The sequence below is a fragment of the Xyrauchen texanus genome, chromosome 43 (genome assembly GCF_025860055.1).
Source record: "Xyrauchen texanus isolate HMW12.3.18 chromosome 43, RBS_HiC_50CHRs, whole genome shotgun sequence".
In the NCBI taxonomy this organism is placed as follows: domain Eukaryota; kingdom Metazoa; phylum Chordata; class Actinopteri; order Cypriniformes; family Catostomidae; genus Xyrauchen; species Xyrauchen texanus.
The window spans coordinates 6,032,131-6,176,309 of record NC_068318.1 but is presented as its reverse complement, the minus strand read 5'-3'; the positions used below and the strand labels follow the sequence as shown (position 1 = coordinate 6,176,309).

Below are 144,179 nucleotides of genomic sequence, written 5' to 3'. Positions count from 1 at the left end.
CCTCCAACCCACAATTAGGCTGCTTTAGTTGGGTCTGCCGGAACCAGAAACCAGAAACAATGATCATGATCTCTAACTCTGCAATAAATTTAATGGCATCTATGCTTACATCTTTTTATTTGTTTCCCTGTCTCAACCTCGGGACTCCTATCCTGAGGTCACCAGAACCGGCTGGATCCAGCTCCAGTCCTGCTTCATGTTGGAATCCACTGCTACATGTCACTGTGTGATGATGACTAAATGCAGCCGGTGCCAGCCATATATCACTTCAGTCGATTATGATGGACTTCAGAGGATGAACCGATGCCAACTCCAACCTGCATCACCTCGATCTATTGATGGACTGCGATCTTGAAATGGAATGCATAGACTAACTATTGCCAACAAAAGCCTTCATCAGCCAATTAACAAGGACAATTGCATCTATGTGAACTTCTGCAATTAATCAAGATGGACTTCAAAGACTGTGTTCATTAATCTTACAGTTCAAACACAATCGATGTTTAAACACTGACCCTTAACCCTTACTTAGTTTAATAATTTTAAACCATGATTATAACTATACACAAGTAATATTTACATTAAATTCATAATGTTAGCCAGAGGGGAACTGGCCCCCACAGTGAGTCTGGTTTCTCCCAAGGTTATTTTTCTCCATTAATCTACATCTTGTGGAGTTTTGTGTTCCTTGCCACAGTCGCCTACAGCTTGCTCATTGGGGTTAGTAATACAATTATTATTTAATTATTTTTAAACACGATTAAAAAAACCGTGTTTTATGAAAAAACGCTTCCCCGCCAAACACGGAATTTTCCGGGTTTCCGTGTTTTAGGTGTTATACGGTAAGGAAGACCCCTAGCATGTTTTGAAAGAGTACGTAACTCTTTGATCAAAGAAACAGACTGCGATCGTCTCAAACATGAAGAAGTGGAGTATGAGAAGCTCAAAATATCAGACATAAACATGCCTTTTTCTCAGCTTTTTGTCTGAAATGTTGTTTTTTGACAAAACCTACCTCTGTTAAAGTCGCAATAAAAAAAGAACAAATGAAGATAAAATAAAATCGTTTTTTTTTTGCCTAAAAGCAGAGGCTCAGATCTGTATTGTGATATATAGCATCTTCATATATTCATAGAAGAAAATATTCTGTGGGCCATTAAAGTTTAGCGAAAATCGTCAAAAACCCTGGCGGTGGCTGGCAACTTTTTTTTAAAAACGCTGGCGGGGAAAGAGTTAAGAATCGTATTTTATCTAAATTGCACAATGATGATTCATCAACTTCATAGACATTACAGTTTTATCGTCTGTTAATGCTGATCTTCTGTAAAGCTGCTTTGAAACTATACGTGTTGTGAAAGGCGCTATACAAATAAAATTGACTTGACTTAGTTACGGTCCTCAAATCTGATTGGACGAGAGACGTTCCATGAGCACTGATGGTCTAACAGGATCAGCACCCGGACGCTTCACTGTGTCTATCACTCCACTTGTGTTCGTGCCATTCTAAACTAAGGTGTAAGAGCAGTATATATATCTGTTAGGAGTTACTGTCTTTATTTTTTTAATTACATATGTTAGCCAGAAGGTGGTGGCAAAAGATCATTTTTGTGTGTAATGTGAGCCAGTTGGTGACGTAAAGTGAATCTGTTGGTCATTGTTTACATAGAACAACGCTCTGTGATCACTCATATTACCACTACATTACTTAAGCTAGGATATTGTTTTAAACACCTTTAATTTCACAATTAAAGGTGAAATTTCAGGATTAAGGCTCATTGCAGCTGAGAGACACGAAGGACTGTTTTATTACAGAACTCGAGGCGCTTACTGAGTTTCCACATTGGATACACACTGTTTAAAAATGGGTGACATCACTGTTTCTATAGCGACTGATGGCTACCACGAAATAGGGAGAAATACCCCTGCTTGGAAGCTATTTTTACGCTAAGATAGCTGACCTTCATAACGCTGACAGCATATCTGCTTGGGAGTGGCAACAGGTGATCGCATTCTCTGTCTCTCTCTCTCTCTCTCCAACACACACACATACACACACAAAGACACGCACACCCATCAATCCATCCTTGTTTATCCAATAACTTGTTAGAAACAGCACAAGCTTTGATAATATTTCTGAAGTGAACTTTTTTAATTTCTAATGGAGGTTTGGACGCATCATTTGTTTTGAACCAGCAACAGCAGATTCTGATCTGTAGCGTAATAAAGTAGTTCTATGTACAAATGCGTTTTTATGATCTTACTCGGTTTTTAAAAAAATTTTTTTAAATGGAATTGTTCATTGAACTGTTGTATATAAGCAATATCACACTCACAATCATGCTATATGGCCCTACATCAGCACTGCTGTAATTACTTATGGCACTCGGCCTGTGGCCGAATCACAGCAGTGCTGATGTAGGGCCAAATAACACTCTTGCTCATGTGATATTACTTAATTCACCCACAGTGCCCTCATTTAGTTTGTGGTCGAGTGATTCAATGAAAAGATGTATCTTTCTGATTCTCAGCCACCTCTACATCACTTGGAGGGAAGCTGCATATTGTATCTGTCCTTTAATACGGACCTTTTACAGATTCCTTTACAACTAGGAAGAGATTAGAGTTACTTTTCCCTAATGCACAGATGATGAACATTTATAATGTAATTTGAAATGTAATCAGATAGTACATTTCATTCAGTACCAAGTTGCTGGAGACAGATGGACCCTCTTCTACATGAAAATACCCAGCCATGGCCTTTTAGGGGACAAGACAAAAAAAAATTTTTTAATGCCACACCAAACAAGAAAAGGACAAAAAGGACCTATGCTGTGGGCCTCCCATCATTCTCCACCTGTTACAGCAGATCTTCATCTTAGAATGCACATGAATAATCATGTGTTGCCTACTAATAAGCATTACATTCAATCTATGGAAAATCATGACAATTGTGAGAGATCCTACAATTAAAAGAGGGTTATTCATGAATACAATGACACCATCAGAAACTGAGGAAAGACGATATGATGCTAATTTAAAGTAAGTTTTTAGAAATACCTAATTTTACAACTGGGTACAAATAGCTCTAAAACTGATTTTATTTTAATATTATTAAAATATGAAATGTTAATACCTATTATGAAGCTCTGTGCAAACAAAGAATGTAACGGTCAACCTATTAAAAATGTATGTAGACGAGAGAGGTCTAATATTCATGTTGAATTAAGTTTTTACACAGCAAAATCAAAAGTGTTAGATGTTAGAGAGAAAAAATATAGTCATTACAACACTTGTTTACTGTAATTCAACTACAAGATATTTATTCCTCAAAAAGAGTTGGTGCTGATTTCACAAGATTGTTAGTGTTACTCCCAATAGTCCAACTCTGTGTCCAAGGCAGGAGACCAGCAACACTCTTTTCTTCTGACGACATGATCAGATCATCATTTCGAATGTGACTAGGAGCATTGATGTGAAAGTAACTCTAAGCCAATATGTCTATTTAATTGATTATTCTACCCAGTACTATTTATTTGTGCAGGTAGCCAGCGCTAAATATCCTAGTTGGTTAGCTAGCGTTAGCTAACCATACAACACAGTTACGTAGCCTATTGCCTAGCTTACTTATTGAAAAGTACAGTGCATCCAGAAAGTATTCACAGCGCTTCACTTTTCCACATTTTGTTATTTTACAGCCTTATTTCAAAATGGATTAAATTCATTATTTTCCTCAAAATTCTACAAACAATACCCCATAATTACAACGTGAAAGAAGTTTGTTTGATATCGTTACAAATTTATTAAAAATAAAAAAAGGAAACAAAATCACATCTTCAAAATCACTCCCTCAGCGCTGCGCTCCTCATCACCCAATTTCTAATTTATCGCACCTGCACTCAATTCACTCGCTCATCACTGCCTGCATAAATAACTCACCTTCGCTCCACTTCACTCTCAAGTCTCACCAAAGGACTTGCAGTGTTTATTTACCTGTCTGTATTTGCTCTTGATCTTCATCAATATCTGTTTAGAGCTTACTCTGCTGTTACCTCTTCTTCAGTTTGTGAAGCTTCTCTTGTGTGATATCACCTGTACCATTGATCACACTGTGTAACTCCTTTGAATCTCAGTAAACACCCTCACACTTGGTTTCACTATCTACAACTTGTGTGGCTTCAATTCCTGACAGTCATATAGCCTATATACATTTCTGCTAAAGAAAAAGTAGATAACGCAATGGCATTGCTCCGAAATAAAGGATGGTTATTTACTGCAGTAATTATTTTTGTACTATTATAATTATTTGGAAATATTTTTTTATTAAATGTTATATTGTTTTGAAATTGTTTTGGTTTGTGAATGGCGCTTGGTCTGTGCAAGTTTCACTGACGTGATTCCTGCCTCCTCCACGTGACCTTACCAGGCCTTGTCATCATATATTTTCATAAATATATTTGGCTGATGCACTTTGTTTTCTTTATAGTCCATTATGTTGGTCAAGGTGAGATTTGGTGAAAGCCAGAAGTGCAGTATGTTAAAGTGGCAGAGACTGAAGAAGGCTATGCAGACTACAATACATTTCTTCAGAAATGTTGGGATTAATTTTTTTGTTTTACACAGCACTGATTGTTTGAGTAAACTGATCAATATATGTCATAATAATAATGGGAACATACTAAGAACTGTGCAGAATATTTCTTTATTTTTCTTAATCTAATACTCTCATACACACAGACAAGTTAGGTCTTCCACTACAGACCAAGTTGCACTTGACATATTATTCAGGGACAGAACTATATGCAGATGTGTTTGAGGAGTTTTTACAATTTGTCCACAGAACAGTCTACAGGCAAGACTTAGCCTCGCTAGGGAAAATGTGGATCCACCAACAGAAGTTCTGTAATGCTAACAAGGTTTTTTATTAAGTGTAATATTTTTGTGTAACTGTCTTGGTAGTTGTGCTTCATCAAGATCTATCAAACACTTTGGAGTCGCATGTGTCAGACACCTCTCTGCGGTCTGATTCATCAGATACAACAGCGATTCTTGAGAGAAACAGAAAAAAGAACAGTAAAAAGAAATCACATTGATCAGGAATCAGCAAAAGAGGTATCCAGCTACCTCCATTTTTGTAATGAATGAAATGAGTTATTAATCCTCAAACACAAAAAGACTGCAGATGAGCTGTGATTTTGTTGCAGGAAAGGCTAACATGATGACTAGCTTACTGATTCTTCTTTATCTTTTAGATGGTGAGAGATGTTCTCCAGTCTAAACCAGGGGGAGAAAAAAATCTTGCACTAATATGACAAAACAAGACATTGATGGATGATACACAGTGACAGATGGCAAACCTACTGGTGGCTGACATGACTGAAGTTCATGGGTAAGCATTGAGTGTTCCCCTTGGTGCTAATCATGTTAGCACCAAGGGGAAATATTAATATTATATAAGGAGACACAAGTGTCCATTTTGAAAACAGTTGAGCAAAGAAGGACGAGGGTGTATACTTTGAACCTTGTTCAATAGATAAAAGACAATTGAATTATTGTGGTCTCAATGCAATAATACAATATAAAATGGCTTTTATACTTTTAAACCATGAAAAAATATATATTTTCTACTTTTAATGGAGGATCCCACCAATCTATGTGCGAACAAAATATGCTCTTGGTATCATCTCTCTGTTTCCCCACCTCAGAGATCCATACTCTAAAAATGGATATACAAGTTTGTAAATTAATGGCTTATATTACAATTTATAAAGGGAAGTATGTGTTAACTTATTCTGCAATCGCCCTGTAGGCATACCCCTGTGTTTCTCTGTTTTGTTTTTCTTTTTGGATTTTACAGGAACAGTACTATGATGCAGAGAGTGGATCTGGCTTCTTGGCCTGGAGGATAAAGACCACTCAGCAAAACACTGCAGTTCAGTCACAGGGAGGCTTCACCAGCACTACCCATCAAGATGGACCAAAGAGCAAGAGGGATTCTCTTCTGGCTGTCAAGCAACTGTTTGGCGAGGAATGCTGTGAGGCAATATCCCTATTGAAGCATTCAACTGATGGATCAGTTGTCGAAGAGAAGATGAGGGCAACATTTCAATACCGCCAGACACTGGTCAACAGTTTTGGATGTGTTCCATCGACATCCCTGGCTTGGTATGAAAGACATATCTTTTTTTGATTCATTTATTACTCAAGGTACATACTTTCAGTTGCACAATCATGAAAAGATTGGAAGTTCACTTGTGGATGGTCTTATGTCTGGGAGGGATTGCAAGGACTTAAGGTTTTTCTTCTGTAGATTGACAATGACTTCAACATGATGTTTGGAGAGGAGGTTTCTGGCAGATTTTTGGGGAAATGGCCCACTTACTTCAAACCTAGGATCCTGGCAGACTGCAAGAACCTGATTTCTAATGAGCATGTTAAAGACCTCTTGTCTGCACAGCAAAACTCATATGAGTCTGGTAAACATGGCTTATTTTCTCTTTAAAACATTTTGTTTACTTACAAGCTTCTGAGAACTTTACATCTTGTCCATGGCATATTCTGGATTTTTTTAATGCTATTTTCAGGTGTAAATGTTTCTGACAATCTTACACTTTCTTCTACTTTGCCCCTAGGCTGGGACAGTGACCTGTCAAGCATACTACTGTTGGTCCACCTACTTCCCCCTACCTCAAAAGGCCACAAGAAGAATGCTAAAAATTAGCTCTTATCAAGCAGTCAACCATGTTGTGAGATATCTGAGGGTATGCCATGTTTTACTGTGCTTTTTATGCAGTTGGTCTGACACTGTTCTTGTGTTGAGGCACATTTGTTTTTAGTAGTTTAGTCGGCCATTAAAATGTAAGTGGTCACACCACATATTTTCTCATGGTTCCTCTGTTTTGTTGCAGATTGAACCAGGACAGCCCTTCCTCCTGTGTGTTGGTGAATGAAAGAATGACATCCAAAGGTTCTATGTCATCGTTGACCACAAGGCCATCCCTTGCAAGACGCAGACATCACTGGCAGCCTTCAATGAACTCTTCAAGGCACACTTAATCTTCAGTGTTAAATACAATTTATCCCTCAACAGCTTCTACACATTCATCCAAAGCAGTGTTCAACATCAACAGCAAGGCTGTTGTATGCTGATACTTGAGTTGATACACATACTTGAGAGCCAGGATGTTCTTTATTATTTTGCATGTATTCAGGGTTCAAGAAACACCTTATTAATTTGCACAGGGACACTGGACACTCAAGAAGAAAGTAATGAGCCTTCAAGTTCTTAGGCTGTCTGTACAGACACTCCAGTAACCACCCAGGTATCTGATGACAAGCATCATGTGTTAAACATGTGTGGTTCTGTCGTAGTGCAGTTACAAGCATCAGGTGTTGCTGAGAGTACTGTCCAAGCAATGGAATGGTCAATGGAAGAGCTTCTAAATGATATTCATAGACAAGCAAGAGGCGGTTCTCAAGGTACAGATTTGGAAAAGGTGGAAAATTGTTTTGATCAACTAGAAAATCCTAGAAAATACAGGAGCCAAATGACAGAAGTTATTTCAGGAAAAGTGGGAAATAGTTGAACCTGTAGAGTATGTTTTTGGAGTGCAATTTGATGTACGCAGAGATCTAACAACAGGAATTTACAATCAGATCCCTGTAACAGATAAATGTGCATGCACCCCATATTTGGAACCCTGAAGTCTATGTTCTAAAACAGTGAAGTATGCGAAAGTTTCCTGCAGGCCAAACAACACAAAGAAGGTACTTATAAAGATAGGTGATGGGTCATACTTCAAAAGTAATGATTTGTTTTCCCAGCAAAAACATGCTCTACAGGTTCAACTTTATTATGACGATTTTGAGACCGCAAATCCCTTAGGTTCAAAGGGATACACAAACTTGAGTTATTTACTTTATAATGAGAAACCTACCCCCAATATGTCTTTTTGTATTGATGAATATTCATGTTGTGGCACTTTCACTCACAAGATCTGAAGAAATATGGGTTTGATCGAATACTAAAGCCTCTCATTGATGATGTTAAAACAATAGAAATGGAAGGAATAGAGGTGCTTTTCTCTGACTCTGTTATTCGGTCTGTTATTCAAGTAACGGGTGATAATTTAGGTTTACATGGGCTGTTTGGTTATGTTGAGTCCTTCAGTGTAACATATTGTTGTAGATTTTGTTTAACCACTAAGGAAGAGATACAATCTGTCTTCACTGAAGATAACCCTGGCTTGATTTTTCATTCAAAACAAATCCATACAGAACATTGTGCAGCTCTACAAGAAAATCCTGTATTGGCATCGACATTTGGTGTCAAGAAGACATGCTTGCACAATACATTGCATTTTTTCCACACCTCTTATAACTATGCAGTTGGCATGTGCATTATTTGCTTGAAGGTGTAGTGCAGTACAAATTTAAACTTGTCTTTCAATACCTTGTCAATAAGAAGTATCAATCTTTGGAAACATTGTCACAGAGGATCCAAAGTTTCAACTATGGTTACATTGAGTGAAGAAACAGGCCGAGTGATTTGAAAATGGATGAGGGTAGCAAAGACCTCTGTATTGAATGCTATGCAGTCATGGTGTCTTGAGCAAAATGCTCCCCTTTTGATGATTTACATGAAAGAAATAACAGTTATTGGAACCTGCTCCTCCTCTTGATTCAGATATAATATAGTGTTGAATATAGCGTTTTCACCAACTGTTACTAATGGTTTGACATATTATTTGAAGCATTTGATTAATGATCACCACAAGCTGTTCAGATCTTTGTTTCCTGAGAGAAGGTTGATTCCAAAGCATCATATTATGATACATTATCCAAGGTGTATTTGTAAAATAGGTCCACAAGGTTTAAATATAAAAAAATATCTGTTAAGAATTTCAAAATATCACAAAAAACATTGGTAAAACAAAACCAGAGACAGCTTATCACTGGGAGAATTTGAATTTTCAGAGGTTTGAGTTTGGTCCAGTAAGGAAGGAAATAATTGATAGTTTGGAGGGTGGTGAGAATTTAAGTGCAGTGTTTAATGTGAATGCATACTCTCATGTATCAACTACTAATTGGGTTAAGAACTATGGAACTGAGTATCAAATTGGTATGTTTGTTTTTATCAGAACAAATATTTAAATTCCTGTTTTTGGAAAGATAAAACATATAATTATATATGAAGAGCAAGATTTCATTTTGACTAGCAGAGTTGACAATGTATTATGATGACCACTTTAATGCATACTGTGTCAAGGAGAGTTCGGATTCATTTTCTGTTATTTCTATTGATGAGATGATTTATTACAGACCCTATGACAAACAGTTTTCTAATGAGATGGTTGAAAAAAAACATACTTAGTGCCACATTGCCATACTGTGTGACCTGTGCTTTTGAGGACTGGCTGTCCACTGTTAGGACAACATGCTATTGTGAAGCCAATGCCTTGTTATATGTGGTGTGCTTGTTGTTCAAAATACAATTTCACTTGAACTACAAACTTTTTGTATTGGTGCCTTTTTTTATTGTGGAATAATGTTGTACTGTGTGTGGGATTGGGGATTATAATGAAATGACTCTCTACAGTGTTTTTAAAATACAAATCAACAAAATGTTGAGCTAAATATTGATTTAAATGTTACACCTTCAATTGTGTTAATATGGCAGCAACTCTATTTAGTGTTATAGAAATACACTGGTGGTGTTAACTTTTGACACTACACACTAGTGTTGTGTAAACACAACGCCGGCCTGTGTTGACTAGCTTTAAATGTAAACTTTTGAGAGAGGTGCTGCAACTCTGTCATAGTGTAAATTATTTAACTCTTTCAAAAGTGTAGTTTTAATTCTATGTAGTGTGGACCTACTGCATATAGGCACTTTCAAAATTTTGAATTTAACTTTATAGGTGTTGAATTAACACTGTTGATTTTGCTGTGTACAAGTACGGTAAAACCTTGTAGCCTAGTTTTATTAATACAAATAAAAAAAACACATTAATTCAGTATACTTTCCTAAACCGATGCAGTGTGAAGATGAAATAATTCTTGTTAATAGCTTCATGTTCTGCGTCACTGAAATATGGCATGCATTTCTTTTTGCCATTTTCTTTCCATAGTGACTCATGGATTTGGTGCTCTGCTGAGAATGCCTTTCTGAGCTCACCATGAACGCGCCCAAACTCATGAGTTTTAAACCCATGATTGAGTGAACTAACCCAGAACTGGTATTCTGGAAACAATTAACAAGAGTAAGCAATGCTTGTGTCACGAACGCCGGTGAAGGCGCCTCCTCAACCGGCCACCGGAGATCGGTTTCACCAGAGTATTGACTTTGAGACTACATTTCCCATAAACCCACATACCTGCCGTGATTACACTCCAGCTGACTTTCATTATCATCTCCCTACTTAAACAGTGTTTACATGTTCATTCATTGCGAAGTCTTGTTTTGCTCCGGCTGCATTTCTGAGCGTTCACCCATTATATTACTGTTTATCTGTGTTTTTACCCTTGCCTGATTACTCCTTTCACGTCTGTCTGCTGCCTGCCTTTTCTGAGTTTACGCCTGCCTCTCCACTATCGATCATTGCTGCCTGCACTGATTATTTGCCTGCCTGACTACGATTTAGCCTACCTGAGACATTCCTGTTTGCCCGTCATTGACCCACGCCTGTACTTACTGTCTACTCTAATAAACGCTGACGGATCCCAATCAACCGGAGTCTTCATTACAGCTTGTGCTAATAAACTGGGAGTTCACGGTTTATGTGAAGGTAACCTTGCTTTCTGGAATACCCCCCAGACATTTGAAGCTCCAAAAAGAACATACAGTTGGCATAAACATTATCCATATGACTCCAGTGGTTAAATTAATGTTTTTCTAAAGTGATAAGATCGCTTTGGTACAAAAATGATCAATATTGAATTACTGTTTACTATAAAGCATTGCTTCCGGTCAGCAGCGGTAAGCGTGGGTGACATAATTGCGTTGGCATGTTTACGTGAGAAATGTATTGGTTTCTTTACTCACAATGGTGCGTTCTTTTCTTATTCTTGATGTCTTAACCGAGAGATAAACGTGAGATTACATCCGGAACATGCCAACACGACTGTCACACGAGAGACCATGTGAACTCCGCGCTTTCGTGAATGCGTGTACTGCTGCTGACCGGAAGCGATGGTTTATAGTAAAAAGTACTTCAATATGGATCATTTTCACACCAAAAGTGAAGCAGTAAAAATATCTGAAAAATGACCCCGTTTACACCTGGTATTAAGATGCATCTCTGTGATAAAATCACATGTGGTTAGGCAAGAAACATTGTTGTTTAAACCTGGGCTGCGTTTCCCAAAAGAATCGCAAGCTTAAGTTGATCGTAGAGACCATTGGCACCAATGATCTACTTACCTTGGTTACTTAAATGCATCTCCTGTGACCACTTGTGATCAGTTTTGGAGGGGAGGGACTCTTGTTTCATGACGACATACATCAATAACTGTCAGTGTGTTTCTACATGATATTAAAGCACAACAAAGTCAGAAAAGTCAAAGAAATCAATCCAAAAATTGTGAATAAATTCTCCCAGATGTAGCTGAAATTAAATTGAAGCACAAACGCAACATTTCAAGTAGAATTGTGTTATTTTAGTGGACTATCCGTATTAACCTGAGCGACAGATGTTCATGCTTCTCATAAGTGTCCCTGCATGTTGATTTCAGACACACTGAAGAAGATCCTTGAAGTCATAATACCAGGTGGAAACAGGGTCAATGAGCAGACTGCTAAAATATGGCATTTTTCCCCCCTTGTGTTCCAGGGAAGAAATTAATTCATATGGGTTTAGAATGACATGAGAGAGAGTAAATAATCACAGATTTTACATTTTGGGTGAACTATGCCTTTAAGAGATGAGAACAAAGAGTTCTTACTTTGAGTGACACTGATCCGGCCATGTAGAAGTGATCCAGGTCAATGATAGAGGCCAGGATCCCAGCCAGGACGACTTCATAGAAGTCACTTTTCTTCTTCATCCCAATCACAATGGCCCAGGACCAGAGTCCAATGACACTGTGGACCGTGTTATCCAGCACAGCCCTGAGCCACAGATGGTGCTGGATGAAGGGCAGTGTAAGAAAGTGGTCGGCAAGGAAACAGAAAGCTCCCAGGCCTGCGCTGGCTAACAGAGAGGCAGTGCTGAAGGTCTGGAGAAGGGCCTGTGCTTTCTCTGTCTCTACCGCCAGATTCAAGGGCATAGCCATGCCCACAGATGAGGAATCCAGCTTCGAGTAAAAGCCCTTCATCGCTGGCCTCTTCCATGAAGGGGTCAGCAACCTGATCTGCTAGAACAAATGGATACATCCACAAATTTTCACTTTGCCTCAAAAACCTTGATCTGCTCTAGTATCATACATAATACAGTGTGCATGATTGAAAACAGCACACTACCACTACTACGTTTACTGTTTCTGCAATAAAGTATACACTCACCTAAAGGATTATTAGGAACACCATACTAATACTGTGTTTGACCCCCTTTCGCCTTCAGAACTGCCTTAATTCTACGTGGCTAGGTGCTGAAAGCATTCTTTAGAAATGTTGGCCCATATTGATAGGATAGCATCTTGCAGTTGATGGAGATTTGTGGGATGCACATCCAGGGCACGAAGCTCCCATTCCACCACATCCCAAAGATGCTCTATTGGGTTGAGATCTGGTGACTGTGGGGGCCATTTTAGTACAGTGAACTCATTGTCATGTTCAAGAAACCAATTTGAAATGATTCGAGATTTGTGACATGGTGCATTATCCTGCTGGAAGTAGCCATCAGAGGATGGGTACATGGTGGCCATAAAGGGATGGACATGGTCAGAAACAATGCTCAGGTAGGCCGTGGCATTAAAACGATGCCCAATTGGCACTAAGGGGCCTAAAGTGTGCCAAGAAAACATCCCCCACACCATTACACCACCACCAGCCTGCACAGTGGTAACAAGGCATGATGGATCCATGTTCTCATTCTGTTTATGCCAAATTCTGACTCTACCATCTGAATGTCTCAACAGAAATCGAGACTCATCAGACCAGGCAACATTTTTCCAGTCTTCAACTGTCCAATTTTGGTGAGCTCTTGCAAATTGTAGCCTCTTTTTCCTATTTGTAATGGAGATGAGTGGTACCGGTGGGGTCTTCTGCTGTTGTAGCCCATCCGCCTCAAGGTTGTGCGTGTTGTGGCTTCACAAATGCTTTGCTGCATACCTCGGTTGTAAGGAGTGGTTATTTCAGGCAAAGTTGCTCTTCTATCAGCTTGAATCAGTCGGCCCATTCTCCTCTGACCTCTAGCATCAACAAGGCATTTTCGCCCACAGGACTGCTGCATACTGGATGTTTTTCCCTTTTCACACCATTCTTTGTAAACCCTAGAAATGGTTGTGCGTGAAAATCCCAGTAACTGAGCAGATTGTGAAATACGCAGACCAGCCCTTCTGGCACCAACAACCATGCCACGCTCAAAATTGCTTAAATCACCTTTCTTTCCCATTCTGACATTCAGTTTGTAGTTCAGGAGATTGTCTTGACCAGGACCACACCCCTAAATGCATTGAAGCAACTGCCATGTGATTGGTTGATTAGATAATTGCATTAATGTGAAATTGAACAGGTGTTCCTAATAATCCTTTAGGTGAGTGTATATAAGGTAGTATAGTACCCTATGTGTGTGTGTGTGTTTGTATGTATATATATATATATATATATATATATATATATATGAACGAATGAATGAATGAATGAGAGAGAGAGAGAGAGAGAGAGAGAGAGAGAGAGAGAGAGAGAGAGAGAGAGAGAGAGAGAGAGATGACATTGCAATGTTTGTTTGATTCTTCAATAAAGGCATGAACATTTAAGAATAGTGTTTATGTTCTACACTGACACGCGTTACGCGGTTGTGAGAAACATCATGACGCATTTTTTATTAACACCATCTGCATTTATATAGTTAACGGTGACAAAACAAAATATATCACAAAATGAAGATATTTAATCTATATTACAGGATATTGTCATGCAGCTAATCGAGACTTTACACATTTCTTGTTTCAAAGCACGGCTTGCTCAATATGATAACGATTATTAAACACGTGAGTATGTTCATCGTATATATTTGAAAGGAAGGCTTATATCTTATAAAATTAGCATTTAGCTTTGCTGCTAACTAGCTCATCAACTAATCCACTGCTTAAGGTAAATTACGACATGCATTAGCCAACATAACATTCAAGAAGAAAACTAAACCGATACACGGTATGCTCTGATATAAAAAATACAAATTAAAAAAACAACATACAGAGATATATAACATTACATGTAATTTCCCCACCTCATTTCATACTCCTCACCGGTCGGAGTGATGGGCTGTTTATTCCCTGGTGAAGCTTGATTCACGAATCAATGAATCGGTTCATTTGAACCAAGTCGCGAATCGAACAGATATGGCAAGAACACGGGAAATAAATAGCAGAAGCTATTTACAATAAGTGTAAACAGGGGCGGCATAAGAGTTTTTGGCCACCCGTGACAATTTTGCGTTCTGGGCTCCCTATTTCATTTTTCATTAAATGTTATCATTAAAAATAAACGTGAACATAATCATGATTGCACATTCAATATAAGACATGATATGTGGGTCATTCTACAGAATTGGTGCAAACTGCTGTCCCTCAACCAAAAAACACAAAGTATTTAAGCATTCAAATCTTACATGTTTACTAAGATCCTTCTATTATACATTGAAACCCACAATAGTATTTAAAATATCAGTAAGCTTAATATATATAAAAACATAATTTATTGGGTACTTTCAATTGGAAGGTGGCTGTCCCGAACCCTAACCCCTAAATTTCAACTTATTAAAATTATATTGAAATATTTTGTAATTAAAAACATTGTTTTTTTTTTTTAAATATATTTTCGATTTTTCAAAAAAGTTCAAATAAAATATTTATTTAATATTTTCTTTTTAAATCATGTAACTTTATGTAAAAAAAATAAATAAATTTTGAAAGTGTGTCCTGCATTTTCATGTCACTATGGTGTGTGTTTTAGTCCATTGACTGAGACTGATTTTAACCACACCCCTACATTTTTTATCATGAAATATTCTTGTGTCCCTCTCTCTCTCATAGCTACATGGTGAGTAGATAGTTCCCATCATTTTGAGATAATGATGTTCAAAAGTCTGAAAACTGTGTGTAACTTTAAGGAACGTCACAACCAAACACCTTTTTTCTGCAATTAAGCAAATCGGGTCTCCACCAAAGCTTGTGGACAAGAAAAGTAGCAAGAGCCACGTATGGAAATACAGGTGAAACTCGAAAAATTAGAATATCGTGCAAAAGTTCATTAATTTCAGTAATTCAACTTAAAAGGTGAAACTAATATATTATATAGACTCATTACAAGCAAAGTAAGATATTTCAAGCCTTTATTTGATATAATTTTGATGATTATGGCTTACAGCTTATGAAAACCCCAAATTCAGAATCTCAGAAAATTAGAATATTGTGAAAAGGTTCAGTATTGTAGGCTCAAAGTGTCACACTCTAATCAGCTAAACACCTGCAGCACAGTGGACCAACACCAGCCGATGACATGGCTCCCCAAACCAACACAGACTGTGGAAACTTCACACTGGACTTCAAGCATCTTGGATTGTGTGCCTCTCCATTCTTCCTCCAGACTCTGGGACCTTGGTTTCCAAATGAGATGCAAAATTTGCTCTCATCAGAAAAGAGGACTTTGGACCATTGAGCAACAGACCAGTTCTTTTTTTCTTTAGCCCAGGTAAGACGCTTCTGACGTTGTTTGTTGTTCAGGAGCGGCTTGACAAGAGGAATACGACATTTGAAGCCCATGTCCAGGACCCGTCTGTGTGTGGTGGCTCTTGATGCAGTAACTCCAGCCTCAGTCCACTCCTTGTGAAGCTTCCCCACACATTTGAATGGCCTTTTCCTGACAATCCTCTCCAGGCTACGGTCATCCCTGCTGCTTGTGCACCTTTTTCTTCCACACTTTTCCCTTCCACTTAACTTTCTATTAATGTGCTTTGATACAGCACTTTGAGAACATCCAACTTCTTTTGCAATTACCTTTTGAGGCTTTCCCTCCTTGTGGAGGGTGTCAATGATGGTTTTCTGCACAACTGTCAGGTCAGCAGTCTTCCCCATGATTGTGAATTCAACTGAACCAGACTGAGAGACCATTTAAAGGCTCAGGAACCCTTTGCAGGTGTTTAGCTGATTAGAGTGTGACACTTTGAGCCTACAATACTGAACCTTTTCACAATATTCAAATTTTCTGAGATTCTGAATTTGGGGTTTTCATAAGCTGTAAGCCACAATCATCAAAATTATATCAAATAAAGGCTTGAAATATCTTACTTTGCTTGTAATGAGTCTATATAATATATTAGTTTCACCTTTTAAGTTGAATTACTGAAATTAATGAACTTTTGCACGATATTCTTATTTTTCGAGTTTCACCTGTACTTTGGATTGGAGGCAGATGACAAAGGGAACCAAAATATAAAATATCAATATCAGTATCAAACTTATTAAAGCACCTTAAAGACGGACACCCGGGTTTATTCAAGGAGTTCAAGCAGGTGAGTTTGAATTCATGTTTGCAACTACGTACAATGTTACAGCATATTTTATGTTCAGAGTTGAATTGCAAAATCATTGCCGTTTGTGTACATAATGGTTAGCATATGCTCATCTAAAGCTAATAAAGTAAAGAATCCTTATTAACTTTATGCTGCTTTTGTCCTGAAAACTGAGGTAAAAGTAAGGCCAAGACACAATGGAGTTATCAAATTTCCTACACCAGACGCATTTAGATTACCTATATCTGAAATTCATGTGTTGGGAATTAGATTGTTTTGTAGCACTAGCACTTTTTAAAGAACATTCATTTAAAGAGTTTTCACTCTTTCTACTCTGTGCCACAGGTCACAAAACGAAGTGCAGCTTAAACAAAGATAATCTTTATTCACAAGCCCGGGTATCATTTCCTACCACCAAAGCATACTTCAGAGAGCAAAGAATAAACCTACTGATTGGCTAAATACAAAAAGTGATCAACATACATGTTGAGCCTCCTATCTTCCTTGACCTTACATGGACATGTTCCTGTTAGGAAATACACCTCTTCATCCATACTAGTCTTCCTCAGTACATCCCATAATAAGATGTTTTTCACCCTTCAGCTGTGCCTTCTGATAAGACACAGTTCTCTGCCTCCCTTTTCACTCTGGAACATGTTGACCTTGGCCGACATAGCTACACAATTAAAGATTGTTTTTTTAAGCATGCTAGTCTCTATCAGTTTAACCTTGTGACATTTGTACATGTTTGGTTCAGTTTAAGAAAGCAATATACAGTTTATTGTAAACATAAGAAATTATTATAATGAAACCGAGCATAATGAATAATAATTTTCCACACAGCTGAGAGTTTGAAGGAGGCCTTTAAGAAGAATTGAAGAATGGAAGTTGGACATTACAAGGATGGCATGCGTCGCGACAGATAATGCCACAAACAACAAGAAAGCCTTTCAGGACTACACATGGATTCCTTGATTTGGGCACAATTTCCACCTTGCTATAAACAAAGAAATTTCTGCAAAAAGCAGAAAGACCTGTCCTTCCCAGACCATAAACAAATGCACTGGAATTCATCTTGTGATATGGTGGAAATTGTTTTGGAGCAGCAGCAGGCTGTATGTGCTGTCCTCACTGAAGACCAGAAGAAATGGCATCTGATGCCAAAGTTCTTAAGCCTCTCAGTCCTTTCACTGATGCACTTAGTGGTAACAAACATACCACCCTGTCCTCAGTTTTGCCATTCATTTGGAAAAAATTTGAATGCCTCAGTCATGAACAGAGTGACTCTGCTTTAGCCCAGGAGATGAAGGATAAGATGATTCTTTTGAACTCTGCAACTTACATTGATCCAAGGTTTATGGACAGCTTTGTTTCACTTAAGGATTCTCCTGGATGAGGTGAGGTGAAATGGATTACGAATAAAATGAAATGTTCTGTACACCACCCACACATTTCCTTTGGTGTTTGTAGTAGTTTAGAAGAGAGATTCATTGTGTCAAGCTGCATGTTGGATAAGAAAACTGTGCAGAGTTTGGAAAAACTGCAATTGGATTTAGAGCTCTCAAGAATATTGGTTAAGACCTGCTGCATAGCTCTGCACCTAAAGCAGGTACAAAAACAGAGCACATAATCTCCTAAAGTCTAAAATTATAAACACAAAACACTAGCTTTTGTTTTAAAGGGATAGTTCACCCAAAAATGAAAATTCTCTCATAATTTACTCTCCCTCATGCCATTCCAGATGTGTATGGCTTTCTTTCGTCTGCAGAACACAAATTAAGATTTTTAGAAGAATATCTCAGCTCTGTAGGTCCATACAATGCAAGTGAATGGTGGCCAAAACTTTGAAAGTCCATACAACACATCAAGGCAGCATAAAAGTAATCCAAAACACTCCAATGGTTTAATCCATATATTCAGAAATAATATGATAGGTGTGGGTGAGAAACAAATAAAGTCTTTTTTTTACTATAAATCTTCACCTTTGACCAGCCTTAACCAGTAGGTGGCAATATGCATGAAGAATTCAAATCACCAAAAACACAAGAAGAATGTGAAAGTGGAGAGTTACAGTAAACCCACACTTATCTCACTTCAGAAGACATGGATTTAACCACTGAAGACTTATGGGTTACTCTTATGCTGCCAATTTATTTATTTAATAATGTTTTTTACCTTTTTGGAAAGTTTGGTCACTATTAATTAGCATTTTAAGGACCTACAGAGCTGAAATATTCTACAGAAAATCTTTGTGTTCAGCAGAAGAAAGTCATTAACATCTGATATATGTATCAAATCATATAGATATAAAAGCTTAAATATAACCATACAATACAATATATTTTTCAGTATTGTGAGACATTAGAGGCATATTTGGAGTTTTGGGTTCCTTAACACAGTCGCCTTTGACTTGCTCACTGAGGGCCTAAAGACAAATAATTTTTAAAGCATGATTTTCAATTAAACTGCTCAATGAGGACAGCTTAATTGTCTGTAAATCTATGTGTCCATCCATCCATCCATCCATCGTCAACCGCTTATCCTGTGTACAGGGTCGCGGGGGGCTGGAGCCTATCCCAGCTAACATCGGGCGAAAGGCGGGTGACACCCTGGACAGGTCGCCAGTCCATCGCAGGGCCACACATAGACAGACAGACATACACTCACACTCACCTCCACATCCACACCTGGGGCAATTTTTTTTTGGAGACACCAATTAACCTAGCCTGCATGTCTTTTGGATGGTGGGAGGAAGCCGGAGTACCCGGAGAGAACCCACGCAGACACGGGGAGAACATGCAAACTCCACACAGAAAGGCCAGGGCAACCAGGGTTTGAACCCACGACCTTCTTGCTGTGAGGCGACAGTGCTAACCGCTGCACCACCATAAAATTATGTTTTTATTTTTGAGGAAGATAGGTAGAACTAATTAAAAGGAACGAAAGGGCAAACGAGGGCAACAGACAAAAGGGAACAGGTAAGGAGAACCGTACATGGGGAGAATGGTAAAACCAAACAAAAGCTATGTGCTAAAAATGTCAAACAAAACATACAGGGTGGCTGGATCTTGACACCAACTCTGACAGATGCTAAGGCAAGTGAATATCTTCTATTCAATTCTGTTTTATTTAAATCTATAATTGACAAGAACCTCAATATACTGATAGACAGCACAAGTCACTAGGTCTTCGAAAATGAATAATCAACTGCAAGATCTCCAAGATTCTGTTTTAAGAAGAGACATTCTTCGTTACGTAAAACACAAATTAATATTACAGTCTGTCTTCTCAATACAATGGAAATTTGCTAGGGACTCACTTTATAGCTTAAGACGGATACAAAGGTGTAATAGAAGTAATCCATGCAACTGACCTCTACTTCATATTACAGGTCTTCTGGAGTCAGAAACACCTGAGGGTGCTTCAGCAAGTCTGGAATCAGGCAGATTCGTCTTTGTGAAGGATGCATAAATCAAGCCACATACAAGGATATACTGGAAGAAAACTTGCTTCCTTCTGCTCTTAAAATGTTCCACAACTCTGAGGATTGTTTTTTCCAGCAGGACAATAATCCATACCACACAGCCAGGTCAATCAAAGTGTGGATGGAGGACCATCGGACAAAGACCCTGTCATGACCAGCCCAATCTCCAGATCTGAACCCCATTGAAAACCTCTAGAATGTGATCCAGAGAAAGATGGATGGTCACAAGCCATCAAACAAAGCTGAGCTGCTTGAATTTGTGCACCAGGAGTGGCTTAAAGTCACCCAACAGCATTTGTGAAAGACTGGTAGAGAGCATGCCAAGACGCATGAAAGCTGTGATTGAAAATCAGGATTATTCCAACAAATGTTGATGTCTGAACTCTTACTAAGTTAAAAGTATTGAGTTGCTTAAAAATGAACATGAACTTGTCTGAAAACACTGCATCTTATTTTGACTAGTTGTTATTTTCTGCAAATAAATGCTTTAAATGACAATATTTTTTATTTGTAATTTCGTAGAACGTTTGTCAGTCCTTTATAGAATAAAACAAAAATTGTACATTTACTCAAACACATGCCTATAAATAGTAAATCCAGAGAAACTGATCATTTTGCAGTGGTCTCTTCTAGATCTCTATATAAACTATGGTGATATAGTATGAATTAACCTCTTCACGAACCAAGTCGGGAAGGATGTTTATTTGTAATGAAAGTGCCTGTGACTTTTGGGAAATACAACAGTCTGAATGCAGGCTGTTGTGTAAAATGACAAGGAGCCCATCAAGAGAAGGGCATAAGTAAATGTTTGGCCAGTCAATTAGCAAGCGCTCTAGAGTCTAGACAGAGAGGACTTGCTATGATAAGAGAATTTATCTCTAGTTTGTAAAACCTTGTGAATGTGTTTTAGGAAGACCATGCAGCTGTAAAACGTATGACACACCGTTTGTCCATGCCTATGAAGAGGCCATGCCTTTAGTTGAGTGTTTTTTAACACCAATTGGGCAATTCGCACCATGCGACTCGTAAGCCAGAGCTATCGCAACAATGATCCAGTGAGAAGCGAAACAGCAGTGGGGAATAGGGGAACCGCATTGTGTGTCTCCAGTCAAGCCTTCTTCGGGAACAGTGAACTCTGTATTCCACTCCATAAGGCTGTGCCGTCAGGAGCGCTTTTACTGCGTGGTGGTGTTTTCACCTCTGCACGGCCCTTGCACTGAGACGGCTGCCTTCGTTTTGACCATGGCTTGCGTGGCTTTACCGGCGGCTCGGCGGAGACATTTGCCGGCACTCAGGCAACAGGCGTGAGGTTTTTAGACGGGCGCTGGCCCCAGAGAGAGCGGGAGTGAGTCGGTTGTGATGAAGTACTGCTCCGTTTTGGCATAAAATGTTTCATAGCCTGTGAGTGTTGCTGAGTCGTGACATAGTGCTTAACAAATCTATCCACAGAGCTGCCGAAAAGGCCAACTAGAGACACCAACGCATCCAAAATCACCAGGTTGCCTATTGACTTGCCAATGTCCTGTGCAGTGATTTTTATGGCTCGCAGCACTAAGTTCGTAGTGGTGTGGAGCTCTTTGAATGTTGCTGGATCATAGCCTTGTTCGTCCATTTGTTTGAGGTGCTTATCTTGGAAAACTTGGAGCACTGCCAGCGCGTGGAGTGCTGAACGAGCTTGGCCCGCCACTGAGTATGCTTTTCCAGCCAGTGTGGACCTCAGTCGCTACTCGCCGGGAAGAGATGTGCCGCTTCTGCCTCTTCCACAGGAAGTAGTTGGGCATAACCTTTGTCTTCCCCATGGTCCACTTTAGTAAGGAGAGTGGAATCGCTGTGCAAGCGAGCTGAATAGGGCGCGCGCCAGGATTTTGTCAGTTCCTCGTCTGAACTTCGGGATTCACAGAAGAGTTAGGTGAGAGGGTGTGGGAGGCTGAATCATCCCTCAGAACGAGAGAGATTTGCGAGCTAAGCTCTGAGACTCATGCCCTCACAGTGAGGGCAGTCTGTTATAAATTGTGTGTCTGTGCACACACACACACACGCACACACACACACGCACACAATATCAACAATGGCTTATAAGGATACAAAACTCCTGCCAAAGTGATGCGGTGAACAGGATGCTGAAGTGGCCCGTTCACCAGCGAAGGGTCAAGCGGCGAGGCAGAGTAAATGTTCGGTGGAACACCGCAGGGGATAGCACTGAATTTGTGTAAGTCGACAGTGAAATAATAGAAGGCTTCTGGATGAGAGATGAATCGCTTTCTTGAAGGAAGAAAATTCTGAGGTAAGTTGTTTGCACACCTGCTTTTATACTTAACAGCTTTGCACCTAAAAGTAATTATTGTAGAAATTTCAACAATGCCGTGTAGAAGGACATTCCCCATTAGTGTCAGCATAAGTGACGCAATGTCAAGTGTACTGAATCGTAGAGGAACAGTGTTTGCAATCCATTTTACTTCTATTATATGAAGTATTTCTGAGTGAAACCGTGTAATTTTAAAATACATTTTTACTTTAATGCCTGAGATTTATATGCATCTCTCTCAAGTGCATCTCGAAATAAAAAAGTTTATACATTAACAACTTGTTTTGGCAAATGAATATGTGTTAGGTAAGTATGTGACCCTTTCATGTTGTCCAGAAGGATATATTAGCTTTAATGCTACAAATCAAATGTGGTTTCAGTGATTTGATTACAAAATGCTCAAAAAGGCAAAAAAAATTTGAATGACATACCCATGGCTCCAAAAGTGACAAAGCGATTTTCCCGAGGGCTGTTGTGTTTGTCGTAGGGGCGGTTTCCATACATATGAGCAGCACTGTTGACTAACCATGTTACGTTGAGAGAAATGATGTAGCGCAGGATAGAGGCCAGGAAATACGAGTTCCATACGTTCTCTCCCCAAAAGTGCCATGGTACCAGTGTGGGCAACAGTAAACACATCACCACAACGGATGCTTTATAGAACCTGAATCAAATGTAAGATGCTTTAATGTGTGAAAGGAATGCAATTTCACAGTTTTTATTACAAATCGACTGAAACTGTTTATTACAGAACTCTTATGAAGCAATTATTAACTCACAGTAAATCATCCTTATCTGAAGCTAAAACATTTCAAACAACTCTCTGGAATACTCAATTCTGATTGATCATTTGTGCCATCCAGATGTCAAATAATAGGTCAAAAGTATAAAATATTAAATCGGTTTACATGCACACCTATACACTGTTTACTCCCAAAAATCTGCTTATTTAAAAAATCTGACATAGCACGAAATCCTAGTTTATATGAATGGCGGTTAAGATGTTTACATGCAACATGAAATCGGGGTAAAGGGCATAAACGGGATAAAGTGTCGATCAGTTTATTCTTAAGCCAGTTAATGACCTTCTACAATAAAGGAAAGCTGTTTAAAACCAGCGCCACACTAGCTGATTTTTCCAATGATTTTCAGGTGTGAGCTTCACTAATATAAGGCGGAGGCAGATGAAGCACGCATTAGGGTGCCTACACACTAGAGTTAACGCTGCGTCAGAGAACACTATGAACTATATCCTTTGCTTTCAAAGGATATGGTGCGTTGGAAGGATGGAGAGGGATAACACACAAGTTTCCAATAGCGAAGGTCCATCCAAAGTTGAAAACATTTAAACTTTTCCTTCAACAAACTCTGGTGTAGACATCCGTTGACCAATGGGAATGTGGAGAGGTGGTATTAAACGTGCTGTGAAATTAAAAAAGAAACATGCCGGACAAATTCAAACATGCGGTGTATTCAGGAACTGTCCTCTATTATCTTTCTCTGTCAGACTAAAAAGATAGTAATTGTGGAAAGAGAGCCTGGAGAAGAGTTTCAATGTTAACTGGTACATTTCCATTAATATATATTCTAATTAACAATCTCTGTCTGTGACCGCCTCTTCCCTCTGTGGTACAAGCCTTCCAAACTGACCTTTTGGTCTCCCATGCACCAAACACTCCATTTGAGCTTGCCCTAGTGTATAAGCGCCACGAGCATCTCTCAGCGGGAGATTGTTAATCACTTGACTGTTCCCTGCTGAGTTGGTTCCAGAAACAAAGGAGCACATCAAAACTGTTAGAAAAAATCATTCTTTCTTGTGTTCTCATCAAGTGACCAACGAGCTTCTTCTTTTACTGAAGAACTGATCTGAAAGTTTTCATCGCACTCAGCTGCATATCATCGCAAATGCTGATTGTAATCCACAGTGATTCTGTCACCAAGCATTTTTTCCTACACTGAAATGACATCAGAAAGCAGAGCCACAACAGCCTGTTTTTACTGAATGTTATTTCTTTAATCACTGAAAACTGCATATGGACATACGCGTTCTACGGCAAGCCCCAAGGGGATTGTAACACAGTTAAAGGATGGGCAAGGAGGAGGCGAGAACCAGCTTTTCAACATAAATGATAATTTAATGAAACTCAAAACCAAAACACACATGACGGACATGCCAGTAATTCTCGCGTGCCTCATCAGGCCGATTGGGGACCGGGCGCGCGATATTCCGCCCGGCCCCCCCCCGCTCCACACTCCTCCCGGCATTATCTCAGGCCGGGGTGCCACCGGCATGACGTACACCTCCCCCATCCCTGGGGCGGGGTGTATCTTGCGTCCCGCGTGGTCATCCCCGCCTTCCTCACCCTGGGATGAGACAGGAGGGGAAGACAACAACAACAAAAAAAACAGGCGAGGGAAAAGGCCAACACGGTGCTACAGAGAGAGAGAGAGAGAGAGAGGAGAGAGAGAAAAAGCTCACTCACCGGTTCTCTGATGTACCGTCGCGTGGTCCTCAAACACTCATCCACACTCAGGCGGACAACAGTCGCTCAAACCCCGGGCAAACCGGAGTCAAACCTTCGACCCCCAGCAGGCAGAACGCCACTCCGCTTTCTGGCAGCAAGTGGGGACACTCCTCCACCCCTGGCAGCGGCCCTACCGTTCTGGGCAGTCGGGGCGTTTCTTCCCTCCTCCCCTCGCGGACGACGGTCTCCCTCAACCCCTCCGCGTCTCTGGGGACGACAGGGCACACCTCCGCCCCCGGCAGCGGCTCCTTCGTTCCAGGTGGTCGGGGTATCCAATCCCCACTTGCCCCGCGGACGACGGCCGTACCCCGCATCCAGGCGGTCGGGCTACTCCGTCACCCGGCAGATGGCAGCGGCGCTCCCCAGGGTGGACGGCAGTGTCAAGGACTCTGCGAAGGGCATCCCTCCTCCTTCCCGGGCTTCGGCACCAATGTAACACAGATAAAGGATGGGCAAGGAGGAGGCAAGAACCGGCTTTCAACATAAATAATAATTTAATGAAACTCAAAACCAAAACACACAAACATAAACACACATGACGGACATGCCAGTAATTCTCTCTCTCTCGAACCATCGTAACCGGCGCCATTATCCCTCGCGCGCCTCATCAGGCCAGTTGGGGACTGGGCGCGATATTCTGACCCGGCCCAGCCCCCCTCCGCTCCACAGGGATAAATTCACAATAGTTATGTTTCATTCATGAACTAATGGGTCTTTTTGAACAAATCTTTTAAGTGAATGAATTGTTCTCGTTCACCTCCATACGCTGACTCTTATTTCTCGTTCACTGACGTCTCTTTCTTTCGAAGCCAATGAGCTCTAGTTTAAAGCACTAGACTGCTTTGGTGGCTTTTCATGCCTGTAAAGACTTACTATAGCATGAGTCAATAGCATTCTTGTGCAGGCTGTAAGGTAGCATATCATTGGTTTGACCCACTGAATGAATATGCCCCTTCACTGAACCAGTCGAGTGGTCATTTTATTCTGAACGAGATGAGAAGTGTCATTCAAGAACAAACTGAATGTACTTGTAAACTCGTCAACAAATGAAATCAACGACTCACTCAATCATCTAATTCGTGAATGAGGATCTGCTGAACGACTGTACGAGAGGAAGCACGTCTTCGTTCAGTTTGGCATGTGAGTCAATCACGTTCAGAGAAAGGGTTGAAATGCACTTAGGAAAAGTTTATAGGTACTGCATACACAAAACATAATCCCCAATTTATGAACGTGCAAAAATGACTGAAGACCATACAGTCAAAATTACATGAACTACAGATGGAAATGTTGTGCTTTCATGCACAGTGTAAGATATTTAGGCTTTTCTTGAACTTGGTAAAAATTTTGCCCAGCATTTGACAAAAAAAAAAGGGAAAATAAGACCTGCTATTTGTGATGAAAATGGTTATGGTGTTTGAACTCTATTTTTAAGTGTCTTCGTATATTTGCAGAAATGCAAATTCCATTTGCGTTGCTTTTGAAGACTAACTATAGTGTGAGCCAATAACTTTGAAGAGCAGGCTGTGAAGGAGCATATAAATTTTAGCAGAACATTTCTGCTTTCGGTTCACTGCAATTACTTAAAAGAAGGCAATTTGGCACCATCTACAGGCGCAAAGGCATAACGTGAAGAAATGGTCAATGAAAGAATCAATTAACGAAACTGTATGGCTCTTTTGGGTGAATCACAGAAACGATTCAAATTCCCCACCACTAATACACATTCACAAGTTATGTTAAGCCATTAATCATGCACCTGGCAATTGCACTCGGATTCGCACCAAAACAATCAGTCAGATTGCAAATTAAATTCGGAACAGTTTGCTTATGGTGATATCCCTAAAAAAAAAAAACAGTAACATACCCGATGGATCTGCAGAGAAGAAAGGTCAGCTCGTCATGTAATTTATCATCAAAATGCGGTAATAGTATTTTGGCAACTATAAACAGACACAGGTTAGACGGCGACAGAAGCTTTATGATAGAACTAAACGTGGCTTCACTCTTTTAGTGTATAACGTGTGTGTTTGTGTGTGCGCGCGCGCACGCGAGAGGGAGAGAAAGAGCTCTGTGACCGTGAGAACAGGTTCTTTTCAATGCAGAAATAATGTAAAAGCAAGAAATGATGGGTAAAAATAACCCAAATGGAAATTTTAAACTCATACTCATCTGTGTGTTGGATAATGTTTATCTGTAGCGCAACCTCTGACTGGAATGTGCATTCTGTAAGAATAGTGTAACATTGTAACTATTTTATACCCCGTTTCGGAAGAAATCAAGCAAGCCGCAGGTCTGAAAATGCCCTAAAATGTACTCTTTTACAATTGTTTATGCTCACACAACACTCTTGTAGTTATCTCAGCAAACTCCATGTGAGAGAGAGATGTTTGTCACCCCTCCAAGATTTTTTATTGTCAAGTGTGTCATATTTCTGACTGAAGAGAGCAAGAGCTAATTGTTTGGAGTCTGATAGTGTGGCGCCAGTTTAATGCATTTACATGACTAGATTGACTATACACATTGTAGGCTTATTAACCCTCCTGTGGTATTCAGTCATTTTTGACTGAACATTTTTTTCTTAATTTCAAAAAAGGGTTTCCATTCTCTGAGAAGTACAAGACTTGGTAACGTTTCCTCCATTTGCCACCTTAACACACACAAAAAATTATAAAAAAAGTCAATAACATTAAAAATGGTTGGTGACATTACATACTCATGGTGGACTTACTTTCTCTGAAATACAACAACAGGTTAAGCCAACAGGTCACTGAAGTCCAGTCTGCAGCCTCTCTCAACAGCATCCCTGTGCTTCCACAAATAGCCATTTACATTTACATTTACATTTATGCATTTGGCAGACGCTTTTATCCAAAGCGACTTACAGTGCACTTATTACAGGGACAATCTCCCCGGAGCAACCTAGAGTTAAGTGCCTTGCTCAAGGACACAATGGTGGTGGCTGTGGGGATCGAACCTACAACCTTCTGATTACCAGTTCTGATTACCAGTTAAGTGCTTTAGCCCACTACGCCACCTCCACTCCTGGTTAGGCAGCCGATATGTGCAAAGAAGAATTCTCGCTTTGCATTGTGAGGTTCTGAGTCTGTCTCTGAGTACTTGTGGTGCACTCGATGTTCCTGTGACCAAAAGACGTTCTTAAGAGCCAACCAGTACACAGTAGTGCACAAAGATGACAGTTTCTAAAAATGCCAAATGTAAACATAACATACTATGAGATAGTGTTCTATGCACATAGCAGATATTGAGGTAGCAGCCAGTTATAAAGTGACTAAATTAAAGTGCAACTCAGGATGTGTGTGTGTGTGTGTGTGTGTGTGTGTGTGTCAAACCAGTCTCAGAGTATTGAGGAGTCTGATGGCTTGGTGGAAAAAGCTGTTACACAGTCTGGCCGTGAGGGCCCGAATGTTTCGGTACCTCTTGCCAGATGGCAGGAGGGGTGTGTGGGGTCATCTACAATGCTGGTTGCTTTGCGGATGCAGTGTTTTTTGTAAATGTCTTTGATGGAGGGAAGAGAGACCCCGATGATCTTCTCAGCTGTCCTCACTATCCTCTGCAGGGCTTTGCAGTCCGAAACGGTGCAAGTCCCAAACCAGGCAGTGATGCAGCTGCTCAGGATGCTCTCAATAGTCCCTCTATAGAATGTAGTGAGGATGGGGGGTGGGAGATGTGCTTTCCTCAGCCTTCGAAGAAAGTAGAGACGCTGCTGGGCTTTCTTGGTGATAGAGCTGGTGTTGAGGGACCAGGTGAGGTTCTCCGCCAGGTGAACACCAAGGAATTTGGTGCTCTTGACGATCTCCACAGAGGAGCCATCGATGTTCAGCGGAGTGTGTTCACCTTGTGCTCTCCTAAAGTCAACAACCATCTCTTTTGTTTTGTCGACATTCAGGGACAGGTTGTTGTCTCTACACCAGTTCGTCAGCCGCTGCACCTCCTCTCTGTATGCTGACTCGTCGTTCTTGCTGATGAGACCCACCACGGTCGTGTCATCAGCGAACTTAATGATGGGGTTCGAGCTGTGCATTGCTGCAGTTGTGAGTCAGCAGAGTGAACAGCAGTGGACTGAGCACACAGCCCTGGGGGGCCCCAGTGCTCAGTGTGGTTGTGGTGGAGATGCTGTTACCGATCCAGACTGACTGAGGTCTCCCAGTCAAAAAGTCCAGGATCCAGTTGCAGAGGGAGGTGTCCAGGCCCAGCAGGTTCAGCTTTCCAATCAGGTGTTGAGGAATTATTGTGTTGAATGCTGAGCTGAAGTCTATGAACAGCATTCAAACGTATGAGTCCTTTTTATCTAGGTGGGTGAGGGCCAGATGGAGGGTGGTGGCGATGGCGTCGTCTGTTGAACGGTTTGGACGATACACAAACTGCAGTGGGTCTAGTGAGGGAGGACAGCTGGGTCTTAATATGCCTCATGACGAGGCTAGATCTACGATGACGCCGCAGATGGCCGCCTCGGTGTGGAGCTCTTCAATTCTTTTGTTGTTTTTGTTTGTTTGTCCTGTGTTTAGCAATCTTTTACCAGTCAGTTTTACCAGGGACGAACTGCTGAACATTCGGCAGCACATACCAGATAATCTTTTCCCGGTTTTTGAATATTCAGACGTTTTGCTGGACATTTTAGTTGGAGGCGCTGCTGTGTTGTTTAGACGCGCTACGAGACACAGGCGAGGGAGACGAGCTGGCGCGCTAGTTAAACTCCGTCAGTGCGGCGTTCGAACAGCACTACCGAGCATTCATCTCGCGAATCTCCGCTCTCTTCCCAACAAAACTTACGAACTACATCTCCTCACACGTACTAATAAGGACTTTTCAAACTCTGCTGCCTTGTGCTTCACTGAAACCTGGCTGAGTGAAGCCATTCCGAATAGCGCATTACATCTGCCGGGCTTCCAGCTGTTCAGAGCGGATCGCATCGCAGAGCTAATGGGGAAAACGAGAGGTGGTAGAACATGCTTTTACATCAACGAAAGTTGGTGTACAGATGTAACAACATTAAAGAGGATGTGCTGTCCTAATCTGGAAGTGCTCTTTATTAACTGTAAGCCTTTCTACTCGCCACGGGAGTTTTCCTCGTTTATTCTGGTGAGTGTTTACATTCCTCCAAACGCGTCTGGGAACACAGCGCTGCAACAGCTGGCTGATCAAATCACAGACACAGAACAACAATACCCGGACTCACTTATTATTATTCTTGGGGACTTTAACAAAACTAATCTCACACGCGAACTGCCCAAATACAGACAGCACATTACATGCCCAACCAGAGACAGGAATATATTGGATCACTGCTATACAACATTAAAGGATGCATATCGCTCTGTCCCACGAGCAGCTTTGGGACTCTCTGATCACTGTCTGGTTCATCTTCTCCCGATCTACAGGCAGAAATTAAAATCAACAAAGCCAGTTGTAAGGACTGCAAGGAGATGGACTAATGAAGCAGAGCTGGAACTACAAACCTGCTTTGACTGCACTGATTGGAGTGTTTTTGAAGCTGCAGCTACAGACCTGGACGAGCTCACAGATACTGTTACATCATACATCAGTTTCTGTGAGGATATGTGCATCCCTACTCGGACATTTTTATCATTCAACAATGATAAACCATGGTTCACAGGAAAACTCAAGACAGCTTCGTCATGCCAAAGAGGAGGCTTACAGGGGTGGGGATAGAGTCTTGTATAATCAGGCCAGGAACACACTGAATAGGGAAATCAGAATGGCTAAAAGAAGCTACTCTGAGAAGCTGGAAAACAAGTTTTCAGCTAACGACCCTGCATCAGTGTGGAATGGCCTGAAACAACTTACTAATTACAGGACTCCAACCCCCAACCCTGTGGCGGACCAACGACTGGCTGACGACCTGAATGTGTTCTACTGCACATTGGAAAGGCCCAATTTCACACCCCACATGCACTCGGACCTTCATTTCACACAACCATTAACACCTCCTGCAACCCACCTCCTGCTACACAACCTGCACTCAAGATCTGTGAAGATGATGTGTGCCGTGTCTTTTGGAAGCAAAGGTCAAGGAAGGCTCCAGGCCCAGATGGCATCTCACCAGCATGTCTTCATTCCTGTGCTAACCAACTGGCCCCCATCTTCACTCAGATCTTCAATAGATCACTGGAGCAGTGTGAAGTCCCATGCTGCTTCAAATGCTCCGTTATTATCCCTGTCCCTAAGAAACCTAAAATCACAGGACTTAATGACTACAGACCTGTCGCCCTGACATCTGTGGTCATGAAGTCATTTGAGAGACTGGTGTTGGCCCACCTGAAGGACATCACTGGACCCTTTCTGGACCCCCTTCAATTTGCTTATCGAGCGAACAGGTCTGTGGATGATGCAGTCAACATGGGATTGCATCACGTCCCGCAACATCTGGACAGACCAGGGACATACGCAAGGATCCTTTTTGTGGACTTCAGCTCGGCTTTCAACACAATCATCCCAGATATACTCCGGACTAAGTTAAACCAACTCCCTGTTCCCACCTCTACCTGTCAGTGGATTACCAGCTTTCTGACGGACAGGCAGCAGCTTGTGAGGCAGGGAAAATTCACTTCCACCACCTGTACCATCAGCACTGGTGCCCCCCAGGGATGTGTGCTCTCCCCACTACTCTTCTCCCTGTACACCAATGACTGCACCACCAAGGATCCCTCTGTCAAGCTCCTGAAGTTTGCATATGACACCACTGTCATCGGCCTCATCCGAGATGATGATGAGTCTGCATATAGAAAGGAGGTTGAACAGCTGGCTGTCTGGTGCAGTCAAAACAACCTGGAACTGAACACGCTCAAAACGGTGGAGATGATTGTGGACTGTAGGAGGAACACCCCAACATTGTCCCCCCTCACCATTCTAAACAGCACTGTGGCAGCAGTGGAGTCATTCAGGTTCCTGGGCACTACCATCTCACAGGACCTGAAGTGGGAGATACACATCGACTCCATTGTGAAAAAGGCCCAGCAGAGGTTGTACTTCCTTCGCCAGCTGAGGAAGTTCAACCTGCCACAGGTGCTGCTGAAACAGTTCTACTCAGCAGTCATTGAGTCTGTCCTCTGCACTTCAATAACTGTCTGGTTTGGTGCAGCTACGAAATCAGACATTAGAAGACTACAAAGGACAGTTCGGTTTGCTAAGAGGATTATTGGTTGCCCCCTGCCCCCCCCCCCCCCCCTTCAAGAACTATACACTTCCAGAGTGAGGAAAAAGGCTGGAAAAATCACTCTGGACCCCACTCACCCTGCCCACTACCTTTTTGAACTGTTGCCTTCTGGCCGGCGCTTCAGAGCTCTGAACACCAGAACCGTCAGACACAGGAACAGTTTTTTCCCTCAGGTCATCCATCTAATGAACAACTTAATTGCCCCATTGAGCAATAATTATGTGCATAGATTTGCACTACGTGTGTGTATGTGGGTATGTATGAAGGTGAGTGTATGTACGTATATGTATAACTATTTATATTGTATTCTTTTTTGTTTTTTGTTTTAATTACCTATGTCTTGCTGCTGTTTTTGGTATTTTTTGTATTGTTGTACACTGGAAGCTCCTGTCACCAAGACAAATTCCTTGTATGTGTAAGCATACTTGGCAATAAAGCTGATTTTGATTCTGATTACGAGCCACTCGAAGCACTTCATGTTGATGGGTGTGAGTGCGACGGGATGGTAGTCGTTGAAGCAGGACACTGAAGACTTCTTTGGCATGGGGATGATGGTGGTGGCCTTGAAGCACGTTGGAACGACAGTACTGCTCAGAGAGATGTTGAAGATGTCAGTAAGAACATCTGCCAGTTGGTCTGCACATCCTCTGAGCACTCTGCCAGGAATGTTGTCTGGTCCAGCAGACTAGTCTACGTAGAGTTTTCCTCACATTAGCCGTGGTAAGCACCTGGTCGTTGGGAGGAGGGGTGGTCTTCCTCGCCACCACGTCGTTCTGTGCTTCAAACCTAGAGTAGAAGTCATTCAGCGCATTGATGCGCATGGGCAGTGGTGGCTCAGTGGTTGAGGCTCAGGGTTACTGACCAGAAGGTCAACTGATGGGCCCTTGAGCAAGGCACAACACCAGGTTGCTCCGGGGGGATTGTCCCTGTAATAAGTGCACTGTAAGTCACTTTGGATAAAAGCGTCTGCCAAATGCATAAATGTAAAATGTAAATGCATCTTTGTCACAGGCAACTGATGTTGTCCTGTAGTTGGTGATGGCCTGGATGCTCTGCCACATGCACCTGTGTTGCCGCTGTCCTGGAAGTTACTGTGGATTCTCTGGGCGTGTGCGCGCTTTGCCTCTCTGATGGCCCGGGACAGTCAACAAGCCTTCCATGACAGGGTTGGCATGGTACATGACAGGGAGGACATGTGCATATTTATTGCCATATGTTACTGATAATGTTACATATGTTACAACAGTTATTAAACACATATTATAACATTAGATTCTCTACATAGTAGGAGTGGGCGATATTGACCTTTTTTGGCAATATCGTATCAGCAGGCCATGATGATGATAATAAATATTTGACCATATTTTACAAAAAAAAAATTCTAAGTAAAAAAACAACATACTGTGATCAAAACATCATTGCCTGTTTGAAAAAATAAAGCTGTGCAGATGTAAATGAACAAGACTAGGCAAGCCTAGTTTACCGGAACCACCAATTAAAGGGGTTGATCCATGGTTTATAAAGGAATGTTTTGAATTGTCTTCTTCCAGGAATAAGTCCAAGTACAGCTGAGATAGCAAGGAGAAATAGGGAACGTCGTGATGCTGACCCGGACAGAAAAAAAAGTACCATCAAAGATAGGGACAAACAGAATAAAGACAGAGAGACTGGAAAAAGAAGGGTGTTAATGAGCCCAGTGAGATAGAGAAGAGAAAGAAAGGCAAAAAGAAAGAAATGCAAAGAGGCAAAAAGGTGAGCCAGAGCCAGGGCCAGTGCTTTGCCACAGGCAGAGACACCCACAACTCTCCAAAAATTCCTGAAAATCAGCCTGAGCAAGGGCCCGCCAGGTTAGCTATAGGATTTATTCGAAAGTTTATATTTATTTGCAGGACTATTATAAACTGTTTATTTCCCCATAAAACAACATGTTGATAACTAACTAAAATCTTACTAAAAATCCTAACAAATATTTTGTGTTTCAGGCAAAAGCGTCAAATGGAAAGCTTTCAAAGGAGATTGAAGGGCAAACTGAATAAACCAAAAATTGGAGGTACAGCTGGCAAAAGAGAAAACTAAAACTGAGAAATATAAGAAGAGGTTCCATAGGGCAAAGAAAGAATATCTTTGTTTGTGTATTTATTGTATTGTAAAATTTATTTACTCTACTTTTAATTTGTCCATGACAGGGTGGACATATTTTGCGGTTTGCTTGTACATTGTCTGCTTGCAGTTAATTTATACAAAAAACAGCCTAAGGTTTACTTAATACAATGAATCTGAAGATAATTGGAAAATCTCAGCTTTTTATTTTGGAAATTGTGAAGTCTCAAAGGCACTTTATGGTGATTTTTACCCAAATCATTCTTACTATATATATAGTCCTAATTCACACTAACACCATCTTTGACAACCTCGTTATCATTCCCATTAAAAATCACAGATGGCGCTAGCGTGAATAAGGACTATTATGTAATACATAGGCTACAATTACAGTATACTATGCAAAATAATTGTACCGTTTTTGGCAGATGAACTTTTGAACTGTCAGCCTTTGACTTCTTTTTTTAAGGCACAACCCTCCTAAATGTAAATATTTCAAAACAATATTTATTTAAATTAATTTTTGACCTTTTTTGGGGGGTGCCATAATTTTATAACTGACTGTCTCATTAGGGTAAATGTTTTTTGGCAAATTGTCTGAAACGTGACACATTGAAATGCATTTTCTGTGTCTGAAATTAAATGGAAAACATGCCTTGGTGTTTCAAAACCATTATGGACATTCATTTGAAAACTTTAAGAACTTTATTGGCATTCTATTGAAATCTTTATGAACTTCAGTTACTCTTGATATGTTCCCATCTTTTTGTGTCAGCCTCCTTGTCAATATGCGTGTTGGTCTGCAAGCACAAGTATGTTGTAAAATCCCCATAGATAGACAATTGGAAAAAGGTCCCAATTAACTGTTCCATTTCTTTCTCTGTACAGTTCAGAGTTTAGTTCAGGGCTGTTTCTAGGTAGGTGAACTAAGTGGTCACCCCTAAGGTGTTCAAAATAAGGACAACACTCCTCCCCAAACTTCCCAACCTGACCTGCAACTTGTTGGCAGCTGCTCCTGATCATTCTCTTCCTCACTGTCTTTGCTCTCACTGCTGCTATCCTCCTAAAACTGAACATGTTCCTTTCTTACTGACCTCATATTTTGATGCAATGCTGTCACTGATCTCTCTAGCCCAGGTACAGATTTGCCTCTGTGTTTTCCATAAAACTTAGTAGCATCAACATAAGAGACATGAAGACTTCCTCTTATACAGCCTACGACTGTACAACAATAGTGTTATTCAAGCAAAAATCTTTCCCATAATAGGACTTAGTCATTTATACATGACACAGACATTTTATGTTGTTAGAGGTCTTTTTTCTTTGTAAAATGTACTTTAAAAATGACAAAAATATTAAGAAAACACTTTTGGATGTCTTTTTCTTTTATTAATACATTTCCAATTAATATGACGTTACCATGGCATCTCGACAGCATGTGCTACTGTCTCGTTCACTTCCTTGTTGCCAAAGGTTTTTGCATTTGGCAAAGAACTTTTAATTGTAATGTCTGAAGTGGAGGTCATGTGAAGGAACTAAACAAAATAAATTATTGTTTGAATTTTTTTATTTTATTATTTTAAGTAAATTATAGCATCATTTATAAATGAAGATGACCCAGATACGGTTCAGAGCATATTTACTGCAATTTAACAACTGCAAAAAATCTTTAAATTACTTATCAATTATTAATCAATTATTTGTCTTCTGATATTAAAAGGGCAATCAATAAACTTAATTGTCTCACTTTTTTTACTGAAACCTATATTGATTTGTATATATTAAATATATGTTGCATTTTACTATATTATTTTGTTATAATATAACACAATTACTATAAGTATAATAATGTATTGTGCATTTTATATATGTAATATATGCTTTACCAGTTAAATACTTGGGCACACAATTAGATTATATAACAGATAATTAGCTTGTGCACATTCAGTTAGAAATATCATAAAACTTTAATTTATATATTATCATATACTACATTTTATTTTGATGTAACGATAGTAAATTGTGAAGAAAAAGCAGTCCAACTTCTGGATAAGCCCCAAATTTGGGCTCCAACTTAAAAACCAGTCCAAAATTCATTAAAAGTGTTACAAGAATTCTTTGTGTCAGGATTATAATAATGGATTAGCTGTCACTCATTCATTTTAACATACAAAACCAACACAACCCAGATGAGCATTCCTGAGTGTAACATTTTAAATAAAACCTCTATACAAAGACACGTGTAACCCTCAAATTGTTTTTAATAAAACAGATCAAACTGCAAAACAGTCATTAGATATACAGTACAAGCTCAATTATTGAGAATGCCTCAAAACTTTTGTGCAGCCATATGCGAAACATCTCGAAACAGATTTTATGACAGAAAGAATGGCTGCTTGTGATTGTGTAATGAAATAAAAGAAATTACTACATTACTACAGATTATGAAAAATAAAATATTCCCTTTTTTGTAGCCTGGATTAAGATTTATCCTATAAAAAATAATAACAATAATTCCGTGCATCAGATCTGATTTCTTTGGCCACTTAAATTTAGAAGTAGGATATTGTAACCATTATCAGACTAAGGAAAAGATGGTGCATATCTGGACATTTAGAGTCTTACAATAGAGACAGGCAGCATTACGACACAAACATGAGTCAAGATTTATCTCTAAATTTCCAATTGTATGAGTGCCAAATACTGAATCAAATTGTTCAAATAAATATAATGAATTGAAAATTTGTTTGCTTGTTACCATGTTGTCATTTTAAACCTGCGTCTGCAAAACTGTCATACAATAATCAGCAAATAATTCCAGACATTAAAGAATTGAAATAACATGGTGAACACCAGATATCCTAAAAATCAAACATGAAAGATACAAAAACCAAAAATGACTGAGACTTCTACAGCATAATGATTGGTGAACTTACTGCAACTATGATCTAGCTCATCAGTCTAGTCTTCAAATCATGCATTACATTTTACGAAGTTCATTTCCAATTAACACGCCACAAATAAAAAGGGGAATGTCCTATTGCACTCTGCTCTGTCATGATTACACATATATAATAATAACATTAAAATACAAGAATAAACTGAAGACAAAATAATAAAAAACAAATGGCCCTGGAACTCGAGACGTACCCAGACCTGTTAAGACTGGTCCTTCTATAATGATGGCTTGAGAATTTATGAGAATACTGGTGTTTGTGTGTGTGTGTGTGTGTGTGTGTGTGTGTGTGTGTGCGTTTGAGACTTTTAGGATGTCAAACCCCCAGTTTGTTGGCCTGTGTTAGCACCACCTTCAGGACTGGCATGAAGGCGGAGGTTTCGCTGAAGTTGCTGTTGCTCACGATGTGCGTGTGGATGTTGAGTCCGTCCGTGTAGGAGCGGCACTCGATGCTGCGGACCATATTGTGTAGACCACCAATAATAGCTGGAGAAAGCTGGAGAAGACAAACTAAGTCTAAGTCCGTGTCTTAAACTCACCACTAGAAATCATTGAGCAAAATAGATTGAATGGCTCTTTTCCAAACCCCAATGAACTGCCTTGCAGTCTCCTGGCTTCTCAAGAAGCATCCGAACTGAAATGGACTAGGTTGTCTCTTTACAAAACTGTGACTATGGGTATATTTTTACAAAAGAGATAAATGCAAAGGTAAACCTACACGGACAGCTCACTAGGTTTTGGACAGTCATTGTATAGCACATGCAGAAGTGGCATTGCTTAACCCTGTAACACAGTGGGTATCACATGATACTTGATTTTCTAAAGCCTCTACATCATCAGCGAGATCAATGTACTAGAAGTCTACTGCCACCTGGTGGATGTTTCCGTGCTCTTCTATAAGTCGAAGACCTTTTAAAATAATTTCAGAAATGTTCATCTTCGTATTGCGAAGACAATTATATTGTTACTGATCATTTAACATTAGTATTTGCTGAATATAAGCAACCTGTGCTTAGTTAAAAATTTGTACACTATTTTATATAAAAATCACGTTGAATTGCTCGTATCAAATATGATGCATCCAGCTTTTTCTCTCAATCATCATTCCATTAAAGGATTATTCCGGGTTCAATACAAGTTGGCTCAATCGACATCATCGGCATAATGTTGATTACCACAACAATTTATTTCGACTCCTTTCTCCTTTTCTTAAAAAAAAAAAAAGAAAAAATCCAGGTTACAGTGAGGTACTTACAATGGAAGAGAATGAGGCCAATTTTTGGAGGGTTTTTCAGAAATATAAAGCTTATATTTTATAAAAGCACTTGAAATAATTTTACTGTTAAAAGGTAAAATTTGAGTAAAGTGATTTAAAATGTAATTTGATTGTTTGTTGACATTACATTGTCATGGCAACGAAGTTGTAAAATTGGCTATAACGGTCCAAAGAAAAGGTTAGTAAGTGATTTTATCACATTAAAATCATGCTTACATGCATATTGTTTATGTCTGGAGGCTATAATATTGAAAAGGAATATTTTAACAGATTTTAAATATTATATAGGGGCAAGTGGATTTTTTTTTTTTGGTAATCAATATTATGTCACAAATGCTGTCGACTTGTTTTAAAGCCAGAAAATTTATTTAATGCCCACCACCACCACAAAAAAAAGAGCTTTTAAAATTCTGACATATAATTTATTTCATATATATTTAAAGTGTGAACTGATTTTTATGTGTTTATATATACACACACACACACACAAACACCGGCAGCCAAAAGTATGGAATAATGTACAGATTTTGCTCATATGGAAAGAAATTGGTACTTTAATTCACTGAAGTGTCATTCAACTGATCAAAATGTATAGTCAGGACAATAATAACATGAAAAACTACTATTATAATTTGAAAAAAAAAAAACATTCAGAACTTCTTAAACTGCTTAAAAGAGTTCTCATCAAAAAATCCTCCATGTGCAGCAATGACAGCTTTGCAGATCCTTAGCATTCTAGCTGTTAGTTTGTCCAGATACTCAGATTGCTTCCTGTAGCACTTGCCATAGATGTGACGGTCTTGTCGGGCACTTCTCACGCACCTTACAGTCTAGCTGATCCCACAAAAGCTCAATGGGGTTAAGATCCATAAAACTCTTTTCCAATTATCTGTTGTCCAATGTCTGTGTTTCTTTGCCCACTCTAATCTTTTCTTTCTTTTTAGTTTTTTCTGTTTCAAACTTTTTTTTTCCCCAATTCTTCCCATCAGGCCTGCACCCCTGAGTCTTCTCTTTACTGTTGTACATGAAACTGGTTTGAGCAGAATTCAATGAAGCTGTCAGCTGAGGACATGTGAGGCATCTATTTCTCAAACTAGATACTCTGGTGTACTTATCCTCTTGTTTAGTTGTACATCTGGCCTTCCACATCTCTTTCTGTCCTTGTTAGAGCCAGTTATCCTTTGCCTTTGAAGACTCTGGTGTACAACTTTGTATGAAATCTCCAGTTTTTTGGCAATTTCAAGCATTTAATTCCTCAAAACAATGACTAACTGATGAGTTTCTAGAGAAAGCTGTTTTTGTTTTTTTTGCCATTTTTTACCTAATATTGATCTTAAGACATGCCAGTCTATTGCATACTGTGGCAATTCAAAAACAAACACAAAGACAATGTTAAGCTTCATTTATGGACCAAATAGCTTTCAGCAATGTTTGATATAACGGCAAGTGATTTTCTAGCAAATTAGCACTTTAACATGATTACTCAAGGATAAGGTATTGGAGTGATGGCTGCTAGAAATGGGGCCTGTCTAGATTTGAGCAAAAATTACTTTTTTCAAATAGTGATTGTGCTGTTTTTTACATCATGTCCTGACTATATTTTTGATCAGTTGAATGCCACTTTGGTGAATTAAAGTACCAATTTCCTTCCGAAACAGCAAAATCTGTACATTATTCCAAACTTTTGGCTGCCGGTGTGTCAATTTAAAGATCTTGTTCACATTAACAGCTATTATGATGTTATCACTATAACGTCCTGAGACTCAGCAAAGGAGGTTTTAAAGTTTTATTTCCCTGAATGTCAGTATAATGTTTGGTGCATAAAATACATATGATAATAATTATTATTATTTTTTCTTTTTTAAAGAAAAATATTGTATTCATATTGTATTTGATGTGCTGAATTGTAATGTCATACATTTCTATACATGTTTAAGACTAAGGGGAGGAAGATGTCATAGCCAAGCTCAACAAAATTGGGTATCTCTGAAAAGCCCAGGGAGTCCTCTGAAAATTCCCCAAGCTTTACCACTGAGAGACCCTTGTGCAACAAAAGCCCCATACAAATACGAATTGCTGAGTATCTGGAGGATTATGACCTTTAAAGCCTGATGTATCAAATATAATAAAAAAATTAAAATTTATAGGTTCAGAAAACAGCTCCATTTCAAGTCAAGCTTTGATGCCACATGGTTTTGAAATAGTATACACTAGTTAAAATGAACATGTGTGTTAGTTAACAGTAAAATACTCACAGTTTGTTCTCTAAGCTTGTCATAGAGGAACTCTAGCCTCTTATGAGCATCATCCAACTTCCTCTTTGTTTGCTGTTAGGATGATGGGGGAAAAAAATCAATGCGGTTATTTGGAATGCCGGTGAACTTGATAACTGATTAGAAATAGACTTAATTTGTAAATGCTAAATCTGCAAACAAATCATGCATTATTCACATTTAGTCTCAAGTACGAAAATTAAAACTAGGAACGCACGGATATAGACATTTTAGTGAATAGCAATAACATTAACTGATATAATGCTTTTCTCACAAAGTTTAAATATAGAATTATCATTATCAAATAGAAAAGACTATAAGTAGCATTTCATTGCCTGTGAACACACCGGGTCTGAGGCTGCAGCCAAGCACTTCTGGATCAGTCCCTCAAATGTGGTCTTCAGAACCATGTGCTCTCCCGGGATTGGCTTCTTAGTGATCTTCTCAGTGGGTATGGTCTGAGGTGGCTGAGAAAGACCACAAAATAGTTTAGTGTAGGTAAAACACAAGACCATTGAGAGGTTCAATATGATATATTTACCCCCCCAAGAAAAAACCTATGGATCCTAATGCTTCAAAAATCGGTGAAATATATTGTATATATACATAATAAATTATATTAATAGATAATATATTTATTGCATTTTTATTGCGTTTTTGAACAACTTTCAACTTGGGCATTTGATTGAATTTTAAATGAAATGGAAATGGTTCATGAAACCAACATAAGTAAAAAGATTACTTTTCTAAGAACTTTTGTCTTTTTAATGTGTGTTGTTTTTTTTTAATTCCACCTTGCATTACCTTTTACATATTATATCGGTCACTGACCCAATAAGCTCTCTGTTAAATTACAGCTTACTGAGAAACTAGGTAAAACTTTATAATAACATATATTTATGTCATTAATAAAAATCACCTTATATAATGTGTATCGGATCAGTGGAACAAGAACATTAAAATATTTATGAAAATACATAAATCAAAGTCTTAGGACATTTCAAATTGTGAATGTACATTAAAGAGATAGTTCACCCAAAATGTTTAATTCTCTCATCATTTACTCACCCTCATGCCATCCCAGATCTTTTTTCTGCACAACACAAATGAAGAAAATTTTTAGAAGAATATCTCAGCTCTGTAGGTCCATATAATGCAAGTGTATGGTGATCAGACCTTTGTAGCTCCAAAATCACATAAAGAAATCATAAAAGTAATCCATAAGACTCCACTTGTTAAATCCAAATCTTCTGGGTGAGAAACAGAACAATATTTATGTCTTTTTTTCCTTCTCTAAATCTCCACTTTAACTATCACTTTTACATCTGAAAGTCACATGTGGTGCCTGTTTAGTTTCAAGTGAAGTCTTAAGAGTAAAAAGGACTTAAATATTGTTCTGTTTCTCACTCAGAAGACTTTTGTTTTCTTTTTGTGATTTTGTAGCTACAAAGGTCTGATCACCATACACTTGCATAGTATGGACCTACAGAGCTGAGATATTCTTCTAAAAATTTTCGTTTTTGTTCTACTGAAGAAAGTAAGTCATTCACATCTGGAATGGCATGAGGGTGAGTAGATGAGAGAATTTTCATTTTTGGGTAATCTATCCCTTTAATGATCTAACACTTTCAGAATATAATTATGTTAATTTTACTGTAACCAAGAAAACCTTTTTAATACTCATCTTTTTAAAGAAAGTGCTATCAATCTGTTATGTAAATTGATACCTTTATGAGATCTCCAATTGGTGCTCCAGGCGCACCTTCCATGTGCACCTGTGGCAGGTGGGGATATTGGGTTGGGGATCCCATTGACTGCTGTTGTGTGGGGTTAAAGGGGGCCGGGACCGCAGGCTGAACTGGAACTTGCTGTTGAGGTTCATTGTTCAGTGTACCAGGGGCCACCTGTGCATTAGGGTCCCCTAGAAGGGTCATTATGGGTGCTGTGATGGGGGCTGGTGGAGTGTAGTTTTCTGGAATCTGGAGACCAAATCGAAGGAAGTTTTCTAGAAATCAGCATAACGTTGTGTACACAATAAGCAAAATTACTTTAAATAAAGCTCACCTTCTTCTTCTTGGGTGCTCTGATGAGGTTGGGGGGGTCGTTCCATCCATTTTGGGGTCCTGAAGCAGAACAGAGAACAAATATTTGTATTATTTATCTCTATAGGGGCCCTGCACAGCCAAACCTGCCTTTTATGAGGTCAATATAATGGAATACACTTGTTATTGTACATTACATCATTCTGATTTGAAGTTCATAATCACAGTTATTGTGATTTCAAGCGCAGGTAATAGAAGAGTGCATCAATAATGGCATGATCTGCTGGGATTTGTAATGATGCTTTAGTTAAAGTTAAGATTGGATAAGCCTTGATTTTAAATAATCAATTCTACAAATGTGCAATGCTTGTAATCCATCAGTTTGCTTTTTTATTATAACTAATATAACTTTTATTAAAACTAGAGCTAACTTGATCAGCTAAACTAAATAGATTAAGAAAAGTTGTGTGACAATGGAAGTATAGACTTATTACACATCTAATGCTAGTAGCACTATATGATGCTGTGACAAGCTGTGATGCTTTTAATTATTTTCAGCCTAGAGTTCTTTTTTTATTATAGATTTTGTATGTATACAATGTGTTAACCATAGAGCAAAATCACTTCCAGTAAATTATAGCCAGTACAAAATGGTGCCTGATTGATTTTTGCACTTATTTATTTTTATAATTAAAGGTGGACAATTATGGTCCACAATATTAAATTGTTGTAGCTCTATTTATGAATTCACCTTCCAAAGACCAGGTTGTGTTTTGGTTTAATCCTCCTGTGAATAAATAATAGCAAATTCTAGACAATTTAAAGTATGCATAATGTCTACATAACCAAACTGAACAATAGAGTATTATATACACTCTAAATATCAAGAAGTCTCCATTTGTATGACAAAGATGCTTGTTCTTACCGGTAAAACAACTAAGTGTTAACTAGGAGTGTGCTATACAAGTGAAGACTACATTCCTTTTTTTGGGTTGATTACGATATACAGTTGTGACAGGGCGGAGGGCGGGGCCGGGTCGTGATTCTACACACCCGGTCCCTTATCAGGCCAATCAAGCCTCCGAGAGGGATAAAGGCTGACTGCAGAGGATGGTGCTGGAGAGATAGATTGTTTACGTCATTGATGTCCGTCATGTGTTTGGGGTGTGTAGAATCACGACCCGGCCCCGCCCTCCCTCCTGTCACAACAGCATACAACAATGTACACACGTTTAAGAAAATGTAAATTGCAATGAAACAAATTTATCAAAACAAATATTTTATGCACCCTTTATTCTTTTTGTTCGTTCTTTTTGTTCATAGTTGACGGGGTTAAGCAGTGTTCACAATATACTCAATAGCATAAAAATTATTTTAGCAGATGTACGTAAAACAAATCTTTATTTGGTCAGTAAGTTTCCTAAAAACTGCGTCCAATTACACATTAACAAAGATATGCTTTGATAGTGTCTCTGATTAAACCCTAAAAAATGTTTACGGAAGTCTCTGTGTGTCATTTTCCATGTATTAAATGTTAAGTAAAATTAGCAACCACAACATTTTAATTGAAATTAAAATGTGTAGTTTAATATTGCTGTTTCTATGTTGATATTTAAATGCATGTAAATGTTAGAAATATTGATGCAGATAATCTCGATTTTTAACTCTGAAAAAAAAAAAAAAAATCAAACAAAAACAACCTTTTACACCCTTGCAGAGCAATTATGTAAAATTTAGAAATATATTGCATATCATTGAATTTTATTTAATTGATTTTGCTTTATTGCCCTGCCTTAAGTGTAAACTACACATATTGCTTTATCTACATGTTAACAGACACACATTTTTTTTAAACTAAAGCCTTTTTTTTGGCTCTGGATTATTCAATGGGTTTCAGCAGTCATAGCTTGTATGTTAATGAGCTGATACTGTGGTGCAGACCTGTTCTCTGTGAGGCTGGGATCAGTGCAGGGTCAATCTCTGTACCTGAAGCTCTGCGCACTGCAGGAGGAAGATAGTCTGTGGGCGAGCCCGGCCCACCATGCTGGAAAGACATTCCAGAGGAGAGAGGAGGAGGAGAGAAAGGCTGACCTCCCTGGGGAGGAGGCTGAGAGACAGCAGGGTGCATGAACTGTGGATGATAGTTGGAAGCAGCAGAGGAGGAGGAGGAAGAAGGTGGATGAGGAAGAGGAGAAGCCGCAGTGGGAGAGTACTGGACAGGTTGATAGACGACTGGTGTGAACTGCTGAACAGGAGGGTAGTCTACAGTACATTTGAACACAGGCATATGCAGTTAGTCACATATAGACATATTTTACATTACTGTAGCAAGTTATGAGTGTAAATATTAATTTAACACAGCTACTTTAAGAAAGTTTGGAACATTTCCGCACATAATTGAGATGTTGCAAAAGGTTCATGCAAAGATTTTACAGCAACCAGATTCCGTACAAAGAATTCATGCATTGCTTAAGTTTTTATTTTCCTATGATCCTTAATGGCAAAATGTGTATGGCAAAGAAAGCATTTAAACATCCAATAAAATGACACACCTCACCTTTAAGGTCTTTTAGTGAGATAAAATGGTAAAAACAAGAAAAACTACAGTCAAGTAATATCTGACAACTATGGTCTCTGTGAGGGTATTTGTATATTTACTCTGGTACTGCTGGGAGTACATGAATGGAGTGGAGGAAGGAACACTCGCATTCACTGCCGGCTGAAGAGCAAAGGCTGGAGATGTGGGCTCAGTCTGAGAACAGAAGAATGACATAAAAGAGAAATTCACTGAGAGTGCCTTCAATCACATTTTGGTTTGAAGGGAAGACAGCTTGATCCAATGATCCAGGCTGCCACCAACACTAAGGATGTGCAAAAGTACATTATTTGCAAGTGGGGGTGTTATTTAAACAACTAGTTGGGAAGTCCTGTATAATTCGGTTTGTTAGGGGTCATCTACCACCACACATTAATCTGACGGAGCCATTAACATGTCCAAAAATAAAAGCTAGACTTGCCACTACAAACAGAACAAAAGCACAGGTGTCTCAAGACATGTTTCTTGAGTTCTTTTTAACATGATACAGCATCTAAAAAAATGTCCGTTACCTGCATGTTTACTTTGAAAACGATTGAAAAATGCAAAAACATGTTCGGTGTGAACGGCCTGTTAGAGACATATGGACTCTGACCACAGCTCTCAACATGGTAACTGACAGATATAATAACAAATATAATATAACAAATAAATTGCCTAACTAATATAGTTGTCACACGCACACAAACAAAATAAATAACTGCATGTAACAAATTCATCCCCATTGACTTAAGCTAAGCCACTAAAATATTGTAGCTTGAAAAAAATAAGAAGTTCAGCTTGAGTAACTGAAATCATGGTTACTCCAAAAAAATAAAAAATAAAAACATTAAACACAACTAACAGCAAAACAAAACACAAAACAACCCACAAAAACAGTTAATAAAGGTTGTTTAATAGAATTATATTTTCTTCAAAAACTAAACAAACAAAAAAAGTAATAACACATGTTAAAAAAAATCCTCTTTGAAGCCCCAACAATAAAAATAAAGAAGCTTGAATATATATAGATACAGTATCTCACAAAAGTGAGTACACCCCTCACATTTTTGTAAATATTTGATTATATCTTTTCATGCGACAACACTTAAGAAACTACACTTTGCTAAAAAGTAAAGTAGTGAGTGTACAGCTTGTACAACAGTGTAAATTTGCTGTACCCTCAAAATAACTCAACACAGAGCCATTAATGTCTAAACCGCTGGCAACAAAAGTGAGTACCTTCCTAAGTGAAAATGTCCAAATTGAGCACAAAGTGTCAATATTTTGGGTGGCCACCATTATTTTCCAGCACTGCTTTAACCCTCTTGGGCATGGAGTTCATCAGAGCTTCACAGGTTGCCACTGGAGTCCTCTTCCAGTCCTCAATGACGACATCACGGAGCTGGTGGATGTTAGGGACCTTGTGCTCCTCCACCTTGCGTTTGAGGATAACCCACAGATGCTCAATAGGGTTTAGGTCTGGAGACATGCTTGGCCAGTCCATCACCTTCTCCCTCAGCTACTTTAGCAAGGCAGTGGTCATCTTGGAGGTGTGTTTGGGGTCATTATCATGCTGGAATACTGCCCTGCGGCCCAGTCTCCGAAGGGAGGGGATCATGCTCTGCTTCAGTATGTCACAGTACATGTTGGAATTCATGGTTTCCTCAATGAACTGTAGCTCCCCAGTGCCGGCAGCGCTCATGCAGCCCCAGACCATGACACTCCCACCACCATGCTTGACTGTAGGCAAGACACACTTGTCTTTGTACTCCTCACCTGGTTTCCGCTCACACGCTTGACACCATCTGAACCAAATAAGTTTATATTGTCTCATCAGACCACAGGACATGGTTCCAGTAATCAATGTCCTTAGTCTGCTTGTCTTCAGCAAACTGTTTGCGGGCTTTCTTGTGCATCATCTTTAGAAGAGGCTTCCTTCTGGGATGACAGCCATGCAGATCAATTTGATGCAGTGCGTGCCGTATGGTCTGAGCACTGACAAGCTGACACCCCACCCCTTGTTAAACCGCTGTATGGTCTTGGCCACCGTGCTGCAGCTCAGTGTCAGGGTCTTGGCAATCTTCTTGTAGCCTAGGCCATCTTTGTGTTGAGCAATAATTCTTTTTTTCAGATCCTCAGAATTCTTTGCCATGAGGTGCCATGTTGAATTTCCAGTGACCAGTTTGAGGGAGTGTGAGAGTGATTACACCAAATTTAACACACCTGCTCCCCATTCACACCTGAGACCTTGTAAAACTAATGAGTCACATGACACCGGGGAGGGAAAATGGCTAATTCGGCCCAATTTGGACATTTTCACTTAGGGGTGTACTCACTTTTGTTGCCAGCGGTTTAGACATTAATGGCTGTGTGTTGAGTTATTTTGAGGGGACAGCAAATTTACACTGTAATACAAGCTGTACACTCACTACTTTACATTGTAGCAAAGTGTCATTTCTTCAGTGTTGTAACATGAAAAGTTATAATCAAATATTTACAAAAATGTGAGTGGTGTACTCACTTTTGTGAGATACTGTATATATATATATTCAAGCTTCGTTATTTTTATTGTTGTTTTTTTTATAAAGTAGATGACTTATTACTCATCAACTACTAGGACCATCTTCATCAGGTCAGCATGTCATCCCTAGGAAACTACACAGAGTGACTAGAGCTGTTTGTATGATGCTGCCTGTGAGTTGCTGCCTATGTACCTAGATCACTCCAAATTACCCATGATGTTTCATGATGTTTGGATGCTGCCTTAGAAGAAACATACCTCTGAAAAGATTGAAAATAGATCATTTGAATCCAAAATTATTATTCTTTTAAAAAACAAAACCCAAAAACTGAGGAGTTCTGCAGTTATAGCTGAACTGTACTGTAAAATTCAGGACAAAAGACAAACATGCAGCAGCAGTCAGCAATGTAAAGGTTGGGTGGGGTGTGCTTTATGATGTAATCCTTGCAAGACTGGACTTCATTAGGGCAATGGAAGAGATTTCATTACTGGTGACATATTACAGGAACTTATTACAAATATAATAAACTAGAGTAACATCATACCACAGTAGCAAGAGACACGCAAGATTATTTGAAGAAGGTAATAGTGAAGGATGTTCAGTGGTAGTGAAACAACATATTCTATGTTATTAACAGAAAAAGAGAGTATATAAAAGGAATATTTTTTGTACAATAAAAATAAGACTCTGGGTTCAATACAATTAGGTCTATAAACGGCATATGTGACATTCTGTCTATTACCACAAAAAATAATTTTGTTTCTTCCCTCAAGTTTGTCAAATATAGTAATGTATAGTAATGCATTAACAGTGGTCTATAAGACAAGGCTTTCTAATGGGCAAAAATGTTAAAATAGAAAAGTGACATAAAAATGTTTTTTTTTAATAAAATTATGGGACATGACATAACAATCCGCAAAGTGCAGTTTACATGGATCAAACTCCAGTAGAGACTTGGTTTTAACCATGGTTAATTTTACCTAGATCAAACATTTCTCTCAGCTCCCAGGCCTACACTGTGACAAAATACCTGCAATGAAATCAACCTTTATATTCATTTTTATTTATTAATTTAAGTAGTATAAAAGGAAATATTACTAGTGCAGACAGGAAATTGGATGGGATAAAAGTGGAATAAAAGGCAGATTTGAACCCGGGTTGTTCTTACGAAAAAAGCACACCTACATCATCGTTACACACTGCATTGACACTAGGGGTTTGCTTCAATTTCTGTGTTTCTACCAGACTACTTGCAAAAGCCTCGCTGTGTGGTAGGTGCAGTTTACAAGAATTTAAAGAATTAATATAAGCTGCACCTTTTGCATTAAATCCCTCTGGTACACTTAGATGTCCATTGTTAATGCATTACAGTAAAATAAATTTTTACTTGTATTTACAAACTGAGAGATTAATTTATTAAGCTTAACTGAACCCAGAATATTTTTCACGCTGCAGTGCTTCAAAGGAAATTCTCCAGAGAGGTGCCATGTTTTTAAAGAGGAACACAAAAGATGTAAAGCAAAAAGGAAATGTAAGGATATAAGAGGTTCAGATGTTCAGAAGAGGTGCAGTGTTGCTCGTGTGCTATGTTTGTATCTGTAAGTGTGAGCGGCGTGGGCACAGCTTTAGTCTGTACCTGTGGGTCAGCAGCGGACACGAGCGGGCAAGGGACACTGGGCAGAGCTGTTGGAGTTTGGTTACTCCAAGATGTGACAGTAGTGGCAGATCTACCCTGAACACAACAAACACAAACACACACTGGAAGTGGCCACTGTGGGGGGGTGTTGGGATAGATTGAAAGGAAGGGAGCTCAAACTGGCTTTTAAACAAAGCTGTACAAAATAACTGATGTAAGCAAACCCCACCTGCACGAAACTATTTCTGTTAACGTTCTTCAAATTTGCTAAGACACAAGCATTTGAAAGGAGAGAAAGTGGAATACCATGCATATTGTTTAAAGGAATGCTCCAGGTTCAATACAAGCTAAAGGAATATTCTGGGTTCAATACAAGTTAAGCTCAATCGACAGCATTTGTGGCATAATATTGATTACCACAAAAAATAATCCTGACTTGCCCCTCCTTTTCTTTAAAAATCGAGGTTGCAGTGAGACACTTGAGTGAAATTGAGTGAATGAGGGCCAATTTTTGAATGTTAAAATACTCTTTCACAAATTATTCACAATATGCATGTAAACATGATTTTAAAGTGAAAAAATAACTTACTAACCTTTTCTGTTAAAAAGTTATAGCCAATTTTACAACTTTGTTCACATGATGTAATGTCAACAAACCCTAAAATGACTATTTAAAATTTACAGCTTAAATAATACATGAGTTTTAACAGAAGAATTAATGTAAGTGCCTTTAAACCCTCTGAAAATTGGCCCCATTCACTTCCATTGTAAATGCCTCAGAGGAACTTTCATAAATGCTTTTGTCATCGAAATAGTCGTCGAAATAGTTTTTTGTGGTAAACAATATTATGCAACAAATGCTGTCGATTGAGTTTAACTTGTATTGAACCCAGAATATTCCTTAAGTGCTAGGATCAGTGACATTACGCCAACTTACTGACAAGGGCCATCTCCCATCAGACATGTTTGTATCTGCTCAATCAGTGCCAACAACTCGCTGCACATCTCTCTGTGGACATGTCACCCACAGAATGGAGCTCAAACGTGTCTATACGCCCAACAACACTTGCTACGGCCACTGGGGTCAGTATTCAAAATTTTGGTAAGCACAAACCGATTTTTGCTAAAGAAAAGTCCACCTACTGTTTCTGATTTCACTGTGAGATCAGTCTGGTGTAAAAGTTATTATTGTGTGAAAGTTACTAGGTTTTAAATTAAAAGATTTTTTTAAACTGTGTACATTTGAATATTTACTGGCCTAGCTCTGTGTACTTCCATGGAAAGTTCCTTTCTGTAACCACAATTTATTTATTTAAATACATTCAATTTTTGCATCAGTGAAAATGATTTTCTGTAGTAATCGACAGCATGCCGCTAATTCTGTTGACAAAGCTTAACTTGGAAAATTCTTTTAAGGCTAATGGGGCATTCAGACATACAGCAATATCAATGATTGAGGTTGCCGAGCAGGTGTAACTTTGGTTGTAGGGATCAAAGGTCTTAATAAAATCTAAATGTAAATGATGCAACACGTCATAAAATCATAAAATGTTGCTGGAAATCGGCAACTCCCATTGAAAATGAATGATTCTGTCCGCTTTGATGCTGCAGATCTGTGTACGTGTGAATACCCTGTAAGACGGAGTTTGTTCAGCTGTATGCGTATGTTGTACCTGTTGGTAATACTGAGGGGGTACAGCCGGAGCAGTGGGCTGTGTGATGACCTGTGGAGGCTGAGGTTGTACCGGTGAGCATGTCTGCATTGGAGCTGGAGGCTGAGTGTTCTGCATCACAGCTGCAGACTGCTGCTGACCCAGAGCTCTGCACAGGCGATCTCGCAACTGCTGCACAGCAACCTACAACAAATATAAAAATAAAGAAATAAGAGATTGAACCTGATAGACACCTTATTTTGGTTTTATTAGAAATAATAGTTTACTATCTAGGAAAAATCTTCCTTTTGTATGAGACTCTATGGAACGAATATCGATAGACAAAGACCATAGACTCTTACATGTTCAGTCTTGGTGGGCAGGTATGATATGGCGGTCTGTAAGCTGCCCTGAGATGCCAGAAGACTGGCATATTGATTCATCTTCTCTGCCAGGAGTGCTCCCACATCAGGAGATGCAACACCCTGAGCCTTCTGAACAGCTCTCTGCAGGACCATCACCTTCTCCACCAGCTCCTACATATACACACAAACGACAACAATACAGCTCAAACAATATATAAAATATATTACAATTTCCTGATATTTCTAGGTTTCCCATGAAAGCTGGAACTCTAAAATACTTGCTCTGCCTCTGAAACAACTTTACTTTTCAACCAACATCATAAATCCTCTTACTTTATCACCCCATTCTCCAACCACCTGCCCCCATTTTGGTATATAATGGCCACTTTTCATGATCCAATCAATTCACAATGGTCCCACGCTACATCTATTTAAAAAATCAGTACTGACTGCAGCCCACACTGCTGGTTTTGTTGTGAAACGTGATGAACTGCAGTCTTGAATGAGTGGTATCATGTAGTCTCATCTCACCTGCAGTGACAGCGGTTTGTTACAGTCCTGAGCTTTGGCCCAGTATGCAACCAGCTGCTCTACTGTGCCAGCGCAGACATAGCAGAGACACGCCTGCGTTTGCAGTTCAGTGTCATCAGCAGATTCCAGCCTGGTGCCCAGCAGACCTGCATGAGTATGAATCACATGTTTATGCTTAAAGGTGTGAAATCAAATGCACAGAATTATAGATTTCAATTTTCAGGTGTAAATTTCATTGGATGGACTACAATGCCTAAAAAAACAACTCTTAATCATTAAGTCTTGTTTTTCAGTTAACATATCTAAATGACACATTCACTTCAGAAGCAAAATGAAGTGGAATAAAGGAGTTTTGGTCACAATTCACTGACACTGTGAGGACCAACAGAGCAGAGATATTCTGCAAAAAAATCTTAATTTCTGTTATGCAGAAGAAAGGATGTCATTCACATCTGGGACATAAAGAGGTTGAGCAAATTATAAGAGAATTTTCATTTTGGGGTGAACTGTCCCTTTAATGAAATCTAATAAATGATTAAAAAACTAAAATAACAAAATAAAATTGCTTAATATTGAATACTTAAGAAAAGAAAAACGTACCTGGTTTCTATCTAGTTTTAAGATGCATTAATAGTTTTACCGTCTGGGCATTTATGTTAGTTTTAGGAATTCTTACCAAGTCGCCCATATCCCACTGGCACAAGTTTTTGCTTAATGTTTAAGACATTTTTGCCATTTTTAAGTGTGTTTTTTTTCTTTCAATAGGGACATTTATTGTAGTGTAATAAAGGAGTAAATGTGACCTCTGTCCAAAAGAGACACAGTAAAATTGACTAAACTCACCGCATAGAGAGGAGAACTCCTCTGGTTTGGCGTAGGTCATGACTGCAGCTAAAGCTTCCTTCCAGTTCTGAAGGTCACACGTCTCCAGAATGTCCAACCAGTCTTTCATTACCACTGCACTAATAAACTAAAATACATATCAATCCTACGTTACTTCGGTAGAGGACATGGCCATATATTAAATACACCACGTCATCATTGTGATGAAGTTTAAAAAAAATATTTATAAAAAAAAACAACAAATAAAACAATCTTCACTGTACACATTTCATTCAGCAGTTAATTTGAGCACATTTGAGAAATTGACAGGAAAATAAACTTAACACATTATGTTCTACTGTATATGTATTGGAAGAAAATATACAACAACAAAAAAAGCAATAACAATAATAAAAAAAAACTTGCTGGGTTAGGGTTTAGGATTAGTAATCTTTGTAATCTAGGGCAATTTAAAAACATATGGCGAGGACAAGTCTCACTTATAATCGCTTCTATAACAATGTACTGAATATACAGTGGTGGTAACATAATAGCAGTATATGTCAGTGGTTTTGTGTGGCCTGACCTTGGATATTTTACTCTGAGATTTTTTGAAGTATTTCTTCTGAGTCTTCACCAGAAGTTCTGGACCACCAGCAATAGCCAGAATGATGCCGTCCGCCATTCGGTTGTCATGGAGACAGAGATTGACAGCGGATTCATAATCCCCAGTGAGCAGTGCTTGAGTGATCAGTCCATCGATATCTGATACAAAAGAAATCATAATATAAATTATGAATATCAAATGCAATTCTTATTCTTAATAAGTCAAGGTCAAATGCTTAATAGGTCAAATGCTAAATAACACAAATTACCAGAATTGGTAAAATTCCTCTAAATAATTAGAATTGATCTACTTAATAAATCATATTACAGTATATTAAAGAGTGAATGCCTGCCAAAAGTAGCTATAATGTTTATGAAGAACATTAAAAAAAAATGTAAAGAGAAACTTGCCCTGGCTGACTTTGAGACTAACTGCGGGGACTGTAACAGTGTCTGAGGCAGGAGCTGAAGTATCTTCAATGATGGACATATCCTGAACAACAGGTTCTTCCTCATCAACAGGAATCTCATCTAGGTCAGATGTCTCTGCCTCAGGGGATTCTGCTTGCTCCTCTACAAGGCTATTGTCCTCAACCTGGATAAGAAAAATGTGTTACTGACAGTGAACAACAGCATGGCTTCCTCATGTAATACCTGGTTAATTTTATACTTTCACAGTTTGCTGCATGCCTTTTCAAACATCCCATTGAGAATGTTTGGTAGGAAACCACAACGACCTAAATTAAGAATGAGCAAAGGAATATAGGAATATTACAGTTATAAAAAATGTCATCAAGAATATTTGCCTGGTCAAAAGATTTTTTTTTTTTACCAATTTCACTTACAAGTTACTTAAGTGCTACAGAAAAAAATTATAATAAAATAAATAACTGAATATGCAGTTCAAATAAAATTAATAGTAAAACAAATGCACCTCTAGAGACTAACCAATGTTAGACATTAGTAAACTAAATAAAGATACTATTGTAATTGTTAAATATCTATTGCTAGTTTCATCTTACTTAATCACACTTAATCACCTCACATGTTAATAAACTGAAGACAACCTGAGTGGTTGAGTGTGTTAACGCTGAATTGTACAATATCTGTACCACTGCAGCAAACGGAATTGCAAAAGTAAACTTTGTTTGCAAACAGCTCTCTCAAACACTCCCCTGTCTGCCACCCAAAACTTGCGCAACTGGTTCGCAAAGAGTAGGAAATCAATCAGAACTAGAAAAAAAAGTTAGTCGAGACAAACTTTAAGTTGGCTTGTGAAAGTTTGGACCAGAAAGTTTGAAGAAGTTTAAAGTAGTTTGAAGTTTAAATTAGTTTAAAATTTAAAGTAGTTTATAGTTTAAATTAGTTTGTAGTTTAAATTAGTTTGAAGTATAAATTAGTTTGTAGTTTAAATTAGTTTGAAGTTTAAATTAGTTTAAATTAGTTTAAAGTAGTTTATAGTTTAAAGTAGTTTATAGTTTAAATTAGTTTAGTTTAAATTAGTTTAAAGTAGTTTAAAGTTTAACTTAGTTGCTAGATAGATAGATAGATAGATAGATAGATAGATAGATAGACAGACACTCAGATAGATAGAGAGATAGATAGATAGATATTTACCCTCAGATAGATAGATAGATAGACAGACACTCAGATAGATAGAGAGATAGATAGATAGATATTTACCCTCAGATAGATAGACAACAGACAGACAGAGAGACAGATAGATAGATAGATAGATATTGACCCTCAGATAGATAGATAGATGATTGATTGATTGATTGATTGATCCTTGCTACCCTGAGTCCCATGAACAAAGCCAGAAGTCTTTATGTTGTTCTGTTGCAGAGATATGTGATTTGTTACTCGGTTGCTAGGGTAACCCCATATGGTTGCTAGGCAGTTACCATAGTGATACTAATCAAGTCTTCTTGCCATCCTGATTGAAATAAATCAACCCAGAAGTCTCTACGATTTTCTGTTGCAGAGATATGTGATTTGTTACTCGGTTGCTAGGGTAACCCCATCTGGTTGTTAGGCAGTCACCATAGTGATACTTATCAAGTGTTCTTGACATCCTGATTGAAATAAACCAACCCAGAAGTCTCTACGATTTTCTGGTCCAGAGATATGTGATTTGTTACTCGGTTGCTAGGGTAACCCAATGTGGTTGCTAGACAGTTACCATAGTGATACTTATCAAGTCTCATTGACATCCTGATTGAAATAAATCAACCCAGAAGTCTCTATGATTTTCTGGTGCAGAGATATTTGATTTGTTACTCGGTTGCTAGGGTAACCCCATCTGGTTGCTAGGCAGTTACCATAGTGATACTTATCAAGTCTCCTTGCCATCCTGATTGAAATAAATCAACCCAGAAGTCTCTCTGATTTTATGGTGCAGAGATATGTGATTTGTTACTCGGTTGCTAGGGTAACCCCATCTGGTTGTTAGGCAGTCACCATAGTGATACTTGTCAAGTCTCCTTGACATCCTAATTGAAATAAATCAACCCAGAAGTCTCTACGATTATCTGGTGCAGAGATATGTGATTTGTTACTCGGTTGCTAGGGTAACCCCATCTGGTTGCTAGGCAGTTACCATAGTGATACTAATGAAGTCTCCTTGCCATCCTGATTGAAATAAGTCAATCCGGAAGTCTCTACGTTTTTCTGATGCAGAGATATGTGATTTGTTACTCGGTTGCTAAGGTAACCCCATGTGGTTGCTAGGCAGTTACCATAGTGATACTTATCAAGTCTCCTTGCCATCCTGATTGAAATAAATCAACCCAGAAGTCTCTCTGATTTTATGGTGCAGAGATATGTGATTTGTTACTCGGTTGCTAGGGTAACCCCATCTGGTTGTTAGGCAGTCACCATAGTGATACTTGTCAAGTCTCCTTGACATCCTAATTGAAATAAATCAACCCAGAAGTCTCTACGATTATCTGGTGCAGAGATATGTGATTTGTTACTCGGTTGCTAGGGTAACCCCATCTGGTTGCTAGGCAGTTACCATAGTGATACTAATGAAGTCTCCTTGCCATCCTGATTGAAATAAGTCAATCCGGAAGTCTCTACGTTTTCTGATGCAGAGATATGTGATTTGTTACTCGGTTGCTAAGGTAACCCCATGTGGTTGCTAGGCAGTTACCATAGTGATACTTATCAAGTCTCCTTGCCATCCTGATTGAAATAAATGAACCCAGAAGTCTCTCTGATTTTCTGGTGCAGAGATATAGTTATTGCTAAACGGTTGCTAGGGTACTCTGTTTAGTTGCTAGGGAGTGGCTTGACAGCTGCCAATCATGAAACTCCAAACGCTGCTTGTCAGTATGAATGATATAAACCAACTCCCATGCCTCTGTGACATTCAGAATGGAAGATATCCCTCTATGGATTTTGGTTGTTAAGGTGCTCGACAATGGTTGCTAGGGAGGGGCTAGGAAGTGTTGAGGTGATTCATGATTGGCTGTTTGCTGCCCCGAGTCAAACGAGACCACCCTTGTGTTTCTATGACACTTCTATCCGGAGATATCCCTTTGATGTCTTTCATTAGAAGTCTATGGGAGTTGTTGCTAAGGTGCTTTAAATTGTTGCTAGGGCGTGGCTTGATAGCTTCACAATGATCCCGAGAGACTGACTGGTCGTCTGAGTAAAATGAGACCGCCCCTTGTCTCTATGACACTGTGATCCAGAGCTATGTTCAATACAAAATATCTATGCAATGAGGGAGAGAGAGGGAGAGATGCAGGGCTGACAGGCCCTTTTTGTCTGTGTGTGTGAAAATGTCAGTTGGGATTTAAATTTCTGAACATTCCGCAATGTTAAGTCAATGGGAGTTTTTTCCGAGTTTGATCATTTTAAGGAAAACCGTAAGTCCGATCAGTTAGAAAAGATATAGCACACTATTCGGGATTAGTCTGAAGGTCTGTGCCGAGTTTGGTGCCTGTAGCTTAAAAGCTCTAGGAGGAGTTAGTCTTGGTAATTTTAGTCTCAGAATAATAATAATAATAATAATAATAACTAGAAAAAAAAGTTTGTCGAGACAAACTTTAAGTTGGCTTGTGAAAGTTTGGACCAGAAAGTTTGAAGAAGTTTAAAGTAGTTTGAAGTTTAAATTAGTTTAAATTATTTTAAAGTTTAAAGTAGTTTATAGTTTCAATTAGTTTGTAGTTTAAATTAGTTTGAAGTATAAATTAGTTTGTAGTTTAAATTAGTTTGAAGTTTAAATTAGTTTAAAGTAGTTTATAGTTTAAAGTAGTTTATAGTTTAAATTAGTTTAGTTTAAATTAGTTTAAAGTAGTTTAAAGTTTAAATTAGTTGCTAGATAGATAGATAGATAGATAGATAGATAGATAGATAGATAGATAGATAGACAGACACTCAGATAGATAGAGAGATAGATAGATAGATATTTACCCTCAGATAGATAGATAGACAACAGACAGACAGATAGATAGATAGATAGATAGATAGATAGATATTGACCCACAGATAGATAGATAGATGGATTGATTGATTGATTGATCCTTGCTACCCTGAGTCCCAAGAACAAAGCCAGAAGTCTTTATGTTGTTCTGTTGCAGAGATTTGTGATTTGTTACTCGGTTGCTAGGGTAACCCCATATGGTTGCTAGGCAGTTACCATAGTGATACTTATCAAGTCTTCTTGCCATCCTGATTGAAATAAATCAACCCAGACGTCTCTACGATTTTCTGTTGCAGAGATATGTGATTTGTTACTCGGTTGCTAGGGTAACCCCATCTGGTTGTTAGGCAGTCACCATAGTGATACTTATCAAGTGTTCTTGACATCCTTATTGAAATAAACCAACCCAGAAGTCTCTATGATTTTCTGGTGCATAGATATGTGATTTGTTACTCGGTTGCTAGGGTAACCCCATCTGGTTGCTAGGCAGTTACCATAGTGATACTAATGAAGTGTCCTTGCCATCCTGATTGAAATAAGTCAATCCGGAAGTCTCTACGTTTTTCTGATGCAGAGATATGTGATTTGTTACTCGGTTGCTAAGGTAACCCCATGTGGTTGCTAGGCAGTTACCATAGTGATACTTATCAAGTCTCCTTGCCATCCTGATTGAAATAAATCAACCCAAAAGTCTCTCTGATTTTCTGGTGCAGAGATATGTGATTTGTTACTCGGTTGCTAGGGTAACCCCATCTGGTTGTTAGGCAGTCACCATAGTGATACTTATCAAGTCTTCTTGACATCCTGATTGAAATAAACCAACCCAGAAGTCTCTACGATTTTCTGGTCCAGAGATATGTGATTTGTTACTCAGTTGCTAGGGTAACCCAATGTGGTTGCTAGGCAGTTACCATAGTGATATTTATCAAGTCTCCTTGACATCCTGATTGAAATAAATCAACCCAGAAGTCTCTACGATTATCTGGTGCAGAGATATGTGATTTGTTACTTGGTTGCTAGGGTAACCACATCTGGTTGCTAGGCAGTTACCATAGTGATACTAATGAAGTCTCTTTGCCATCCTGATTGAAATAATTCAATCTGGAAGTCTCTACGTTTTTCTGATGCAGAGATATTTGATTTGTTACTCGGTTGCTAAGGTAACCCCATGTGGTTGCTAGGCAGTTACCATAGTGATACTTATCAAGTCTCCTTGCCATCCTGATTGAAATAAATCAACCCAGAAGTCTCTCTGATTTTCTGGTGCAGAGATATGTGATTTGTTACTCGGTTGCTAGGGTAACCCCATGTGGTTTCTAGGCAGTTACCATAGTGATACTTATCAAGTCTCCTTGCCATCCTGATTGAAATAAATGAACCCAGAAGTCTCTCTGATTTTCTGGTGCAGAGATATAGTTATTGCTAAGCGGTTGATAGGGTACTCTGTTTAGTTGCTAGGGAGTGGCTTGATAGCTGCCAATCATGAAACTCCAAAGGCTGCTTGTCAGTATGAATGATATAAACCAACTCCCATGCCTCTGTGACATTCAGAATGGAAGATATCCCTCTATGGATTTTGGTTGTTAAGGTGCTTCGACAATGGTTGCTAGGGAGGGGCTAGGAAGTGTTGAGGTGATTCATGATTGGCTGTTTGCTGCCCCGAGTCAAACGAGACCACCCTTGTGTTTCTATGACACTTCTATCCGGAGATATCCCTTTGATATCTTTCATTAGAAGTCTATGGGAGTTGTTGCTAAGGTGCTTTAAATTGTTGCTAGGGCGTGGTTTGATAGCTTCACAATGATCCGAGAGACTGATTGGTCGTCTGAGTAAAATGAGCCCGCCCCTTGTCTCTATGACACTGTGATCCAGAGCTATGTTCAATACAAAATCCAGGGCTGACAGGCCCTTTTTGTCTGTGTGTGTTCCCAAATTAATGACTCTAATGAGCCGGTTCTTTTGACTCTACAATGTGAAACATACAGTGTGACCAGTGTAGTCTGATTCCCAAATTAATGACTCTAATGAGCCAGTTCTTTTGAATCTACAGTGTGAAACATACAGTGTGACCAGTGTAGTCTGATTCCCAAATTAATGACTCTAATGAGCCAGTTCTTTTGAATCTACAGTGTGAAACATACAGTGTGACCAGTGTAGTCTGATTCCCAAATGAATGACTCTAATGAGCCAGTTCTTTTGACTCTACAATGTGAAACATAGTGTGACCAGTGTAGTCTGATTCCCAAATGAATGACTCTAATGAGCCAGTTCTACAGTGTAGTGTTAAAAAAGTTTAACTTAGTTGCTAGATAGATAGAGAGAGAGAGATAGATATTTACCCACGATAGATAGATAGATAGATAGATAGATAGAATGGAAGTTAAAGGGATTTGGTTGCTAGGGTGCTCTAAATGGTTGCTAGGGCATGGCTTAGTATTTTTCATGATGATACTTAAAGACTGACTGCTCACCCAATTCAAACAAGCCAACTCTCATGTCTGTAGGACATACTGATCAGGTGATATCCATCTAAGCAATTTTGAATGGCAGTCAATGGGTTCTGGTTGCTAGGTTGCACTAAATGATAGACAGACAGACAGACAGATAGACAGATATGAGGAAAAAGGATGAATAGAAAGAAATAGATAGAGAGAGATATATATAAACATTGTATTGACATAGCAATATTGTAAAAACAGTGATTTAAATAAAGTTTGATTGAATTTGTTAGAAATAAAGATTGAACAGAGTGGCCCTCTTCACTTTAAGAGACAGATAGAAATAGAGATTTGATAGAAACGAAGCCTGAAGCATGTTAAAGCCTTCTGTTGGTGGCTCATATTTGAATTTTGACAGTTGGTGTTGGCTCATCTGAACATTCCGTCAATGTAAATCAATGGGATTTTTCAAGTGTTTGATCATCCGCTTTGAGAAAACAGTAAGTCCGATCAGTTAGAAAAGATATAGCACACTATTCGGGATTAGTCTGAAGGTCTGTGATGAGTTTGGTGCCTGTAGCTTAAAAGCTCTAGGAGGAGTTAGTCTTGGTAATTTTAGTCTCAGAAGAATAATAATAATAAGTTTAAATAGGATTTCAGTAAGTTGGCTCTCACAAGCCAACTTAATAATAAGTTTAAATAGGATTTCAGTAAGTTGGCTCTCACAAGCCAACTTAAATATTCAAACCAGCCCATCTGGCACCAACAATCATCCAAGCGACTATTTAATCAGTAAATCGTTTAGCAGCAGTGCAGTGCATAAAATCATGCAGATACAGGTCAGGAGCTTTACAAAAATGTGATCTCAGTGATTTGGACCATGGCATGATTGTTGGTGCCAGACAGGCTGGTTGGAGTATTTCTGTAACTGCTGATCTCCTAGGGTTTTTGCACACAAGAGTCTCTAGAATTTACTCAGAATGGTGCCAAAAACAAAGAACATCCAGTGAGGGGCAGTTCTGTGGATGGAAACACCTTGTTGATGAGAGAGGTCAACAGAGAATGTCCAGAATGGTTCGAAATTACAAAGTCTACGGTAACTCAGATAACCACTCTGTACAATTGTTGTGAGAAGAACATCATCTCATGCTATTCTGAGCTGCGGGTTGGTGCTGTTTTGGCAGCACGAGACCTACACAATATTAAGCAGGTGGTTTTAATGTTGTGGCTGATCTATGTATAGTTGAGATGATACGTTTGCATTCCCTTTTGTCTCAAATGTTCACACCACTTTCATAATTTAAAAAGAGATAAAAGACGTATTTATTTAGTATTGCTCTTTATAATCTACATTACCGATATCAAAGTGTCAAAAGCTTGATTTTATATATATATATATATATATATATATATATATATATACACACACACACAACTGGTCTTAAGTTTTGAAACACTTGACTGAAATGTTACTCATAATCTTAAAAATCTTTTGATCTAAAGGCATAAGCGTAAATATTTGAAATGAGTTTTGTAGACAATAATATAATTGTGCCACCATATTAATTCATTTGATTACAAAACTAAAATGTAATAAAAAAAAAAAGGGTTTTGAAATTGATGACTTGGACCAAATATTAAAGAAAAGCAGCCAATAAGTGCCCAACATAGATGGGAACTCCTTCAATACGGTTTAAAAAGCATCCCAGCGTGATACCTCAAGAAGTTGGTTGAGAAAATGTCAAGAGTACATCTGCAAATTCTAGGCGGAGGGTGATCTACTGTGAAGATGCTAAAATATAACAGTTTTGAATTATTTTGGATTTAGTTTAGTCACAATATAATTCCCATAGTTCAAATTATGCTATTATATTTTTGACCAGTAGTATGTGCACACACACGCACACGTGTAAAACTCTTAAGATATATAATATGTTAATATATAAGATGTTTGGCATATAAGATGTTACACAAAAGCATTTGTCTTAAGATGGTTATTAATATCTGAGTGATTCTTAAAAAAGACATCTCTCTCGCGCTAGATTTGTTGTTGCGTGCGATGCAGCAAGCTCCTCTCACCAGAACGGGTGAAAAGTGGCACGAGACATATTTGTGATGTGCACTCTAAAGATGTGTTCAATAACTCACAAGATAATATCTGATGAGACCGCATATGAACGCATGCAACCCGACTGTTGCCAGTGGCCACTAGATTTAAAATTATTGTCACAATCAATTATCTTTGTTGCATTTGTGACCATTGTAGTCAGAGTCTGGAGCCCTGACAATTGGCTTACTTTTAGTTGTCTCTGCATATTAAGCTGAAGTCCAAAAGACTGTATACTCATATGCAGCTTTCAGTGAGTTAAGCATTTATGTTTAACAAAAACAGACTGTTCTGCCTCCACTTTCTGATTTTATTAGTCTTTTTTTGTGTAGGAATACCCCATTTATGATGATGTGTGGCTGTGAGCGCGGTCACTGATGAAAACGTTCAGATCGACATGTCGTCTCGTCAGTTCTTCAGTAAAAGAAGCTCATTGGTCACCTGACGAGACTACAAAAACAACAGAATGATTCTAACAAGTTTGATCTGCTTTTCCAGTTCTCAAAGCATTAGGTCAGCAGAGAGTCCAGATGATCAATGGATTAAAGACCTATCATTGGCAGACGCTAATCTGAAGTACATCTCTCACCTGCACCTCTGGTTTCCTCCAGACTTGCCATTCAGGCCAAAGAGTTCAATCTTTGTTTCTTCAGACCAGAGAATTTTGTTTCTCATGGTCTGAGAGTCCTTCAAGTGGGCTGTCATGTGCCTTTTACAGAGGAGTGGCTTCTGTCTAGCCACTCTACCATACAGGCCTGATTGGTGGAGTGCTGCAGAGATGGTTGTTCTTCTGGAAGGTTCTCCTCTCTCCACTCTTTCTCCCCCGATCGCTCAGTTTGGCCGGGCAGCCAGCTGAGACACAGACACTAACACAGAATATTGAAGATCAGCTGGAAAAAATAGAACTGGCACAGATTCATCCATTTCAAGTAGAGGAGCTAAAACACGCCCGGACTGATTGACTCAAATTGTGGAGCCAACGTTGTTCCAGATGGTTGATGATTGGTTAGCACAATGTTGAAAGTCAAATGGTGGTGCAAATGATGGGAAGTACTCTTGTGGCACCATTGCAGCGGTTGATAATTGCAGATTTGATTTTCTCAGATCAAACATTGACTGTTGGTGACCAGTTGGAGGTACAGGCTGATGGCCAGAAGGCAGACCAACCATTGGTGTCATGTTAGAAAAGAACGCAAAGTCAATTTGAGGTGACTGATCCAAGGAGGTGCTGAGATCAACTGGTGGTGTCTGATTCAATGAGGGGGTGAGATCAACAAGAGATGTCTGGTCCAAGGAGGAGGTGAAATCAACTGGAGATGTCTGGTCCAAGGAGGTGGTGGGATCAGCTGGAGGTGTCCGATCCAATGAGGGGGTGAGATCAACCAGAGATGTCTGGTCCAAGGAGGAGGTGAGATCAACTAGAGGTGTCTGATTAAAGGAGGTGGTGGGGTCAATTGTTGGGGTGAAGTCCACTGAGGGTTTCAGGTCAAGATTAGGTTCTGCACTGGGTACAAGTGTGAGCTCAAGCAAAGATTTGATCACAGATTGAAGGTTTAGGTTGAGGGTTGGAGGACTTGCAAGTTGAGACTGAGGGGCAGCCACCACAGCAATAGGTTCATGCTCTGTTTGAGCCACAAGTCCTGGTTCAGACTTAACAAAAGAATCAGCATTTCACCCAAGGTCAGGGGCAGGTGTAAGGTGATTGTCATGTATGGGAGCAGGGGTTGGGAAATGCTTCACACACCACAGTTAAGATGAGATGGAATGCAAGCAGTGAAAGATTAAGAAAATAAAAAGATTACATAGCAGAAATGGTAATATGAAAAACCAATGAAACCTTGATTTTTCATCCGATTTTATGTAAAAGATCCAGTTTCTCAAATACCAGTCAATTGGGTACAAACAGCAAATAATGATCAGAACAGATTCTTGGTTATTTTTGATGGCCATCTCTTCTGTCATTGTTGTGCACATAGAGTAAATGTTGTATTAGATAACCCCCAAAGTGTCTGTGAAATGCATAAATGTTAAATATTCAAGTGCTTTTTTCAGTCAAGTGTAAACAGTATATCCAAGCATAAATATATATTCAGCATTGTTTGGTTTATTGGTTAAAAAAATTAAATGAGCCACTTAAAGGTTTTTGATGAGGCAGTATGCGCTCCAAAAGCATTTCCCTTCCCTTTGCTAAGAGGGAAGTTCATGAAACATATTTAAGAAAACCAAACATTTTGTTCCTGTGTTTCTGTTTTGTCTTGTCAACTAACTACATGTTAACAGAAGTTAAACATAACAGAAGTTAAAAATAACTCATCTTCTTCTTTGGTTTTCAAAAACCAATACAAATTCAAACATACTAAAATTAAATCCAGTACAGTTGACAACTTCAGCATTAACATCATGGCCAGTGCCCTTACCACATTGACATCATCAGATTTGCAATTTCCTTCTAATGCTGACCCAATCTGAAAACCACAAACAGAAATGATTAAGATCAACAATCTGAGACAGTGCAAAAATAAGAGATTTACACCACACCTAGGGAGAAACATTTATAACACACCTTTAGGGCTAGTTCATCCTTCTTATATCCCAGAAGTTCCAAATATTTCCCTCGTGCATCTACTTCAAATTTGACCTAGAATAGAAATATCTGTTAGAACTTGCAAGTTGATGAATATTCAGGTGTTACAAGAACAGCAGACAATTTAAGATGTGTTCTATTTTTTTACCTTCAGAAAAGACCATACAGTTTTCTCAGACTCATTCTGAGCAGCTTCAATCTTTGTCTGGCAGTACTCCAGAAAGTTTCCTGCAGTGAGGGTAGCCTGAAGTTGGTTTGAACGATCCAGGAAATCCGTTTCTGTCACAACCTGACTGATGTGAACAACATGGGCAGCAGTTTGCACGGGCTTCTGGCCTGTTGGCTTTATGTTGTCCAAAGTGACTAGTTTTCCACCAAACTGTTTGGTAAAAAAGACAAAAATTTATTTGGAACAAGCACATGTGTTTAGTGTGTATAAAAAGTCAATATGCTGTGAAAGACATGTACTGCAAACTTGGCGCTTACAGCAAAAGATGCTCCGACTGGTCTACGTATCCATTTGGGGGGTTTCTTCAGAGGTGTGATGGCACTTTGGGTGGTAGTTGGTTGAGGCAGTTGTAATGGAGGTAGTGTCTTCCCTGTGCCAAAGGGATCCATATTTCCAAATGAGCTACTTAACTATAGACCCAAAGAACATCATGAGTAACTGTGAAAGGACCAGGCTGACAAGTCAATGTCTGTGCTTGCATTCAGTGCTCAGTTGTACCTGATCAGCTTGGGCATTAATGGCACCATCATTGCTTCCTCCCATGATAGAATAGATACTGATGTGTCCATCAAAGGCCGCAGCAGACAGCACAGCTGGGTTTCTTGGGCACCACTGGATATCAAAGCACCACTGAGCACTGGTAGGCAGCTCATACAGGACCTAAAAAGGTAATAGGATTTAAATAAGAGAAGCAAATTTCTTTAGGGCTGTTAATTATTAAAATATTTATTGTAATATATCAATTGTTTTTGGTGTTCATGGGCTAATGCATTCAGTTCCTTTTAAGGAAGGACTAAGTGGAGAGAGGACGATTTCTGCAGAGCTCTCAAGTGGCTGTTCACACAAGTCACAATGTGATTTGCTGTTTGTTTCAGGGTCTCACACTTGAGTCAAGTTAAAAACAGTTTCACTTTTAAAAACTTTTTTAAACTCTCACCTCAGCTGTGTTTGGGTTCCAGCACAGTATTCTGTTATCTTTTCCACAGCTCAAGAGCAGCTCTGGATCTGCTACACTCCACGCTATGGACAGCACACCTCTGATAACACACATACACAGATATAAGCATAAAGAAAGATTTATGCAAAGTGAGGGGAACTGCTGATACTCTGATGAAATGTCTGTCTACCTAGTGTGGTTCTCCAGCACTTTGAGAGGAGAGGTGGCAAAGCGCAGGTCCCACATTTGGATGACAGGCATGCGGTCATCTTCAGAAGCCAGAACCAACTGAGTGGCCACTTCTGGGTTCCAGGCCATACCAGAACAATGCATCTAAACCACAACACAACAATGTCTTTAAACATCACAAATGTCATTGTGAACATGTGAAATCTGAGTTAAATTAATTAAATTAATCAGTTAGTGGTCAACCTTTGGAAAACTAATGGGGTGGTAACATCATACAGAGATGGTACAACATAATCACAAAAGAAATGGATGTGCTATTTATGAATGTTTTCCCACTCATTTGTTTTCCATTGGCCAATAAGGTTGCTCACGTGTACATGCTAAGCCAATCAGCTCACATGGTGTAAGCTGACAGGTCCTTTGTCATGTTATCAGGTAGCCAATCAACTAGCGTACTCTCTCTTTACAGGATTTAAATTGGCAGTTTGCAATAGAGCCAATTTCTCTGCAGCGTGCTTCGAGTTTTCTTTGAAAACACTGTTTGCTCAGGTGGTTGCTGGGGCTTTTTCTTCTATTAGCTTGCAAGGGAAAGTCTGCTTTTGGCTCTGACACATAGAAGCATGTCTTTATCAAAGTAAGCCATAGCCATATCAGTCACTTGCACACATAGCTATCTTGGGTCATTAGTTTAAATAAATACACACATAGTCAGGTCACTTGTTAAATAAGTTCTAGGCTTTTCTGGTCCAGATATACATTATAAGTCAGGGCAGTAGCCGTTTAAGCCATTTGGCAAAGCAGGCCCAGGACCACAGAAATTGATCTCATTAGCATTGTGCCATTCGGCCAAGCAGGCCAAGGCACACTTAGCTAGCATACACCTGTAGCACATGGCTCTTTGGATCATCAGCAGTACACAAGTCTTGGCAGTAGATTTGCTTGGTTGGGGTGTTGTTTTGTGTTATGCATTTGTGCAGCTTCCCAGCTTCGTTGTGCAGCAGCATGTCATATGTTTAACTCAGTATGCCTGTGTATGTTCTAGCAGTAGCAAGTCTCCAAGCAGCAAAACAGATCTAGTCCGCCAAGACCATGGACATTTTTTTAATGAGATCGTCCTGGATGGTATCAGATGGTAATATAGTACTTTGCATTGTTTCCTGCACTGCTTTTCTGCAGCGTTGCTACACCGCTTTCGGAATCTCCAGCGCCACAGCAAAAGAATGATGTTGTGATCTTGCAGTCTAAATTGAATGTGATTTAAATGAGCATGTGCTGTGAAATAACATAAGTGCAACAAGCCTATCTATTGCATTGTGTAGGCCTGAATGGCTCCATCGATTTTAAATCAAAATAAAGATATGACCTTAATTGAAGATGATTTAATCAAACAATCTACATGAGCAACACGCGCTGTTCTGAGCACAAGTGAGGTGGTTCTGTCTGTGCTCGCTCCACAAATTTCTTCTCATGCACAGAATAACGTACATGAATTGTGATCTCCTGAAATAATAACATAGCCTATTATGAATATACTGAAGTATTTGCTACATTTTAGAAGTTCTCCTACTGTGTTCTGGATTCTTCATGCTTTGGATATTACATTGCGTGTAGTGTGTTTCTTACGGAAGCAGCATATTCAAGTTACGCAACATAAGTAACACATATTCTGACTAGCAGGTGACTTCAAGTTCACCTGTTCATTCGCTTCATTGTAAGTTGTAATTTTAAAAATACAGTATGTTGTGAATATAGTGATTAATCTCATGTATAACTTGGAGGCATCAGTGTGAGTAATTTAACCCATTTTAAAGCGGTTCATTTTGCTGGTATTCATCAACTTGTGCTGCTCAAGCGTGAAAATACCCAACATACTGGATCAATGTATCAAATGAATCCATAATAAATATCTTCTTTAAAAATATGTTTTTCTTGATTTTTATTCTGTTTATATCTATATGCAATGTTAATACGTAGCAGAATAATTTTTTTCTCGTTGTATTTTCGTCAGCGCAATACTTTATGATTCCACTATATGTGGCAGCCTATATGCTCTAGATAATTTTAAAAGCACACTAAGAATATGAACACTACAAGTTACGATACAAATCTACAACACCCCTATGACATCAGGTTTTGTGGACAGAAGCAGAAATAAGAGCATTTCACCAATTTTGAAATGATAATTAATAATTAAAATCTTTATTTTTTTCACCATTTCTAACCACCTTTTTGCCTTCAGTCCTAGTGTGACAAATTATTTTGAGTATAAATACCATAAAAACTGCATGCATAATAATATAAAAGAATTAGCAATTGCTGTTTAAAATGGTTTTACATTGCATGTCACACTGCAGGACAACTTCCCAAAAGTCAACAAGTATACTAGTAGTCGATCGATATGGGTATTTAAAGAGGTCATGAAATGGAAATCCAATTTTCCTTGATATTTAGACATAAGAGGTAACTGTACTATAAAAACAGTAAATTTCAACTCAATTTCCTCTCCAGTCTAAAAAGAGCATGTATATTTCCCCACGTTTGAAACGCCTCGTTTTGAAAACTGTGTTCCGTCACGAGACATTGCTCAGTTGTATTTATACGCCCCCCCAAAATGTGTCAGCGCACCCTTGGCCCCGCCCACTGGCGCTCAGTACATAATGTAAATAGAGAGGGAGAGAGACAGGCCTAGTGTGACCAACTGTTCCTGAACACCAAAAGGGTTTTTTGTGCATATAACAAGCATCACATAGACGTCTTTGACCGTTGTCATGTTTATCGCGCCGATTTTAAAAGACGCTTTGTCAGTTACAACTCAAAAAATCAGACTCCATTGGGCTTCATTCAGCTGCTCTTCGTCTTGCTGTTCTTGCGCCTATCTGCCCAATTTTTTTCGTTTGTGTATGAAAATAAGCACTAGCTGATCTTCACCTCAGTGTACCCATGTGTGAGAGTCATGTTTTACCGTGCTATGGACTGTGTATGTGCGGCTTATTTCATCATGGACTGCTTGTGAACCAGTAATAATACGATTCAAGCTTTGCAAAGGAACTGTTATTGAAGAATGGGGTTGTTAAAAAACACTTGGACTTGACAGCAAAATCATGAGTAAACCATTTAATTCATGAATATTTCAAATGTCGTGACTGTTTGATAGTTACAGTGCTGATGTGCTTGAGTGAACAGTCCACAATATTCGGATGCAATGTGTTGGATGTGCGTTATGTGTAAACCCTGAAATGTAGTTTTATAATGTTGTGGAGAGCTTGTTATTCTCTTCCGGCTGAGTTTCAAGTATGACTGTGTATTTGAGGGGCTGCACAATGTTAGCCAATCTGGACAGTGGGCCTTTACATTGAAGATTTAAGAAGCCACGGAGCCAAGCGTTTCAGTCAGAGGACCGGATGGAAAATTATAATGTCTTTACTAAACTATGACAGTTTTCTTGCAAAAACTTTTCTGACATTATCAGTGGACCTCAGGGAAGATAATACAATTATTTAAAATAATAGCACTTCATGACCCCTTTAAATGGCCAATATCCAGACAGCAGGGAAGCCAATGCATGATACTTGAATGCCTTTGTACATGTGAAAAAACATAATACTTTTTTGTTAGTGAAAAAGTATACAAAGTTATAACTTCTAACTATTCCAAGCTATCAGTTATTATTCAAAGTTTAATCAAGGCTATTCAAAAGCCGAATTCTTCCACAAACCCTGTTGCTGTGATCGCTGATTTTGATGATCAGGTCGTTTTTTCTTAGATCCCACACTGAGGCTTTTCCACTGGGAGTGGCCGAGGCCAGGATGTGCTGCGCCTGTCTGTTCCACGCAACACAGCTGATGTCCTCTAGAGGCTAAAACAACAACAACAACAACTACAGTCAACACTAGAAACTGAAAATTCATCTAGACAAACTTTGAAGTTATTTGTTTAAATCAAATGACATTCAGAAAACACATTAAAGAGGTTCTATTATGCTTTTTGGGATTTTACCTTTCCTTCAGTGTGTAATATAGCAGTTTGTGCATGTAAAAGGTCTGCAAAGTTACAAAGCACAAAGTCCACGCCAAAGGGAGTTACTCTCTCCCACAGAAAACACTGCTCCTTAACAATATGAAAGGCCTGGTTTCCAGCCATTACTTCCGTGACATAGCTTTGTCACTATGTAACACATTTGCATAATGCCCGCCTACTGCCCGGGAGCTGAAACTCGGTTATGGTAAGTGGTGTTACATTTCTGACACACTCTAAGCGGTTGACCAATCACAACAGACTGGGCCAGCTTACCAATCAGAGCAGACTGGGCTTTTTGGAAAGGGGGTCTTTAAACAGACAAAGGGCGAAAACAGGTGCTGCAGCAATGTACAGTAAGAGAAAAATTACGATTTGTTTTTTAACATTAAAGCATGTAAACCTATTCTAGTAGACCCCCAAATTAAATTATGAACCTGTAAATGAGCATAATATGGGCTCTTTAAAACATAAGGCCCATGCATATGTACAGTCTGTATCAAAATGAAAGGAAGAACAAACAGACTTTCCTCAGAGTGGTGTATAAGATCTGTACCTGTGTTTTTGGTCCTGGTGTCATCGGCGAGCTGAAGTTGTTCAAATCCCAAATGTAAATTTCTGACTCATTTCCTCCAGAGGCCACAAGGTTTGCCTAAAAAGAAAAAAGTCTGGTCATTTACATTTCTAAAAACTACTGACTGTGATGAAAAAATGTATTATTCTTGTGCACAGTGACAGAAGTCAAGGATGACAGCTGGGTTTGTGTGACTACCTGAAATGAGTTGACGTCGAGAGCTCTGACTGGCCCTGTGTGTTTCTCACTCTGTGAAATGATCACTTCACTGTCACCAGCAATGATTTTTGAAGCATCGTAGAGGATAATGTTTCCATTTTCCCCTCCAGCAATGAGAACGCCTGACGGCAAACCCTCGGCTTCAATGCCATGAGCACCCCACACAAGCTTGTGGTATCTGACAAAAGAAGAGAAGAGTTACTGTATTAGCTTATGCTAAAGGAATAGTTCACCCCATTTCTTTCATCTTTTACTTATCCTCATGTCTTTCCAAGCCCAGGAAATAGGATTTTTTCCGTGGAACGCAAAAGAAGTTTTGAAGATTCTCAGAGCAGTTCTTTTGAAAGTGAAAGGCGACTGACACTATCAAGCTCCAAAAATGCACACTTAATGTATGTAAAGGAATTGATGGAAAGGAGGAGGCCAGAACTGGCTTGACAATATAAATAATAGTTTAATATAAAACACACAAGACAAGGGCTAATTAGGGTGTGCGGAATCACGACCCAGCCCCGCCCTCCGCCCTGCCACATTCCTCATTCTCCCTCGTTCTCTCAGGCCGGGGAACCCCTGGCATGAGGTACACCCCCCTCTTTTCCTGGGGAGGGGCATCTGCCGGCAGGTCATCCCCATCTACCTGGATGAGGGAGGGGACAAGGGGAGGGAAACAAAAAAAAAGTGTGGCATCTACAGGGAACAGTAGGGGTCTCCCCCTCCCCTGGCAGCGGTAACCGCTCCAGGCGGTTGGTTGGGAGCCCCTCCCCTCGCGATAGACGGCCGTTCCTCTGCTCCTTTGGGGTAGATGGAGCGGCGAGAACTCCACCACGGTGCATTCCTTCTCCTTCCTAGGTTTCGGCACCAGTGTAAAGGGATTAATGGAAAGGAGGAACGAACGCCTGGAGCGTTTATCGCTGCCAGGGGCGGGGGAGACCCCTACAGTCCACCAAAAACATGGCAGGGTGTTCCGTCCAAGGGGCCGGAGGACTGCCTCTGATCCATCCGGAGGAGGTGCGGCTGTCATCCATTAGAGGGTGGAGGAGTGGCCGAGGACCAAGCTACGGTGTATCGGAGAACCGGTGAGTAAGTGTTTTTTTTTTCTTTTTTCGCACTGCTGTCTTCAGTCGGCCTTTATCCATCTCAGGGGCTAATTAGCCCTCCGCCATGCCACAATGTAGTTTACATGACACATGTTGTATGCCAAGTCATCTGAAGCCCTATGATAACTATGTATGAGGAACAGACCAAAATTTCTGTTTTTGACCTCCACTGCCGCATACAAATATAATTGGGGCTAAAATAAAATAAACGCTAGCTTAGACATCATGATGGCCATAGGGCAATTGGTTCTCACTTGTGTCAAACTGAATGAGACAAATTAGTTTGAATTTGTAGAATAAAGAATGAGTTTTGAGAGCTGCAGCAGAGGGAAAGATAAGCAGTGAATAACAACTTAAATATCAGCCTGTTCCTCACACAAAGCTATAGTATGGCTTTAGATTACAATATAACATGCAATAGTCAAACAGACTATGGCACTTTTATAGTATTTTGTCCTTTTTGGAACTTGAACTTTTAAGACCTGGTCTTAACACACCGGCGTTGCATGTAAAAGAGCTGCAGAAAGATTGTTCAAAAAATTTTTGGTGTTTCATATACAAAACTAAAAGCATACAGCTTTGGAATGCCATAAGGGTGAGTAAATAATGATAGAATGCTACTTTTGGGGGGAACCATTTCTTCAAAGAGAGAACTATCATTCTGTTTACCTTTATTTCAGTAAAGATCGCATTCGCAACTGTGAAGTGACAAAATTGATGAATGAATTACAAATAAATAAACGTTTCCATTGTGATGATAAACCCTAACCTGCCATCTAAGTTGCCATAAGTCACACTCAAACTCCAAAAATATAAATAAACCAATAATTAAATTCTAAGAACATATAAAAACAATAATAATAAAATGTTTAAAGTCACCATGCTTCAAGTTGTCTGTGCACACATTTGCTTAAATACAAACATCTGTACAAGCGTACAGGGTAACATTTGTTTGGTTGTCATTTGCATAAGATGCCAGTGTAGATAATCAGCATACAGTGAGATCTGATGACAGTACCTGTGTGGAGAGGAGAAAGAGCCGCATGACTTCATGGCCAAAGTAGGCTCAGCCAGATCCAATTCAAAGATCTCCAGTGATGCATTGGTGCTGAAAGTTGCATCGAGCTGTTGAGCCGAGGTACCTGAATGCAGAAAAATCCATCAATCAGATGAATAAGACAAAGATTTGAAATCAGGTTTTCCAACTTTTTCATGAGCTTTCCAGTCATTAAAAAGAACCGATTCAAATGAATGATTAACTCCAATCAAAAAATGGACATCACTGCGATTTGAAAGCCAGTTTAACTCGAAGTTTAAATATGTTTTTTTAAACATATTTCAGAGCGGAGTATAACTAGAAAAACGCACTGTCTATCCACTATAGAAAAGTTAATCACTTAAAGGATTTATTCATGACTTAAAGTGGAAAAACATGATTTTAAATGTCCTGATGTTTCCAGGTTTTCTGAGATTGAAGGAACCCTGTAAAATAGAGGTCAACCAATAGTGGATTTTGCCTATATGATAACTAATGTAGTGGTAAAGGCCGACAACCGATTAAATGGCCAATAGTTCTGTTTTTAATCTATCTATATAATAATAGAAAATCGTATTCTTTCCTTACTATGAAGGGCACATACATTGAGTCTGCAAAATGAATAAGATCCCAAAAGCAGTTTAGTGTGCAGCCAAAATCCCAATAATAAACAGAGAAATGAAGATTTGGTGTATAACGCAGGACTTTTACTTTAAACAAGCCCGAAATACAATGGGGACATATTTTTTAATTACAGAGATTTGGCTCAGTTAAAAAGCTCTATATGTAAGTGTTTACCAAATTAATCTTTTTATCGGCTATAGATTCACCAGAGGAAGAGTTTATGTATATACTTCACCAGATGAGGTTTATTGATAACGAATAAAAAAAACAATGGGGAAAAAAATAAAATAAATCTGCAACTATCTGCATATATTTTTTCCGATAATCGATTGTTCCAAAAAGCAACTATCGGTACCGATTAATCTGTAAAACCGATATATCGGTCTACCTCTACTGTATAATATGCTTAAATACATTTCAATAACAACTTACTATAACTTTAATTTACAACATTAACAAAGATTACCTACTGCTTAACAGATCATTAATTTGGCATTTAAAGAGCTTGAAATGTTGTAAAACTTTAATCCATATATTTTGATAATCATCTTTAAAAGTACATGAACTACTGAGCCACTGAATGAATGTTTTGGGTTCAATCTAAATTAAGCTCAAATCAACAACATTTGTGGCATAATTTTTATTATCACAAAAAATCCTTTCACTCATCCCTTCTTTAAAATAAAGCAAAAAAATAAATGTGATTACAGTAAGGCACTTGCAATGGAAGTGAATGGGGTCAATGCATTCAAATTAAAATACACAATGTTTCAGAAGTACAGCCTCAAGATGTAAACATTACACAAGTTAACATGATTTCAGTGTGATAAGACTTTCTAAACTTTTCAGTGTAAAGTTATATCCAATATCGTAATTAGAGGATTTCCTTGTCATGACAACACATTTGTATTATGGGATATAACTTAGATTAGAAGAAGAAATCAGAGAAGGTTAGTAAGCACATTTTTCACACTAAAATTATGTAAACATGTAAAATGTTTATATATTGTGGCTACATTTTGAAACAGTAAGTATTTTAAAGGAAAAGTTCACCCAAAAATGAAAATTATCATCTTAAACACACTCTCATGCCATCACAGATGTGTTTGACTTTCTTTCTTCTGCAGAACACAAATTAAGATTTTTAGAAGATCTCAGCTCTGTTGGTCCAAACAATGCAAGTGAATGGTGACCAGAACTTTGAATCTCCAAAATGCACATAAAGGCAGCATAAAAGTAATCCATACGACTTCAGTGTTTTAATCCATATCTTCAAAAGCGATATGATAGGCGTGGGTGAGAAACCGATACATTTTCCAAAAGATCATTTAAATGCTGTAATTTGTTACTATAAAGCTCCACTTCCACTTTCTTCTTCATTTGTTTTTTGGCGATTCACATTCTTCGTGCATATCACCACCAACTGGTTGGGGCTAGGGATGTAACTGTTTCAAGGTTTCTCAATATAACACTGTTTTAAAACGGACTGTTATCATACAGCTGAAATATTCTCATTGATGGTACTGCATGAAAACAAATAATTTTTCTAGAACAATTATTCCTCAGAATCATATAAACTTGCCGAGATATATATATATATATATATATATATATAATGACAGTATCCTGATGTTCAAGATCAAAAGTTAAAGGATTAAAGTTGAAGAAATCCAAAATAAAGTTCAAGAATTGTTTTTAATTTAAGTATTTCTCTGTGTGTTTATCAGACATATTTCATAACCAAATATTAAACTGCTAATAATATTATCATTGCTCCTCAATGGAGTGATACCATAATACTGTGGTATTCTTGTGACAGTTATACTGTGAAAATGTCATACCGTTACACCCCTAGTTTAAGCTGGTCAATGGTATCAGAAGGCATGGATTTAACCAATGGAGTATTTGGATTACTTTTAAGATGGTTTTATGTGATTTTTAAAAATTCAAAGGTCTAATCACAATTCACTTGTATGGGCCTATAGACCTGAAATGTTCTAAAAATCTTTATATGTGTTAACATATAAAGTCATACACAACTGGGATAGCATGAGGGTGTAAATAATAAGAGAATTTTCATTTCTGGGTGAACTATCCCTTTAATGTTTATGGATTGACCCCATTCACTTCCATTGTAAGTCCCTTTCTGTAATCACAATTGTTGTCCTTTTTCACAGATAAGGGATGAGAATGTATTTATTTTTTGTGGAAATCTACATTATACCACAAAAGCTGTTCATTTAAATGTATTCATTTTGCAGACACTTTTATCCAAAGCAACTTACAAAAGAGGAATACATTAGAAGTGAATCATCTTAAGGAGACAATGGTACAAAAAGTGCTGTATTACAAAGTTTTACTAGCATCAGAATAGTAGTATTCAAAACAGATTAAAGAGCAACACAGTAAAAAAACAGCAAAAGTCTAGCAATGAAAACTACTCTACAACATAGTAAAACAATTAATTAAACACACTTACACGCAGCTTAACTTGTATTGAACATGAAACATTCCTTTAAGCATTAGTTCAAAAATGTTTATTAATGACTTATTAAGGGGAGTTATTACCTACATTTCTTAATATTGTAATAAAACACAAAAACAAATACTTGTGTTTGTCTTTTAACTTGCTGGGTTGATACATGTTAAATTTCAAGTCCACTCACTGTACCATATGATTGGAATAGTTGTGCAATGTCTGGATTCTGGAAGCAGCGAATGATCGCAATTAGTTACCTGCTGCCAGATATACAGGGTGTTGCTGCACTGGACTCCACGCCTGGATGGCTGTTCGGTTAATTTCTTTTAACTTCATCCTATAACACAAAAACACCACAGAGTTATTATTGATTCAATACATAGTAGTGTAATATAGCGTTTTGTGCTATGATCGGGGTTTCTGCAGGTTTTGTGAAGCTAGATTTAAGACCTTTTCAAGACCAGCTAAAATAAATGTATTAATAAATTCAAAGGAACTCACTATGTTAACACTCAAAATGATACCTCAAAGCTTTGGAATAAAATATGAAAAAGTGATCACCACCAAACATGTAAAAATAAGATTTAATTCAAATTAGGGGTGTGACGATACACTTAGCTCACGAGACGACACATGATATTGGGTTCACGAGAACGAGACGATATATTAATACTATTTTGAAGAAATCTTCAATGACCAAATATATGACTGGAATCTTTTATTCAACTAAATCTTTTATTATTGAAAGTCACAAAATGCAAAACAAAGCTTCAAGTGATACATGCAAAAGAACAGTTAATTTTTTTAACTGGAGGTAGCACTATAGAGTGTGCCCTAGAGACCCCAAATTTGGTATGGAGCAATTCATGCCCAGAAATAACTCTTTACTTTAAAACAACACAATGAGAAACCAATCCCTCATGCACCATTTAATATCATAACCTTATGAATCTAGTAATTGTTGCTCACTTGCTCTGACTTAAACCCTTTTTAAGGCCTTAAATTGCAAAAGGGCAATTTAAGACTTTTTTCAGACCTGCAGAAACCCTACTTTGACAGCTGTAAAATGTATTTGATCTAAAATGATAGGCAATGTTGAAAGTAAAGCAATTAAAAGCAATATACTGTAGAAGTGCCAATTATCTGCTTTTAAGGTTTCTTCATTTTAGTCTATATCACTCAATACAAAGATCTAACTGACACCTCATGATATTTCATTCAACAATGTTTCATTCAAACATGTTTAAAACTTGGCTTGCAAACAACCAAGGCTTTTTTCATTAACCAAACTGGACAGTACACTATTATATCAAAATTATCTGAGAAAACCTCCTGCTGAACATAAGCAATACAATCTAAATCTTAAATTCATAATATTAGTGCATTATGCATTAATAACTTATGTGACACTAATCAAACATGTTATTATATAATATAGCAGCAAAGCAAAACTGTCTCTGACATAAAGGAATTAATCAGAAAACTTCGAGCTTGGAATGCCATTAAATCTAACACAATCACAATACAGTTTCAGGCTATTGTTTAGTTTCTTAACAGGCAATTAATTAAACTCTTACTATAATGGACTGATATGTATTAGAAGAAGCAGGCTTTCCCCACCAAACAGCATGTGATCAAATATGTAGTGAATTAAATGCGCATTTGTGCTATCTATATACTTACCTTCCATTTAAAACAGATTATACTGTAGTAGAGAGGCTAATGCAGCTATACACAAAGGGATTTTCATAGTTGTCAAAGTGTTTACCTTCACTTTTCGTGCTTCTGCCAGTCATGCACAGTTCCATCCACGCATAAACCCGTGTGCTGAAGTGAATTCACAGTATAACTTTATAAAATCCGTGTGTTTGTGTGATGTGAGTGAAATTTGTCCCAGCAGCAGACGGACTGAATTCCACGTCTCCACCGCTGTCCATCAACGTGGCACAGTAAACCCCGCCCACCACCATGACGACTTCTGGCAACAACTCCTTCCCTGTCAGGCGACGAATTCCGGCGGAAAAGCTGCTCTATATTGTGTAAGTTTTTAGTTGCTACGGCGTTTGTGTGTCTGTGTTTGTGCTGTACAAATGACAATTAATGATGCTAAGAGCAGCTTCAAAATGTTTATTTGCGGTTTTAAATAAAATTTGTATATGTACGTTCGATTTACGTTATGAAATCTTTTTTTATTTACATGTGGACATATTCACTCCCTTACAAAAAACAAAACATGGTACAGTGGTGGTATCAGATGGTAATGCCATCTGAGAATAGTATGGTAAATTGTTAACGGAATCATTACCATATTCATATCCCATAGTAATTACATGGTACATAAGGTTACCTAATGGTAATAACATGGTATTCTATGATAAATCTCCAAAAACATGGTATTACCGGTGCATGATCAAAGAGTGTGGTGCCATTTGTTTAAGATTTAGATTTAATTTGAAATATTTACTAAGCAATTCATATTATTCCATAAATATGCCAACCTCACATTCACTAACATTAATTGACAATGTTATGGCAGATGGCAAGTAAGTGGTACATAAGTGGCCGGACAAGATTAATTCTACATCCTGTCGAATAAGAGAAGTCTTCTATATAGGATGCATAACAGGCTTAGAAAGTCACACCCTTCAGTGTGCTGTTGGAATGTGAAGCTTTAGTGGAACGCATGTCTTTGTTTCTAGTGATTTAAAAGCATTTGTGGCATTGCATAATGGTTATTTGTAGCTCAGAAAGTTTCTCATAGAATATTTCAGATTAGGTTTTTGTCATTGAATAATGAAAGATAAGCCTTTAACTGTTAAGTTTAAAAAGTACAGACTTTATGATGAAACAACCCACACAGTATGTTAATATTTTACACTGTTTTTGCTATTGCTATTATATTTAAAATGGTGTGGTTTATGGATGAGGGGTGCTATTACAACCCCACTTCCGCAAAAGTTGGGACAGTATGGGGAACACTAATAAAAAAGTGATTTGTAAATTCAATTCACCATGTGTTATATTAAAAGCACTTATGGCTGGGCGATATGGCAAAAAATATCACAATATTCTTTTTCATATCATTCGATATCGATATTTATCACGATATTCAATCACATTTGCACATTGTACATTGTTTTGAATTTCCAAAAAAAGAGAAAACAAAATCCTAAACAATCTAAATAGTCTTTACAAAACTACGTTAGGGGCCCAGACACAGCCAATGCAATGGTCTGAGGGATCTTCTATGAAAATGTTACAATAGTTTATAGAGTTTATGAATTGAGTGCAGTTGGATATGAATGTTATAAGATGATCTGTTCATTTTGAATTATTATGAAGGTATATATACTCACCTAAAGGATTATTAGGAACACCATACTAATACTGTGTTTGACCCCCTTTCGCCTTCAGAACTGCCTTAATTCTACGTGGCATTGATTCAACAAGGTGCTGAAAGCATTCTTTAGAAATGTTGGCCCATATTGATAGGATAGCATCTTGCAGTTGATGGAGATTTGTGGGATGCACATCCAGGGCACGAAGCTCCCGTTCCACCACATCCCAAAGATGCTCTATTGGGTCGAGATCTGGTGACTGTGGGGGCCATTTTAGTACAGTGAACTCATTGTCATGTTCAAGAAACCAATTTGAAATGATTCGAGCTTTGTGACATGGTGCATTATCCTGCTGGAAGTAGCCATCAGAGGATGGGTACATGGTGGCCATAAAGGGATGGACATGGTCAGAAACAATGCTCAGGTAGGCCGTGGCATTTAAACGATGCCCAATTGGCACTAAGGGGCCTAAAGTGTGCCAAGAAAACATCCCCACACCATTACACCACCACCACCAGCCTGCACAGTGGTAACAAGGCATGATGGATCCATGTTCTCATTCTGTTTACGCCAAATTCTGACTCTACCATCTGAATGTCTCAACAGAAATCGAGACTCATCAGACCAGGCAACATTTTTCCAGTCTTCAACTGTCCAATTTTGGTGAGCTCTTGCAAATTGTAGCCTCTTTTTCCTATTTGTAGTGGAGATGAGTGGTATCCGGTGGGGTCTTCTGCTGTTGTAGCCCATCCGCCTCAAGGTTGTGCGTGTTGTGGCTTCACAAATGCTTTGCTGCATACCTCGGTTGTAACGAGTGGTTATTTCAGGCAAAGTTGCTCTTCTATCAGCTTGAATCAGTCGGCCCATTCTCCTCTGACCTCTAGCATCAACAAGGCATTTTCAGCCCACAGGACTGCCGCATACTGGATGTTTTTTCCTTTTCACACCATTCTTTGTAAACCCTAGAAATGGTTGTGCGTGAAAATCCCAGTAACTGAGCAGATTGTGAAATACTCAGACCGGCCCGTCTGGCACCAACAACCATGCCACGCTCAAAATTGCTTAAATCACCTTTCTTTCCCATTCTGACATTCAGTTTGGAGTTCAGGAGATTGTCTTGACCAGGACCACACCCCTAAATGCATTGAATCAACCGCCATGTGATTGGTTGATTAGATAGATGATTGCATTAATGAGAAATTGAACAGGTGTTCCTAATAATCCTTTAGGCTGAGTGTGTGATATATATATATATATATATATATATATATATATATATATATATATATATATATATATATATATATATATATATATTTGTATATTTTTTTACATTTAAATTATTTTCATATTTCTTTACATACAGATAGCCAAGTATGTAAAAGTCTGAATGGACCATTTTTCTATTTTCATTAAAGTGTGAAAGACTAGGCTTCAAACTAGTAATTGTTTTGTCTTTCATCCTTGTCAGAGATGATGAAATCTGAATAATTTCACAAAATTAGAACAGAAATCTATTTGTTTATTAATAAAGGCTTGGAACATGCTGATTAATAAAACTAAATTTAGAAAGAAAAAACGTTATGGTCTAAAGGCGCTCTGGAAACACGCACCTCATGTTTACTCACATGTGGAGAAAAGAGGAAGCTGGTGTGGACCGGTACAGGGCATCAGTGAAGTGTGTTTCAGTGCTAGAGAATAATATTCAAGAATACAGCGCTGAAAGATCAGATATGATGTATCCGGCACCATTTTTTTGTCGCGTTGCTCACTAGAGACGATGAGAAAAAATTCACACAAACAAATTGTTTGTCTTTGAAATCTTCAATCAAAATCTGAAAATTAGCTTTGCCTTTGGAATGACATCTCTGATGACGTCAGTTTGATGGCTTGGGCAGAACATAAGTTAACCACACCACTCCAACCACCAGTCTGCTTTGAGCTTTGACAGTGAATAATAAAAGAGGAATAACAAACAGAGATGGCGAGGAGGTGCGTTTTAGGTTGTGGCTCTCCCAAAAAACTATTCCAATTCCCCTAAATACCCTGGTTGCGGGCCCGATGGTTTGATTTTTTGCATTTCGAAGAAGGAGGGATATCAGAGAGGTCGCGGTTGTGTTCGAAGCATTTCAACCGCAAATGCTTTAAAAATTGAACAAAACATGAAATGGTGTTTGTGAAATATCTGTCCTTAACAGATACGCCTGTCCCATCAGTGTACACCATTGGAAACTCACAAAATTTGATGGTAAGTGAAACTAGCTAGCAAGCTTGTCAGAAGCGGTTTTCGTCGCTAGATGTGTGTAAAACAGTTAAACGATGGGCAAGGAGGAGGCGAGAACCGGCTTGTCAACATAAATAATAATTTAATGAAAACTCAAACCAAAACCATAAACAAACACACGTGCGGACATGCCCGTAATTCTCTCTGTCTCGAACAATCGTCACCGGCTGCCTTTATCCCTCGCGCGACTCATCAGACCGATTGGGGACCGGGCACGTGATATTCCGACCCGGCCCCGCCCCCCTCCGCTCCACACTCCTCCCGGCTTTATCTCAGGCCGGGGTGCCACCGGCATGACGTACACCCCCCCTATCCCTGGGGCGGGGTGTATCTCGCGTCCCACGTGGTCATCCCCACCTTCCTCACCCTGGGAGGAGACAGGAGGGGAAAAACAACAACAAAATAGGCGAGGGAAAAGGCCAACACGGTGCGAAAGGGAGAGAGAGAGGAGAGAGAGAAAAAGCTCACTCACCGGTTCTCTGATGTACCGTCGCGTGGTCCTCGAACACTCCTCCACACTCAGGCGGATGACAGCCGATCCACCCCCGGGCGAACCGGAGTGAAACTGTCGACCCCCAGCGGGTAGAACGCGCCTCCGCTTTTCTGGCGGCAAATGGGGACACTCCTCCGCCCCTGGCAGCGGCTCTACCGCTCCGGGCGGTCAGAGAGTTTCTTCCCTCCTCCCCTCACGGACGGCGGTCTTCCCTCGACCCCTCCACGTCTCTGGGGATGGCAGGGCACTCCTCCGCCCCCGGCAGCGGCTCCCTCGCTCCAGGCGGTCGGGGTATCCAGTCCCCACTTGCCCCGCGGACGACGGCCGTACCCCGCATCCGGGCGGTCGGGCTACTCCGTCACCCGGCAGATGGCAGCAGCGCTCCCCTGGGTGGACGGCAGTGTCGAGGACTCTGCGACGGCCATCCCTCCTCCCTCCCGGGTTTTGGCACCAATGTAAAACAGTTAAACGATGGGCAAGGAGGAGGCGAGAACCGGCTTGTCAACATAAATAATAATTTAATGAAAACTCAAACCAAAACCATAAACAAACACACATGCGGACATGCCCGTAATTCTCTCTCTCTCGAACAATCGTCACCAGCCGCCTTTATCCCTCGCGTGCCTCATCAGGCCGATTGGGGACCGGGCGCACGATATTCAGACCCGGCCCCGCCCCCCTCCGCTCCACAATGTGTTATCTGCCAGCTATATATTTAGACATAGTTTTAGGATACTGTTCTAAGCAATGCACCCTATTTAAAACATTTCCAAAACAAAGTACTTAAACACTGGTTAATTTAATGAAAGTTGCAGCAGTAATAGCAAATAACAATTAGTTTTGAAAAATGTGCATTACCACTGGGAGACATCGAGATGCTCTCAAGGGTGAACTTGCTCCTGAGCCTCCATGTCCTGGTTACCATTAGTACCATCAGGCCTGATTCCCACAATAAAATGATCCTCTGTGTGCTCCTGCTCCTCGTCCTCCTCCGCCTACTGCAAACCCCATCAAAAGTGATTGCTGGCAATGTGTCAGTGTTACGAATGAGGCAACGAAGGCAGACGAGGGGGTGCGGATCCAAAAGCAGTTCTCTTTATTGACATGAAAGGAAACAAACAGACATGAACAAACAAAACTACCACGATGGGCAAAATGAAAACAAAACATGAAAACACTGGAGCTGGGAACACGGGAACACAGGCATGGGAGCGAACATCAACAACATTCAGCGACAGACAAGGAGAAAACAAGAAGTAGGGCTTAAATACACAGGGAGTGATGACTAAATAGGACACAGGTGAGAACAATGAACAAAATGGCAGTGATGATGACAGGTGGATACTGGGAAGTGTAGTTCTTTAACAAAATGGCAGTGATGATGACAGGTGGATACTGGGAAGTGTAGTTCTTTAACAAAATGGCAGTGATGATGACACAGGGCAGACAACAGAGGAACGTGACATAGCCCCCCCTCAAAGGAGCGGCTTCCAGACGCTCCTCAGAAAAAAGAAAAAAGGGAATACTCCAAAAAAACAAAAAATCATCCAAGGAGAGAGGGGGGCAAACAGACAGACCAAGGGAGCACAAGGGGCAAACCGACAGATCAAGGGAGCACAAGGGGCAAACCGACAGATCAAGGAGGCACAGGGGGCAGACAGGCAGTCCAAGGGGGCACAGAGGGCAGGCAGGAAGTCCAAGGGGGCACAAAGGGCAGGTAGGAAGTCCAAGGGGGCAAAATGGGCAGGCAGGAAGTCCAAGGGGGCACAGAGGGCAGGCAGGAAGTCCAAGGGGGCACAGAGAGCAGGCAGGAAGTCATAGGGGGCACAAAGGGCAAGGACAGGTTCAGGTGGTCTGGGAGCTGGCCACAGGGCAAGGATAGGTTCAGGAGGCCTGGGAGCTGGCCACAGGGGGCAAGGATAGGTTTGGGGAACCTGGGGGGAGGCCACTGGACAGGGACTGGGTCAGGGGGCCTGGGAAGAGACCACAAGACAGGGACCGGGTCAGGGGGTCTGGGAGGAGGCCACAGGACTGGAACAGGGTCAGGAGGCCCTGGAGGAGGCCACAGGACGGGAACAGGGTCAGGAGGCCAGGGAGGAGGCCACAGGACAGGGACTGGGTCAGGGGGCCCGGGAGGAGGCCACAGGACAGGGGCCAGGTCAGGAGGCCTGGGAGGAGGCCACAGGACAGGGACTTGGTCAGGGGGCCCGGGAAGAGGCCACTGGACAGGGGCCGGGTCAGGAGGCCTGGAAGGAGGCCACAGGTCAGGAACAGGGTCAGGAGGCCTGGGAGGAGGAACAGGGTCAGGGGCCCTGGGAGGAGGCCACAGGACAGGGGCCGGGTCAGAAGGCCTGGGAGGAGGCCACAGGACAGGGGCCGGGTCAGGAGGCCTGGGAGGAGGCCACAAGATAGGGGCCGGGTCAGGAGGCCTGGGAGGAGGCCACAGGTCAGGAACAGGGTCAGGGGCCCTGGGAGGAGGCCCTAGCGGCAGAGACCTGGAAGGCTCTGGCGGCGGGGCCGATGGAGGTGGCGCCATAGGAGGTTCTAGAGGCGGAGCCCTGGGAGGCTCGAGAGACTTGAGGAGCGGAGTCCTAGAAAGCCCGGGAGGTGGAGCCGTAGGAGGCTCGGGAGGCTCCGGGAGCAGAGCCATAGGAGGCTCGGGAGGTGGGGCCGAAGGAGGCTCGGGAGGCGGAGCCGTAGGAGGATCAGGAGGCGGAGCCGTAGGAGGCTCGAGAGGTGGAGCCCTAGAAAGCTCTGGAGTCTCTGGGAGCAGAGCCATAGGAGGCTCGGGAAATGGAGCCGTAGGAGGCTCTGGAGGCGGGGCCGTAGGAGGCTCGGGAGGCTCTGGGAGCAAAGCCATAGGAGGCTCGGGAGGCGGGGCCGAGGGAGACTCGGGAGGCGGAGCCGTAGGAGGCTCAGGAGGCGGAGCCGTAGGATGCTCGAGAGGTGGAGCCCTAGAAAGCTCTGGAGTCTCTGGGAGCCAAGCCGTAGGAGGCTCGAGAGGCGGAGCCCCAGAAAGCTCAGAAGTCTCTGGGAGCAGAGCCGTAGGAGGCTCGGGAGGCGGAGCCGTAGGAGGCTCAGGAGGCGGAGCCCTAGAAAGCTCTGGAGTCTCTGGGAGCAGAGCCGTAGGAGGCTCGGGAGGTGGAGCTCTGGGAAGCTCGGAGGGCGGAGCTCTGGAAAGCTCGGGAAGCTCGAAGGCAGAGTTCTGGGAAACTCGGAAGGCGGAGCTCTGGAAAGCTTGGAAGGCGGAGCTCGGGAAAGCCCGGAAGGCGGAGCTCGGGAAAGCTCGGAAGGCAGAGTTCAGGGAAACTGGGAAGGCGGAGCTCTGGAAAGCCCGGAAGGCGGAGCTCTGGAAGGCTCGGAGGGTGGAGCTCTGGAAGGCTCGGGAAGCTCGGGAGGCAGAGCCCTGGAAAGCTCGGAGGGCGGAGCTCTGGAAAGCTCGGGAAGCTCGGAAGGCAGAGCTCTGGAAAGCTCAGGAGGCGGAGCTCTGGAAAGCTCGGAAGGCGGAGCTTTGGAAAGCTCGGAAGGCGGAGCTCTGGAAAGCTCAGAAGGCGGAGCTCTGGAAAACTTGAAAGGCGGAGCTCTGGAAAACTCGGAAGGCGGAGCTCTGGAAAGCTCGGAAGGCGGAGCTCTGGAAAGCTCGGAAGGCAAAGCTCTGGAAAGCTCGGAAGGCAAAGCTCTGGAAAGCTCGGAAGGCGGAGCTCTGGAAAGCTCAGGAAGCTCAGAAGGCAGAGCTCTGGAAAGCTCAGGAAGCTCGGAAGGCAGAGCTCTGGAAAGCTCAGAAGGAGGAGCCCTGGGAGGCTCGAGGGGTGCTGGCTCTTGGACGGTCATGGCTACTGGTGCTGGCTCTTGGACGGTCATGGCTACTGGCGCTGGCTCTTGGACGATCATGGCTACTGGCACTGGGACGGACAAGACCACAGGCGCTGGCTCAGGGACGGTCGAGGCTACAGGCGCTGGCTCACTGACGTCGGAGGCTACAGGCGTTGGCTCACTAGCGTCGGAGGCTACTGACGCTGGCTCGCTGACGTCTGAGGCGACAGGCGCAGGCTCACTGACGTCGGAGGCTACAGGCACTGGCTCACTGACATCGGAGGCTACAGGCGCTGGCTCACTGACATCGGGGGCTAACGGCTCGCTGACCGTGGCAGGCGTGGCCTCTGGCTCGCTGGCCGTGGCAGGCGTGGCCTCTGGTTCGCTGACCGGGGCAGGCGTGAACTGGGGAGCGGAAGCCTTTCTTCTCCTCCTCCTCCTGCGGGCGGACGAAGCTGGCAGCATTGGCTCCTTGACCACGGCAGGCATGAAGGTTGGCTCGCTGGCAGACGTGAAGGGACGAACCACGGGCGAATGGAGAGTTACCACTGTGGGAGGAGCTACGGGGTTCTCCTCGACGATGTCCACAGTGAACGAGGAACCGTAGGCCAGTAGAGTGTCCTCCACGAACGCGTGGAGCATCCAGCCGCTGCTGCGGTGGCAACCGCTCCTTGATCGCACTGTTCAGGTTCGCCCGAAAAAACACGACCAAGGAGGAGTCAGGGAAGTCAGAGACACTCGCCAGCTTGAAGAAGTCACCGACATGATCCTCCACTGGTCAGTCCACTTGCCGCAGGCAGCGCAGGCGATAGTTGGCTTGCTGAACCGCTGGATCCATTGTGGGTCTGTCGTTCTGTTACGAATGAGGCAACGAAGGCAGACGAGGGGGTGCGGATCCAAAAGCAGTTCTCTTTATTGACACGAAAGGAAACAAACAAAACTACCAGGATGGGCAAAATTAAAACAAAACACGAAAACACTGGAGCTGGGAACACGGGAATATAGGCATGGGAGCGAACATCAACAACATTCAACGACTGACAAGGAGAAAACAAGAAGTAGGGCTTAAATACACAGGGAATGATGACTAAATAGGACACAGGTGAGAACAATGAACAAAATGGCAGTGATGATGACAGGTGGATACTGGGAAGTGTAGTTCTTTAACAAAGTGGCAGTGATGATGACAGGTGGATACTGGGAAGTGTAGTTCTTTAACAAAGTGGCAGTGATGATGACACAGGGCAGACGACAGAGGAAGTAGTAATCCACAACTGATTGTAAACTTGCATTCAGATCTGCCTCCATTTCTTTATGGAACGCCTATTTTGCTAGATCCAATCAATTCCCAGTGGATAAAATCAAGCCCTGCCTTCTTTTTATTCCTCAATCAGTATTCCGTTTCACTCGGCAATAGGTCACGATAAGTTTTTTTTTTTTTTTTTTTACATCTGTTTGACAATAATAATGACGTTTGTTCAATGGTCACAATTAAACCAGTTTGAAGAAATAATACTGGATAGTGGAGAATGTATTGAATTTAAATGAGTATAATAAAAATAGTCTTAAATTAAATATTAAAGTGAAGAGTATATAATTGCTCTTAACTTTACGTTGAAGGAATCTATAGAATGAAAATGAGTATCATGAAATCAGCAGACAAGTTACTTCACAGTAGCCTAATAAAACAGGATGAGCACAAGGGGACAGAGGGTTTTTCTTGAAGCTATGAACGGAACACTCCATTGGTTTTTGCATGCTTTGTTCCCATACGCTATGAGACAAATTTGAATGTGGATTTGCTAATTAGATTGTAGAGTTGTGCATAGCGCAAGATTTTAAATTTGAATAACGTAATCAAGTATTCACCGTAATGTAATTTCAAACCCATATGGTTATCTTTCTTATGTGGAACACAAGAGAGTATCCAGGTCTGGCTTTTCAGTAAACTAGTGAATGACTGACTTTAAGCTTAATCCTCCTGTTGGTTGGGTCATTTAATAGTAAAAAACAGGGAAAACAAATAATCTTAATATTGTATTTGGTTAAAATGCCTTTGGATTCTCCACAACAATGAATAAATAAAAATAATGTACTATACAGTTGAAGTCAGAAGTTTACATACACTTAGGTTGAAGTCAGTAAAACAAATTTTTTAACCACTCCACAGATTTAATATTAGCAAACTGTAGTTTTGGAAAGTTGTTTTCTTTGTGCATGACACAAGTAATTTTTCCAACAATTGTTAACAGACAGATTGTTTCACATTTAATTGACTATATCACAATTCCAGTGGGTCAGAAGTTTACATACAGTAAGTTAACTGTGCCTTTAAGCAGCTTGGAAATTTCCAGAAAATTATGTCAAGCCTTTAGACAATTAGCCAATTAGATTCTGATAGCCTAATTGGTTAATTGGATCAATTGGAGGTGTAACTGTGGATGTATTTTAAGGCCTACCTTCAAACTCTTTGCTTGACATCATGGGAAAATCAAAAGAAAACAGCCAAGACCTCAGAAAATAAACTGTGGACCTCCACAAGTCTGGTTCATCCTTGGAAGCAATTTCCAAACACCTGAAGGTACCACATTCATCTGTACAAACAATAGTTTGCAAGTATAAACACCATGGGACCATGCAGCCATCATACTGCTTAGGAAGGAGATGCATTCTGTCTCCTAGAGATGAACGTAGTTTGGTGTGAAATGTACAAATCAGTCCCAGAACAACAGCAAAGTACCTTGTGAAGATGCTGGAAAAAACAGATAGACAATTTTCTATATCCACAGTAAAACGAGTCCTTTATCGACATAACCTGAAAGGCTATAGTTTGCAAGTGCACATGGGGACAAAGATCTTACTTTTTGGAGAAATGTCCTCTGGTCTGAAAAATTTAACTGTTTGGCCATAGTGACCATCGTTATATTTGGATGAAAAAGGTTGATTGCTTGCAAGTTGAAGAACACCATCCCAACCTTGAAGCATGGGGGTGGCAGCACTTCACAAAATAGATGACATCATGAGGAAGGAAAATTATGTGGATATATTGAAGCTACATCTCAAGACATCAGCCAGAAAGTTAAAGCTTGTCAGATAAAAAATCCAAGATGGCGGCGCAGTAGCACGCAGCGGCCACTCCGGATCCAAAATGGTGCTATTTTTGTTAAAAAAAAGCCAGACTTTTGCGGCACATGGACATCGGAGCAACCGGTGTTCGTGTCTACCATTGCCAGACACTACTGAAATATAAGACTCATGCAAAAACCAAGCTGCATGATGACCTGCAGGAGGCGCTACACGTACTCTGCTTGCTGCGGAGACCAGGCCTCCAGTCCTCGGCGTCGCCTGATGCCGGTGGCCGGGGGAGAGGACGTCGTAAGCGGTGTGCGAGAAAGCGGAAGTGCGGCAAGAGGGTCCATGCTAGGCTAAAAACAAACCCTAGCCGGCCGGCTCTCCCGTCTATCCTGCTCTCAAATGTTTGCTCCCTGGACAATAAACTGGACTATATCTGACTCCAGCAGGCTACGCAGTGTGAGTTTAGAGACTGCTGCGTCTTTGTTTTCATGGAGACGTGGCTCAGCGACAGAGTTCCGGACGCCACCATTCAACTAGACGGGCTCGCCTCGTTTCGTGCCGACAGAAATACAGCTCTCTGCGGTAAGACTCGCAGTGGTGGCTTGTGTGTTTACCTCAAGAACTCTATGCAAGTCTCTAGCTACTGTTCATCGCTGTTGGAGCTTGTGACTGTTAGATGCAGACCTTTTTATTTACCACGGGAATTCACCACTGTTTGCATAACCGGAGTTTACATTCCCCCCAGCGCTAACGCTAAGGAAGCACTCTGTGTTCTGTATGGGGCTATGAGCGAACTGCAGAACGCTCACCCCAAAGGACTGTTTATTGTCGCCGGAGATTTCAACCATGCAAATCTCAAGACAGTGCTCACTAAATTCCATCAGTATGTGGACTTTGCAACGAGAGGGGCGAACGCGCTTGATCTTGTTTACACAAACATCCCAGGCGCTGCACGGGCGGAGCCCCACCCCCACCTCGGCTACTCAGACCACATCTCTGTTATGTTAATTCCAGCATACAGACCGCTCGTCAGACGCACAAAACCGCTTCAGAAGCAGGTGAAAACCTGGCCAGCAGGAGCCATCTCAGCTCTTCAGGACTGTTTTGAGTGTACTGACTGGCACATGTTCAGGGAGGCTGCAACATATGGCGATTCTACCAACTTGGAGGAATACACAGCATCAGTGACCAGCTACATCAGCAAGTGCATTGATGATGTCACTTTCTCCAAGACCATCACCACACGCTCCAACCATAAGCCATGGATGACTGCGGAGGTATGCGCGCTGCTGAGGACCCGAGACTCCACCTTCAGAGCAGGCGATAAGGCAGCTCTAAGAACAGCTAGGGCCAAACTGTCCCAGGCAATCAGGGAGACAAAGCATGCACACGCCCAAAGAAACCACAGTCACTTCCAGGACAGCAGTGACTGGTGCATGTGGTAGGGCATCCAGGTCATCACCAACTACAGGACAACATCAGTTGCCTGTGACAAAGATGCCTCCCTTCCAGATGCGCTGAACGACTTCTACGCTCGGTTTGAAGTGCAGAACGACGTGGTGGCGAGGAAGACCACCCCTCCTCCCAACGACCAGGTGCTCTGTCTTACCACGGCGGATGTGAGGAAAACTCTACATAGAGTCAACCCACAGAAGGCTGCTGGACCAGACAACATTCCTGGCAGAGTGCTCAGTGGATGTGCAGACCAGCAAGCAGATGTTCTTACCGACATCTTCAACATCTCTCTGAGCAGCGCCGTCATTCCAACGTGCTTCAAGGCCACCACCATCATCCCCATGCCAAAGAAATCTTCAGTGTCCTGCCTCAACAACTACCGTCCCGTCGCACTTACACCAATCATCATGATTTTTCGAGAGGCTCGTCATGAGGCACATTAAGACCCAGCTGCCCTCCTCACTAGACCCACTGCAGTTTGCGTATCGTCCAAACCGTTCAATGGATGATGCCATCGCCACAACCCTCCATCTGGCCCTCACCCACCTAGACAAAAAGGACTCATACGTTCGAATGCTGTTCATAGACTTCAACTCAGCATTCAGCAAAATAATTCCTCAGCACCTGATTGGAAAGCTGAACCTGCTGGGCCTGGACACCTCCCTCTGCAACTGGATCCTGGACTTCCTAACTGGGAGACCTCAGTCAGTCCGGATCGGGAACAGCATCTCCACCACCACCACGCTGAGCACTGGGGCCCCCCAGGGCTGTGTGCTCAGTCCACTGCTGTTCACTCTGCTGACTCACGACTGTGCAGCAATGCACAGCTCGAACCACATCGCCAGACACGACCGTGGTGGGTCTCATCAGCAAGAACGACGAGTCGGCATACAGAGAGGAGGTGCAGCGGCTAACGGACTGATGTAGAGCCAACAACCTGTCCCTGAATGTCGACAAAACAAAAGAGATGGTTGTTGACTTTAGGAGAGCACAAGGTGAACACTCTCCTCTGAACATTGAAAGCTCCTCTGTGAAGATCGTCAAGAGCACCAAATTCCTCACCTGGTCCCTCAACACCAGCTCTATCACCAAGAAAGCCCAGCAGCGTCTCTACTTTCTTCGAAGGCTGAGGAAAGCACATCTCCCACCCCCCATCCTCACTACATTCTATAGAGGGACTATTGAGAGCATCTTGAGCAGCTGCATCACTGCCTGGTTGGGATTTGCACCGTTTCGGACCGCAAAGCCCTGCAGATGATAGTGAGGACAGCTGAGAAGATCATCGGGGTCTCTCTTCCCTCCATCAAAGACATTTACAAAAAACACTGTATCCACAAAGCAACCAGCATTGTGGACAACCCCACACACCCCTCATATAACTCTTTACCCTCCTGCCATCTGGCAAGAGGTACCGAAGCATTCAGGCCCTCACGTCCAGACTGTGTAACAGCTTCTTCCCCCAAGTCATCAGACTCCTCAATACTCAGAGACTGGACTGACACACACACACACACACGTGTCCTGAGTTGCACTTTAATTACTGTCACTTTATAACTGTCTGCTACCTCAATAACTGCTATGTGCATAGAACACTATCTCATAGTATGTTATGTTTATGTTTTTAGAAACTATCCTCTTTTTGCACTACTGTGTACTAGTCGGCGCTGCACTGCCTAATTGTCCTGTTCATTGTTAGAACTTTCTTGTACTGTCCCATACTTTTTGCACATGTTTGCACGTGCACTTTATATAGGTATATAGGTGTATATATATATAGGTATTTTATATTGGTATTTTATTTAGTTGTGTAGTTTCATGTGGTCCTGTGTTTGTCCCATGTTGTTTTTATGTAGCACCATGGTCCTGGAGGAACATTGTCTCGTTTCGCTGTGTACTGTACTAACTGTATATGGTTGAAACGACAATAAAATCCACTTGACTTTGACTTAACTTGACCAATGGGTCTTCCAAATAGACAATGACCCCCAAGCATACCTCCAAATTTGTGGCAAAATGGCTTAAGGACAAAAAAGCCAAAGTATTGGAGTGGCTATTCAAGTCCTGACCTCAACCCAATAGAAAATTTGTGGGTAGAACTGAAAAAGCATGTGCGAGCAAGGGGGCTTTCTGTTGGCAGGAAATTTACTGTGCAGATTTACACTATGTATGTAAGATTAGCTGATATTCATGGGCACGTCTGTGCTATTGCAAAAAGTTGCCACTATCGCTGTCCATTTCTCTTGATCTCACCATCCTTTCGGTATCTTTTTTATTCAACACTGCAGTATCAAATGCTTTGACATTAGAGTGAATGTAAAATTCCTGGATTTGGTTTGCCCAGAAGATAATGGTGTGTGGATTAGGCTACAGGGGTAGTAAGTCAGTTCAGTGGAAGAAAGGGAGATTTCTTTTTTACCCGTATGCAATGCAGGAGCCAAGGAAGACATATTGAAATTAAAAAATTAATATTGAAGTATCTTTGTTAGTTTGTTGTGTTTGTTTGTTGTCCTTGTGTATTCTGAACCATTTTTATGTTTTTCTTATGTTTTTCTTTCTTTGTTGCAACTGTCGCATGACAGCGGACATCTATATAGCATTACCTGTGGAAGTGACATGAAGACATGTATTTTTGTTTGATTTTCAAGTCATATAACATCTTGCCTTAGGGTTTAAAAACATCTCTAGGAAAACAGCTTTCCTCTTCCTGTTATGCAAAATAAATTATCTGGGTATTTTATTATGTTATTATACACACATTTTCGCCAACCACAATGCAGACAAAAAATATTTTGTCCTGACCAGTATCTGCATGATTTTATGCACTGCACTGCTGCCACACAATTGGCCGTTTAGATAATTGCATGAATAATTTTTGGTGCTCTAGAAGTTCCTCAGAATGGTGCCAAAAACATCCAGTGAGTGACAGTTCTGCAGATGGAAATGCCTTGTTGATGAGAGAGGTATACAGAGAAGGGTCAGACTGGTTCAAACTGACAAACCCTAATGCTAACCTAAAGTGTTGTAAAACTAAAAAATATATTTAATCTAAAAATATACACTGGCAGCCAAAATTTTTGAATAATGTACAGATTTCGGTCTTATGGAAAGAAATTGGTACTTTTATTCACCAAAGTTGCATTCAACTGAACACAACATATAGTCAGGACAATAATAACGTGAACAATTACTATTACAATTTGAAAACAAATTTCAGAACTTCTTAAACTACTTCAAAGTGTTCTCATCAAAAAACATCCTCCATGTGCAGCAATGACAGCTTTGCAGATCTTTAGCATTCTAGCTGTTAGTTTGTCCAGATACTCAGATTGCTTCCTGTAGCACTTGCCATAGATGTGACTGTCTTGTCAGGCACTTTTCACGCACCTTACAGTCTAGCTGATCCCACAAAAGCTCAATGGGGTGAAGATCCATAACACTCTTCCAATTATCTGTTGTCCATTTCTTTGTCCAATCTAAACTTTTATTTTTGTTTTTCTGTTCCAAACGTGGCTTTTTCTTTGCAATTCTTCCCATAAGGCCTGCACCTCCAAGTCTTCTCTGTACTGTTGTACATGAAACTGGTGTTGAGCATGTAGAATTCAATGAAGCTGTCAGTTAAGGACATCATCTATTTCTCAAACTAGAGACTCTGTTGTACTTATCCTCTTGTTTAGTTGTACATCTGGCCTTCCACATCTTATTCTGTCCTTGTTAGAGCCAGTTGTACTTTGTCTTTGAAGACTGTAGTGTACACATTTGTATGAAATCTCCAGTTTTTTTGGCAATTTCAAGCATTTCATTCCTCAAAACAATGAATGACTGACGACTTTCTAGAGAAAGATGTTTCTATTTTGTAATTTTTTTACCTAATATTGACCTTAAAATATGTCAGTCTATTGCATACTTTGGCAACACAAAAACAAACACAAAGACAATGTTAAGCTTCATTTATGGACCAAATAGCTTTCAGCAGTGTTTGATATAATGCCAAGTGATTTTCTAGAACCAAATTAGCAATTTAGCATGATTACTCAAGGATAAGGTGTAGGGGTGTTGGCTTCTGGAAATGAGGCCTGTCTAGATTTGCTCAGAAATGACTTTTTTCAAATAGTGATGGTGCTGTTTTTTACATCAGTAATGTCCTGACTATACTTTGTGATTAGTTTAATGCTACTTTAGTGAATTAAAGTTCCATTTTCCTTCCAAAACAGAAAAATCTGTACATTATTCCAAACTTTTGGCCACCAGTATATATATTTTTCACACTTTACCAACTTATAAAACCATGATAATTGTTTGTATTTATCACATAAGTTACCAAACAAGTCACTTGTTTCCAAATTGGTAGTTATGGGGTAAGTTGAGCCACTGACTCAACTTACCCCCAAGGTTATTTTAATGTTATTTTAACCTCTGTCATATAAAATACTTTACCTTGTTGCTTTACTTACTATGTAACCATGTGATACCGTTTTTAAATATTGTAGGAAAACTATCATGCCACGAAACTATATTCGAAAAACTGACTGGGGCTCAGCAACTTATGAGGAGCTGGAAAAAGCATTTGTTGAAGTCAAGCGTGGCAAATCCATCAGAACAGTGGCAAAAGAGAGAAACATTGGTAGGTCCACCCTGCAGAGGTACATGAAAAAAGCAAAAGAAAAGAGAGAAAAGACTGTCGGGTACAGAGGAACGGCAGAAGCCAAAAGGATCTTGTCTGAGGAGTTAGAGGAGGAGCTGGCAGAAAACATCAGGATGCTGGCAGAACGCTGCAGCGGCATTACTCCAAAGAAATGCAGAGAAATGGCATTTGAATTGACACAAAGAAAAAACCTTCCTGTTCCCAACAACTGGGGAGAGCAAAGGTTAGCAGGTGGGTTGTTTCTTGCTTCAAGTCAACCAACTGGTTTTTGTGTTGCTAATTAGGATTTTATTATCTTTTAGGTCGAGACTGGTTCAGTAGTTTCGCAGCCCGCCACAATCTCCACTGCTATATACCTGAAGCGACATCTTTGGGAAGTCATGGACAGGTGACAGAACTATTCATTTCACAAAATGAAGTATTTTTTCCCACGGTCATGGAAAACCTATAAAAATCTGGGAATTTGAACATTGATTTGAACAAACTTGGAGATTTATTAAAATATTGGGTTAATTTTCCAGGTCATCAGTTTCAGTCTTGTCAACCAGAATGAAGTCAAGAAACAAATCAAAGAGGAGAATAATGTACCCATCTTGATCCATGACACTTTAGAGGATGAGAATACTGAGATTTGTGATTCAAACCAAGACCTGTTAGATACTGACTTGTTTCTTACTTGATGTTATATGGTGAACAGAAAAATAAATAATAGTTTCACAATTGTTTATGCCAAGTACAAACATTAAAAAATTTTGATTTTTAAAACTGTTTCTTGTTGGTTTTGAGATATTTTTACTGAAAATTATTTGGAATTATGTAAGACATGTTTATTTTTCTTTTGGAGTTTTGTTTTTGTTTTTACTTGAGAAAGTAAATTGTTCAACTTATTTATTCAAGCACTTTTTCAATACAGCTGTGCCATTATTTTGTAATAACTTGTGTACACTCACCGAGCACTTCATTAGGAACACCTGTACACCAACTTATTAATGCGATTATCTAATCAGCCAATCATGTGGCAGGAGTGCAGTGCATAAAATCATGCAAATACAGGTCAGGAGTTTCAGATTATATATTCACATCAACCATCAGAATGGGGAAAAATGTGATCTCAGTGATTTCGACCGTTGCATGATTTTTGGTGCCAGATTTGCTGGTTTGCGTATTTGTGTATCTGCTGATCTCCTGGGATTTTCACTCACAAAAGTCTCTAGAGTTTACTCAGAATGGTGCAAAAAAACAACATCTAGTGAGGGGCAGTTCTGTGGATGGGAATGCCTTGTTGATGAGAGAGATCAACGGAGAATGGACAGACTGATTCAAACTGACAGAAAGTTTAAGGTAACACAATAACTGCACAATTGTAGTGAGCGAAATAGCATATCAGAATGCACATGTCGAACCTTGAGGCGGATGGGCTACAAAAGCAGATGACCATGTCGGGCACTTTAAAGTGCTCAATGAGTGTATATACAATTGCAATATATAAAATACAATTACAAGAGTTTATGTTAGTTCATAGTATATTAAGTAATGTTAACATACTATTTACAACTTTTAATTTTAAAAATGTATTTTGTATTGTGGCAGGGCGGAGGGCGGGCCGGGTCGTGATCCTACACACCCGGTCCCATAGTAGGCTAATTATGCCTCCGTGAGGGATAAAGGCTGACTGCAGGGGATCGGGCGGGAGAGAGAGAGATTGTTAACGGACATGTCCGTCATGTGTGTGTTTGTGTCTTCTTTTAAGTTTATCATTAAACTATTATTTGTATTGAAAAGCCGGTTGTCGCCTCCTCCTTGCCCATCCTTTACACTGGTGTCGAAGCCTGGGAAGGAGGAGGGATATGCAGTAGTAATGTTCTCGTCACTACCGTCCATCCCAACGGAGCAGCCGCGGCCATCTGCCGGGGGACGAGGAGCCCAGCCGCCTGAAAGAGGACGATGGCCGCCGACCGCGAGGGGAGAAGGGGCTCCTAACTGACCGCCTGGAGCGGTCAGGGGCGGAGGAGTTCCCTACCAGCCGCTGAAACGCGGCGGGGTTTAAGACCGCCGACCGCGCGCGGGGAGGGGCTCACTGCCGACCGCCTGGAGTGAGAGAACCGCTGCCAGGGGCGGGGGAGACCCCTTCTGTTCCCCGAGAACACGACGGGGCGTTCCGTCCGCCAGGGGCTCGAGGACTGCCTCTGATCTGCCCAGAGAGGCGTGGCTGTCGTCCGATAGAGGGTGGAGGAGTGGCCGAGGAACAAGCTGCGGCGTATCGGAGAACTGGCGAGTAAGAGTTTTTTTTTTTCTCTCTCTCTGTCACTGTCGCTCTGCGTTGGCCTTTTCCCTCTTTTAAATTTTACAGTTTTTGGGGGGGTGGTACTACACTGTTACAGGAAGTACCCCCCCCCCCATTTTTATTATTTCTGTTTCCCTCCCCTTGTCCCCTCCCTCGTCCAGGTAGATGGGGATGACCTGCCGGCAGACTAGACGTAAAGCACGCCCTCCCCCCCAGGGAAAGAGGGGGCTCCCCAGCCTGAGAGAACGAGGGAGGAATGTGACAGGGCGGAGGGCGGGGCCGGGTCGTGATCCTACACACCCGGTCCCGTATTAGGCTAATTGTGCCTCCGTGAGGGATAAAGGCTGACTGCAGGGGATCGTGCGGGAGAGAGATCGTTAGCGGACATGTCCGTCATGTGTGTGTTTGTGTCTTCTTTTAAGTTTATCATTAAACTATTATTTGTATTGAAAAGCCGGTTCTCGCCTCCTCCTTTCCATTGATCCCTTTACATGTATATGTAAAAATAAACATTAACTAAGATGAATAAGTTCTGAAAAGTACTGTCCATTGTTAGTTCATGTTAACTTATGGAGTTAATTCATGTTAACAAGTACATATGTAAATAACCTGGGGCCAAAAGTTTGGAAAAATGTACAGATTTTGCTTTTATGGAAAGAAATGTATACTTTTATTCACCAAAGTATGATTCAACTGATCACAATGTATAGTCAGGACATTAATAATGTGAAAAATGACTATTACAATTTGAAAAAAATAAATAAACAATTTCAGAACTTCTTAAACTACTTAAAAAAATCCTCCACATGCAGCATGTCCAGCTTTGCAGATCTTTGGCATTGTAGCTGTCAGTTTGTCCAGATACTCAGATTGCTTCCTGTAGCACTTGCCATAGATGTCTTGTCGGGCACGTCTCACGCACCTTACAGTCTAGCTGACCCTACAAAAGCTCAATGAGGTTAAGCTCCATAACACTCTCAGGCCTGCTGAGTCTTCTCTTTACTGTTGTACATGAAACTGGTGTTGAGCAGGTAGAATACAATGAAGCTGTCAGTTGAGGACATGTGAGGCATCTATTTCTCAAACTAGTCTCTGTTGTACTTAACCTCTTGTTTAGTTGCACATCTGACCTTCCACATCTCTTACTGTCCTTGTTAGAGCCAGTTGTCCTTTGCCTTTGAAGACTGTGGTGTGCACATTTGAATGAAATCTCCTTTTTTTTTTTTTTTTTTTTTTTGACATTTTCATGCATTGTATATTCCTCAAAACAATGATTGACTGATGAGTTTCTAAAGAAAGCTGTTTCCTTTTTTGCCATTTTTGACAATATTGATCTTAAGACATGCCAGTCTATTGTATACTGTGGCAACTCAAAATCAAAAACAAGGACAATGTTAAGCTTTATTTAATGAACCAAGTAGCTTTCGACTGTGTTTGATTTAATGGCAAGTGATTTTCTAGCAAATTAGCAATTTAGCATGATTACTCAAGGATAAGGTGTTGGGGTGATGGTTGCTGGAAATGAGGCCAGTCTAGATTTGATCAAAATTACTTTTTTCAAATAGTGATAGTGCTGTTTTTTTATATCAGTAATGTCCTGACTGATATAGTGCTGAACTTGTTATAATGTTACCATACATTATACTCAATTTTACTTTAGTGGGTCTTATTATTTTTCAGTTGCTGTCTTTTAAACTTATTTTGAAATATGGATCTAAAGCATACACATTTGGTTTAAATGTTATGATAAAAATGAGCAATTGTGCTTTAGTGTTAAGCAAATAAAAATATATTTTAATGGAATTCTAATAACATTCATTAAGGTTCAAGTTATGTGTGAGACCATTTTAATATCTTAAAAAACATTGTTAAGATTCATGTATGGGAACTGAATGATTTTAGGCATGCATGAAAAATGTGACACATGTTATACATTATTTCTACAGTGTGTTTTTGCTGGTGTCAAACTGATACTGGATTTATATAAAAAACTTTTTATATTGTTACTATATTGGATAAGTCACATTTCTGAAAAGTGCATGTGTACTTTGTGAGACAACAGAGGGTGAACGCTTCATTCGCATGTCTAATGGGTTATTAGGTAAGACTGATAAAAGAATATGACGGAGGAATAATAGGTTACATTTCACCCATTAATAATATATCTACAGTATTGTGGAATTTGGGAAAATAACCAGACTGGTTGTTATGCTTTGAGCTTTGTGATCAAGTAGTGGAGGTCTGTTGTATTGTTGTATAGTGACCCACAGGCGACGCTGTTTCAATGATTTTGTCCACTAATCGCAAAGTGGGAGTGTTCCGTCTCAGCCGAGTGTTCTTCTCCAACACTGCTGTCATTTACAAGAAGATCAAGGCACAAAGAAGACGGAAAGATCATTTAAAAGAGTAACGCTCTTATGCCACTCTCACTGCTGGATGTGTATTGCTCTTTATTGTGTGTATGTCGGTGGAGCTCAACGGATCTCGAGCGCAGGTGGCGGATCATATACCGCTTTCATCAGTTGAGCCGCGGAGATCAGCATCAGCATTACTGATTATCGGTGAGACAACTGCTCGTAGAAATGATGCATACGAATTACTGTTCACATTCTTGCACTTCATATCTGATCCGTCTCAATGTCTTATTATTTAGGCTATTTAAGCACATGGGATGAAATCGCATTATCACGAACATGGACTTTAATCAGGTTTTCAATAGCCTAATGGTAACCGATTTCACAAGCTGGAAATGCAACACATTTTCCATAACCCTTTAAGATTTAATTTTTATTTATTTATTTAAAATTGTAGACAGCGTCTAACGTTGCCGGCATCACCCTGCAAGACCTGTATCATGCTATAGCGCAGGCGTATGTGTGCCTGGAACATTGTGATCTACAATGTACACTGCTACAAGACGCAGCCCTGCAAAAAATGCTGTAATCAAACTGTTGAATACAAATGAAGTAAGGAGGGAGTTTAGAGGGTTATTTTTTGACTCACCTTTCTCAGTTAGGCAAAATCCGATGAGTGGCCTAATTGTTATTTTAATGTGGCAAATATGCAGTTGTCAAAAAATTTAATTCGTCTAAGAATATTCTGGGTTCAATACAAATTAAGCTCAATCGACAGAATTTGTGGTATAATATTGATTACCGAAAAAATTATTTTGACTCCCCCCTTCCTAAAAAAAAAAATGAGGTTGCAGTGAGGCGCTTAAAGGGTAACTAAACCCCTGCTCAGAGTCTGACTCCACCCACTAGCAATATTTGAAAAATGCTCGAAAAGTGGGCAGACACCAGCGGGGATAGAGGGGACGAACCGAGGGCGGGGCGTGCACCTGAGACCCATAGTGACAGATTAATTGACAGCTGCTGTCAGACTCTAAAATGGAGAGTGACTGGAGTGACGCAAGTAGCTTTGCCACGGAGCGGTCTTTTGAAGTCGAGGACCTTTCTCCCCCACCTTCACCTGAAGTGGAGGAGGGTGAATTGTCTGTGGACACAGGGCCGGAGCCATATCAATTCCAGCCGCTGGCTCAAACTGCGGTTTTAACTCCCTGTTGAGCATCCGAGTGCGCATTCACCTTCACTCGCGTGCAGAAAAACAAACGAAACGCTGTTCAGTGATGTTTATCCTTTTAGCAGGATTTTTATTTAGCAAGCTTCACTTGAACATAACATCAGTTAGCTGTTCTCTCAACTTAGAAGAATGTGACGTAAAGCGTAACGTCATCATGTACAAAACCGTATACCTCCAAATAAAACTATACAGGTAGTCAATACCGTAATACAATGTATAAGGGTGCAATACGTTTAACACTCCCGCATCGCGAACGCGCGTTTGTCGACCCCAGAGGATTAACTTTAGCCTAACCATAAATTGTGATTCAAATATATATGATCACTCACCTCAAGACGCCGCTGAGGTGGTGGAGACCATGCAGGAGGAGCAGCGTTTGGCACTGCGTCGCTTTTCAGCGCGAGCTGTTTGGAGAAGCCCATTTGCACCTCCATTGCGTTGGCGAAGCAATCCCGCGTAAAATGCAGTTTGCACACTCCTCCAGCTCTAGGCGGGAACTCGCAGTCTTCCAGAACAAGGACGTGCAACCCCTGGCGCCTAATTTCCAAGTCTGCTGGAAAGCTATACAGTCCAGCAGTGCTGTTGCAACCAGAAACACTACACCTATGTACCATCCTGACCACTGTACTAAATACAGATAATCTATGCTAACCTGAAGCTATCCTAACTGACGCAATACTATGCTTCTAACAATACTACACTAACAAATATGCTAATTAACTACCTAGACTACACGAAATAATCTAAATAACTATATAAATGCTATGCTAAATAGATGCTAAAATACTCTATCCTGATCGTTTTCAATACTCGCAATTCCAACTCCTGACTCGCTACAGTGGTTTTGACGAAACAAGATGGTTTTTATACTGCCATGGGCGTGGTAGCTCGTACCAAGGGCTTGGTGAGCTGGAACCTGCTTACGTCAGCTGTCACCGCTTACGTCACGAAGTACCGCAAACAGCCAATAGGAAAATTCAACTGCAGTAGGCCCCATTCAGTTCCGTTGGAAGTGCCTCACTGTAACCCTGATTTTTGCTATTTTTAAGAAAATGGAGGTACCAAGTCTAAATACATTTTGTGGTATTCAAAATTATCCCACAAATGGTGTTGATAGAGCTCAATATATATATATATACACACAGGGGTGTAAAGTAATTGAGTAAAAATACTTAAGTAATATTTTTTGTGATTTATACTTTGCTCGAGTGCAATTTAAACAGAGTACTTGTACTTTTACTTCATTACATTTCCAAAGAAAAAAATATTGACTTTTGAAAAGTACTTATTACATGTTTGCACATCATTTTCTTTTATCTTACTGGACTGAAGCTGCCTTTTCAGTTCATCCAACAAACAACAGATGACAGGCCAGAGGTCAGTCATTTCAAATGGAATGTTGCCCAGCAGCTGTGTGGAGTTCTGACCATCTGCAGAGGTGGAATTTCATGTTGTTGTTGTTGTTGTTTTTAGGCAGTTATTAATTATAATAACAACTATAAAACCAGTAATAATAATGATAATTAAAATAATGGAATCTGAATTAATTATGAACTTATGAAATTATGAATTTTATTGAATACAAATCTCCTCTCTTGATTTCATTCTAGCTAGGACAAAACTTACTTTTTACTTTTCTAACACTTAAGTACAATTTAATGTGAATACTTTTTTACTTTCACTCAGGTATGTTTTTGGTTAGATACTTGGACTTTTAATTTTCACGCATTACCCATACTTTCACTTTTTTTACACACCTGGATATATATTTCAGGAAAAACCTGAAATGTTGATGAAAAAAAAGTTAATAAGTACATTATAGACTGATCTCACAGTGAATTCGACAACAGGAGGTTGAAAGTTTTTCATCTAAAATCGGTCTATGCTTCCCGAAACTTTGTTGAATGTATGGACTTGTGTGAGCTCCAGTTTCCCGGTGAAATGTCCACAGAGTGGGGACAGAAGCAAGATGTATTTTTAGTTGTATATTATGTAATACAGTCAACAGAAATGGATATTCAATCACCTGTACCCCCTGACCTATCCCGCAATCCTAATCCTAACTGTTGGTGGAGTAAAACTTACATTTTAGAGCAAAAGATGCAACCTTTCGAAAGTAAATGTGATTACATCCAGGTTTCCATGGGACTAAAACCAGTGTCTCAGAGAACAGGGGAATAACATAAACATGAACCAACCAACAGACAAGACCGACTCAAACATGCAAGACTGACACGATACGAACTGACACTGGACAGCACACATGAGGAGACTGAAGTAGGGAAGGAAATCCAACAGGTTAATACAGGGCAGGTGTGACTAATAAACTAATAATGGGCATAGAAGGTGACGGGGTATGACATAAGACAGAGAGACAAATGGAGAAACAAAACAAAGTCACATGTTCTCACAAGACTCAAAATACCTGAATAGCATGAGCACAAATCGGCAAGACATTAAGGCAATATACGCTCATGCTCAATGCGTAGCAATGCCAAACAAAGCGATGCCACGCATTCTCACACTACACAAAACCTGAGCGTACATCGCGAGGCAAACACCAAGTGATGCAAGCAACAAGACAGAACGCCAGTGCGAGAGTTTGTCCACACACAAACCCGAAATCTCTGACCGAATTGACCGAACCTCAGCACAACGTGAAGACAGCTTGCGACCTGGGCACACAGCGGCAAAGTGAGTCACATAGACACATGGATTGACATAACATGGAGCATGAGCTCCACACAGGCCGAAACTGAACCAGACAGGTAAGTCAGGATCCAGACACCATGCTCCAGACATGACACTCAAGACATCTCGCGACCCGGGTGCGCAGCGTAACGCGAGCATGACGCAAGGTGCACCTGTGTTCGCTAGAGACAGACATAAACTATCGACGTGAGTGCATGCTGCCAAGAGAACGTAAGCGTGATGCACTCACGTCAATAACAGACAGAACATGGAGCATGAGTGTCCGGATCCCGACACAGACCGAAACCGAACCAGACAGGGAAGTCAAGATCCAGACACCATGCTCCGGACATGAAACACAAGACAGACCGAAGAGCGCACAGCAGGGAAAAAAACTGAAGCCGTGGACTCACATGAAGACAGACAACGAAACAAGACAGACATGGGACGATGATTCCACAGTCCTGTCAAACAAAAACTGAGACTGACAGAGTGACAGGACTGTGATTTGCACACTCAGATTCTGGTATATCCAAACACAGATTCCAGTATTGATGCATACTCAGATTATAGCATCTAACATCTGCACACTCCGTACATGGCAAAAATGTTATACATAAATTATACTTGTTTTCTTGGTTGTCTTTGAGAATAAACCTCACATAACTACAAAAAAGGTTAGATAAGCAGTCAAATAGACATTCTTTTCAAAACCCATGAGAGGTCGCTTGTTTGAGAAAGTGAAACTTGCGGTTTGACTGTGTTATTTTCCAGTGAAAGGCCGACAAAGACAACAATCAGTGGTATTGTCTAATGACTGACTATATGACAATGAAAACGACAGTTTTTAGCATTGTGAGGAACCAAATGTTGTAAGGGCCAGACTGAAATAAGTCATCATTTGCTGAAAATCATTCTCTGCACCACAGCTATCAATAACTTTTATTCAGTTAAAATATTGTGCATCATGACACGTCATACCAGGTTTAGTCCAAATACAGAGACTAGCAAGAATCAATGGCAACTGACATCATGACGTCAATCATCCCGTGATACCTGTTGATGTGCTTTATTAAAATTGAACAACATTCGCAGATGAGATTTGAAAACCAAAGCAGATGGGAATACATACAGCAAATAAGCACTTCAATTTCAGTCTGTTCCTCAAACAAAGCTATACAATTGCTTCAGAAGACTTGGAATATAGTAAACAAGTCATATCGACTATATTTCTTGTGCTTTTTCCCTTTTTGGAGGTTGATAAACCTAGTCCCCTTTTTATTTTCATTATATGAAAAAGAGCACTCTGAACATTCTGCATTGTATTTTCTTTTATGTTCTACAAAAGAAAGAAAGTCATACAGGTTTGGAATGACATGAGGGTTCCAGAGATTGAATAATTACAGAAATTTCCATTTTGATTGAATTATTCCATTCATTTTCAGCTTTATATCCATAAAAGCTCACTTGACAAAGCTATCCTCTCATCTGGAATTAAGAAAACTGTATGTGAGAAAAGCCTTCACACTAACTATAGAAAATAAAACTTCTGGCGCAGTATGTATAAAACTTCTCAGAAATACTCTTAAAGGGTTGGATCACCCAAAAATGAAAATTCTCTCAACTTGTCCTCACCCTCATGCCATCCCAGACGTGTGTGACTTTCTTTCTTTAGCAGAGCACAAATTCTTCTTGTGTTTTTGGTGATTCAGTTTCTTCATGCATATGCCCCTTACTGGGTAGGGAGAAGAATTTCAAGCAAAAATTGACATAAATATTGATCTGTTTCTCACCCACACCTATCATATCACTTCTGAAGACATGGATTAAACCACTGGAGTCATATGGATTACTTTTATGCTGCTTTCATGTGATTTTTGGAGTTTCAACAATTTGGCACCTATTCACTTGTATTGTATGGACCTACAGAGCTGAGATTTTCTTCTAATGATCTTCATTTGTGTTCTGCAGAAGAAAGAAAGTCATACACATCTGGAATAGCACGAGGGTAAAGAAATTAGTGAATTAAACTTTTTGGGTGAACTGTCCCTTTAAGAATAGTCTTTAGCTTTGATTTATGTGTGTGTGTGTGTGTGTAATATATATATATATATATATATATATATATATGTGTAAACATTGTGATAATAGATTAATCTTGATTCTTTAATTAGTCAAACGAGAAAGCCAAATTTTATTTCTGGCATTTTAAAACATTATTCCACAACAATATTTTATCAAAATCAGTATTTTTTAAATATTAATACATTTATTTTATGTTATATTTATTTTGTAGTAATATTTTAGTACTGTTACGAATTCTCCTGATACTATGTTGGCAACCCAGTGTGAGTAGAATGTTTTCATTGAAGTTGCTAATTTATTTTATGCGAAAAACCATAATATCGCAAACACAATGTGCGAATAAAGCCGTGTTTCCATCCCAGGTGTTCAAAAGAACAAAATCGTCACTGCTGGAGAAATTGTAGCCACTGTGGCTCTTTTATAAATAAAATACTTGCTGTTTAGAGCATGCAGACAAAACACTGTAAAGAACTTTGTCTCATGTCTGGGAGCGACAGTGCGTTGTTTGTGCATTCCTCCTTCCTTATGACTTTACCGTGCAGATCTATAATAGATTTTTCAAAGGTGTCATGAAACCTTTTTGGCATAGTTAAATAAACGTTTCTACATATTTGCTCTGCAAATGGGTTTTCTAGACACCATTATTTTAGGATGACCAGAGCAACATTTCAAATGCGTTGAATGTTCTGCTGGTTAGTCTAGTTATGAACAAGTTATTCAGTCACATGAACCACATCTTGTATTCCTAATAAACTCAATAGTAGCTTATTCAGTTACATTTACTTGAGTAACATTTTGGGGAAACATTTATTTTAGAGTAGGTTTAAAAGTGGGTACGCAAGTACATTTCTAATATTTTTTTTTTCTTTTACTTCTTTACATTGTGTGGCATGACTGTCATTACATTACTGGGTTTCATTTGAAATAATGTATAATTTATTGAGAGATTATTGAATGGGACTTTTACTAGAGTGGAAGTTCACAGCTGCACGCGATGAGACTGTCACTCAAGTCATCAGTGCAGCAGCATCAAACTCTTCAAAGTGAAACACTTTGCTCCACACATTGAAAAAATAATAGTTTCGTCATACAATGTCTTCATTTAACACCAAGACAAGCTGATATTTCAAGATTAAAGTCAAAGCTCACAAGATTAAAGTCAAAGGGTAAATTTAGGCTCTTATTCTAACGCAGGCTTTTCTGTGTAATGAGATGTCATTTTCAGGGCGATTCTGTAACTGGGCTCTTATGACATCAGTTTTTAAAAGTAAATTTTTAAATTAGTGCAGCAATTTATCAGTGCGCTTTGACCCGCATGTCATAAGCAGTATTTTTGCATATACTCCGCGCCCTCGCGTGGGTACTGGAAACTATCGCAGCTACTTCAGGTGGATTAACTGTATAAATCCATGTAAACATCCAAGTTGAGTGTAAATCACTGACTTTCGCTTGATCGACAACTGGAGCGGGAACAAGACTTTAAAAGCTATGAAATAGCAAAAGAAGGCATTATATTTCAGTATTATATATAATGTCCTTGTGGGACATTTTCATGTTTTCACTGTAATATTACTAGAAATGTTTCCAAACCTTCTTATTGACAAATTCATCCAGATCTGGCAAGAGCCCTTAAAGGGTTAGTTCACCCAAAAATGTTAATTCTCATTAATTACTCACCCTCATGCCATCCCAGATGTGTATGACTTTCTTTCTTCTGCTGAACTTAAATTAAGATATTAATGTAGCACACTGTTTTTGTTAGAGAATGCGTGGTTTCAACATAACACAGTCATCATGCTACTCCTATCTAGTTTAGTAGACCTCTCCAGTGCTCTTAAATAATTTATTAGCTGAGACCAATCTTAACACTTATGAACCTTTATGAATCACATTTATACTTAAGTCTAAATAAGAGCAAAATTACGTCATTCTTAGAATTTTGAAACACTTAAGACAAAAATTTTACTCTAAGTGGCTTCATAAAAACAGCATCTGGTCTGGACTGTGATATGCTGCTTCATATATGCCAGCCAAACAGATAAATGTTTTCTCGCAGATTTGACTGTTGCTGCATTTACAGAGGATATTTCCTTGTCCCTTTAAGTGCTCATAGTCAGACCAGCAGATCAGAATGTGAAGTCACCATGAAGCAAATTGTGCTCATTATAATCAGTACTTTTGTCACTCATAACAATGTAGCAGGAGAATCAGAGATCGTGTTTGCCCTCCAGTGTGACATGCGAGATGTGCAGTCAGGAAAGCAGTTAAGTCAGCATGCACAGTCACTCAAAACTACCATGAATGCCAAGTAAGGAAAGAAGTGACCTTCATCTAATCACTTTCATCAACGATCCAAACTCAAAACAGTATTTTACAGTAATGTTATTGTTGCAAGATTGTTGCCTTACTGCTTAAATCTTTCAGATGAACATTTTGTCCAAAATATAGCAAATATTACTAGTTGTTCTACTTACAGTAGTAGTGAAAAATGAACATTCTCTCATCAATTACTCACCCTCATGCCATCTCAGATGTGTATGACTTTCTTTCTTCTGCTGAACACAAGTGAAGATTTTTAGAAGAATATCTCAGCACATACAATGCAAGTGAAAGGTGACCAAAACTTTGATGCACATAAAAGTTATCAATATGACTCCAGTGATGTAATCCATTTCTTCTGAAGTGATTCAATTTGTTTTGGGTGGAAACAGACCTAAATGCAGGTCCTTTTTGCTATAAAACTTGATATCAGCAGTCTCCATGGCGATCATGATCTCAAGTTCGATTATAAGCACTAGGAAGAGTAATCGAGCTTGAAGTCATAATCGTGTCTAGAGACTGCAAATGCAAGGTGTACAGTGAAAAGAAAACAATTCTTTGCTGTGGATGAGGGGTGAGTGGTATACAGTGGTAGCAGACATACACACTCCTGTGACCGAATATCAGGTGACTTCTGTATAAATAAGCCAAGTTGCGACATTGCTTAACAAGCATAACCAACTAAACTCTGCTTTGCAGACAAGTTAGACATGTCCCGTTCTGTGTTTTTGTATTACTAATTTTCTTCCTCACTCTTACATAACATAAAACATAAACCAGTCATCAAACTCTATTCTGCACTGCAAGCTTCTGTGAGAGCATATTGCTATTATTTGGAATCTGGTTCTTTGTCATATGATCCAAGAGCACAACAAATTATCTTTTTTTTTTGTGCTAAGCACAAAAAGATTGCATTTTTCACTCAAGCATCACGTTTTCTTGTGAGCATGTTTCCGCAAGTGTTTGCAGTCAATACAGCAAAATGCTCCGCAGTGTCCTAATCTAATCTAGAATCCATATGTTTCTCTTTAAGAGATCCTCCCTTGCTGAACACCTCTCCTCTGTGCGATGGCCTAAAATTCCTTGTGTAATTGTACCTTGACCCTGGGAGTTTGTGGCATTGCAGCTTTAATTCAGTTTTGCCTTTTACAGAAGAACTGAACATACTTGAGTTCATAACATTATACAGTATCAATCTGAGCCTAAATTTATGCGATTTATAAATACCAATGTACAATATTCAGTGGTATTTGCTAATGCAAACACGACTATTCCTATTGCTCATACATTGCGGTTAGGGAACCCCTGACCCTAGGTTAACGTTGACTTTTTTAATTAAACTTTGGAACAAAACGTTATGCTTTCCAAGAAAAAATTTCATGTTAAAAGTGAATGTGAACTTAATCACAAAGGCCTCAGCACACTCACGGCGAAGTGCTTCACTCTTTTCAATTCTTCGCTCAGAGCAAAAAGAAATTAGAATCAGCTGAGCAACGACATACTGTTGCGAACATTTAGACAACAGCCACACTGCTGGGGGAGGCATTAGATGTGATGACGCTTAAGACTACATGCAAAACATCAACTAATATTTCTTTCAAATGTATTATCAATAACTTCATGCTTGAATTACATACAAATACATGGATTTGTTTATTTTTAAAAAGAATTTGATTCTATATAGATTTATATGTGTATATTTCTGTTATAATGTCTCCTTTGCTTACTTATCTCCCAGCTAATGCTGTTTGTGTGTCAGTAGATGAAAATTATTAATAATACATACATTCTCTATAATTTAACATAGCGTACATCCAAATCCTGACAAGAACCACATTTTCTATGTGTATAAAAGGAGCATCACTGTCATATACAGTTAATATACCTGATCCTCTGAATTAAATTGCCCTTGACCCAGCCCATTTGTGTTTTTTGTGAGCAATCTTGCCATGCCCACTTGTGCCTAGATTTAGTGCATGCTTGCATGACATAACCATAATGTGTAATGTTTACCTTGTGCATTTATGGCAACACACTATACACAGCTACACAGCTGTTTTTGTAATTTATGATGACACTGATATTACTGCAGAGATGGGTGTATAAAAGTATGTATGATGATAGGGTTATCTTACTTTGGGCAGACAATTTGTCTCCTTTTGTAGACAAATCCATGGGGTGTTCGCTGTCCTTATCTGCACATTGTGGCTCATTTTAGCTTATTGCCATTTCGCGGCCGACTCAACAGCCTGCTTGGTTCTCCGATGGCCAGTCCGCCCCTGATCGGCCCCAAAGTGCATCGGCCCACCAGGAAAATGCCCAGTATGCCACATTACCAGTCCAGCCCTGGATGTATGTTCATTTGCACCAGCTCGCTAATAACTCATGTTCATGTTGACTGATCTTAATTGACTGAACAGGAATTAGTTTTTGGCCTCAAAATAGGTCACACCGATCACGTGTACCAATGGCAGTAATAGGGTGTTTAGCAGCCGGTAAGAAGTTTTACTGAAAGTTCGAGAGCGATGTCTCTGCAGAACAAAAATGGGTGCTTTCCAATCAAGCGCTTTCAAACCAGGATGGGCTTTTTTAAACCGCTTTAATCGATTTGGCTACTACACTTCATTGGATAGTTGAAAAACACCCATCCCAGTTTGAAAATGCCCATTTCTGTTCCACAGAGACCTAAACTGCAAAAGTTTACCCTGGAGAGCTGTTACGAATCACTGAAACTAATTTAAAAACACCTTCTTTTGGGCCAGATTTTGTTCTAAATGATGTCACACCTGTTCGTTGTTTGATTTCATTAGGAAGCTTGCAGGGGTCTTAAGGCTCTTTTCCACATAATGTCTCTTCCGCTGCTGAGAAACTGTGTAAAAGCATATCACTGATGTTATTTCAATCATTTTCAATCACTTTCACGAAGTGCAGATATTTCCCTCACCGGTTCCAGTGAGAGTATCTGGGAGCAGGGTTAAGAGGATGTGGTATTTAACTTCAGACACTAACATCTGGGGGCCCACACTGAAATAAAAACACTTTGACAATTATGAATTCACACTTTGTCAACCAAATGAGCTATAACCAAGACATCAGACCAATTTGGTCTATGTGCTGTCATGCTTTCTGATCTTAAGGGAAACATTGTCTGAACTGCTTGATGTACAATATAGGCAACATATCAAGATTTCAGAGATAAAATGGAAGACTATAGCTCTGTTCTAAAACCTAGTTGTTAGGGATACCTTGTCTTGTGTCACCGTTGCCCCTTGTTTACCTTTTTTGTCCCTTTTGTTTTCCGTAGCTTTCACTTTTGTCCTTTGTTTAGTTCCATAGTCTCCTTGTCAGCGTTCGTGTTCTCTGTTATTGTTTCCACCTGTCCCTCATTAACTTGCCTTTTGCCTCTGTTTATTCCCTCGTCATCTTGTTGGAGTTCTGTCTGTTCATTGGTCCCCTGTTCCTGGGTTCATGTATTTATATCCTGGTTTTTGGTTCAGTCCTTGTCTTTCGTTGAATGTTATTAGCCCGGTATGTGTTCCCTGCCTGTTTTCTCAGTCTTGTGTTTATTTCCCCATTGAGGGTTTTTCCTTTGTTCCCGAGTTTTCCGTGTACCTGCCTTGTTTGTTTTCTTAATAAAGTTGGACTGCATTTGGATCCGCATCTCCTCGTCTGCCTTCGCTGCCCATTCGTAACAGAACGATAGACCAAACATGGATCCAGCGGTTCGAAAAGAGAGCTGTCAGCTGCTCAGCCTTAGTCAGTGAAATCGTCCGGTGGAGGACCACATCCGCGATTTCCTCGCGATTGCGAGTGCCACCGAATTCCCTGACTCCGACCTGGTGTGGTTTTTCCGGGCGAGCCTGAACAGTGCGCTCAAGGAGCGGTTGCCGCAGGCAACGTGCGGCTGGACGCTCCACGTGTTCGTGGAGGAGACTCTGCTGGCCTGCGGTTCACCGTTTACTGTGGGCGTCATCGAGGAGAACCCTGCCACTCCTCCCACAGTGGTAACCCTCCATTCGCCCGTGGTTCGTCCCTTCACACCTGCCACGGCCAACGAGCCAGCGTTGCCAGCTTCGTCCGCCCAGCGGAGGAGGAGAAGAGGAAAGGCTTCTGCTCTCCAGTCTCCGCCTGCCACGGCCAGCGAGCCAGAGCCCACGCCTGCCACGGCCAGCGAGCCAGTAGCCTCCGATGTCAGTGAGCCAGCGCCTGTCGCCTCAGACGTCAGCGAGCCAGCGCCAGTAGCCTCCGATGTCAGTGAGCCAGCACCTGTAGCTTCCGACGTCAGTGAGCCAGCGCCTGTAGCCTCGACCATCCCTGAGCCAGCACCTGTAGCCTCAACCGTCCCTGAGCCAGCGCCTGTAGCCTCGACCGTCCCTGAGCCAGCGCCAGTAGCCATGACCGTCCTAGAGCCAGAGCCAGTAGCCATGACCGTCCTAGAGCCAGAGCCAGTAGCCATGACCGTCCAAGAGCCAGCGCCATTAGCCATGACCGTCCCAGAACCAGCATCATCCGAGCTTTCCAGAGCTCCGCCTCCCGAGCTTTCCAGAGCTCCGCCTTCCGAGCCTCCCGAGCTTTCCAGAGCTCCACCTTCCGAGCTTTCCAGAGCTCCGCCTTCCGAGCCTCCCAGAGCTCCTCCCGAGTTTCCCAGGGCTCCGCCCCTCGAGCCTTCTAGGGCTCCGCCCCTCGAGCCTTCTAGGGCTCCGCCCCTCAAGCCTCTCGAGCCTTCCAGAGCTCCGCCTTCCGAGCCTCCCGAGCTTTCCAGAGCTCCGCCTTCCGAGCTTTCCAGAGCTCCGCCTTCCGAGCCTCCCAAGCTTTCCAGAGCTCCGCCTTCCGAGCTTTCCAGAGCTCCGCCTCCCGAGCTTTCCAGAGCTCCGCCTTCCGAGCCTCCCGAGCTTTCCAGAGCTCTGCCTTCCGAGCTTTCCAGAGCTCCTGTGGCCTCTTCCCAGGCCCCCTGACCCAGTTCCAGTCCTGTGGCCTCCTCCCAGGCCTCCTGACCCGGTCCCTGTCCTGTGGCCTCTTCCCAGGCCCCCTGACCCGGTCCCTGTCCTGTGGCCTCCTCCCAGGCCTCCTGACCCTGTTCCCGTCCTGTGGCCTCCCCCCAGGCCTCCTGACCCTGTTCCAGTCCTGTGGCCTCCTCCCAGGCCTCCTGACCCAGTCCCTGTCCAGTGGCCTCCTCCCAGGCCTCCTGACCCAGTCCCTGTCCAGTGGCCTCCTCCCAGGTTCCCCAAACCTACCCTTGCCCTGTGGCCAGCTCCCAGGCCTCCTGAACCTACCCTTGCCCTGTGGCCAGCTCCCAGACCACCTGAACCTGTCCTTGCCCTTTGTGCCCCCCAGGACTCCCTGCCTGCCCTCTGTGCCCCCTTGGACTCCCTGCCTGCCCTCTGTGCCCCCTTGGACTCCCTGCCTGCCCTCTGTGCCCCCTTGGACTTCCTGCCTGCCCTGTGTGCCTCTTGGACTTCCTGCCTGCCCTTCTTTGCTCCCCTTGGTCTGTCTGCCCACCACAAGCTTCCCCCCCCCCAGTCAATGGACATTTGTTCTTCCTGTTTTTTTTTTCTGTTATGTTTGATCGTCTGGAATCTGATCCTTGAGGGGGGCTATGTTAGGGATACCTTGTCTTGTGTCACCGTCAGAGCATGTGAGCGTAGCGGAGCGTGAGCGTAGCGGGGAGCGGAGCGGCAATACTTCTTCCTGAGCGGAGAGCACCTTTCTGAAGATTCCGCTCTGCTCGCTCTGTCCGCTCAGCGCCGCTCGCTCTACCCGGAATGCCCTATTGTGATTTGCTAGTTCGAGAATCGGTGAATTAGCTAAAGCAGTAGTGAGTTGGTTATGGAGTTCAAATATTGTTTTAAGGAAGTTGCGAGCCTTATGCATAAATGCACAGTAAAAATCACAGTTAAGAACAAGCAGGGATCGGAGAAATTGAAAGGGAGTGTGGAGAGACTGTGAGAGTTAGCAAATATTCATATTGGAATCTAAAGCGTCACATTGCCAGAAAGCACGAGGATGTGCTACGCAAACATGGTAGTGCAGCAAAAGGTGAGCTATAGCCTATACCATTCGAAAATAAATTAATAGATAAACTTTAGAACGCGTGTTTCTTTTACTAATAATACATTTTATTTAAAGGCGCCTTTCTCGGCACTCAAGGACACCGTACAGGAATACATAAGACATTTAAAAGCACCAAAATTAAGTAAACAACAACATTAAAAACAAAAAGAGGTAGAGCAATTGATATCATGTGAGATAGGCATTTTTGAGCAGATGTGTTTTGAGTTGCGATTTGAAGTGGAAAAATGAATCGATGTTTCTAAGTTCGGGTGGTAAGGAGTTCCAGAGACGGGGAGCAGAGCGGCTAAATGCTCTGCTCCCCATAGTGGTGAGACGGGCAGGGGGACAGACAGGTGTATGAAGGAAGAGGATCTAAGGGAGCGGGTGGATGTAGGACCATGGAGAAGATCAGACAGATATGGGGGGGGCAAGTTTGTGGATGGCCTTGAATGTTAACAGAAGGATTTTGTATTGAATACGGAACTGGACCGGGAGCCAGTGAAGCTGTTGAAGAACAGGAGTGATGTGGTGAATAGAGGGGGTTCGAGTTATGATGCGGGCAGCTGAATTCTGGACCAGTTGAAGCTTATGAAGGGATTTGTGAGGGAGGCAGAAAAGGAGAGAGTTGCAGTAGTCCAAACGGGAAGTGACAAGACTATGGACAAGAACGGCGGCAGTGTGTGGTGTAAGGGAGGGCGAAGGCGATTAATGTTTCAGTAAATGGAAGTAGGCAGACCGGGTAATGTTATTGATGTGGGACTGAAAAGATAATGTGGTGTCAAGGATGACACCCAAACTCCTAACCTGGGGGAGGGTGAAACGGAGGAATTATCAATAGTGAGTGAAAAACTGTCTGTTTTGGATAAATTAGATTTAGTGCCAATGAGGAGAACCTCAGTTTTATCACTGTTTAATTTGAGAAAATTTTGGGAAAACCAGGTTTTTATTTCTGTAATACAATCAGTGAGGGAGGTGGGCGGGAAGTGAATGAAGGTTTGGTCGAGAGGTAGAGCTGGGTGTCATCAGCATAACAGTGGAATTGAATGTTAAATTTGTGGAATATATTGCCCAGGGAAGGAGATAAATGATGAAAGTATGGGCCCCAGGACAGAGCCCTGGGGCACACATGAAGTGACAGTAGAGGGACTGGATTTGAAAGACTTAAGTTGAACAAACTGAGTGCGGCCAGAGAGATAAGATGTGAACCAGTCTAACGGAGTGTGGGTGATGCCAATGGAAGATAATCTGTTGAGAAGGACGGTGTGAGAGATGGTATCAAAGGCTGCACTTAAGTCGAGGAGGATGAGGATGGTAAGGAGTCCAGAATCAGCTGCCATGAGAAGGTCATTGGTGATTTATGGTCATATTATGATTTATTTACTAATGCCAGTAAATCAACCAGGTGTGCAAGATGTTGTTAAGTGCATTTCACCTGTGTATGCTTTTATGAGCATGATAGTCCAGATGTGTTTTGTGAAGTTCTACATGCATTTCATCTTCTTTTGTGTGTGCGTGTGCGCGCGCGCGCTTTAATATATGCCTGTTTTGCAACTGCAGTTATGTTCACGGAAATAAAATAACGAAAATCAAATATACCTTTTCAGTTATTGCATTTAATAGGCAAGTTTGCCAAAGGGCTAGACATGTTTTTTAATTAAGTTAATTTAATGCATTTAAATCAATAAAAAGAACAGACTTTTATTCAGAATCACCCCGAAATAAATTCTATTTACAATCCTAGCTACTGTAATTTATACATGTATTCCAGATATTCATTACAAAGTACAAACAGAAAGCAAGTAGCCTACAGAGACATTTTATGTCTGGGCGGGATCTGAGCGGGATTTGTTTTACCGGTGAGCGTGAACGATTCATCAGTGGAGCGTTCGCTTGGGACGCGAGCGACTGAGTGGAGCGCACGCGCATAGAGCGGAATATTGAGCTGAGCGTCACACCGCTCCGCTTCGCTCACATGCTCTGGTCACCGTTGCCCCTTGTTTACCTTTTTTGTCCCTTTTGTTTTCCGTAGCTTTCACTTTTGTCCTTTGTTTAGTTCCATAGTCTCCTTGTCAGCGTTCGTGTTCTCTGTTATTGTTTCCACCTGTCCCTCGTTAACTTGCCTTTTGCCTCTGTTTATTCCCTCGTCATCTTGTTGGAGTTCTGTCTGTTCATTGGTCCCCTGTTCCTGGGTTCATGTATTTATATCCTGGTTTTTGGTTCAGTCCTTGTCTTTCGTTGAATGTTGTTAGCCCGGTATGTGTTCCCTGCCTGTTTTCTCAGTCTTGTGTTTATTTCCCCATTGAGGGTTTTTCCTTTGTTCCCGAGTTTTCCGTGTACCTGCCTTGTTTGTTTTGTTAATAAAGTTGGACTGCATTTGGATCCGCATCTCCTCGTCTGCCTTCGCTGCCCATTCGTAACACTAGTGAGCTATCTATATATGCAGCATTTTAAGGCATCATAGGTGCAGTCCAGATTGGGACGATATGACCAAAATCTTATATTGCGATATTACTTATTTTTATAGCATGATAACAATATGTATCATGATATAGTTACTTTTTTCAAACAAATTAATCTAAATTGGTTTATATTTTATATAACCATATTTAAAGCCATACAGTTATTTAATCAAATACTTTATAAAAGGAAAAGTACTTCTTATATAATTTTATCTTATTTGGAACTTGACAAACATAATCAGAGTTAAAAAATAAAATAATCAATTGTAGGTAATTAAAAAGTGGTAATCAACCTTACCACAATGCTAAAATCCACATTTCAGTCTGATGTTGTTGACTAGTATTATTATTATAAAACTTTCCTCAAGAAACTTGACATCTTCTGAAAGCAATGCAACAAAGGAAAAAATATCCTCCTATACTTGATAAAAAAAAAGGGTGATGAGGTGTAGTTTAAATATCCTGCATGACAGATGACACATAATTGTTGGCAAATGTCACGTTGTTCTAGCTGTTTCCTCGTCAGTTTTGTTAGAATGTCAATGTCAGGATCTCTCACCTTTTTGAGGTATGTGTTTGACTTCCTCCATAGTGCTTTAAGGTAAAAACTCAAAACTCAATTCAGATGGGTCATGCAAGTTTTGAAGTTTGTGCCATGATAGATAGAAACCGGATTAATGCTGCCTTCACCTGCTATCGGAATTATCGCAAATTTGAGTTTCCCACTCGGAAGTTGCACATGAACGTCCACTCAAGTAGTAATTACAACTGGGAAACTCTGAGATAATTTTGATACCCGAGTTTCCGAGAGGGGAGGAGTCGTAAACTTTCAACATGGCGTAGGAGACTATTGTTTGTGTATTGAATGACAGGTTTAATTAATGTTTCTAAATACAGTTAATTGTTAGCACTTACTGTTTTGGCCATATTCATTTATGTATATCAGCAACCATTTGATGCATGTTGTACATTTTTACACCATAAAAATGGCTTGTATTTGACCAAAATTCCATTATCGTCAGCAAGCTGAGTAATATATTTTATGGTGTCAAAATAAAAGTTAATCAAGAAATATGTATGAATGAAAAACGTTTCTGGCAAAAAAAACACTTGAATGCGACATACTCATAAATACCACTTCAGAAGTGGGAAGTAGGATAATAGCACATGAAGGCAGCATAAGTAGCGCTGGTGATCACATGCTCTGCGTTCTGTGGAGCACAATCTTGATGCCTTCTGGACTCGCACACACATTCATGCTTAAGAGATCAATCACGTGAAACACAGCTGCGAGTGTGAGATGAGAATCATATTTAGAACATGAGAATAATGTCATTGAATTGAATTCGCCGGCCCGGAATTTCGATAGCTGAAAAAATGTCAGTTCATGAAAAACCCTGTTTCTTCCATTCTCCCAGTCTCACGTGAAGCCGCTACACCTTCCTCCTCCATTTCTACAACAGAATGTGTAACACAGTGAATAGAATGAGGTGCATGTACCTTGCCACGTGGTGATGATTTTGCTTTACCTTGATACAGATGATAATCCAAAATGTATACCGTATGTGAATTCTTATGAATATTTTGTGTTCATAGACAATTTTTCTTTAATAAAGTGATATATGTCTGAGTGAAATGAGATATTCAACAAGAAAAAAAAAATTGTGAGAGAACAAAAAAATTGGATTGTTAAAAGTGGGTTTCTATACCAGAATAGAGTCAGAGCTGAATATTTAATTAGATAGAAGTGGATTGTTGAGGTCTTCTAACCTCCTGAAGCACAGCAGACACCCACTTTTTAGGAAGTGGAGGTTCGTGGAGGTTCTTGTTCACCCTAACCTTGATGTCTTCAAAATGTATTGGTAATTGACACAATCTTTTTTTTAAGTTAACTAGGGCTCTGAATCTAATCTAATCATTTAATTTAATCAAATTAATTAAATGATTTGTTGATTAATTGCAATGAATTGCATATATCAATTTTTACTGAAAAAGCTCACCAAATAAAGATGATTTAATATTGTAATGACACAAGAAAAGATTCAAAATCTCATCAGCTTGATATCCCATTAATTTTATTACAAATATATAATAATCAGAATAATTATAAATATAATACATACATATATATATATATATATATATATATATATATATATATATATATATATATATATATATATATATATATATATATATATATAATTAATTGCTCTGATCAAATTCCTTATTATAGAATTTACACATGGCCTTGATTGTGTAATACTACACTGTTTAACACTTTTATTATTATTATTTTATTATTAAATAGTAATAAATAATGTATCACACTAGATTTATATAAAAAGCCTTAATAGGCTAAATACATTAATCGGCATTAAATTACTTGCCTTGGTGACATCAGCTGAAAAAAAAAAAGTTTTCAGAGGCAATTCAAGTCTTCAAGGTAAATTCAAGGGATTCATGGTAAAAGATTCCAAAAACAATATTTGTTTTAAGTTGGAATAAAGTGCATTGATAAATCGTGCTCTATAATAACAAGGATGCGTTTTGAGACAGAAAATAGGTTACATTTTGATTTCATGTTAACTTTACAATATAACTTCACAAATTTTGCCATTTTTATTACATTGATTCCCCAAGATTCTGGCATATTAAAAATGGCACTTTTCTCAGCACTTTTTATTTTTTAGGTGTAATTGCAGAAATAGTTAGTTACTTGTGAGCAAATGCTGGCAGAGCTACAATACTGTAATTGAAGAATCCTCCTGACCTGAGGGCACAATGGTTAAGAAGATTGTGATCTCAGTTCTTGACAAGCCAGAAAGAGAAATATTCAGATGTCTAGAATAGCACAATTCTTTATGAATCTGCACAAATGGATGTGTTTAGACTTGCAAGTGTTTCAGAATTCCTTTGAAGAATAACACTTTGTCATGCTGCCTAGATTTTTGGGTGGGCATTAATGGCTTTATAGGCAACAGGTCAGCAGTTAAAGTATTTGGGTCATTGCCTTAAGGAGAGATGAGACATTGATGTTGCCAGTTGTCTGTAATGGCAGAATAAGGGAGGGCTTTGTTACAGCTTTCTTTGCAAAGGGAAATGAACCATCTACCATTGGTGCAGCCATGCAAACAAATCGTGCCAGGCTTGGTGACATTTGTGGTCAAAGAACATCCTTTCATGCACACTGCATGGTGTGATGCATCAGATACCTCATGCTATATCTTTGCATTGAGTTGAGAAAGCTCATTTGCAAACCACTCTGGGCGAATGCCATATCACCAACAATTTTGCCGAACCTAAAAATGTATCAAAACATGCTTTAAGATATATTATTTCAAAAGATCATCAAGAAAGATTATTTTCCTGCTTGTCAAAACAGAGACCGTTTAGCAGAAATGGGCCACTCCTATTAAAATGTATGGAAGAAATTGGAACGCCCAATGGCAGTCAATGGTCAATGGAAGTGGTGAGGGTTCGGTGCGAGTTAGATGCAATGCAGCAAGGCCACATGAGTGAAGCCGGCGCCACGTGCACCTCCGACCAAAAAGGTTTTACTGCTTATTTCAAATATGTTCTTTTATCGTAATCTTGACCAACCTTATTGGAGATTTCTGCCTTTCCCCATTCAAGTAGATAGGAGCTGCACTTTCATGACGCTTGTTTACATAGAAAAGTAGCTGCCCAAACTGCCCAAGAGCTTTCCAAAATGGCCTCCAAGTGGACTGACTTACCTTGAAATAGGGAATTTGATGAAAAGATCCAGAAATATGTTTGGACCATTCTAATTCATTTGTTAGTTTGTTTTTTACATTCTTGAAATGGTCTATAGATAATATATGCTAATGTTAAATACTGTAGGCAATTACTATTCCTTTTCTTTGTTTGTCCTATACAAGTAAAAGTGTTATTTTGTTTTTATTAGAGGTTGGATTTTTTGAATTTTTTACATAATCGGCATCGGCCAATATCCACGCATATCAAGCCGATTATTAGGCAGGCGCACCTGTGGGCAGCCTAGTGTTGTGGAACACGTGTTCGACGCACACTGCGCCTAAGGAAGGAGCTAAGTTCCTTGGAGAAAACAGTAAGGGTTAAATTTGTATAACTTCTTTAGATTTAATTAAAAACTTTTGATATGTTACTGCCAACTTCAAGAAAAAACGTGACAAACGCGATAGTTGACATGACGTTCGGCTACTTTGGATATTGATAGCGTAGTTGAAGTTGCATTATCACAGCAGAAGGGTTGCTATCATGTCACAATAAGGAAGCAAGAATTTTGCAATTACAGACAGTGAATCTGAGACTTTTATTTGTTCTGTTTGTGTGTCTTATATTTGAGAGGGTTGTCACTCAATGCAGATAAATAAGTAATAAAAATATACCAACGCAGTATATGCTATTGAAGGACTGGCTTTGGTAAGCTCGGACGTTACCGGTTCTGCTGTCGGTACTGGAGAAATTAAGAAAATACATTCTTTATTGCTATAAAGAGAAAGTTATTTTATATCGCCAGCCATTTCTATGTATAATAATATGAAACCATTTGTCTGTGATGCAATTTAGCTATTCGCTCATGTATATATATTTCATATGGAAAATGTGTGTCAGGTTTAATTGATAATGCTATTGGTAAATTTTAGAACTGACATGATGGTGAATCGGTCAATTGGGAGCAGATATGGTCAGTCAGATTTAGTCAGTTAGAACAGATTTAGTTATACGTTGTTGCATTTTATTTAATTTTTCATATTAATCTAAAGCAGTATCTATAATTGCGTGGAATTTCTGTATCTTTATGCACTTATAAAGATCACTGCCAGAAGTGTGACTTGAAATACCAGCATTGTCAGTTTGTACCAGCCCACATCTGCCATAGGGTAAAGAAACTTCCCATGCCATTATGATGTTTTGCAGGACACAAACCATAAAACCATCTGACAAGCCTTTTCTGGGCTGTATAGGAGTATTCTACCAGCTGCATCTAAGTGTTTGTGTGCTTTTGTGCAGGAATTTTTTGTTGATTTCTGCCTGAAAACATTTGCAGCTCTATCATTGTGTATGCATTGGCAGAACCTATCCCAGCTCCAACTATAACGCACATACTGTTTATTGAACCTTCTGTTTTTCAATTTTAAAAAATCCACAGTTTTAATATAATGTGTGGACTTTTCAGACACTCCCTTTACTACATCCTGCACAGTATTAACCCGTTTCAGCACAATGTGTGGATTTTTCAGATGACCCCTTACCCACAATATGAAAGATTTCCAACTTATGTCAATGTTTTAACGATCTGGAACGAATACATTCTTGTGAGCAAAGTGTGGATGCAGAAAACTATGCGTTTATCGGGAGAAATTGTCAATCAGCGGGAAGAGGGGTGGAAAAACAGGCGACTCTTCGGAGTGTTGGCAGGTATGCATTCTGTTGCTGTGCTGCTTTTTAGGTTCGTTGAGACGTGCTGCCACCTATTGACACAGCTCGTAAAAACAGATATACTTCAAGCTTTGATTGCTTGTATGGTAGGAAAATGCGCTCTTTTATTATGGAATTTACGTACACAACAGGGGGCACGATTAATTGCATTAATTGTCTTAACACATTATTTTTGATCCAATTACTTGCACTCAATCACATAATTTTTTGTTTATTTCATGTTTTAAGGGACACCGGGAGTATGTGATTTCTATACATGTGTGGTTATAGTTGGTTATTCATTTTATCATAAATTATAATACATTTTAAAGGAAACTTTTTGGTTATATCTGTGTAAAAACATTTGTATGCAGATTTACGCACAAATACGTGCGTATACACAGTTAGTAAATGAGGCTCAATTTGTAATCACTGTAAATCTGCAGCATGTTGTAATCATAAGATTAGTTATTGTATCTTTAAGGTAGACTAAGGTACCGTTTTTTTCTTTTTCCTCTGTTGCACAAATAATAACTAAAATAAACAGGCTATTTTTTTTTCCAATTTTTTCACGTTGTGGAAATGGCCGAGATTCACTGGGTGGACTCTATTTTGGCTTTGTTCATTGAGGATGCATTGAATTGATTGAAAATAATTGAAAAATTACAGTTAAGACATTTATAATGTTACGATTGACTATTTATTTTAAAATAAATGCCGTAGCCTACTCTTCAGACTTTCTGTTCATCCAAGAATCCTACATGCAGCAATGCAAACGTTCAGCATATACTGTTCATTAAAGCTGCTATTTTAAGACTTGTAAGGAGTGTGTTTCTCAAATTAGAGTATCTGATGCACTTGTATTCTTGTTGTGCATCTGGGTTATCCACTTCTTTCTCTGTCCTGTTAGATCAAGTTGTCAAAAGAACAATAGACTGATGAATTTGAGGAGAGATATGTTTTATTTTGGTTATTTTTCAAACAGGAATTTGACTTGCAAGTTTAAAGTAACTTATAAAAAATGCAAGTGTACTCAATACCTCAGCTGAAAAAAGACACTATATTGCGATTTCCACACTTCTTTAAGTAGCTCAACCATTTTAAGCATTGTAACAAAAAGAAATGTTACTTTTGTACTAAGGTAACACCTTAAATTATTTCTTAAAATATGTGACACGTGACACTTATTAGACTGAATGAGAGCTGAAAATCTGGCTTTACCATAATGAATAAAAATGTTGTTTTATTATAAATAAAAACATAATACTTCAAACAGTAATAATAAATTGCAATGTTTTTGCTCATATTTGTCATCAATTTAATGCATTAGAGGTGATTTTGTTTTCTTTTAAAAAAAACAAAAATGTCATAGTGTTCTAAAACATATGAATGGTGGTGTATAATATAGAGGTATAATATAGATTATATCTCTGTAATCTTGGTCGAAACCAAAAGCTAAAATCTACTGGATATTTCCCTTTATTTGAATGAATGGGCATTTGCTATACCAAGCCCCAGCATTGCATGTGAGTGTCAGACGACAGAACTGACATTTTCTTGAAGAATACCAATACAAACGGCTCAGCATTTTTGGGGCATTAAATTACACGTACTTCATGACTTGTGTACTTGTGGATGGTATTGTGAGCAAAGAAAACTGGATATTTTTGCAGTCTTCTGGTGCGTTGATTTGTGAATTGAGCGTGTGGATCTGTTGCGTGTATGTGTGGATCGGTTACCTATGGATTACCGTCTGCATTTGTCGATCTGTTGCATGTATGTGTTCTGGACTCACGATAGTCAACATTGTGCAACCACAGATGCAGAAGATCCCACGCATCTATGTGCAGAACCTGCAAGGCTTTCGTAGACTATTGAGTGTAAAAACATCTCGGTTACTGTCGTAACCTCCGTTCCCTGATGGAGGGAACGAGACATTGTGTAGATGAAGTGACACTAGGGGTCACTCTTGGGAGCCCCAGACATCTCTGATATTTGAGAAAAGGCCAATGAATATACTCCGGACATACGGGTATAAAAGGAGCTGGAATGCAGCCACTCATTCAGTGTTCACAATGAGGAGTAGTTCAGTGTTGTGGCAGGAGGGACACAACGTCTCATTCCCTCCATGAGGGAACGGACATTATAACAGTAAACAAGACGTTCCCCTTCTGTCACTCGCTCGATGATGAGTCGATGAAGTGACACTAGGTGTCCCTATAAAAAACACCTCGACTTCTGAACTGTGTGATGTGGACTAGCGGTGCGAGATGGACAGACCTCTGTGTGCCTCGTGGCCAGCGCACCAGGCCGTCACATAACCACCCCAACACTCTTGTAGGCGTCAAAAGGTCCCACAGAGAGTTCCCACGAAACGAGGCGTGATCTGGGGGGGTTTAACCTCCTCATGCCTCTGAGGAACATAACAATCAAGTCTTGCTTCCCTAAATACTTACCATCTACTGCATCATGATGTGCCGATATAGCGGCTACACCACTTCAAGATGGAGGGTACAGCCACCCCTCCAGCCTCTCTTGCAGAAATGAAAGCACTGATCCGACTGCTCATCTCTGGGGGTCTTTGCGTCGGGAAGAACACCACTTAGCGAACAGACGGCACTTCAGGTCATACTGGCGCCTCGTAGGGGGAGTGATCGTGTCTACCACTGCCGGTGGTAGGCCACTTAAGTGTTCCCCATCCTGTCCAAGGGCCAGACATAGAGATTCCATATGCCAGATATTGCTCCATCCCTGAGAAAAAGATCCTAGAAAGTTGCTCCGTCCCTGAGAAAGTAGGCCACCTTGGCGGTTCATGTACACAACCATCGCTGTGTTGTCCGTCCGGACCAACACGTGCTTGCCCCGGATCAACAGCAAAAGCCTCTGTAGGGCAAGTAATACTGCCAGCAACTTGAGGCAGTTGATGTGCCAACGCACACAGTGCCCCAGCCATGCTTGGTGGAGTCTGTCGTAACCACAACATGCCTGGAGACCTTGCCTAGGGGAACTCCTGCCCATAGGAACGCTAGGTCGGACCAAGGGCTGAACAGATGGCGGCAGACCTGCGTGACAAACATGCAGTGTGCGCCGTAGCGCCATAGCGCCATGCCCATCTCGCGACTGAAGTGGTCTCATATACATCAACCCGAGCAGCTTAACCACCGCAGAGGATGCCAGATGCCTAGGAGCCTCTGAAAGGTTTTCAGTGGGAACAATGTCTTCTGCCTGAACTTACTCAGACAGTTCAGCACCGACTCCGCATGCTCGTTCGTGAGGCGCACCCTCATTGAGACCGAGTCTAACTCCAGACAAGAACTTAGATGCTCTGAACCAGGGAGAGCTTACTCTTTTCCCAGTTGACCTGAAGTACCAGCCGGCTGAGGTGGCCGAAAACCAGGTCCCTGTGTGCACACAGCAAATCCCGTGAGTGAGCTAGGATCAGCCACTCATCGAGATATTTGAGAATACGGATGCCCACTTCCCTTAACAGGGCAAGGGCTACCTATGTGACCTTCGTGAAGGCGCGAGGTGACAGGGCAGACTGAAGGGGAGGACCTTGTACTGGTATGCCCGGCCCTCGAAACCAAACCGCAGGAGGGGTCTGTGTCAAGGTAAAACCAAGACATCAAAGTATTCGTCCTTCAGGTCTACCGCCATGAACCAATCTTGATGCCGGACGCTCGCTAAAATTAATTTTTGCATCAGCATCTTGAACGGGGGTCTGTGCAAAGCCCAGTTCAGAACTCGCAGGTCCAAGATTGGCTGCAATCCGCCGCCTTTTTTGGATACGATCAAGTAGGGGCTGTAAAACCCCTTCTTCATCTCGGCTGGAGGAACAGGCTCTATGGAAAGACGCAATCTCCGTCCTTCCGTAGAGCCCTGGGCACTTCGACAACACTTCTAAAAGAGAGTATTTTCCTATAAGAGTTTCTTTCTCTTAAAAGCAATACACAGCTGCCGTTGAATGTCCTTTTCAGGATGCGTCTTTATAAAGATGCCCTTCCACCCCTGTGCATTTCCAGGATGCGGTCGATTTCTCTCCGCTCCTGATGGTCACAGGCACTGCCTCATGTGTCTGGGCCGCGATCACACTGAGGGAGCGTTTGTAGATGGTTCGTGTTCTCACTGCGAGAACCTTACCATGGCAACGTTGCAGGAGGCTTTCCTTCTTAAAGAAGATGGAGGTGATTTGGGGATGGCAGCGGGCTCTGTTTCACCGTGTAGATCCCCATGAACCACCCACCCCCGGCACGCTTGTTCCATCTGAACTGGATGATGAGTTCACCGCTGCATTGAAGAGCATTCCGGCGTGTGACGTGGAAGACTCAACTGCAATGCCGCCTTTGGGTTGGCACGCCCAGTCTGAGGCTGACGCCCTGATGGCCGACATGCTTGGCCGGCATCAGCGTGGGGTTGGACTGGAACCCTCCATACTCCCCACTTCATTTAAAAGCCACTACTTTCCCTGGCTTGAATGAAGAATTAGATCTGACTCCTTTCCTATAAGAATATTCCTCTTCCCTTAATTAGTATCCAAATCATTACAGTGCATTTTGAGTGTGGGATAATGATGTATTATGTTTATGATACAGTATATTGTTGGGCCTCTATAGACATAGTTTGTATGTGCTGGCCATCTTGAACATGGGGTTTTATACATGAATACAGTTGTTGATATGTGTTGTTTTTTTTATACATAAAACAGATTAAAAATGTAATTCATTGCCTTATATACACAGTATTTATTTGTAAGGCTGTGGTATTTAATAAGGCCTTTACCCTTTAAAATTTTGGAATTCCTCAGTCCCATTGATTGGTTTATTGATCCAACTTGATCCAAGATGGCGGCGCGGTAGCACGCAGCGGCCACTCCGGATCCACAATGGTGCTATTTTTGTTAAAAAAGCCCGACTTTTGCAACACATGGACATCGGAGCAACCGGTGTTCGTGTCTACCATCGCCAGACACTACTGAAATATAAGACTCATGCAAAAACCAAGCTGCATGATGACCTGCAGGAGGCGCTACGCGTACTCGGCTTGCTGCGGAGACCAGGCCTTTAGCCCTCGGCGTCGCCTGATGCCGGTGGCGGGGAGAGGACATCGTAAGCGGTGTGCGAAAGCGAAGCGCGGAAAGAGGGCGGGGTCCATGCTAGGCTAAAAACAAACCCTAGCCGGCCGGCTCTCCCGTCTATCCTGCTCTCAAATATTTGCTCCTGGACAATAAACTGGACTATATCCGACTCCAGCAGGCTACGCAGCGTGAGTTTAGAGACTGCTGCGTCTTAGTTTTCACGGAGACATGGCTCAGCGACAGAGTTCGGATGCCGCCATTCAGCTAGACGGGCTCGCCTCGCTTTTGTGCCGACAGAAATACAGCTCTCTGCGGTAAGACTCGTGGTGGTGGCTTGTGTGTTTACATCAACACGAATGGTGCAAGAACTCTATGCTAGTCTCTAGTTACTGTTCATCGCTGTTGGAGCTTGTGACTGTTAGATGCAGACCTTTTTATCTACCACGGGTATTCACCACTGTTTGCATAACCGAGTTTACATTCCCCAGCGCTAACGCTAAGGAAGCACTCTGTGAACTGTATGGGGCTATGAGCGAACTGCAGAACGCTCACCCCGACGGACTGTTTATTGTCGCCGGAGATTTCAACCATGCAAATCTCAAGACAGTGCTCCCTAAATTCCATCAGTATGTGGACTTTGCAACGAGAGGGGCAACGCGCTTGATCTTGTTTACACAAACATCCCAGGCGTGCACGGGCGGAGCCCGCCCCCACCTCGGCTACTCAGACCACATCTCTGTTATGTTAATTCCAGCATACAGACCGGCTCGATCAGACGCACAAAACCGCTTCAGAAGCAGGTGAAAACCTGGCCAGCAGGAGCCATCTCTGCTCTTCAGGACTGTTTTGAGTGTACTGACTGGCACATGTTCAGGAGGCTGCAACATATGGCGATTCTACCAACTTGGAGGAATACACAGCATCAGTGACCAGCTACATCAGCAAGTGCATTGATGATGTCACTTTCTCCAAGACCATCACCACACGCTCCAACCAGAAGCCGTGGATGACTGCGGAGGTGCGCACGCTGCTGAGGTCCCGAGACTCCGCCTTCAGAGCAGGCGATAAGGCAGCCCTAAGAACAGCTGGGCAATCAGAGAGGCAAAGCGCGCACACGCCCAGAGAATCCACAGTCACTTCCAGGACAGCGGTGACACGCGGTGCATGTGGCAGGGCATCCAGGCCATCACCAACTACAGGACAACATCAGTTGCCTGTGACAAAGATGCCTCCCTTCCAGATGCGCTGAACGACTTCTACGCTCGGTTTGAAGTGCAGAACGACGTGATGGCGAGGAAGTCCACCCCTCCTCCCAACGACCAGGTGCTCTGTCTTACCACGGCAGATGTGAGGAAAACTCTACGTAGAGTCAACCCACGGAAGGCTGCTGGACCAGACAACATTCCTGGCAGAGTGCTCAGAGGATGTGCAGACCAGCTAGCAGATGTTCTTACCGACATCTTCAACATCTCTCTGAGCAGCGCCGTTGTTCCAACGTGCTTCAAGGCCACCACTATCATCCCCATGCCAAAGAAGTCTTCAGTGTCCTGCCTCAACGACTACCGTCCCGTCGCACTTACACCCATCATCATGAAGTGCTTCGAGAGGCTCGTCATGAGGCAGATTAAGACCCAGCTGCCCCCTCACTAGACCCACTGCAGTTTGCGTGATCGTTCAAACCGTTCAACGGACGATGCCATCACCACAACCCTCCATCTGGCCCTCACCCACCTAGACAATAAGGACTCATACGTTCGAATGCTGTTCATAGATTTCAGCTCAGCATTCAACACAATCATTCCCCAGCACCTGATTGGAAAGCTGAACCTGCTGGGCCTGGACACCTCCCTCTGCAACTGGATCCTGGACTTCCTGACTGGGAGACCTCAGTCAGTCCGGATCGGGAACAGCATCTCCACCACCACCACACTGAGCACTGGGGCCCCCAGGGCTGTGTGCTCAGTCCACTGCTGTTCACTCTGCTGACTCACGACTGTGCAGCAATGCACAGCTCGAATCACATCATCAAGTTCGCCCGATGACACGACCGTGGTGGGTCTCATCAGCAAGAACAACGAGTCAGCATACAGAGAGGAGGTGCAGCGGCTGACGAACTGGTGTAGAGCCAACAACCTGTCCCTGAATGTCGACAAAACAAAAGAGATGGTTGTTGACTTTAGGAGAGCACAAGGTGAACACACTCCGCTGAACATCGACGGCTCCTCTGTGGAGATCGTCAAAAGCACCAAATTCCTTGGTGTTCACTTGGCGGAGAACCTCACCTGGTCCCTCAACACCAGCTCTATCACCAAGAAAGCCCAGCAGCGTCTCTACTTTCTTCGAAGGCTGAGGAAAGCACATCTCCCACCCCCCATCCTCACTACATTCTATAGAGGGACTATTGAGAGCATCTTGAGCAGCTGCATCACTGCCTGGTTGGGATTTGCACCGTTTCGGACCGCAAAGCCCTGCAGAGGATAGTGAGGACAGCTGAGAAGATCATTGGGGTCTCTCTTCCCTCCATCAAAGACATTTACAAAAAAACACTGTATCCGCAAAGCAACCAGCATTGTGGACGACCCCACACACCCCTCACACAAACTCTTTACCCTCCTCCCGTCTGGCAAGAGGTACCGAAGCATTCGGGCCCTCACGGCCAGACTGTGTAACAGCTTCTTCCCCCAAGCCATCAGACTCCTCAATACTCAGAGACTGGTTTGACACACACGTGTCCTGAGTTGCACTTTAATTACTGTCACTTTATAACTGTCTGCTACCTCAATAACTGCTATGTGCATAGAACATTATCTCATAGTATGTTATGTTTACATTTTAGAAACTGTCATCTTTTTCCACTACTGAGTACTGGTCTGCGCTGCACTGTCTATTGTCCTGTTCATTGTCAGTAATTTGTTGTACTGTCCTGTACTTTTTGCACATGTTTGCACGTGCACTTTATATAGGTATATATAGGTAGTTTATATAGGTATTTTATTTCGTTGTGTAGTCTCATGTGGTCCTATGTTGGTCCTTTGTTGTTTTTATGTAGCACCATGGTCCTGGAGGAACGTTGTCTCGTTTCGCTGTGTACTGTACTAACTGTATATGGTTGAAACGACAATAAAAACCACTTGACTTGACTTGACTTGACTATTATATTTACATCAATGACCCATTTATGCCTGACACACTCTGAGGAAGGCTGAATGCATCAGTGTGCAGTCACTGTTTGTAATGTCCTGTACTGATGTGACTAGCCAATTGACAATAAAGGCTTTTAAATGTTCTATCATAAGGCTATTTAAATGAATTCCTATTATTATTAATTGTTTATTTACCATACTTCTATGCAGTGGTAATTTAGTATTCAACTTAACAATCTACATCAGGAGTCTGGTTTAATAGTAAAATAAAATATTCAGAGATCATAGATTCAAAAAACTTATTTTAATGCTTGGCACAAAGTGGATAAAATATTATCAACCCATTTACATGCTCATTTGTCATAATGTGAGTCTTATCAATAGTTTGTTTGGCATCCCATTCAACACACAACTGAATAAAACAGACTGTATGACACTGATAAAGGATTATTGCCAGAGTAACATTCATATACACCTGTGAGGAACCTCAGCATTTTACAAATAACCCAAAGAACAAAAATGTTCCTCCCTCTCTTGATTTTGCTCGAGTGTCCCCAAATGTGTGAGATCTATTGGGATTTTATAAAGTTCATCACTAAAAAGGTTTTCTCACAGACTTGGTACTAATCAGCACACACAGTCTCACAAATGGACATGAAGTGGCTGCATCATGCATACGTTGTTGCCAAACTGCATAAATGAAAATGACATAAGGCGAAATATTTATTTGTGCATGTATAAATCTCTGATTGGGTTGCTGCATCTATTATCTGCAACCATGAGCAGACAAAGCTTTTGGATGTGCAATAGGTCCCAAAGACATATACTGTAAATGTAAGATCTTATAAAAAACTTTCATGATCCGTGGGCAGTAGTTTGTCCTGGTCTGCAATTAAGGGTGCTCTAACTTTCGTTTGAGGGTGCTTAGCACCCTCAAGCACCCCCATAGAACAGAGCCTGGGACACTGCCTTAATTGGGTTAAAAAAAAATTTACCACCTTAAAAAATATTAATGGCAGAAATGAATGCGTTAAATTGGGAAATTTATTTACTTATTTACAATTGTACAACTGATTTTCTCAGTGATCTTGTCTCCTAGCATGTCCCAAAATGCAGTTCATTTTAAGTAAACAAATGTTTTCTAGCTTGATTGCACTTCCTATAGCGCCATCTAGTGCTAAAAAGGAATTATTTTTTTTGGTCTTTTCTCACCCAAACTGATCTGATCATTTCAGATTTCTGAATTTCAAATTTGCGGTGGGGATGGTTTCATTTCATCAAATATGAGATCCCAAGAGCTGAACAAAATGGAACGAAGAATCAGAATAGCTTATTTTGGTGTAAAATAGCAGGAGCTAAAAGAACAGGACAGCATTTTTCTTTGGCAAAAGAAAAGGAATTGTGGCTGAATGAAGTGATAGTGAAGAAATGGGAAAAAGCGACTTCTCAGTCCACATTTGGCAGAGTTGGCAAAAGAGGACTAAAGCCTGTGCAGATGGCCTTTTATCAGCACTGTACTGTTACAGCCACCCTACTGTTGGACCTATCTAAAGCCCATTTACTGGCACATACACTGTCTTATTGATAGTACTACACCCATATGATTAATGAATGGACTGCAGTCATAGTGCTCAATGAACTGTCCAAATGAGCAAGTTTAGAATTGGACCTAGCTCACCATCTGCCAATGTCATTACTAGACTGATATGGGATTTTAAGATACTGATATTGGAGATACTGATATCTAGAGAGCAGGGTTGATGTTGATGATGGATGATATTTATGGCCTCAAAAGTATTTGGACACTTTTGGTCACCTAAACCACTTTTATATACTTTATTGCATTATATAACAATGTATCATACCAAGTGGCATCTGCAACCAAATGATGTAGACCTTTTCACAGAACTAGGCTAACTTTAGTCAAGGTGTCAACATTAGGTGATTTTGGGTGAATGTACTGTATGAAAACAGTTCGCCAAGTTCAAGTTCACACTTGTGTCCTATATCAGAGGCATCTCTAGCCCCTAATGTGTTCTGTTCGAACTCCAGAGCAGATCACTTCATGTCATCACTTCACCTCTTGAACAGCTAGACAGCCCCAACATTATAAACAGCACAGAGGAGGAAAAGAGAGGTTAAGTTTTTCAAATTACTCATCACCCTTGCTCAAATGTATCACAAGTTTACAGCAGTGGTATTTTGAGATGAAATGTATAAATATGTTTAGTTTTAAATTTAAGCAATCTATTAGGAGGAATCTATTAGACTTCAATTTTATTACAACTGTGGCAGTTTGTAAATGTATTTAGGCTACTATTTTTTCATAACAAATACTATAATTTATTATTTGGGGGGTGTTAATTTTTATTTTTTAGAAAGACTAGCTACTGTACATTAACCTAGCCACAGTAATAAGGAGCCATACATGGTGTCACCTGCGCTTATATGTCATTGCACTGTAAATAAATGGGCAAATACATGAAGGGCTTTTAAGTTTTGACCACCAAGACTTATGGATAAATTATTGACAAAGTTTTCCTCCTGTGCAACATATGTTCTGTTCAAATGATGTTTGATAAAAAACAAAAAAGGCATTTTGTTTGCCTTCAGATATACCTAAAGATTATTTAAATCGTTAAGAGTCTGATGAAAGCAAAACAAAGTCTGTTATGTTGGAAACAAAACATTTCACAAGCACTATCCAAACTCAGTGAAGTGGTCTGCTCTGCCTGTGGGCATAGGCAGACTGGTATAACTAGTCCTTGTAAGTCCAAATAAGTAGTCCTAATAAGGTGTTTATTAAATTAGGTTTCATTCTGCCAATAAAAATACTTTCACTATTCTTTGAGGGTTCACACATGAGTCCTCTTAAAAAGAATCAAACTCGGACCTTTTCACTTCAGCCACAAACAAACAAATAAACAAACATATAACCTAAATAAATAAAACAGTGAAAGTGTTCATATTGTACATGTCAGCTGTTTACATGTTTTTATCCACTTTGTGTTAGGGTCTCAGCCCACTATTCATCATCAATAATTTATGTCAAACAGTCAACTTGAAGATTAGGGATGCGCCGATGAGGATTTTTACAGCCGATACAGTCATCAATTTTCTTTTCATCTAATCGGCCGATACTGATCATTTAACCTTTTATCAGGAGCTCTGTCATAATAACTGGTTATACAGTATATGTAAGCTTTCTGCACACTGTCACTGTTAACTAAACTTCCCTGTTGGTAATACCATACAGTAGCTGTTGCCTAGTTTTTGTTGACAAATGTACTGTAGGTTAGTTAAATGATAATCAAATAAAGCGAACACTTCCGACTTCTCGCGTGAACGTGCCATAGCGCTTACATCACTGATACTGGCAGGAAGTTACTTTTTAAAGTAAATACATTTTTCATTATCTATTTGTTTCTTACACCAACCTTTACAGAATTTGTTTATAATTTGTTTCAGAAGACATTAATAGATTTACTGGAGTTGTGTGGATTACTTTTATGCTGCCTAAATATGGCTTTTGGACCTTCAAATACACTTCGGTTGAAGTCATTAAAACTCATTCCCCTTCTGTCGCTCTCTCCACATTGTGTCGGAGAAGCGACACTAGGGGTCTCTCTTGAGCGCCGATATTCACCTCTGATCTATTGAAAAGGGCCAATGGGAGTTGGCAGTCAGTATTTGCATACCCCGCCCCCGGACATACGGGTATTTAAGCGGGGCAAATACGGGAGTTCATTCAGAAAATTTCTTCGGAGACGATGGTCTGTCTGCAGTTGCTGCGAGTTTACACACCACTATAAAATGTTCCTGTTTCCTCTGACGATCTGCATGCTGTTGGATCTTGATGGCGCACAACAGCGGCTTTCTCCTTCACTTTGCGCGGCGTGCATTGTTGCCCCTGAGCGCTTCAACAGCGCAGACACACATACACACTGTGTATATTAAAAGAGTTATTTTCCTTAAAAGAGTAAATTTCTCTAAAAGAGCAAACACAGCGGCATTGAACGTCCTTTTCAGGACGCGTCTTTCTGAAGATGCCTTTCCGCCCCTGTGTAGTTTTTGGAGGTGGTGATTTCTCCCCACCTCTGACGGTCATAAAAACCACCTGGCATACCTGGGTTGCGAAACACGCAGGCAGCGTTTTTTATGAATGGTCTATGTTTTCAGTATGAAAACATAGCCATGACAGCATTGCGGTCGTAGGCTTTCTCTTGTAGTGAGAGAGAGCCGCTTCAGCCGCCCAGCCGCCTCCTTCCCATGGGATTGAGGCAGGCGCCGCTGGCGATGAAAACGATCTGGGGTCAATGACGGGCTGCGTTTTGCCGGGTGAACCACCTTGAAACCCCCCGCCTCCCCGGCATGCTTGCTGTTTTCCGTCCGGGCTCGGGATGAGCATGCTCTCCAATGGGTTATGTTTTCAGCCTGAGAACATAGCTGCAGCAGCGTTGCGATCTCTGCTTTCTTGTGAGGAAGAAAGCCACTTCAGCCGCCCTCCGCTCCTCGCCTCCTTCCTACGGGATTGATGCAGGCGCCGTGAGCGATGAAGATGATCCCGGGATAATGGCGGGCTGCGTTTCGCTGGGTAAAAACCGCTCGAGACCCCCGCCCCCTGCACGCTTGCTTGCTCCCTCACGAAGCTCGGGATAAGCGCGGTCCGCCTAACGGCCGGCCGCCCGGTCCCTGGAGCTCCCGGACATTGGATGACGACATCACCGCTGCATCGGAGAGCGTCACAGCGGCATCGGATGCGGATAACTCGCCTGGGCCGCCACCTACGGGTCTGCTTGCCCAGTCTGAGCCTGACGCACGGAGATCCGCTATGCTTCCCCGGGCTTGATGCGCCGCCCACAGCCGCGCCCCCCCCGTTCCTTCCCGGACGTGCACGACGAGCTGAGCGAGCCAAGCTTCCTCGCTCCTCCGCTCTCACTACCCTCGGCTCCCCCCCTGCATGCCATGGCCCCTCCCTGCAAGTCCACCGGGCCAAGGCACTTCAAGATTTGCACTTGGGTAGTCCTGTTCTTGACGTGCTGCAGGAACTGCACTCGGACAGGCGATGTCCACCCTCGTGGTCCAGAAACATAACAAATGGACTGGATCTGGTCGTAGTACAGGAGGTAGACAAAGCACGCTTGCTCAAAACTCTCCAGTCTCCCAGCTCCATTCGGCGACACCACCTGACGACTCCACCCAGCAGTCCTCAGTGGTGAAGAAACAGACGGAGGCCAGGTCACACGTCCTGCCCCGCCGCAAACCTGCCGCCAGGGGCCATGCCCTGTCTGCTCGCCGAGGGCGTCCTCCTGCGGCTTTCAAGGAAGAAAGGAAGTGGTGCTCCGCCTCAACGAACGAGAGCGGGCCTAGCTCTCAGCCCCGCGTTGAGCTCCCCGCAGAAAGAGGACACCCCCTCGTCTCACGGACCCCCTCGAGGACCCGGAAGGCTCCCAGGCGCTCCTAAGACAACCGACCCAGAGACGGAGACGTTAGCTCCGGAGGTGGTAAGACCTCTCCGTTCCCCGGTGGAGGGCCGGGAGGAGAATCCTTTGTGTTTACATTTTCCACATTCTCAATAATAGAGCTATTTCCTTTGCCTCTGGGTCACCTGGCCCGCAAATGCCGTTCTCACGGCAATCTGCTTTCAGATTACGACAGTCCCGGTACACCGGACGCGGCGATCCCGCCTTCCGCCTGCCCACGACTGTCCCCCGGCCGGCCGGTTCAGATGAGTCCAGAGGACGCCAGCATCAGACCTCCTCCTCAGTCACGAACCCGCCCCCTGCCGGGTGCGCGGAGCAAGGTAAGTGCTTTGAGTCTATTCTCAGCACCTCAGCCTCAGGCCGCAACGAGCCGCCTAACGCTGCATTACCTGTTCCGCCCGCTGCGAGGCCCCACCGGTACGTCCAAAATACTCGTCCTTTGGTGCCCTAGCGTAGAGCTGGGAAGCTGGCTGCTTCCCAACGCATCACGCTGGCTGCACGGACCATTCGACTCGTTACGCAATTCAGTTTGCCGCTCCGCCCCTTCAGGGCGTCCGGAAATAACGACCCTCTTAGCCAAGGGCGGTAGAGCCCGTCCCTCCAACCGAAATGAGGAAGGGTTTCTACAGCCCTTACTTCATTGTACCCAAGAAAGGCGGCGGCTTACGACCAATCCTGGACTTGCGAGTTTTCAATCGGGCCTTGTTAAAACTCCCGTTCAAAATGCTCACGCAGAGAAATATTCTGGCTGGCGTTCAGCATCTAGATTGGTTCGCAGCGGTAGACCTGAAGGACGTGTACTTCCACGTCTCAATTCTGCACGACACCGACCCTTCTTACGGTTCGCGTTCGACAGCCAGGCGTTCCAGTACAAAGTCCTCCCCTTCGGCCTGTCTCTGTCCCCTCGCGTCTTTACGAAAGTCGCAGAGGCGGCCCTTGCCCCACTACGAGTAGCCGGCATCCGCATTTCTCAACTACCTCGACGACTGGCTCATCCTAGCACACTCTCGAGAGTTACTATGCACACACAGAGACCAGGTGCTCTGGCACCTCAGCCGCTTGGGGCTTCAGGTCAACTGGGAAAAGAGCAAGCTCACTCAGAGTTCAGAGCATCTCTTTTCTCGGGTTGGAGTTAGACTCAGTCTCAATGACAGCACGTCTCATGAGCGAGCGTGCTCAGTCGGTGCTGGACTGCCTCACTTCCTTCAAGCCAGGCACAGTGGTCCCTCTAAAACTTTTCCAGAGGCTCCTGGGGCATATGGCGTCCTCCGCGGCGGTCACGCCGCTGGGGTTGATGCATGTGAGACCACTCCAGCACTGGCTCCAGACTCGAGTCCCAAGACAAGCATGGCACCACGGCACGCATCGGGTAAGGATCACCCCCGCCTGCCTCAAAACACTCCGACCCTGGACAGACCTCTGCTTTCTACGGGCAGGAGTGCCCCTGCAGCAGGTGTCCCGACGCGTCCTGGTCACAACCGACGCCTCCCGGTCCGGGTGGGGTGCCGTGTGCAGCGGGCACACAGCAGCGGGCCGTTGGAAAGGGGCCCTGCTGCATTGGCACATCAATTGCCTGGAGTTGTTGACCATCCTTCTTTCTCTCAGGAAGTTCCTCCCGTTAGTTCGGGACAAACATGTCCTCGTGAGATCGGACAGCACCACAGTGGGGGCGTACATAAATCGCCAAGGCGGCGTACGCTCCCACCACATGTCACAACTCGCCCGCTGTCTCCTCCTATGGAGCCAGCAGCGACTCAAGTCGCTGCGCGCCACTCACATCCCCGGCAAGCTCAACATCGTAGCGGACGTGCTATCACGACAACGCCTGCCCGGCGGGGAGTGGAGGCTTCACCCCCAGTCGGTCCAGCTGATTTGGGAACGGTTCAGCAAGGCCCAGGTAGACCTGTTTGCCTCCCAGGAAACCTCGCACTGCCCGCTCTGGTACGCCCTAACAGAGGCTCCCCTCAGGACAGACGCACTGGCACACAGCTGGCCCTCGGGGCTGCGCAAGTACGCATTTCCCCCAGTGAGCCTTCTTGCACCGGTGCTGTGCAAGGTCAGGGAGGACGAGGAGCAAGTCACGTTAGTGGCCCCCTACTGGCCCACTCGGACTTGGTTCTCGGAACTCAGGCTTCTCGCGACAGCTCCTCCCTGGTGAATTCCCCTGAGAAAGGACCTCCTCTCTCAGGGACGGGGCACGCTCTGGCACCCGCACCCAGACCTCTGGAACCTCCACGTCTGGTCCTTGGACGGGACGCGGAAGAGCTAGCCGGCTTACCGGCGACCGTTGTGAATACAGTCAACCAAGCCAGAGCCCCTTCTACTAGGCACCTTCATGCCCTAAAGTGGCGCTTGTTCGCAGATTGGTGTTCTTCCCGAACTGAAGACCCGCAGAGATGCGCTATCAAGTCAGTGCTCCTGTTCCTACAGGAGAGGCTGGACAGGAGGCTGTCCCCGTCCACCCTCAAGGTGTATGTTGCCGCCATTGCCGCCCACCACGATCCTGTAGACGGCAAGTCTTTGGGCAAGCACGACCTGATCCTCAGGTTCCTGAGAGGCGCCCAGAGGTTGAATCCCTCCCGGCCAGGCCTAGTTCCCTCCTGGGATCTCTCGGTAGTCTTGGCAGGACTCCAGAGACCTCCCTTCGAGCCGCTTGAATCAATTGGACTCAGGGCCCTCTCTCTTAAGACGGCCCTGCTGATCGCGCTCGCCTCCATCAAGAGGGTCAGGGACCTGCAAGCGTTCTCTGTCAGCGACACTTGCCTGGAGTTTGGTCCGGCAGATACGTCTGTGATCCTAAGACCGCGACCGTGCTATGTGCCCAAGGTTCCTACCACACCATTCCAAGATCAGGTAGTGGTGACCCAGAGGCAAAGGAAATAGCTCTATTATTGAGAATGTGGAAAGTTGTCTGCTTTGGGGGACGGCAGAAAGGGAATGCCGTCTCCAAACAGAGGCTCGCCCACTGGGTTGTCGACGCCATCACACTGGCTTATCACACCCAGGCCGTGCCCCTACCCTTGCGGGTCCGAGCTCACTCAACAAGGGGTGTTGCGTCCTCGTGGGCACTGGCAAGGGCACCTCCCTAGCAGACATCTGTAGAGCCGCAGGTTGGGCAACACCCAACACCTTCGCGAGGTTTTACAACCTCCGCGTTGAGTCGGTTGCGTCTCGTGTTTTCTCAGGTCCGAGCCCGTAGAACTCGGTAACACGTAGACCGACCGGCCGGGTGGATCGCTTGCGCCCAGCACCCTTTTCCTGACGTCAAGTTAAAGTAGTGCACCTTCTTCCCAGGGCGCCCCACTCCGAGTTGGGACCCTGGTCGATTCCTCCCCAGCCCTCCGGGTCCGCGGTTCAGCGGAGGAACTCGCCGACCCAAGCCACTGCGGGTACCCTGATGGCCACCCCGTACTGGTATAGGGGCTCCACAGGTAAAATAAGAAGGCCTCCGGTTCGGACTCCCCCTGTGTGTAATTCCACGGTTCTGTCCCCTTATGAGCGGACCCCCGTGTCTCCCTTAGGCAGTTACAGCTGCCCCGGTCGCCGTGCTGTAGCAACTCCCCCCTTTCGAGGCTGGATCTACCACCGCACCATACTTTCCACATGAGCCCTAAGACGGCTGTGTGACAAGTCTACCACTTTTCCTTCCCAAGAAAAAGGGCAGGTGTGGTCTCCGCAGGGTCTGGGTAAGACTGTCTTCCCTATATGCGTGTAAGGGCCCCGGCCGTGATTGCTCTATGCGAGAAACATAGAGAGAAAAGAGGCCCAGCCAGGCTGGCCCATTCCCATGTTGGCAAACATCGTCTTGTTCCCCTCCCAGGGTAACTAGAAGGATTCCGATGTTCTTATGGGGCATTGGGGAAGGGTACGTGCAGCCAGGTACAGACGATGCGCGGCACTGGATGAAATCCCTGCCCACCTCTGTATCGGCGGTTCACGTACACGGTTCAGCACATGGCAAGATTGGAATGGGTCCCCTAGTGTCGCTTCTCCGACACAACGTGGAGAGAGCGACAGAAGGGGAACGTTTGGTTACGTATGTAACCTCCGTTCCCCGAGGGAGGGAACGACACGTTGTGTCTTTCCTCCGCCATGTCGCTGAACCGAACCACTGTTGTGGCCGGACCATTTCCGGCTCCTCAGAAAAATCCTGAATGAACTCCCGTATTTGCCCCGCTTAAATACCCGTATGTACGGGGGCGGGGTATGCAAATACTGACTGCCAACTCCCATTGGCCCTTTTCAATAGATCAGAGGTGAATATCGGCGCTCAAGAGAGACCCCTAGTGTCGCTTTTCCGACACAACGTGTCGTTCCTTCCCTCGGGGAACGGAGGTTACATACGTAACCAAACGTTTTTTAACCACCCCACAGATTTCATATTAGCAAACTATAGTTTTGGCAAGTCATTTAGGACATCTACTTGTGAATTACACAAGTCGTTTTTCCACCAATTGTTTGCAGACAGATTGTTTCACTTTTTATTGACTGTATCACAATTCCAGTGGGTCAGAAGTTTACATACACTAAGGTAACTGTACCTTTAAACAGCTTAGAAAATTCCAGAATATGATGTCAAGTATTTAGACAGTTAGCCAAATAGCTTCTGAAATGCTAATTGGCTAATTGGAGTCAATTGGAGGTTTACCTGTGGATATATTTTAAGGCCTACCTTCAAACTCTACATAACCTCATAACCTTACAGGCATCTCAGCATTAAAGAAGTTACTGCTCCAAAACTGCCATAAAATAGCCAGACTATAGTTTGCAAGTCCACATGGGGACAAAGATCTATTGAAATGTCTTCTGGTCCGATGAAACAAAAAACTGAACTGTTTGGCTATAATGACCATCGTTATGTTTGGAGGAAAAAGTGTGAGGCTTGCAAGCGGAAGAACACCAACCCAACCATTAAGCATGGGGGTGGCAGCATCATATTGTGGGGGTGCTTTGCTGCGGGAGGTATTGGTGCACTTTACAAAATAGATGGCATCATGAGGAAGGAAAATTATGAAGACATATTGAAGCAATATAGCAATCTTGTCTAAAGACATCAGGAAGTTAAAGCTCAGTCGAAAACGTGTCTTCCAAATGGACAATGACTCCAAGCATACATCCAAAGTTGTGGCGAAGGACAACAAATCTGACTAAGTTACACCTGTTCTGTCTGGAGGAAAGGGCAAAAATTCCAGCAACTTATTGTGAGAAGCTTGTGGAAGGCAATCCAAAAAGTTTGATCCAAGTTAAACAATTTAAAGGCAATGCTACCAAATACTAACAAAGTGTATGTAAATTTCTGACCCACTGGGAATGTGATGAAAGAAATTAAATCTGAAATAAATAATTCTCTCTACTATTATTCTGACATTTCATATTCTTAAAATAAAATAGTGATCCTAACTGACCTAAATCAGGGAATGTTTTATATGATTAAAAAACTTTTTTAATTTAATTGTATTTGGCTAAGGCGTATGTGAACTTATGACTTCAACTGTGCCTTATAAGGACCTACAGAGATTCAACATTTAAAAAAAATAATCTTAATTTGTGTTCTGCTGAAGAAAGACTCTCAGAAAGCTTGCCATATCTTTTTTGTTAATGCCAATGGCTGTCTGTCCAATCAAAGTCTATAGTAGTTTGGTACAAATTTATCTGTCATATGGTAGAAGCTTGCCAAATTAGTTTCTTGTCGACATGGACAGTTTGCTTAACATTCTCCAAAACAAAAAATACATTTTGGTACTGTTTAGGGTTGCAACTTTATGTCCAATGTAAAATCGGGTTCCCAAATAAGAACCAGATGAGAACCAAGGGGCCTTTTTACACATTAGTTGCCACCTGTGTCTTGATCGATCAGATTGCTATCTGAATAGTTATGCACATTCCAATTTACACATGACTGCATAAATTTGTCTCTGCAAAAAATATAAATCCGGTCTACTATTCCTGCGCTTTACACACAGAAGTCATGAAGTTCACTTCCATGATGAAAATAATGCTAGGCAGTGAAATTTTGCTGTGAGAGATGCAGCTCATAAAAAGAAAAAAACATTAGGCCGTTAACATTATGGTATGGCAAAAGCTGTTATGAGCAACAATGTCTTGGGGCTCCCAATCTTCTGCTAATGTATGCTGATGTAGTTCCGTTTGGGAGTACTAAAATTTACAATTGTGGCCTAAACAACCAAATGCATTTATATGCAACTTGATTACAGAGTCACATTCTCTATACATTTGTGTGATCGGATTACTGTCTGTGTTGAATGCGTTTTGGAGGGTGTTTGCACTTGGTCTTTTAATGATTGCATAGCTATTAATTGACCAAGTGTAAATACTCCCTAAGGGTTCTTTGGAAGCAAGCACATTTTGTTGGAGCGATTCTCATTCCCGGCATTGCTTACGTAATCCTCACCAGTGTAGATAATGCTTGTTTAGTGGGAGTATGGTGCTTACATAAAAGCCTCCAGTGTGGTGGGCCATACCTCAGGAGCATGCACAAGCCCTAGGTTGGGGTGGGAGTCAGTGATGAAGTGAATGAATGCCACATGCCCGCTGATCCGTAACTGAGTGAGGGACAAAGGCCTCCTAGAGAGCGGAGCGCAGTCGGAGCTCAAGGCACCTTAGTCCTCCTCACACTGGGGGGAAGATACACTGAGTCTGCATCTCACCTCTCTGCCCAGTTCATCACTGGAGCGATCCGGGATGCTGAGTAAAGATAGGTTTGAACTATTTATTTTTTATTTTTAGTTAGTTGGCATTTTTGCATTTGTACATGATTTGTATGTTGTGTTTAATTATATGAGGTCAGTTATGTATTTATTGGAGTCACATGCCAAATTATTTTAGGGTTTAGTATTATTATTATAATAAGGTTTGTAGTCAATCTATGTGAGTTGATGCTGGCTTGTTAATGGTTTTTCAACTCGTGGGTCATGACCCGAAAATGGGGCAAAGGTCTGTGCTAATAGGGTCGTGGACTGCAGGGAAAACAAAGCAAAATGTAAATATCATAAAACAGATAGTCCAGACTAGAAATTGTATTGGATAATAAATGCACACCTGTGACTGCACATTCTATGTCTATGCACCAAGCATCTACATTGCTTAAGAACTGTAAACAAGCTATTATTATGATGTTGAAATATTTTACTTGGCAGAGTAATTGTTTATTTCAGAAATGATCAATTATAAATGTAAATATTAACTGAACATTTGTGCTTTCATTATAATTCTGTTGCCAAAATCATTGTAACTCTTGGCCTCTTGTGGCTTTTTGCTTATTAGCATGCAAATAATCATGTAATTGTGCATAGTTATAGCAAAATAAGGAGAAACACATCTTTTGTTGGTGACATTAAAACTCTACTCTTCAGGAGAGTGAGGTTTACACACTGCAAAGCTATCATGTGTCAACTGGCTCCCATTACACAAGGTAAAAGGAAATATAACCCAGACTCACCCTGATGTCACGAAATTTATGTGACTGGCAACATTCTTTGCAAAATTATATGCAGTTCCGAGTTGAAATGTCCAATTGTGGTGCTAAAAGCAAGTTAAATTTCCCCCAAACATATGAGGATTTTAATGTTAATGCTTCATTGAGTTTTACATCAACAAAACATACCTCTCTACTCTTAAACCTAAACCTAACTGATAGAGTCTGAAATAGCAAATGTGAGATGGCAAAATTAATTGCTGAAGCAACCATGTCATTTTGTGACACTTTCAGCTCACACGGTCAACTCACATGCTCTTCAGGACTCATACCCTGGTCCATTGCATCGCAAGTGTTTAGATGCCATAAGAATGTATTGTGTGAGGAACAGGATGAAAAGTAAGTGTTTATAAAAATGATGATCTGACGATTTCCTTGTGATTTGTGTGAACGTGAATAAGTCATTGTTGTTTTAGCACCTTTAGTGTTCATTTCACAAGGAAACTGTCACAATTCAGTATGTACAATGAGCCACAACAAACCATTTTG

General features: G+C 41.2%; 3 protein-coding genes across 8 annotated transcripts in view; 1 reads left to right on the top strand and 2 right to left on the bottom strand.

Moving 5' to 3' along the window:
* LOC127636064 (transmembrane protein 267-like) overlaps nucleotides 1-14,428 on the bottom strand; it is a 22,673-nt gene extending 8,245 nt beyond the window's left edge. Inside the window, exons 1-2 of the mRNA XM_052116439.1 lie at nucleotides 14,388-14,428; nucleotides 11,941-12,348 (exon numbers count right to left, since the gene is read on the bottom strand). Coding sequence (XP_051972399.1) covers nucleotides 11,941-12,312 — 372 coding nt within the window. The 5' untranslated portion in view covers nucleotides 12,313-12,348; nucleotides 14,388-14,428. The remainder of the gene's footprint in view (nucleotides 1-11,940; nucleotides 12,349-14,387) is intronic.
* A 23,064-nt stretch (nucleotides 14,429-37,492) lies between these two features.
* Nucleotides 37,493-78,436, bottom strand: LOC127636060 (protein transport protein Sec31A-like). 6 transcript variants are annotated; one of them, XM_052116429.1, is made up of 28 exons: nucleotides 78,269-78,436; nucleotides 76,758-76,837; nucleotides 73,380-73,503; nucleotides 71,244-71,442; nucleotides 71,028-71,123; nucleotides 70,173-70,313; nucleotides 66,459-66,601; nucleotides 66,269-66,368; nucleotides 65,830-65,991; nucleotides 65,589-65,741; nucleotides 65,251-65,481; nucleotides 65,082-65,156; nucleotides 64,936-64,983; nucleotides 53,953-54,136; nucleotides 53,522-53,700; nucleotides 52,957-53,083; nucleotides 52,114-52,259; nucleotides 51,580-51,753; nucleotides 51,239-51,421; nucleotides 49,566-49,661; nucleotides 45,488-45,581; nucleotides 44,771-45,091; nucleotides 43,581-43,616; nucleotides 42,852-42,910; nucleotides 42,515-42,766; nucleotides 41,135-41,254; nucleotides 40,770-40,841; nucleotides 37,493-37,734 (listed from the first exon to the last, which is right to left on the bottom strand). In XM_052116429.1, exons 2-28 carry the CDS (start codon nucleotides 76,834-76,836, stop codon nucleotides 37,555-37,557), a joined length of 3,774 nt encoding a protein of 1,257 aa, XP_051972389.1. In that variant the 5' UTR covers nucleotide 76,837; nucleotides 78,269-78,436; the 3' UTR covers nucleotides 37,493-37,554. The 6 variants fall into 6 exon arrangements, with proteins under 6 accessions (XP_051972389.1, XP_051972390.1, XP_051972392.1 ...); XM_052116430.1 differs by lacking the exon at nucleotides 43,581-43,616; XM_052116432.1 differs by lacking the exon at nucleotides 43,581-43,616 and having other exon boundaries at nucleotides 44,816-45,091.
* A 40-nt stretch (nucleotides 78,437-78,476) lies between these two features.
* zgc:113274 (uncharacterized protein LOC552925 homolog) lies at nucleotides 78,477-98,335 on the top strand. Its single transcript, XM_052116442.1, has 4 exons — nucleotides 78,477-78,539; nucleotides 95,446-95,831; nucleotides 95,903-95,988; nucleotides 96,122-98,335. Exons 2-4 carry the CDS (start codon nucleotides 95,456-95,458, stop codon nucleotides 96,278-96,280), a joined length of 621 nt encoding a protein of 206 aa, XP_051972402.1. The 5' UTR covers nucleotides 78,477-78,539; nucleotides 95,446-95,455; the 3' UTR covers nucleotides 96,281-98,335.
* Nucleotides 98,336-144,179: the final 45,844 nt, after the last annotated feature.

Excerpts from the sequence above, each read along its gene's own strand:
- zgc:113274 (XM_052116442.1), top strand. The coding sequence starts at position 95,456 with ATGCCACGAAACTATATTCGAAAAACTGACTGGGGCTCAGCAACTTAT. Across the intron at positions 95,832-95,902 it reads GGGAGAGCAAAGGTTAGCAG|GTCGAGACTGGTTCAGTAGT; the intron begins GTGGGTTGTTTC and ends ATTATCTTTTAG. Across the intron at positions 95,989-96,121 it reads CTTTGGGAAGTCATGGACAG|GTCATCAGTTTCAGTCTTGT; the intron begins GTGACAGAACTA and ends TTAATTTTCCAG.
- LOC127636060 (XM_052116429.1), bottom strand. The coding sequence starts at position 76,836 with ATGAAGTTAAAAGAAATTAACCGAACAGCCATCCAGGCGTGGAGTCCA. Across the intron at positions 52,260-52,956 it reads GGAGTTCTCCTCTCTATGCG|GTCTGCTGGGCACCAGGCTG; the intron begins GTGAGTTTAGTC and ends ATACTCATGCAG. Across the intron at positions 51,754-52,113 it reads ACAAACCGCTGTCACTGCAG|GAGCTGGTGGAGAAGGTGAT; the intron begins GTGAGATGAGAC and ends GTGTATATGTAG.